The sequence below is a fragment of the Pyrgilauda ruficollis genome, unplaced genomic scaffold (genome assembly GCF_017590135.1).
Source record: "Pyrgilauda ruficollis isolate IOZ18807 unplaced genomic scaffold, ASM1759013v1 scaffold35, whole genome shotgun sequence".
NCBI lineage: Eukaryota > Metazoa > Chordata > Aves > Passeriformes > Passeridae > Pyrgilauda > Pyrgilauda ruficollis.
Genome location: NW_024524934.1, coordinates 39913 through 161661, shown reverse-complemented (window position 1 = coordinate 161661; position 121749 = coordinate 39913). Strand labels below are relative to the sequence as shown.

Below are 121749 nucleotides of genomic sequence, written 5' to 3'. Positions count from 1 at the left end.
GTCATATTGAGGAAAGCCTTATAAATCTGAAGAAACCTATAAAGGGACGGTGCCTTAAATAGTTGTAAAATTTACATCAACTTTAAAAACTTAATCCAGATGTTTGTGACTGGATTAATTACTTGTAAGTGTTCAGGTAGTGCAAGTCAACAATTTCTTGCTTGAAAGTTGTTCACAAGGGAGCTACTTTCTCCATGCACCATTTCTGCTATGTAATTCATCACTTAGGCCCCACAATCATGTTTCTGATTCCTTGCTGAATAACTAAACATGTTTAGTCCTGTCGACATATTTAAACAGGAACATAGGGAAGAAACAAGTGAAAAAACTAGTGAACAGACAAAAATCGTTTTTCAAACATACCAACCCTAAGTTAAAAAGTCGTGGCCCAAACACTTATGCAAATGAAGTCTTTGTGCAATCATTGAGATTTGTGTCATCAATTAACCACAAGTTTGGTGGAGTTAGATAAGAACACAAAAAATGTAATTAGAAATGCCACTCTTACTAAAATGAAAGGTATCAAACCTATTCTACTTCAACAAAGCATGGTCAGTATAGACATCTCTAGGCAAAGAGAGAGAAGGAAATAATCACCCTTCTCCTGTGTAGTTCTCTCTCCCGTTAGACTGAGGCAGTTTTTGTTACATTGATTGAAAGGTATACTTGGGAAAGGTACCGCTTAGGTCTCGTTTCACTATAAAAAGTCCCTGGCATAAGGCTAGCTATAACTCTTCTAAACTATCCATTTTGAATGACTGTCATTAGGAAAGAATTTAGTAGCTTTGCATTTCATATAAGGTAATAGTTTCTAGAGGATTTGGGGGCAGAAAATAATGACTTTAAATGGTCTCAGGAGAAGTCTGGATGACGCACATCATTCAAAGCACCTGAGAGAATCTGTCTTTTACCACCAACTTTAAAAGCATCTATTAAAACATCTATTACTTACCTTCTTGTTCCTGTCTAAGCCAGTTCCTCTAACAGAGATAGCCTGTACTGCCCTAGCATTGTCCTCTCAGCTATAGCTCATACCAATCCTACCCGTGTTACCAGCAAAGAGAGGCAGGAGATGAAAAGCAATGCAGTGGATACTCCTGTAGATGCCCTGGGGTCATTTTGAAATAAAGGCAATTTTTATGGTACTGCTTCTTCAGCTGATGCTTTACAAATCAACATCTGGTGTGGTGATCAGAGGGAACACTCTCAGAAGATTTGAACCCAGTTCTTGTGATGAAGTGAATCACGATGGATCCATCCGCTGACAGTTACCAGAGCCTTCCAACTTTCCATAGTCTCCTATTGAGGAGAAAAAGTATTTCATGCTGTGTGCTGTTAATGGAAGTGCTGCATGGTTTTATTGCATGCTACTGTTGAGCTTTCTTGGAAATATTGCAGCAGTACCCAATTCCCTGCATGTGTGGGCACACGTGATGTTCTTGGAATCTTTGGAAATAACATATACATATGAAAATTCCTGGTAATAAAATGTTATCAACTCATGGAGAGTCAAATTTTCCAGGCAAGTTCAGTTCTTTCCTTTGAGTAAGAAGGAAAGGCAGGCAGAGGAAGCAGACGGGTTTAAAGGGCCAAGTATTGTAGCATTCAATTCCAGTAAGTTTGCATGGGTTGAAAGTGAGGGCAATATTTGTCATAAGGATGGTAGTGCTTTAATCATCTCACAGCTCTGGCCACAATGAAACCAGTGGGGCACATTGAGGAACTTTCTTCACTTCTCGTTGCTTAAATTCTTTTTAGTGCAAAAAGCTAATGATAAGACAGCAGATTTTTAGTATTTCCAGGATGGCTCTCTACTCAAAACCACTTAATCTTAGTTGTACTTGGAAGATTGATAAAAATAAGGAAGAAAATAACTGGGTTTGGAAGTGCTAACATGTTATTTTACTAGTTTTCAAATTCTTTAACTAACATAGCTGGATTCCAAGAGCACTCCAGCACAGGCCACAAAACCAAAATAGGCTACACACAATTTCTAGCCAGAGACAGATAAATAAATCTTACTATAGAGCACACTAGAATTTGGATGAAAAAAGCATCTCCCTCTCACTCCATTGTGAGAGTCATAACCAGAATATGTGTTCTCTGTTCTCATTCTTTTTATGATTCAGACATCTAAATTCTCATATAATGTGGAGAAGCTGCAAGAGGACAAGACAAGGAAAGGCAAACTGGAATTAAATGCAGCATTCCTTAAGGAAGAATGTCTGCTCTGAATCAGGTAAAGATACCATATAGTCTTTGTTCCCCTTGACTCCCTGATGAGTAACCATAGTCCATACTGTAGGACAGAGATTACCACTCAAAAGACCACTTTTTGTTTTGCCAACAATTCCAAATATGCACATTCATTTTTAGGTCAGCCCAAGACAATTTATTTCTTTTTCACCAGTTGGCCAGAACACCAAACCCTCCAAACCTCAAATTATTTGTATTTTCCTTGTCTCCAACACTGGGTCCTGCCAGAGTGAGCAATACTTCTCTAGGGCTTGTACTGTTGCCTTCATCCATGATCACTTCATATACTGATCTTCATCCATGCTTTATAGAACAGATTTCAGGACAACAACTTATAGGAGAAATAAATTTTGGGTCCTACCAAAATATTTTAAAAGAAATCCTTGGATGTAAAATCAAGATTTTACTGGATCCAAGGATCTCCAAAACAACAAAAATCACTTTAAATATGACTGTTTCCTCTACTGGGTCTTTATTAAGCTGTATCATCAAGATGGATCAAAATAAATGAAAAATCAAGTGTGCACAGAGGATGGTAAGGAAGCTCTTCACTGATGATTATAGCTGTGTTTGAACTGCCTGCAAAGAAGACTTTTAAATAGAAGGAAGATGTGTAGATGAACAGAAGAGGTGCAGAGGAAAAGAACAGGCAGTTGCAGATAAAAGAATGCTTTTTTCATGTTTTTGTTCTCATTCTTGGCGACAGACCTCTGAGGTGATTTAAGAAGGGTGTAGAGCTCCAAGAGGAAATATGCTCTTGTAAAAGGGATAGTACAGTTATGGTTGAACAAGTAGTTTTGTATCCTTGGAGACATTCTACTTTGTTATTCATGACTGAATTTTTCTTTATCTTGTTCTGAAACTCAGAATGTGCTTTAGAAATCTGATTCAACCCAGTTTTGATTTTCCTCTTGCTCCAAAATGTTCAGCGTGCTGCCTGTTTTGGGTCAGATTTTAACAAAGCACAGAAGCACATAGCTCAGTACAACTGATATGGGAAAAAAAAGCCTTTTAAATTCATTTAGCCACATGCATAGATGACTTTAAAAAAATACAAATAAAAAATTATTGCCAAAAAAAAAAGTCAAAAAAACCCACCAGAACAAGAATAAAAGGTAGGCAGCATTAAATATAAATAACTGTACTACAGGGGAAAAGGCTACACTTACAAAGGTGTTGCAGGAGAGAGATTTGCATACTGATGCTGCCTGCCTGAAGCTCTCCATTAGGAGGTGAGCAGTCCACCCCCAGAGGGGATTCCTTTCCAAGGTGTCCCTCAGTTCCCACCTTGAGAAATGTTTTCCACTGCTGTCCTGTACAAGAGAGCAGCAACACTTCAAACTCATAACGGAGAACTTTTCACACTTTGGGGTGTCTCCCCATAATTGGCCTTATTCTGCACTGTTCTCAGGGTTACTGGACCAACCTTGTGCAAGTTTTCAACCAGATGGTTGTCCTCAAATATGGTTACTGAACAGCACATTAAGGAGCTCACAACAGAATATGTACTGCACATGTATATATAAACGTAACATGAAGAATGGCTAGGGATGTAGTCAGAAGGAATAATACTGCAACTCAAGGGGATGTCCCAGTTCAAAACCTCACTTCTTCCCCCTTCATTTCAAGGGGTGACAAACAACCTTACATATCGAGACAGAATGTTACTCTTTATGTGAAGCATTTATTCTTAATTTAAAGTTCAAACTTCTAGACCATAGCCAACTCTCATTAATTTTTATTTGTAACAAAATTAATATATGACAAAGTAAATTAAAAAAAAGAAAAGTAAAGCTATGAAGACCTGGATTATTACAGCTGAGTCTTACTGACACCATAAATCATGAAAAACCCTAGAAATACTTGTAACTATGTCACTCTAAATTTCCCTTTGGGTATTCTGTGCATTATTGCACACACTCTCTCTATAAATGCAGATTTAAAAACCCCAAGAGTTTCAAATGGCACTTTATTAGGGAGCATTTAAATCATTTCTGAGAGTAAGATCAATTTAAGCATGCAGAATTTTTATTAGTAGCACAAAAGAGGAGTCCAGCTGCTCCTATGGAGCAAGCGTGTGTGAACCAGGCTTCAGAGCAATTTCTGCTGTGCCAGCCACGGTGTTAAATGTTGGCCAAGAGGGACCTTTGCAGAATGGAGCAAACTGAGTATGCAGCACAGCTGAGGAAACACTGCCTCACATTTTGCATTTCTTATTAGAGTGACCTAGTCCCTGAATCACCCAAACAAGGCTGTCAGAGCTCTTGATCTCACAGCAGCAGGCACTGTGCAAAGCACAATATAAAGTTCCTCAGGCTCTGAGAACATGAGGGAAAGAAGGTGGGAGTGGGAGGTGTCAAGTCTAAAGTATTTGTCCATCAGAGAAAAGCATCTCTGTCCTAGGAAGCAAAGAGTTTGGCCGTTGCAAGCAGATCACAGCCTGGCACATTATCTGTGTTTAACCAAATGCATAAACACTGGATTAGGCTGGATTTTGCAGTCAGACTCATGAGCTCACTCTTAACCACCAGGAATATGCCTCCTAACTAGGGAATCACTATTACAGTGCAGGTAGCTAAGCCATCACAGGGTATCCCCTGGAGCTACTAGATTTTATACCAGTTATGAATTTAGCTACCCCTGGAGCCATTTTTATTTCCAGCAAGGCATTCTTCTTTCAATGAAGTATATGCCTTTTTAAACACATGAGGAACATTTACCAGAATAATTGATCTTTTACTCTGAATGTTAAATTAAGAAAAAAAAAAAAGTCAGACAGAAAAATGGACTAGGTCTGCCCTAGTTGGGCCCTGATGGCAATTCCAGAGAGAAATATTTTAATTGCCAAAGAAAGTCCCTTTTGCCAAAAATCATGTCTTTATGGAGTTTGTCAGAAGTTTTCAGTTTCAGTCCAAAAAACTGCCGTAGTGAAATCCAATCACTAATGACAGCAAGATTAAAAGTGCACAGACTGGCTGCCTAAATAGCAGTTAATAATAGAACAAAAATGTGGATTTTACACAGTTGATTCATAGCAAAATTTTTCATAGGACATAGATTTTAATACCAAATGCCCATCATTTTATCCCTTGGCATTTCTTGAATACATGGAAAATGTTGGACTGGAATACAGAAAAACAGAACTGCTTAGAGTACATTTCCTTTTCTCTAGTGAAATTGAACAGTTAATAAAATTAGTTAGAAGTGGGTACTATTGGAAATACAAAAATGTTTGAATCCTTCCCAGTCTGGAACTCTGACCTTGAGTCCATACCTTTACCAAGGCTGCTTTACATTTTAAAAGGTTAAAGAGCACTCTTTGGATAGACAAAGCAGTGGTTTTACCACATAAGTATTAAAAATTAAGAACCAGAATGAAAAGTAGTGTAATTGTACATTTTGACCCCGTTATGTCCACATTTATTAAGCATTCTACCTTCAGTGAAACATTAATAGAGAACACTGGAAAGCTTTTCCCCTTGATGACGTGGATTGTAATATGATGGAGAACAGAAATAGGAACCATTGTGTGCAGAACAGCAAGACAGCCACTAGAATATTAGAAAAGACTATAGCTATGCATCTTCAAAACCAAACACTTCCCCACAACCAAGAGCTCCTTTTCCTCAAGACAAGATTTTTGAAGGCAACATTGATTAGTGCTGCAAATAGCTGCACAGGCTGACAAATGTTCTATATAAACATATAAGGTCTTCAGGTTCCATTAAGAAGAATCTCAGCAGTTACAGAAAGAAAAAAAAAAAAAAGACAAAGTAGCTCCATTCAAGTCCATTGGATTGGAGTCATAGCATAGAAAGCTACAGTGTGCTCTGGGGACACAAAAAGGTTTGGGCTCTAGATTTAAAATTACTAAAGAAAGCAAGGACATCTATTCTCCTTGAAGGCTGAGAGAATTTATTCTTTAAAGCCATGTAGGGATGGAAAATAATTTTAAAGTTTCTCCAAGGGAGATTAAAAGGTACTAAGCAACAGCAAACCCTTCACAATACTTTAAATTTATTGATTAATTCTTGTTAGCAGCTGAGCTGTTTTCAACCCAGCGTGTGATTTCTCTCTTTTCTTTATTGCTGTGATGACTATGACTGCAAATAAAAAGATAGGCATTGTTATTTTTGTATTTAAATGAGAAAAAAATCATCACAGAGACTTCATGTCCTGCAGTACCTCAAGAATGGAGGTGACTTTAAATAAAAAATTTATATGAAATAGCAATATTTTAAAACGAGTTTGAGGAAGAAAAACCCCAAACATTTGCAACATCCAGTAATTTCAATTTAGGCGTGCTATCAAATCCTTCATCTGGTTGAAACTAGCACCATACACTTTCAGTGAGGGACTTGGGGTTTTCCTTCACACTTCTACATACTTTAATTATTTTAATGATGATAATACACTTTCCGCCTCAGTGCAAACCTTGGTGAATGATGATTTTGCTTAGCAGTGCCATAATTCCATTCCACCATACTATTTAAGTCATGGTTGCTGTTATTTCTTGTTATTTTGTATTAAACTTCTCAAAATAATCTGGCCAATCATAAATCTTGTTGTTCAGGCTCGTTCAGTCTAATAATACTGGATGAATAATAGTTGTTGAGATTTCTTTTTTTTTCTAGACCTGTCTAACTCGTCACTTGATTGTTCTTGGGACAAAGGACTTGTTTGTCCTTGGGACAAAATGCCGAATATATTGCTAATATTCCTTAGTTTTGGGGAAAGTGATTTAGAAAGTCAGAAGTTACAAAGTGATCCAGATATTTTGCTGCTGTAAAAGACCAGGTAATAATAATTCTTAACACAACTTGCTCCCAGCCATCCTGCATGTGAAGCAATTTCTATTCATCTCCTTGCTACAATATCACAGAAGAAAAATGCGACTCATGAAAGCCACCATGCTCTTCTGCATCTCTTTTTCAATGTCCATACCTCAGCTGTACTATGTGTCTCACTGAAAACATTTTCCTTCTTCCATATTCCAGTGTCCATGCCTCAAGAGCTTATATTAGAAATTAAGACCAAATTGTAAATTTCAGGTTTAAAATAAAGTGAAAGACCTGTCAACATAGTATTTTAAGCATCTTCCAGAGACTGATCTGGTTAAACACAAATGTGTAGAACAATGCAAAAGACATTATTGCCTTGATTACAGTTACATGGCTGGCTGCCATTATTAGATGCCATTACCTCAGACATTATTAGGTGATGAATATCATGCAACTTTTTTCAAAACTATTCAGAGATATTTAAGTAAAACTTCTTGTTTTGTGCATCTGAACTGCCCTAAAATTATCCATACACACAGGGAAAAAACTGTCCCTGAATGTGTTTAGTTGGAAATATGTCTCTTCCCCTTCCCTTTAATCCTACCTCCTTACCTTAAGGGGTGAAATTTTCTTGGAGATTTGAATCCCGCTTTAGTCAACACAAGTTTTGATATTTACCTTGGCAGAGCCAAAACTTCACCCCTAGAGAGTTAGAAAAGGAAACTAAAGAAGAATTAAATTATTAAATTTTTAGAATTAAATTAAATAGGCTAATGTACCAAGATATTTGCAATGTATGAAGATAACATATCAAGCAGAGAGACAATTCTGTGCATAGTACTTTACTAATCAAAAGGTGAACCACTATTGGAAAATAAATGCAAATTTGACTTAAATAGAAAAGAACACCCAAACATTAAATTCAATTGAGTTATTTTCTTTTATCAGTGATTCATCCTTTGTAGACACAAAACATTTAGGTGTTTGCAACATTTTCAAATGACTCATCAAGACTAAAAGTGATGACTGTTTATAAAAGGCTTCCTTTCTGTAATACACCACTAGAGGATACACAAATCCACTAAAGGAATATGGTACTAGGAACAATGGGCATTTCAGAAGAGAATGCATTAGTCTCCACTTATTTTCTGTGACAGTGGAAACATTCTCAGAGATACACAAATATACCTGCCACATCATTCTGTCAAGACAAAAAAAGTCTTTTCTAAGGACTTAAATCCAGCTCCTTCCAGTCAAGCAGGAGTCATTCAGTCCCTCACAAGATGTTTCCTCTAGAAGGGCCAGCACACAGCTTCTTTCAGCAGACTCCACCACAGACAGGTCTTTTTCCAATGGCAGTGATCTCAGAACCTCAGCGGTGTAGCTACACACACTTTCAGTGTTACTACATGAGTTCCTTCAGCTGAGGAACAGGTGGTTACTCTGCTGAGGTATTTTTAAGGATGTGACGTACCCCTCTGGAATTCCAGGCACTTCAAATGATGGTTGTACTAATGCACAAGAGTGGGTTAACACCTTGATGAAGGCTTTTCAGAATGAAGAATACAAACAACAGAGCCACAAGAGTACTTCATATAGGAAGTAAGTGCCTGTCTCACATAAGCCAGATCTTTGGCCACACTCCTCTGGCTGCATTGATGAGCTTTCCACTATGACAGGATTTTAGATATTAGCTCACATTTACACAGCTACATGCAGAATCCTGAAGCTGTGTTTTTTTCATGGAGCTGAATCCCATATGCAGTTTCCATCCTAAGGCAGCCAAGCACCATGTTAGTTGTGCCCTGCAGTGACTGAATCCCTCTTTTGCCTCCTCACGCAGCCCAGGTCCTCAGCACATCCTCCCTATGCCTTTCCAGGAAAGGGCTGGCACCAAGCCTAAGGGTTATCAAACCCAAGATCTTCTTGGGCAAGTGTCACATCCAAGCCTGGAGGACTCCTGGAGCACTGCAGCATTAGTTGCTTTTGCAGCATCGTTGCACAAGGGTGAGGATGACTACCTGCAGGCAGTCTGGTTGCAAGCCAGCCTTACCTCCCTCCTGCATACACTTGAGCAATCTCTAAGGCCCTGAGCAGTACTTCAGTAGTCCTGAAAATGACCCAGTGATCAGTAAACGTTTCCACCTCTTTCCCCATGGTCCCAACACCTGACCACTGAGGAAAGCCAGTTCTCTGAAATACTGGAGCTAGATCCTCCCAGGCACTCATCACCACTTTATCCAAGCACAAGATATTTCAGGAGTCCTTTTGAGATGTCTTTCCCTTTGGGCACTCTTATTTTCATTTAGTATAACAGAGGTGTTTAAGTGAGAGACAGGTCAGCACAGCCTGGAGACCAGACCCTGGGCTGCATGGTAAATGGCATCATGATGCCAAAAGAAAGCAGATGACTGCTAAGTCTCAGTAGACCTAAAAAATAGAGTGTAACGGCTTAAAGGATTGATCATACTGCATATCCCAAGCTTTACAATGAGCAAGGGCCTGCTGTCGTGGCAGTGATGTAGCCCACATGGAGCAATGGATCTGAATTCACCTGGTTCATATATCATTGGTTTTGGTGCAATTTACATTGATACAGCTTGCTCAGTCACATCACTCATCACACCCTGAATATGTTGGTTGCTAATGCATTTTTTGGTTTCAGCTATTTCACTGCATAATATGACCTTATGAGACATTTTTAATTTTTTTTATACATATATGAACCATATTTTTCAATTTCTGCTTTCAGTCTCCAGACAAAGAATGATTATTCTGTAATATAATAAGAGCTATTTACTGGTATTGGAACCACAGACTTACTGTAAGTTTCACAGCTCTCAAAATGCAATGTAAATCTTCCCTTTTTTGTTTCAGCCCATAATAATTTATTGCCATAATCACATCAACACTGTCTCACTGTTTCAAGAAAATTTTTTTAAAAGTTGATTCAAAAGCAGACTGTGAAATACTTGCTTTCAAATTTAAATTTTAATAAATTGCTATATAACAAAGCATCCAGAAGCTTAATAACAGCAACTTAAACAGCAACTGAAGTTTGACTGGCAGTTTAATTCTCTTTTTCTTTTTTATTCATCTCTTTATGGTGCCTCTTCTGACTCGGGTTTCTTCAAACACACATACACAAATGCATACTGGTATTGACTGCTGAAGATTAAAATTCTGCTTCTGTAATGTTTGGGAAGTAAAAAACCCAGACAGAAATAACTAAAAAGAAAAAACAAATCCCACACCTCAAAGAAACCCAAGAAACCCCAGATCTCAAAGCCCAAACCCTTCAATTCCTAAGCACACAGGAGGTATTCTTATTGTTTGGGCATGTTGGCCCATAGTTAGGACTAAATAACTAACTTTATTTGCCGTATATACCTGGAGCTTGACCCAAAGCTCTTTAACATCCATGGCTTCATTCCCACTGACACTCTCAACAGGATTTGAATCAAAGCTTTGCCGCGCTTCTCAAGCTAATCTTGCACAAGTCTTGCCAGCTCTATCTGTCTTCGAACCTCTGCAGATTAATCCACCCTTTTCAGCTCTGTACATATCACTGAGGAACCTGACTCCCCCAAATCAAATCTGTTTTGCAACTTGAAATCCTCATCTGGGTTTGTAATTTGGTGTGACTGACATATCCCCAAACTGGTGATTTTCTGTAGGCCTCGGCATTGTTTCCTATGCCACTTGTTTACAAGGGACAGAGGATTAAGGAGCCTTCTTCAAACCACTCAAATTACACAACACACCCACCCCAAAGTCCCTGCAGTAAGCAAGAAGTGATATCCAGACAGGCATACTGGCATAGGAAGCCCTCCTGTCTGTCACAAATTACTGCCCTTTAATTATGGTGCAGGAGGGGGGCTGGTACTTCTCAATTTGTTCAACAGACAAGTCACCACTTATCATAGAATTATTTAGCAATTTGGAAAGAAAAAAAAAAAAAAAGCCAGATGTAACACTGAACCAATGTGACAAAGAAATTAACACCAAATGGCATTCAATGTAATCTACTTGATTTTAAATTTTCCTAGCCTTATTGTTGAGGTAGTGGATTTTGTTCACTTTATGTGACAGGATCAGAGTAAATAAGTGGATTTTTATTTGTTATACACTGCAAAGGGATTGTTGTTCATGTACTTGTCAGTGCAACTGCATTCTTCTTTTGCACAAGAAGATCCTAAGGAAACTGGTGTGTCCAGAAAGAGTCAGGTCTCTTAAAACGGACTTACTGGAAGGAAATATGTCAAGTTGGTTGCTAATGCATTTTTGCATTAGCATTGTTTTCCTCCAATCCTTTATTTCAGCTTATTTTATCTTCTTCCTTCTCATCTTACTATTTTGCCCCTATAGCTTCCGTCCTCTCAGCAGAAGCAAATGTTAAGCCCATTGTTTGAGTGACTGCATGCTAAGGAAGGAGAAAGTGTCTAGGGAAGGTTGGTAAAAGGGAGAAGGGATGCTAGCAGTGGGAAGGAAAAGAGAGGGGAACATTTAGATGTGATTCTAAAGAATTCTATTTATTCTCCTAAAATTTATTACTTTTTTTTTTTTTTTTTTTTTTTAAGATCTACTTTAAACTAGTTGTAACCAGCCAGATGTTGTTCACTTTATATGTCTTGTTCTGCTTAGGGCATGTACATAGAAGAGCACATATGCATTTTTCAAACTTTTGTTTTCAAGAAATGTCTTTGTTCAGTCTCTAAATGTCTATTTCTAGTGGCACAGTAGGGACTCTTACAGTTTGCTACTGCACAATCAGAAAAATTTTCAGCTATCCTTCAGCTTTGCACTGTAGAATATAAAGTCCATTTATGATCCTTGATTTTTCCATCACCTAACTCCTTGGCAAGCATTCCACATTTTCTTGAAAGCTATTTCCTTTCTTAAGTAGTCAACCTAAATTTAGTAAAAGCTGGGATGGTGATGACCTTTACTCCTATTTATCCACAATTAGGTAATTCCACAGCCACTCAGGGCTCCTTCACTAAGTTATTTGTCTTTGTGTCACTGTGTTACACACTAGGAATGAACTGATGACTGCCTGGCTAGCCAGATCTCATTTGGAAGAACAGACCTATCAGACCTCTTAACACCAACATTATTCAATCCTGAGTCACACAGCTTGGTTATCACGAAGAAGTCTTACAACATTTTAACCTCATAACATATGAGCACAGTCTGATTTTGAGGTGATACAACCTTTTTCCCACCCAACTCATTCCTCAACTTATAAAACTAGATCCCAGAAACTGGCACTGCAGTGCTGCTCAATCAAAAGGCAGAAAGATTTTGCTGTAACTATTGCTATAAGTACATCATAACAGACCTACCAAGTGCAGGGTAGGGGAATAAAAGAAAACAAAAAAGTAAAAGAAAAGACATCAAAATAGGAGCAAGTCCATTCCTTTATAATGTATATGCATTTCTTATGCAATTCCTCTCCTTTCCTTAAGAAATGGGAAATTTTACCGCAATCCTTTATTTTTCTGATTTTGGGTCTTATGGGAATAAGAATTTTTTAAGACATCACCTTTTCTTCTCCCTGTCTGACAGACTTACCTGCTGTTTTATGTTGGTGGGAAAGCCCAGTCCTCTCCATAGGGCAGTTGGAGGCAGAGACACTTATTTTAAAGCTTCAGCCCTATCCTGACCTAAATTCATAAACCTCAGTGTCTTCACTTCAACCCACACATAGCCTGACACATAACTCATGCTAGTATTGTGTATCTATTGCTGTAGGACCTACACAAAGGAATTTTTCTTCCTCAGACCTTAGACTCCTGCTTGGCATCTCCCCTAAGGCAGCATCACCAGGATGGCAGCAGAAAAAGTCACTAATGAAGAACTAGCTCAAAATAAGGGAAAACCACATGGAAGCACATAGACACACACATGAAACACCCATCCCCGGGACAGGATGGGCAGAGACACTGCAAACTCAGCCCTTCCTGAAGAGAAAGGTCACCAGTGAAAGCTGAAGGGGGAAAGAGATGAAGAAATATAAAGGGGCCTTTCTTTCCTGAAATGGGCTTTTTTTTTCCCCATAGGACTAAACCTTTCAGTATGTGCAGACTTAAAACCTTTTGACTCTGATGCAGGTTTGTCCAAGAGAAGCTCAGGACTCAACTCCTCAGTCTGAGGGAAGTCATCTAAGGGAGAACTTGTAAACTACATTCAGATGAAGACACACAAGTATGATGAAAATGCACATATTACTCCAAAGTTTTGGATTACAGCTGCCAAATTTACATCTTGTAGGACTGTTGTATTCTACACCTGTGATTTTCAGTGCTTTGGTAATACAAGGTGGCTGAAATTCACCAATTATTTGACTGGTAATTCTCAGCAAGTATTTCTACCATCACTAAAGATGATACTCCTGGCAAGTTATTTAGAGCAAGAAATAAATATTTGAACATTATGGCATTTCTAGGATTTTTTCACTCCAGTATCACCATATAGGGCATATCAAATGGCATGGCAGACAATAGTTGTGGGATTCATATAAAAAGAGTCTATAACCAATTGATCTTGGTGCCTAGGAAGACCACAGAAATGAGTAGGACCCTTATCCTGTGAGGAACAGAGAAAAGAGCTCCCATTTAGATTTTATGGCTTAAAATACTGCAACAGAAAAGTAGTCATATTTGTTGTAGTGATGTTTTAGGGGAGTTGCTGTGTTTTCTCTTCAGCTGAGAAATAGCTTTTAGTCCACCTACGCACACACGCACACACTCCTTCCCTTTTGGGAAGGAATCCAGGTTCTGAATTAATTCAAATGTAAGTTTTATTTATCCTTCAGGAAATGTAAGCAGTAAAATAAGTTACACTGATGCTTCGTTTCCAAAGCCAAATAAAGCCAGTGAAGCCTTTAATTCCTATCAGCAGCCTTTGCTCTTCTTTCCTCTGATATTTTCTGGCTAGCAGGGGCTATTCTCAATAAGGCCTCCAGGGACCCGGGTCTTCACCAGCATCTCTGACACATGGAATCACAGAATCAGGATGTAGCAAGTAAAACAGGTGAAAAATTGTAACCATCCTAGTGACACGGGATAATAGAATGATGGCTTCAGGAAAAAAAAAAAAAAAAAGGAGCCATTTCCTTGACAAATGCTGCAGATTATTTCCACAGTGGAAGATGACTGGCTGATGAGAATGGAAAGTCTTAGAGAGAAGCCAAGATGGGAAAACCCCTAAACACTGAGACTTTCTTCTGTGATAGTCACATTTACAAGCAACAATTATATGTCCACACTAACCATGCAGAGTGTCAAATATTTAGAGCTGAGTTAAGTTTCACTTGGCTGGAGCAGAGGGACAAGCAGATCAACAGCAGCTGCTGCTGCCCTGATGCCCCATGGCATTTACCCCAGGAAAACTGTGAATGCCCCTCTCCCAAGACCCCAGCAGCCAAAGTTGGACACAGAGCTGGGCAGGGAACCACAGGCCCCTCAAACCCATTTTTCCCAAACACTGCTCAGCTGCCCCTTCCCCTCAGCTGCTGTTTGAAGGGCTCCAGCTCCCCAGGAGGCCCTAAGACCCCTTATGTTAGGTCAGGACAAAAGCCAAAATAAAACAGCCTCTGATTGCCAGCCGAGAACAAGGCCTGACTGCAGGAGGAATGGAAATAATTCCTTGTAAAGTGCTGTCTCTAATAGGGGGGTTGCTGAGAAATAACACTTCTGGGTGTATTTTTATTTGATTCCTGGAGCTGGGCTCCCTCTGGGAGCTATAACTACTGCCCCCACACTTGGAGCATCCAACTTTGAATCTCTTACTAGTGTAAAGCTCACTGCAAGTTGTTTAAGCACAGCAGATATCTTGAGAGTTCTACACTGCCTTATGCACTTGTTTAAACTGCATTTCCAAAAGCAGTCAATACCTAAGCCTTCATGCAATCCCACCTTACAAAAGTGCCTCGAACCTTATAGACCTTAAGAGAAACATTTACACAACACTCCCACATGCTATTCTGAGTAGAATAGAGAAACACAGGCAGATGGAGGACAAAATCCAAAGACAGGACAGTGGAGGCAAGTTTCACCACATAAGAGCATGAAATAGCAACGTCACTCAGAAAGAAATGTTGATGGTGCCTACCTCAGGAGAAGGCTCCAAACTGAAGCGCCAAGAAAAGTTAAGGCACCTCCAGCACCCAGGAGAAAGGAGCAGGGCTGAAGGCTGATTTCATTCCATCCCAGATTCTCCTAGCCAGGGGCAGGAATTGCCCTGCTTGTCAGGGGGCAGGAGGAAGAGGCAATGAACTTCGTTTGAAAGGGCAATGCTGTTCCCACACACTGGATTGGGAACACTGGTTCTTAATATACTATTCTGGACTTCATTTCTGCCAAAATCTGAGCTTTTCACAGTTGACTTTCAGGCACTTAGGTAGTCTTTTGGATCTATCTTTACAATGTTTGCCAAAGATTGCATAGGAAGGCTACAGCAGTCCAAGGTCTTGAACCTTGGGTCTCACATAGTCCATATGGGGTGTTAATCACCATGTCTTTCTTCCTCTCCAACAGGTTCTTTTTAAGAATTACCATCATTAAAAGAGAGAAGAGTTATGTCCCATTATAAAGCACATGACCAATCATACAGCCCAAATTTAATGCATAGCAGCCACTTGCATCATCCTGCCAGCTTGCTGGTGTGACACAGAATTATTCACAAGATGGCAATGGGCCCGAACTGGCAAATGCCTTTGAAATCAGAAGCTGTAATTACATATGCCTTGGTTTGGGAAAATTAGCTAAATATGGGTCTCTTCTTGGAGAGAGGTACTTTCCAGCCAACAGTGTGCTTGACTTAAACAACAACTACAAAACACAGTAGAGCCCAGGAAAATTATGGTCTCTCCCTCTTCCCATGTCTAGCTTTTCCAGATTCGTCCCTCATCCTGAACCTCCCAGGAGGACAGCAGCATGTCTGCCTGGCTCCATACACACATTGCCATCCTGTGGCTAAGTCCTGCCAGCACAAGTCACTGTGGGTAGGAGGTAAAAGAAACTCCTGGGAGCCCAAGGCTTCTTCTTCGTCTAGAAAACAAAGGTGCCACATGACACAAGAAACACAGCTCTTTACTGTAGTCATAGGCTTGAGATAAAAAAATCAAATCCAGCCACCTTTTTTTAGTTAAAGGTGTAGTTGGATTTATGATTCAGGGGACTATTGAAAAACATCTGAATAACCACAGAAACTCAGAATCATTTAAGATGGAAAAGACCTCCAAGGTCATTGAGTCCAATGACCATTCACCACCCTGTAAATGAGACAGCACTAAGTGCCATGTCCAGTCATTGCTTGGACACCTCCAAGGATGCTGACTCCACCACCTCCTTGGGCAGCCCATAATGATGCTTAAGAAGCCTTTGCATGAAGGAATTCCTCCTGATGTCCAGCCTGAACCTCCCTTGGTACAGCTTGAACCTCTGTCCTCTCACCCCATCACTAGCTGACTGGGAGAAGACACCAGCCCCTCCATGCTACAACCTTCTTTCAGGTAGCTGTAGACATAATAACAATAATAATAATAATAATAATAATGTTGAGATGCAGGTAATAAGAATAGGATCTTGAAAGAGAGGGAGAGGCAGAGGGAGAGGGAGAGGGAGAGGGAACATCAGGCTCCAAGATCTTCAGCAAAAACAGAAGTAGACAATGCTGAATTGAGCCCACATGGAGCATCAGGGAATAAAAACCAATTGGAAAATGTAAACACAAAGGAAAAGCTTTGACAAGACAGATGACCCAAAAACCTCTGGAAATGTGACACTCCCTACCAAGAGGCAGCTGGAAGGAGGGCATGACTTGATTAGGGTGAGTGATAGGAGAAAGAAAGCAGAAGCTGGGTGGGAACCTGAGGATCACTGGTCCTTTTCAGAAGGTTACCCTGGGTGTTATATCCAGCCTGCCATGGCCAGGGCAAGGGAGACGTCCAATTTTAGTAAGGCTGTGTTTTGGCTGCCTAATTCTTTTGGCCTGCATGGACGAGGCAATATTCCCCTTGCAACTGCTTAGGAAGGCAAAAGGAAAATGTTGATTAGCACTTAGCAGAGGAAGTGGCTTATTTGGCCTGATTATAATCATGGGAACTTTGTTGCCTCTGCTCCAGTGACCACATTGGTAGCATTAACTGGAAAGCTAACTAGTAAGGAAACTGTTGAACCAAGCTTAGTCTGATACTGCTTGTGTAATTGGCCTTGAGAGGACATACAAGGAACACCAACTTACTTTATACATCGTGCCCTTGGTGGCTTTCCCCTGAAAAAAAGCCATTTTACAGCTCCTTATTGGGTCAAAGTGCGCCTCTCTTTCCCCTGGATGGCTGCTTGGACACTGATAAGGTTTCAGCAAGGTGGTCTGAGAGCAAAATGTGGTCCTGGGATGTGCTATCACCACTAAATATCCTGAACTAGACAATCTTATTTAGAGAGACATTTCTGGGCAAGAGATTGGGCTGTGTGCCTGTGTCTGTGTGTGTGTTTAAAAATAATTTACAGTGCTATTGACATTCATTTCAGTGCAGGGTCCCACAGGTCAGGAGAAAATTATGAAATGCTATTTTCATAATTGACATATATTTTATGGTTGTATTATTAAATTTCTGTTAAATTAACAGCTCCAGTCAATGTACTTATCAATTAATAGCATTCACCTCAGCATGGGCTGGAAACCCTTCAGCATGGGCAGCTAGAGCTTTTCCAGGGTCTGCTTACATGCCAGCATAGAGCAGCCAAGGACTGGTTTAGGTCATGCTTTACATTTCTTTTTAGTGGTGCATTTTGGTGGAGACTACCAAAGCTCATTAAAGCACCATGTGGGAAAATGATTTTGTTTGGAAGATGCAAATAGAAAAGAATAATTAAAAGGTAACAGAATACTGGTCTACTTAGTGCTGAAACAGACACCCTGGGCTTAGGAGCACCAAATAGAATTACCCTGAAAAATATCCACATAATCCTCCCGTCTTCTCTTTCTTTTTAGATAAGAGTGGGGCAGAATATTCCAGGGATTTAAGGCATCATTTGTTTACATGGTCATATTTTAATCATCCACAAGAAGCTAAGGTTACACAACCCCAGCGTTCAAACGATCCCCTACCTTGCTGTTTATAGGAAGTAGGGCCTGACATTCATAACGTTCCCGGGCTGCTCCAAGGAGACAGGAGAAGAGGACTGGGGAGGAGGAGGAGGAGGAGGAGGAGGAGGAGGAGGGAGGAAGAGAGGAGGGAAAGGTCAGCTCTCTTTTTAAGCATTTCTGAGCTTGCTGGAAGCTTTCGGCGTGTGGGTGGTAGGTGTATCGGCTGACATGGGGAAGTGTAAGCGTGAAGCTGGCCACCCAAGACCTCAGGGTCACTGCTGACACTCCAGATCTCCGAGCTGGGGAAGGCACCTGCTCCCTTGCCAAAACAAACCATCTCCTGCTATGGGCATACTTGAAAAGACCTGCTTTTGTCAGCCCGGGGGGAAGCGGGAAAGGGAGGGGGAGAAGGGGGAGGAATTAGAGGGATGTGGAGGCTTTTGGTTTTACTTAAACAGTCTCAAATATCCAGTTTACAATGCAGCGATGTTCTTCAGAATTTATTAAAGGGTGGGGGGGTTGGGGGGGAGAAAGGACCTGAGGAGACTTGACTCCAGATCTGGTGAGCATTAATATGCATCGTGCTAGAATTTCATGAGGCAAGCGAGTTTTGTAGCCCTTGCTCTGGTGGTCCTCTGCTGACAGGATTTCAAGCCGCTATTTGTTATCTTTAGGCCTGATAAGTACATCTGGTTTTGATTCAGGTGGCCGCGAGCTTGTCTCAGAGTTGAAAAGGGTGCTTTGCTCAAATTGAATTTTCTCACAAATTTCAAACTGGGATGAGAACCAGAAGAAGCTGGGCCCTGTCACACAAAACTCCCGTTTTGCTTGCTTGGCCCTTGGGCTCGTAAAAACCTGGCACAAATCAGTTTCACCTGTTTGGCTAAGTGAGTACATGCTAAAAGTAATAAAGCTATTAGTGCAATCAGATATTTCTCTGCATGTGTTCTGATGTAAAAAGAAAAAAAAAAGGAGAAAAAAAGAGAAAGAAAGTGGGGAGATGAACTCTTCTCAACCCTGCTTGTCGCATATCTCCTGTGTCCCTGTAAATTAGTTGCAGAGAGGCTGCTGCCTGTTCTCCACACCTTTCTGCCTGGGCATAGCACAGGCTGGCAAGAAGACCTGGCTGCAAAGAGCTGTTCAACTCCATCACCCTCCCTAGAAAAGCACTTGAAGTCACTGTCTGAGATAAAGAGGAATAAGACTACTTTTGCTCTTTTCATACTTTCCAGCTCTCTTTGTAGCAATGCCAGGCTTGCCAGCTTCTAGGCAGTGAAACCCCAGCTGGCTTTTCAGCACCTGGGCATCCTGAGTCCTCCTGCCCCTCCTGTCACTTCCAGCAAGAGGACAGGACTTGGGTGATGAGCTCCTGGGATGTGTTTGAAACAACACACACTTCTGACACTGTTTCCCAGTACAGTGTATCATCACGTCCTCACAGCCAGTGTCTTTTGTGACTTATGGTAAACCTAAAGAAGAAAAAATTTCAGAGGCTTCTGGCCCCTCACACAGACCAGTGACATCTAAAATTGGCCATGCAACACATTTTATTACCCATAAATTTGTGGCATTCCAGTGCTGTCTCCTGCTCACCTGAGATGCTCTGTAAAACACTCTGGGATCCTGCTGAGCAGAAGACACCATAAAAGCACACTCTGTGACTCTTCACCTTGCTTTTATCTGTGGTCCACTTGAGGAACATTTACGACAAAGCATGGAGCACTTTTTTTTTTCTACTATCTATTTTCCAGGTCCCCTTTTTCCATTTTCTTTGCACTTTGCTTTGCCAATTATTTTTTCCTTGCAGTGGCATCTCTTATGTCTCATTTTATAAGAAGTTTCACCTGCCATGAAGATTAACAAATTACATTTGTGACTCATATTTGTCATGCCATCTAAAGGTAGATAGCCTTACCTTAACAAAATTAATCAAACAAGTGCCTAAAATAATAATCCTCACACAGTTACCACTAAATTGCATCAAAGTAACTCCCTAACCTAGGTCTGAAAAAATTAATAAAAGAATGATACTGCTGGCATTCCTCATAAGTATTTCTCTATATTTTCCAAAACTATAATGATATAAAAATATAAAACATCTGTATATTTTCTCGCAGAGAAGGATGTCTTACTTGAGGAAAAAAATTACTGAATTTCTCTTAGATTGTTTTATATGTTAGCATGTTGAAAAAAAACCCTGAATGTTCCCTCTCCTAAACCTATAACACAAGACAACTGTCTGCTTTGTGATATGAAAGGTCAAGAAAATGCTAATAGCTATGACTACCCATTTCCTCCAATAATCAATAGCTAATTTGCAACACACTAATTCATGTACTCTTCGGGGTTCCCAAAAGAGACACCGTATTTGCAGGCTCCATCTGTGCACTCGGGGTCTGAGAGGAATTCTCTTTTGAAGTGCTGTGTAATGTAGATATCACACTTTTCTGTTCTGACTGCTCCTGTGGAGAGAGCATTTCCCACTTGTCACACCTGCATGAGTGACCTCCCAGCAAAGGATGCTGGCATGAAATCGGAGGAGCTAAATGCTAGAGCCAGTGTATTTCTGTCAATACAAACCAATTATTTTTGGGAACTGTTTCTGTGAATGCCACATTCTCAGGCAAGCCAAGGGAGACAGAAGGCCATGGAGTATTCGTGTTTCTCCTTCAGTCACTTCTAGGCCCCTTGGGTGCTTTAGAGCATCTGAAGAACTTCTCATGGTCTTCATGGATTTATGGGGTTCCCTACAGCAGCTTTTGACAAATGGAGACTCTGACATCTTTGTGGGATCCTCAGCCACTTAAATGCAATTTCCTATGAATGGGAGTGCAGATGGGAGTAAGGCATGGGCCTTACTCCCATCTGTAGGATGGCAAGAATCATGACAGCATTCTTTGTGACTGATAGCACAAAACTGATTGCTGATCTCCACACTTGCTGCCCTCAACACTTCCTCCCAGTTGTTCCTCAGACTTCCAGTCCAACTTTCCCAAACTCCAAGCAAATGCAGCTTCTTATCTTTCACCCACTTCTGACATCCTGCCTTGCCTTTGCACCCGACCTATTGAAATTCTCCTCATTCTTGCGGTGTTTCTCTAGGCTGCGAATCACAGAAAAGAATGGGAAAAATCAAAAAAGAAAACAGTCCTAATTTCTACTGGTGGGATGCTCCCCTCCACCCACACTGGGCCTGTTTAGGTGGCTGTGCACACAGCAAGGCCCTTTCTGAGCTGGTAAAGTTCACACAGGGTAGCAAAGTCAGCTCACCACAAGGTCACCGTCAAATTAGCATTAGCACTGTTTCTTGGCCCCTCCTCATGGTCTTTAGGGAATAGTCAGAGCAAAGGGAAAGTCGTCCAGTTTGGTGATTTTTGCCTTCCAAGTCATGGGTACAAGTGTCCCCAGCTGAAGAGCATCGGGGGGAAGATCAGAGCATCGGTCATCATGGGCAGGCTGAGGGGACAAGGAAAGGATAAAGCTCTGCGAGCAAGTCAGTGCCCCTGTGCCTGCGGGACCTGGGGATCCCGGCAGCAGAGTAACATGGGGTGGTTCATTCAGCCCTTGTGCTGCAGCTGATACAACTCCACCAACCACAGTTTGTCACCTGCCTTCTCTCATTCTAATGCTCACATCAGTTCAGAACAATTTTTCCTAACTCCTTTCTGTTTTCTCAGCTAAGTTATAAGAAGGCAGAATTCATTTAAAAACCAAAATCTCAGTACTTTGCAGTTTTTTCAGTAAGCTATTTTACAGCGATGTATGCTTTTCTTCTTTACCTTTCTCATCTTTCTTTCCACCAAATATTTTCCAACAGCCACAGTCTAAAAACAAAGGCAAAATATTTAAAGTACCAAGGAAAAATCCCCAGCTCAACTTTTTTAAACTGGTTGAAAGAGATCACGTCCACAGATAAGACCTATAAGCAGTAAGTACATAAAAACTAAATTGAACAAAACAGGTCGGAATAAAGTATTTTTTAGAGGTTCTGTTTTCTAGGTTTTCTCTCTGCAAAATATTGTGCTGTTATCTTTTGCTTTTTATACATCACACAAATATTTGTGTGTAATTCTGTCAATTTTGAATATATATATTATTATATATATATTACTTTTTATTTTTTGTTCAATAAAATCAATGTACACAGTTTTTGTTCAATAAAATCAAAACAGGAAAAGAAAAAGATCTGGTTTAATACATCAGAAAGATAATGGAAATGGCAGGATACATGATAAGTGCAGAAAGAGTGAAAAATATATTTGCTTATTTTATGGAGGAATCCATGTCTGTCGTATTACAAAGATGTTTTTTGAGTAGTGGAAAAAAATTCCTTTTTTTTAGAAAAATTCCTTTCCCCTCCCCGTCACCAGAAATCCACAGAATTTAAACCTCCACAGATTTTACTCCATTTTTTAAATACAACTTTAAGGTAAACACAAACATAATTACTTTTTGAAATAGAATTGGTGTTCAAGGAATTTATAATATTTAAAAGGTGTGAAGTAAATCAGAAGTGAGTTTTGGGAAGAAATTATCTCTTTTTACAACACTAGAGAGCTAGAAAGTCAGAATATGATTGTTTGTTTACCATACATCTCTTTCTGTAGAAAAATGGCAATGAATAATTTCATATTTTTAAGTTAGATAACACTGCTACAACAAAAAGCACTTATTCAAAAGTCAGCAAATTTTAAGGTATAACAGAGAAGAAAAGGTGAAAGGAAACAGATTTTAGAATATATTTTGTTTGTTTCTTCAAGAATGATGCAATCTTGTGGTCTGAGGAATTTCACTATCTTTCAGCTGATTTAACTACCTATTTTATTTTCTTAGACCTCAAATAACCACAGACTGTGATTCAGTATGTATTTTGTTTACGGATTATGATAGAAAATATCATCCTATCACTTCTAGAGACTTTTATTAGTATAGATCCCTTTTTCATCCAAACCAGCTGATATTCACAAATGTTTGATTTTTGCCATTGACTCGATAAGATGCACAGCCAATTAGCAGCCTTGGTCCCCTAGTTTTGTGCTCAGAAACAGCTAACCTTGCTGGAGAGCTCTGTGAAAAAAATTGTTCAGACTATTCAGGTATTTAATTGATCCATGTGAATACACTAAATCAGAAATGTTTGTGTGAGATACTGCGCTATTTATCACCATTTCTCATAAAGGGGAGCCACCTTAACAACCTGAGAGTTGCATAGGTGAGAGTGAAACCAGAGTATCCCAACCTCACCTATGTTCTTTGTGAAAGGCATGGAAAAGATGTGCAGATGCACAAATTTTATCCAGTTCCTAACGCTGATCCCTGCTTTAGTCCATTCTTGCTGTTTCTTTGACTTAAAAAAATGTATATATGTGTGTATTTTTCTCTCTACCCTGTCCTTTGCATGCTCTTTATTCTAGCTGTGTTGAAGTCTTCCAGGAAAGCACCAGCCAAAACCAGGCTTCCTCTTTGAGGACTCCCAGCTTACCTGGAGTAAGCTCCTGGGTATTGCTAAGAGATTTTTTCCACATTAGGGAATGTGTGTCATTCAGAGAAACCATCAAGGAACACCTGCATATTTACCCTGTAAGCTACATCTGAAGGTTTCACTGGTCAGCCTTGGGACTCTAATTTATGTAGGCCTGGCATGCCTGTTGCAGGCGAGAAGAAAATAATCTCAGAATGTTTTTGTCATCCTGTGTTTGTGGGTGGGTTCATATTTGCATGAGCATACCTCTCTCTTAGTGCAATTTCTAGAGGGGCACTGAAAGGCAAAGTGGCATTGGTGAGGGTTTACCTTAAAATAATACCATGCTGTAAAGTGTTCAGCAGCTGTTCAGCAGCTCCTCCATCTGCCAGGCAGAGGGTGAATGGAGGATCCAGCCTCTCTCAGTCTAAAAACCCCATCTCCACTTTGTGAATCAGAGCACAAGAAAATGTATAAATCCCAGATTTAAAGCCAGGCAGAGCACTGCTGCTGTTGTAGCCTGGCCTTGTATTTACGTTACAGGACAACCTGTTATTACAATGAAACAACTACTTTTTTCATTATATCTAAGACACTCCTCTCTCCCCTCCAGAAGAAACTTGAGCACATTGAAAAGGCTGTTGTTCTCACAAGTCCTTACACAGATGCACAAAATGCAGTACAGGCTGGAGAGACTTATAAATAGAGAAGTTTCTTACCATTTATGTGTTCATACAAAAAAAACCGTTTTCTGATGCTTTTTTTGATGGCATTCACCTCTTTACACAGTTATTTTTGCAATGCTACAAAAACCAAGCATAGAGAGACCAATAGTGAAAATAGCCTGCGACATCAAAGCAAGTGAGGGTTTAAAGTTGAAAACTTGGGTCCTAAGAATGTTCGGTAGATTTTAAATCCAAACCAGTTCCAACCAGATTCCAACTAACCAGTCTACAAAAACCTGACTGTCATTTGGGGGCAGCCAGTAGAGGAGTGGTGGAATCATATAATTTGTGCACTATAAGCCTGTCTGGGTATTTCTGGCACTATTGTTAAATTAAAGTTATATTAAAATGAAACACTTCACCATTTAGCTTTCTGTCTGCCTGGCAGGTTTTGCACAATAAACCCAGTTGGAGAAAATTGGCCCATTTAAATTGGTCATTGGATATGGCACTTCTGCACCATCAAGAAAATGGCTGCACATTTTTTTTAATTGTTTCCCTTGCATATAATTTTTAAGCAGTCTTGTAAAAATGTTTTCCTTGTTTCACTCTCCACTGAATTAAGAATGCAGATGAATAGCTGCCAGTTGGCCTATGTGATAGTCATTCCAGCAGGCAGCAGCGAGAAAGTATGAAGTGGTTTTTGGAAGAACTACCTTTTTTTTTGCAAAATGCACTAGACTTTGCATAGCTTGAAAGAGATGCCTCTTATTCCCTGCAGACCACTTCCTCCAGCTTGGGAAGAAGAATTTCCTAACTGATGAGCATAAAGGATAAACAATGCGACATCTTGCATGTACTGCTTGTGATCTGCTCTGCAAGTAAACAAAATTTTTCTATTTTGTTGAAATTTAAGTGACTTATGTTCTCCAAATACCTTAGCTGTGCATTAAGACAGAAGTCTCTTGTTGCTGTAGGCACGTATGGTATTTAGTCCTCTCCCCATCCCCTCCAAACTCTGCCTGCCTCACCAGCACACACTTGCACACACATATCCATTAAGAAAATGGTGATTGCCATGTCACCACTTGGTTGTAGTACTTTCTTAGGGGTCTGGGGGGAGTCACAGTTTCCTAGAAGACTTCATCATGCTGACACACACAAAAAAGTATGAGATGTATGGAAAGTAAGAACAACAACAAAAACACTTTGTGCTGCCAGTTCATCAGATAAAATCTGCATGAAAAGGTACCAGTGCTTCTGTTCTGTCATTGAAAGAGAAAGAAGGGAATTAAATTCCCACTGGAGCTGCTCTCCCTGCTGATGTCTCTGGAGCTGTAGAAAGTGAACAGATAAGGAGACAGCTATTTTATTGTATTTTATTAAAACTAAATAGTTTCAAAATGCAAAGTTAAAAAAAAAAAAAAGTTTTGTCAGATGAAACAGAAAAAAAAAAAAAAAAAAAAAGGATGACCAGAAGTGAGTGGAAGCAGGACAGTGACACAGTGTGACTGAAGGCAGGGCCTTTAGAAGGGGGGTTACAGGAGCCCCCTGCCCTGCTCCACCCACCCCCTGCCTGCGGGGCACAGAAGCTCCCTGGGGCCCCAGGGCCACCGAACAATTGCTGGCTTGTTGCAGGGAATGGCTGCTCCGGCCGCCAGGCCCAGCTGGATCAACACTCCCTGCTCCCAGACTGGCCTGGGGAGCTCCTCCACTGGGTAACACCAGGCAAACCTACAGGAAACATGAATAAATGAAGGGTTTTAGCAAAAAAAAAAAAAAAAAAAAAAAAAAAAAAAAAAAAAAAAAAAAAAGCCTCACAACTAGCTTTCCACTGTGGCGCTCACTCAATGCTTTCAGCTCTCAGACAGCCCAAAAGACATGCACACCTGGGGACCAAATCTCAATCCTGACCCCAGCAGAAAAGCAGGGACCTCAAACTGATTTTTAGAGACACTACCATATAGGAATATCTCCCTGCTCTGCCCAGCTCCTTCCCCAGTGAAGTGGATGGATTGGTGGGCAGCACGCCAGGGCGAGCACAGTGCCCACAGAGGATGCCTCTGTCCCAGGGCTTTGCCCAGGAGCTCCTGGCCTGTGGAACAGGCACCATCGATTTGATCCCCATTTCATGAACCTCCACATGGCAGTTGCAAGAGGTTCCACAGAAATACCAGAGAAACCTGGAAAAGACACCTTTTTATAACAATCTTCTCTTGCTTCTGCTTTTGCAGATTGGGTTTCTTTCACTGTGCTCTGGACTGTGTCATCTGGCAAAAGCTGGCTTTATCTAGATCTAATTGTTTACTCAATTAAGCCCAGGGAGAGAGATTTTGCCTCTTGGATTACCAGGCTCATTTTAAGAAGATAATTTAGTGGCTTAATTTAGTGACATTAAAATTAAATTTTAACTTCAGTTTTTGCCCCCATGCTGAGTCGTGTAATGAATAAGTTGCCTCCTGGGAGGAGTTAATTTCTCTCCTGTTTCTCCTTAGTGGGAAAGACACTATGGAGGAGGGAAGTAAGAGATGAGTTGAAAAAAAATAATCTTTTCATCTTTGGACTCTAATTCATAGAATTAAGACTAGGCTAAGAAAAATCCAGGGTAATCTTGACACCCCAGCATGTAATCAAGTGCAAGATCTTCCTGCTACCACCAGGTTTCTAGTGCCCAAAGAAAGCTGTGATGGAAGAAACAAGTGGTGAAGGTATCTCTTACCAGCTGGGAAACACAGCAGCCTGGAACTCTTCTAGGGTTAAATTAGGTAGACTGAGGTGTGGGCAGCACATTTCCCTCTTTCCTGGCTTCACCTGTGAAGCTGATGGGGCTGGGAAGGTCCAAATAGAGAAGCAAATCTGCTTGCTCCCTGTCACACCAATGAGGTCTAAATAGAGAATAACATCAGTTACCTGCCTTGGGCTATTCAGCTTTACCTTTTTCTTCTTTAGGTCCTGTCGCCTACTCTCCTTACATGCTCTCCTCCATCCCTTTCAGTGTTCTCAGAACTGCCAGCTTCCCAGCAAGCCTCCACACAGCAGCCAACAGAGAATTCCTGCCCCCAATATCCCTACCACTACAGAGAAATCCCATGGGCAACTGGGCATCCTTGCACAAATTCTGCTCCTCCAGACAGGCCTGCTCAGTAGTCATTTGAAGTTAAAAATTTCACTTTGCACAATGTCCTGGAAGTTTCCAGTCTCAAGATGCTGTGAAGCATCCAAATCTTATGTTAATCTCTGCTGTGGTGGATGGGTTTTAATGCTTCTGAAAATCAGGGTCTGAGTGAGGCCAGCAGAAGTCTGGGGGAGCTAGCCAAGAGAGCAGCAGAGCCATCTGCTTTTCACAGAGTGTTTTAAGGGGACTTATCCTGTTATGAGTTACTTTTCTGGATCTAATTTAGATCCCATTCCTTGTGCTTTTCACAGAAAAATCTGTTGACAGCAGCTGAAGTCAATATGAAATTTGTTTCACAAGAATGTTAGGAAGATTGAATAGGGCCTTTTGTTCCCATATTAATTTTTATTTTTCAAGACATACAGTGATACTTTATAAACAAATGACAATTCATCTTTAGAAAAAGCTGGTGAAGGATTGAAGTGCCAAAAAAATTTGTTGAAATCTCTTAAAGAATGGCAATTACCTTAATAAAACTAACACCTGAAATTAAGCAATGTGGTTCTATTAGCACTGCTATCAAAGGATTAGTAAACATGCAAGAGACAATTATTCTATGAAGCACACATTTTTCTCCAAGTTTGTAAATAGAATATTGGAGCAGTGATGATAGATTGGGCAATGATAATCTTTTAAAATGCAATTCAGAAAGTTTAGATGATTGACTTCTTTCCTTAACTGAATATTTACGTATATTTTTTAAATAATAAGACTACTCTCAATGCCTGCCGTACAGAACTACTAGCAATTTTGTCTTCCTAAAAACCTTTGCCTTTAAAATATGCCTCATCACATACCCATTTATTCCTCACTCTTGGTCATACACAAATGTTCCTTTTCACACCTCATGTCTCCTACAAGCAGCCCCTCACTTCTAACTCAGACATTGATATAGAGAGCAACAGAGCAATGACAAAGCAGGTTTTTCTTGATGTCAAGAGTAAAAAGCATTTTAAAAATTCCAGCTGAGGAATATAACAAATTTGGTCATTTATATGTTCTAATATTTTAGAAATAAAGGCAATTAATATATTCACATTTAAATATAAACCTTATTTCACATCTGAGTGCTAACTGAGATTTTTTAGTCATTTCTAAAGAATATTTCTTTAAAGGTTGAATAATTTAAAAATTAAATCTTTCAGGAGCAAATCTATATTTTTTTTATTTTTTTTTTACTAAGACAAAAAGGTAACTGCCTCAAGAATAATCTTTAAGAATTTTCTTCATATTTCTGCTTCTCATCCTTGTCTCGTCCTACTTAGGACCAATTGTACTTTTTCCCTCGGCATGCTTCTAGAAATGATACCCATAAACACAAAAGTTACTCCTTAAAATTGAGAGTCTAATGCTCCTTGCTAATTTAAGACTTCACTGCGCAGGCTGAGCCCTTTTCATGTTGAGTGCTGCACAGAAAAAAAGCAGGCAAAAATTTCATCTCCAGTGTGAGTCTTCAAAGAAGCCCCAAAATGATTCTGTCCCATAAGTGCAGCTGTCGAATCAGTAGTGGTGGGTTGAGAGGTGCAGTGAGGCCTCTGAAATGCTTTTCAAATATTTTTACAAGAAATGGAGAGATTATGTCCTTGAGAATTCCATGTGCCTTGCGGAGGGCTCATAAATAAACAGCTTTCAGGATAATGTTTCACACTTCAGCAAACTCAAGAAAGGAGAATATGTTACTCCAATGATTTCCAAGGAAAAGTGTTCCTCACAGAGTCCTTTAAAATACAGCAGTGCTTTCTGTCAAGTTTTGCCTCCATATGACTGTGTTTCCTTTGGTGTGGATTAATTATCTGTATTTTTTGGTCTCTTCAGCCACTCTAGACACATACGTACCTATGATTTTATTACCGAGTTTTCAATGCTTGCTCATTCCACCCTCAATCTTCTCCCAAAGTGTTTCTCGAAACTCTCAACACTTCTTTTCTGGTTTTTGCTTGATTTGGGGATTTTTTTTGCTTTTTGCATTTGTGTTTTTTTAAAAAATTTACTGTTTCTCTCGAGCTTGAATTTGCAGCTCCATCAGTGGCACCATAGTCACAGGTCACACACATGTCTGTTCCCACTGGGTATGAACAAGAATATTCCAATGAAATAGGTACCTTCTCATTAACTTACAGTTTAAGCAGCATTTACAGGGAACACCACAGAATATCCTTACCATAGAATCTGCCAATTGCCTGCTTAGGTTTGGTCCCAACTATTTGATTTATACAGTAACAAGATAAAATGGCTTTAAATCTCACCTTGCTCTATAATTTGAGAAACCTCGGTGCTGGGCATGATGATCTCTTTCAGTGCAGTGGGGGCTCTTCTTAGGGCTCTCAGCTGTGACTTCTGAGTGACTTCTATCAACTTTATCAGAGTCTAAATCAGGTTGAAGTTGAGTCCTGTTTTTCTTCACTGCATACTGCTGCTCCTAAGTGGGATTTCCTGACAGCTTCTCAGCTCCTCATTCAGGCTACCTGTGAAACACAGGAAAGCATGCAGTAGGGATCAGCTGGCCTCTCTTTTTCCTCAAAATGAAAATTAGCAAAAAATATGAACATTTCTGACCGAAACTGAATGCTTCATCTGTGAAGGAAAAAAAGTCCACAGCAAATAAATGTGACAACACATGTGACAATACGCTGTTTTGTCTTAGTCTTTCTCTTCTGCTGCTTCCAGTTTTATCTCCTGGAATTTAAAATCTATTCAAACTATGCTGTCCTATTCCTGTGCCTGCGTCACAGGGTGATAAATGCACATTACAAGCAGCTGCTTACTTCTTTACATTAAGGTATAAATTTTGGATTCATACCTATGTTAGTGCAGATATAGCAAACCTAATTAACATGGACCCATAAAGCTATTTGGTTTTTCAGATCATTGGTGAAAACATGGTACTTCTTTCATCATTTTCACCTTATTTTGAAAACATTTTGAAAATATTTTTTTTTCACCCTATCAAGATAAAAATTTATTGTGAAACAAATATTTTATTCAAGGCATTTTGTTTCCTGGATTGCCTTGTGCCAATTGAAATTTAATTTCAGTAAAATGTATTGTGAAATAGTTTTATTTTTGAAGGAAAAACGGAGCTGTTTTAGTTCGAGAGGGCCAACTCAGTGTTGTAAAGTTCACTTGTATTCTGTAGAGGGTTTTGGATTTTTCCCAGTCAAGATCCATCACCAATATCAGGAAACAGACCAAACACCAAGGATGTGGAACTTGAACACAGAAGTACTTTTAAGCTGTGGTTAAACCATCCTGCAAGATTTTTTGCACTACTTCTGCCTCTATAATTTTTAGTGCTTGTGAGTTGAAAGAGAAATATTAGAAGAAAGAAAAAATGTTTTGAATTGAAGAACAAAATTACAAAACCACTGGCATCTCAGAGGGACAGAGCAGGGCATTACCGGGATGACACCAATGACAGTGAATTTTTAAAGAGAAATGGTGATTTTAGTAACCTGTCAGCTTGCTTGGCTGTTTTGTAAATGACAGCTATATCCATAGGTCATTTCACAAAGATGATAAGGTTGCTTGCAAGCACAAACCTACAGCAAAATTTGGAAAACCTTCCTGAAGCTCTGTTTCTCCTTAACCTGCAGGCGCGACACACGGGAAGGAGAGGGGCGCTGGGCACTGCCGCGGTGGCAGATGTGGCTGCCGTTTGTCCCAAGGTACAGAGAAGGCCTGCCGGAGCTGTGGTGGCCTCGGCAGGCTGGCTGACCTCCCCCTGACTCGGGGCAGGCAGAAACAGAAAGATTTTGTGCTCCGGCGGAGCTGGGCCTTCCCGTGACCCAGGCGAAACCCTCCAGCCGCTTTCCCACAACGCCGCGCCGAAGCCTGGCTGCAGCTCTCCGTTTATTTTTTCAGGTGAGTAGAGGCTGTATCAAGTACTGGTTTCTCAGTTGCTTTTAATTAGGCTTCTGGAAGCCGCTCTTTCATCTCAGGCGAAGCCTGCGTCACTTCGCTCCAGCTATTTTCGGTCCTAAAGCCGCGGGTTTGCTTTCATGCGGCTAATTGAAGGCACACGGGAAAGCAGAAAAGGGCTAATCCCAATGATTTGAGATGTTTTATGGTTAGGGTGAAACCACACGTTTTTTAGCTGCAGAGAACCACTTTTTAAATTTTAACCTCCCAACTGTTTCCCCGAGGGCAAGGAGGTAGCTCCCAGGAGACACCGGCTGTAATGACACAAGATTCCCACAGGATCCCACATACCATAAGGGTAGGTTCAGCAGGTGATGGAGACCTGATGTGCTATAATAGACTGTTTTTGATTTTAGACTCCTGCCCCTCTGGTCATCTCCTCATCTCCCAGGTACGCAGTTGAAGTCCAACAAATTGCCAACTAAACTTCCAAGGCACAGAGGAGTTCAAGGCATGAAATTGCCATTAACATTGGCCGGATTCCTACAATGGGAGTGAGTTTGAAAATGAAGCAATAAAAAGCATTTCATGAGCTCACAGGGGAAATTCATAATTACTGTCTAGAATTGTCCACTACAATGGCTGTGCCTGGGCATGCATCGCTCTGTCCTGCTCAAATCTGTTGTATGACTACATCACCTTAAGGTGGCAAAAGGACATCAGAACTCCTGACGCTCAGTGTTGTGGTGTATTGCTGCATGTGTTGCTGTTTGTGTTGTGTGTGGCTGGTATTCCCCCACTCCTGCCCCCAGGCAGACACCTGCATCCCTACTGCAGCTGCCAGGGACTGTTCTGCTGCTGAAGTGTTGCATGTAGCCCACCTTATGGACAGCTATCAGAACAAGATGTCTTGTAAACTCCATGTTTCTCAACACCTGAAGAAATCACTGTAATAACAGCTTTGGAGCCATACTTATAGACACATACACTTTAGAGGCAACTGGGTGAGAGCTTGTGCAAATTTAATAAAAATACCTGTACTAGTAAGTGATTTTATCTGCTGTGAACCCAGCCCATGGTGTGATATACCTGAAATACCTTCTCAGCCAAACCACTGTTTGCAATAAGGGTCTTTGACCCCATGATAAAGTCATTCCTTTTCTCAGTAGTGCCACTGAAGTGCATGAGAGATTTTGTCAGGTGTATCTTATGTAATAGCAGTGTCTGACACTTAACACCTTATTGAACTTTGAGGTAGATAACCCAGAGCAATCCTCTTGTATTGATTTTTGAACACATACACATGAACACACACCCCCTGTGTGTGTGTGTGTATATATATATATATATATATATATATATATATGTCTGTGTGTATATATATATATATGTCTGTAGATATATATATATACACATTTATATACATACACACCCACACACACCCACACACACCCCAGTTTGCAATTGTCTGTTTTCCTGAATGTGTAGTAGTGTGTTTGTGCAGCAGTTGAATGAATAGCACAGTCAGAATTAGGAGCAGAAATCCTTTCACCCCAAAATATGGCAGTGCAATTAATTTTCAGACCCACAAAAGGTTGAAGAAATAACCATTTTCTGCCCTGGCTGTTCCATAGGCCTTTGATAGCTTTTGTCTTTCATATTCTTGAATTTTTTCTTCACTACTCAGTTCAGTGCTCAACACATCAAGCATGTGAGCAGCAGTGAAGAAATGTGATGAACCGGAGAGATCAAGAATACCACTTGTATGCTGGACTGTCCAAAGGGCTCCAGGTCTGGCCACTTTTCTTCTTCTGGCAGTTCAGAAAGCTGTAGGTATTAATTAAAAAAAATTATGTTCCTTGCACCTTGATTAAGTTATCCAGATGAATGTACAAAGCCTTGCTGCTTGTTTAATTTATCCATGCGCTCCCCACATATCATAGGACATCTCTTCCTCCCCAGAACATGGGTGTAACCTCTTGACTCATGGTGCTGTGTGCCAGTATCTGGTGGAAATACGGTTGTCTGCTCAGACATTGGTGGAGGGAATACCCATGGAGTGATGGGTGTGCTCTGGGCAGACATAACAGCACAACCCCAAAGGATGCAAATGGGTGGATGGTGCAGGGTAGAAAGACAGCAAGGAGGCAGGGGGTCAGAGTAATAGATGGCAGCAATCCCAGTGCTCTATTTTTGGTCTTTTCTTTCTTCTTCTGAACTAGAGTTTGGGTAAAAAAATGCATTTCTGGAGAAAAAAAAATAATGTGCTTATGGGAAGATTTTAAATTCATGAAGAAGTTTGCCCTGATAGTGTTATAAAGCAGCTAAACTTCTCTGAAGGCTGAAGTGACACTGTGACTTTTCACTCTGAAATGACATTTTTCACTTCACAGGCAATCTACAGCTTCTAAAGCATTTTAAAAGGATTAAGTAATTTGAAACAGAAAATAAATAATTCTTGTCTTACATTTCAAGAAAATCTGAAAAATTCTGCTTTGGTTTTAACCAAATGTTTTTCCTCTGATAATTCTGTTCAGGAACTGAACTGAAAACCCACTATTCATTCAGTCCCTACACAGGTAATTGCAGTCTGAAAATGTGAAAGGTTACATAAATTATGCTCAGCAGTCTTTCTACTTAATTATTTGCTGGATATTTTCTCATAGCTTCAAACACAAGTGGCTCTCTAAGCAAGATTTGAACGATGTGAAGGTAGAGAGCTAGCTTACAGTGGTTATGGCTTCATATTTTGCATATGGAGCCATTATTCCAACTAATAGATCACCACCGAGAGAAGCCATTTAAAATATCTTTATGGCCTATATCCTGACAGGGAAGGAGTTGTAAAAAGGTCATAAACTGTGCCAAGAACCATAAAAAGAAGTTGGTGTTCTGCATTACAAGAAATGCAAGATAAGGTACTTGCACGTTCCAGGCATGGTGGGTGGGTGGGCAGGGGGCCTAACAATATCCAGATGGAGCAGGGACTGCAGGAAGGCTCTGCAGAGCCGGCCCTTCTCATCTGCCATTTCTTACCCATGTCACTACCTCCTCTCCCCTGGGTTTCAGCCTTTGCCTCGTGTAGCCTGCAGGCTCTTGGCCCCTGCTGGGCTCTCTACCTCGCATTCCTCGAGCTCCTCCTCGGTGCCTGGGCCTCTCCTCTGCCATGCCCAACTAGCCAGAAGGTTGTGCCCTCCAGGGCCTTGCTCCTTTGGCTGTGCAAAAGACATCACAATCTCAGTCAGCCTTGTCAGAGGAGGTTCCTGCTGTTCAGGGATTCCTCCCAGGGTGGGATATGGGCAGAGGAAGATAAATGGATCATCTGGTTCTACAGGAGTTTCCAGTGACCAGTCTTGTCCCCTGACAGCAGTGGGGTCAGGGATTCAGTAACTCTGTCTAAACCTTTTGCCCACATCCTCTCCCACTTTCCCCAGGGAGACTTTAGTGAAGAGTGTGGTGGCTGGGGGCTGGATGGGGCTTGTCTGCTGTCCACAGATTTCCAGGCAGGACACACTTATGTCCCTGCAGGATTTAGCTCTTATACGTGCTGTCTTATGCATTCCTGCTTTGAATCTTGCCCTCTCTCCTTAAACAGAATCTTTTGCCCACATCCTCTCCCATTTTCCCCAGGGAAACTTTAGTGAAAAGTGTGGTGGCTGGGGGCTGGATGGGGCTTGTCTGCTGTCCACAGATTTCCAGGCAGGACACACTTATGTCCCTGCAGGATTTAGCTCTTATACGTGCTGTCTTATGCATTCCTGCTTTGAATCTTGCCCTCTCTCCTTAAACAGAATCTCAGTTTTGAGTTTCTGAGCTGACTAATATTTGGATGTTTTGAGAAAGCTTCAGTGCCCTTAAAATTATTTTTTATTTCCCTGAAGGAATATTCTTTTTCCTGTCTTCTTAACTAAATCTATTTTAAAAAAAAATAAACCTGCAAAGGAACAGATCTCCATTTATGCTATGCCTGTTTTATCTTATGCTTATATATATAGATACATATATATATATATATATGTGTGTGTGTCTGTGTGTGTCTGTGTGTGTGTGAATGATATCCATAGATCAACCATATGCAGAATAAGCTGTGTCCCAACTTCTTTTGCGGTATCACAACTGTGGAAAAGACTATTACTACAAATAAGAAACAGGCTGTAACAACCAAATGCTTGGGTACTAGTTCTTTGGCAAAAGTCTCCCATTGCCTTCACTGGGAGTTTCCATACATGAGAACAGAGTGGATGCTATATTCCAGTTTTCATAACCTTTGTACATACTCATGGTCACTTATGGAGGTGCTTAGTCACACTGGGATGAATGTGATGAGGGACTGCCCACCTATCTTGCTGTAGATGGCACAGTCCACTGCCAAGGAAAACCCACAAAGACCTTTAACTCAGAAAGAACATTTCCATGACTGGGGACACTCAGGGCTTCCCTGAGAAATTTGGTCTTCTATAGATAGCTACAGCAGAGCTCTGACTATAGCCTTGTTTGCATAACTCCTGCAACTAAAATTCACTGAACCCAAAGTTGTCAGCATTATGCTGGCATACCACATGTTAACCCTCTGCTGCAAACAGAGACTCACAAAACCACTGGTGCTAAATAATCACTCCCTTTCAGTCTCTTCCCTTGTGCCACTCCTTGTCAGACTTCCGTAGAGATGCCTTAGCCAGCACCAGGAGAGCAGAAGCTGCAATACCAACATTTGTTTCTGACAGACCTCAGCCAATGCACTTCTCTTTTTCCATCAGGAGGGAAAAACATACTTTACTGTTTCTGCTTCTGCTCCCTGCTATGCTGCCTTATGAGCTCTTTGTCTGGCCTGTATATTATGCAGCTATCATCCTTAGGTAATGGCCCTAATGAAACAAGGGTCAGACTAAGCTAATCCGGGGATTTAGGTTCATTATGGCACGGGATTGCCTGGAGCCTCTCCTTTCACTTGCAGCAGAGATGGCCAGAAAATTCCCTCACTCCAGTAAAGGTGGGCATCGTAGCCAGAACATCAGCCTTTCTCCAAATGCACACCAAGCACAAAGAGCCTTGCCCACCTCACTTGTGAAGTGGATCTTGGCCAATCCAACTGGATTGGTGCCTACAGAAAACACAGCCAGGGAAGGTGATGCCTCTTCACCAACTTACCCGAGGGACTGAAAGGTTAAAGCACTCACTGAGGAGACCTGGGAGACCTTGGTTCAGATCTTTCCTCTGTCTGCAGTAATTTGAACCTGCATAAATAGCCAGTGTGCCAGAAGGAGTGTGAGTGATAGTGTCACAGGCCACACACAAAGCCTCCCCTTGGGATGAATGATGCAGATCTCCGTATTCCCACAAAAATGCTCTGACCTCTAGACTTCACCTTCTCCAGTCTGGTGAAGAGTTATTACCAACAAAGCAAAACAACTTCACTGGTGGGAAAGTCTGGGCCTAGGACACCGTGTACATCCTGCTCATGACTCAAATACACCTTCATGGGAGGTACGTTCAGATCCCCTCAAACAGAAGCAAGAATTAAGCTAAGATTTGACACACCCTACAGTACTCCTCAGTGATGATATCTGTACCTCCAGACCGTGCCTGGGACACTGATCACAACTTCTTTTGTCAAGGATGCCCATAGAAACCATGTAACACATGGCCTGGGTAACCAGGCATTGACTGCCCAACAAGCAGGCAAGTACAGCCACCCTTACAGCTGTAAGAAAATCCTGTCTCAGGTAGCTGTGGTCACACCTGCAAATCTCAAACATGAGGAACACGCTTTTCTAGACTGCATGAAATGTAAATTTTGCTGTCCTGAACACCATGGCGAGGAAATCTTTTGGAGGATCCTTTGGATGTGCCAAGACCACAAAAGGAAACACAATTTCTAGAAGGTCTTCTTATAGGAGAGGAAGAAGTAGAAAGGTGGAGCCATTCACATTTCTGGTCCTCTTCAAATTTTCCTCTTTTGTGTATGTGATCCCAGAGACACTGTTACCCCAGTCTGAGTCTTCTGTGCATGCCTATGCACAGGTAGGTGCTCACATAAGTTCCTTGTGTCCCAAGTAGATACATCCAGCTATATCCATTTTGTGCGAGCATCCAGCACCACCTGGTGAGAGGCAGATATAAATAGAGATTCCTGATTATGACGAAAACCCTGTAGGTCAAGGGTGTTTGTGCGTAATTTTATGGATGAATGCTAAATAACAAACAAATTCCCACATGAAAAAAGGTAACCTGAGTGAACTTCAACAGACTGAAATCCAAAGGATTGAGTTTCACTTGGAATTTTGCTCCTAAAAATTTTTGCTCCTTTTGTGTTCACTGTTCCTGGTAAGCAAGGTAGCCCTCAGCAAATGGAAAAGGTTCATGGTTTCCCTGAGCTAATTATCAGATGTGAGTTCCAACCTCAGAATCCTTAATTTTGTTCTAATTTAGCTACGATACCTTCAGAGCAAGAAGACTGCACCAGCAAGTGCGGTCATTTTTTCATGAACTTAGCCTCATCTACTTAGCCACCCTCTAAAGAACCAAATCTTAGACCAAACTCCAAGGAGCAGGATCCCAGAGACTGCAGTTGAGAAAAAAAAAAAAGGATCAAGCAAACACGGAGAACAACCTCCAGGACCAATCCATAAAGTCAGAAGTCATAGTTGTATCAGCACATTCCTGTGTAGCAAGATGTAGGAGCAAGCAAAGGGTCTCATTCCAGGCTTCATACCAGCACATGATCCTTGAAGAGAGTGCCTATGTCAAATATATGGGTAAAACAGCACCCTAATGTTGCTGAGGCAGTTCAGAGTCCTGGAAATTAGACTGTGGATGAGCAGTAACAGGGTGTTAAACTTCTTGGTCATGGAGAGTTAATCTAATGTCTCTTCAATAATTCGTAACTACTTTCTATTTGTGATAATATTCCTGAGATTTCATGCACCTCCAGAAGAATGACATATTGTTGTGACCTACGGAACCTCTGGTTCCTACATCACCAGCAGAATTTCCATGTTCAGTCAAAAAAACCAAACTGCTCCTTCAGTTGTCTTTGGAATTGGAGGATGTAACAGAAAACAGAGTGCAGAAATTGATTTTCAGAATTGGTTCTATTAATAATGTCTCTGAAACCAGCAAGAACTTACTTTGATTTTTTTAGATCTAAAGGTGAAGCTAAAGCAAATTAGCTTCCTATTTGTTCAGCAATACATTTAATTCCATATTTATTTCAGCTTTCAGTGTACACAGCCATGTCTTACTTTTCAGAGTATAATTGTGCTGTCCAAACCCTTAGAAACATGCCTTTTCTTTTACTGTCACCCCAGTGCATGAAGTAAGTTTTCAGGCAGAGAGCGTGCCATAAAATATAGCATTCTGTTCTGCTAAATATTTTGGTGATTATCTCAGATCTAAAAGCAGCTTTGGCTTCAAGCTTTGGTTATAGACTGCTCTCTATTGCCTCTGTGTTGTAGAAACAATATTTGCCCTGTTCCCTTGATAAATAGTAGTTTCAGTAGTTTTGTCCCACTGCATTTTAACCTTCTGCTAGAGAGTTAGCAGAAATGACTGAGAAAGGAACATTTCTTAAGACCTTCTTATGTGATAGACTTGGAAAATAAGCCTTCACATGTTGCCAAGATTGGAAAGTAAAGAGAGAAAGGGCATGTTTTGGGCAAGCTCCTTCAGCAGAATGGGAATATTTTGTGGTAAACTGTCGTTTTAATCTGAGGTATTTTAGGCCAGACAGCTACAGCTGCTGTCAAAGAGAAAAGCTCCTAATTTCTGCTGGTCTTGCAACTTTGGAAAACATGTATTTTCTGCTGCCAGTAAAACCAAGGGTTCTTCCAGAGGGCACTGCTGATCTAGAGGGCAAAGCTATATATAATGTTTTTTGGTATGTCATGATATGTTGGTCCTAAGGGAACTCAAGCATCCAGGAAAGATTGAAGTTAGAAACGTGGGTGGAAGCTTTGCAGCCCACAGATATTTGTAAGTCCGAACGACATCCTGAGGAAGTGAGTCTGGAAAGGGGCTTTCTCATGGTGTTCTCTTTCCCAGCTATTAACAGCATTATGTACTTCACAGTACCATTCATGCACCAGAAATGCAATCACTTATCAGAGATGAAGGCTATTTAATCTATTAAGGAATGCAGCCTTTGGATTAATGCACAGCATGCTGCTGGTACTCCCTCTCCAAACATAATGTATTGCTGCCATAAATGGTGAAATTGGACAAGACAGATTGAGACTTGCAGCATAACTCCTGCCAGACGGGTTTGGGGCTTGTGTAGCCACCCACACTGAAAAGAGCATCCTTGGCCCCTCAGATGTTTTAGGTACAGTTGGAGCAGTCAAACCTTGAAAGAAATAGTCTGTTTGCAAGAGGTACTGATGAATTTGGGCACTGAGAATGAGATATGCAAATGTATAAGGAATATGCTTTTGTGGTGTCCTGTGCGTGTAGTTTATGCACTTATCATCACAGTTTTGACCCAAGCCTATGCTACTAGAAATTGGGCTGCCCAAAATACATGTTAATAAGCTGGCAGGAGCAGCAGTCATTTGGCTATTTGGTGGAAATTTCTCTGGGACTCTCTTTCTTTAGTCAACACCAGTCTGTCCAAATGACAACATCTCTGTCATTGTTCCAGATATCCTAGAAGTGGGACCATTTACAGTTTTTGTATGTTAGTGTCTCATCTCTCTGCCTGCCAGGGAGACAAATGAATAGTTGAAAGCAACAAAATGAGGGAAAGGGCAAAAATAGCATTGGCAGCAGAACGAGTGGTGAAACACACTCATAGGCTTTTTTAAAGTAACTGTGTAGAGTGGTGTCTGTAACTATGCAGTTGGAGTCTGCAGAGGAGGGGACCTCTGAATGCAATGGGGATCTGTGAGAAAATAACATGGCTAGCACACATTCTACCTGAAGGACTTGGAATTATCTCAGATTAAGAGATTCAGAGTCAGTAAACCTGGTGAACTGGGGGCAGGTTGGCATAAAAGGGTTGGGTCTGAGCACCTTACCAACAACTGTGGTAAGGTACTCAGACATCTATAGAGCTGAGTCTTTTTGGAGCCTAGATAACACCTGTCATAATTCACTGCTGACAGCCTCATTAGAAAGGGGAAGGACTTAAGAAAACTGGAAAATAAAGTATCCCTCCTCCATTTCAGAGACCTCCAAAACTGAGATGAAACGTCTTGGAAGGGCAGATGTATATAATGCTATGTGTGTTTTATTGAGATTTTTTTCAGTGCTTACATTTTTCTCAGGAGGGTTGTCTCTTCAAAGAGGGGATCATCAGCTATCTGCAAATAACTCAGTAACCTGTAAAAAATGAGCACTTCATAAACTCTTGCAGGAATAGCACAGATTATCTGACATCACAAAGAGAAACTCTGTATCAGAACAGCATCTTGTCATTACAGATGATATGCAACAAGTTGCTCACTTGGCTGCTGCAGATTTCAAAATGTTCTGACCATTTATTGTGTATCTTTTAAAAGGTTTTCCAGCTGGTGCATTAACCCTTTACATTCCCTTAACTGCACTATTCTCCCATCTATTGAGGTCATTCTCCATCCTCCTGTTATGCTGTGGTAGCATCTGCTGGTGGGAAAGTCTCTACTACAGTAAATGATTCTCAAATACCAAGCAACCACTGAGCAACAGCTAGAGCCAGTTTAGCAAGTTACTTTAAAAAATAGTTCTACTAAATGCTTTTAGGTAGTGTAGATTTCAAACAAAAAAATTAGTTCAGATCGTACAAATAAACAACAGTGTAGGAAGGTCACTATGTTCCAGCAGAGGAACAGAATTTATTTCCCCAGCCTCAGAGTTACAATAATATTCAGAGTTCCAAAGATTTTTCGATTTTTCTTATCAAATATTAAAACTCTCCTCTCTGCAAAGCAGGATAGGAGGATAGGCTTTTTTTTTTGCTTTTTTTTTTTTTTTTTTTTTTTTTTTTTTTTTTTTTTTTTTTTTTTAATAATGTACAGGAGCAAGGCTAGAGACCTAGGAAGAGAGTGGCATGTAAGTGCTGGAGTTGGGTGTCAGGAAATTTTTATTGGGACACGTGATTTTCTATTTCTTACAAATGTGCCATTCTAGAAGGTGATGCTCACAGAAACCACTTTGTGTATATAAGTGTGTCAGTATGAAATCCAGATTTCCTACATCTAAAATTCAGAGATATGTATGACATAAGACATGAAGGGCTGTGTTCAGGTCAGGTACCTTTGCAATCATGAATACACCAAACTGTGTAAAAATGGAGGGACCATGAATCTTCCTTCACCAGACCTTATGCCAAGGAGTGCACTAAGGAGCAAACCTGAAAGGAGGAGAAGTGATTTCTGGTCACTATGCAAACCCCTCCATCAGGCATGGTGTGGCTCAGCTGCAGACCTGTTTCTCCAAATTGTCTTTGCTCAGGCTTTTCTGGCAGCCAAACTGATGTGACATCAAAGGGCTCTTTCACACCTCAGCACCTGCAGTTCTGAATGCAATGGGGATTATTTCTTTTCCTCCCCCATGGATCAGTGCCTCTGGTGCATCCCAAAGTCCCCAGGGGATCATTTCCCACTGCCTCCTACAAGCTTTAAACGAGGTGGAAAAAGAAGGAAAGGCGTTTTCTATGTTGCAGAAATGACAAAGGGAGCAGCTCTCACATGTGCCCAAGGGCTCCTGTTGTAAAGACTGATTTGGGGCTATCTCCCAGCCACAGGTGTGGGTGGGTCTTTAGTAGAGAGGTGAGGCAGGGGGAACTCAACAAACTCATCTGACTTCCTTTAGTTCAAACATTTCTTGTCAGGACCTACTGAGGGAAAATAAGTATTAAAAGAGCAAAAGCAGGAAAGGGCCATTTGGCTTATCTTGTTCACTTCCTGAAATCCAAACAAACTTTCAAAAAAATCCATATCACACCCTATCCATTCACCCTGTTTCCCTGCACTGAGGATGGGAGAGTCTAGACAAATCTGGGCTTTGGAAAACCTTTGGAACTTTTTGGAAAATAGGTTCCAAATGTTTTGTTAAAGGCTGCAAACATGTTGGAAAACACTTTCTGGGGGGTTGAGGGAGGTTTTTTTTGGATTATTTGTTTGTTTTCATTCCGAGCACCATTGCCAGGAGCACAGGAGAGAGTGCCTGGGAGGTCTGAGCTGACAAGTGATTACTCACACGAGGCAGTCTCAGTGACTTCCCTGGGACACCATTTGCCAGCAGTGACTCAGACAGTATCACCAAAAGTCAGGAGCCAGCCCCAGTTGTTTGTAGTAGCTCTCCTGGCTCTTCCATGTCAGGTGCTTTGCAAGAGCTCCTGCCCTTGTAACTCTCACTCCAAGTTCAGGAGTGTGGTGTTCCAGTGTTTACCCACCTGTCTGTGCCCTGTGGCTTCTCGTTTACTGTGAAGTTCATCTGTGCAGCTTCACTTTTTGGCAGGAGATGTCTGGTCCCTGGTGAGAAGCAGCAGCTCCTATGTCTGGCTTGCGCTGCCAGGTCTGGAGGCGTACACAGGTACTTCATCTTAAATGAGATGCCTCAAAGCCTGTGTGAACCTGGGATTTACTCTCCAGTGGCCCAGGTGCATTTTAATTAGTGGATGGCAGTTTCTAGACCAGTGAAAGTCCAATTCTTCTTTACAAGTCAGAGTAAACAACAACAACAACATGGGGGAAAAAAAAAAAAAAGGAAATTAAAAAAAATAGCCATGTCAGAGTTATCCACAGCAATATTGGAGAGGTGAATTTCCTCGGAGTGTATGCCAAGCTCCTCTCCCTGCTCACTCCTCTGGCCTTCTGCTGTGGTTGCCAGCTAATAAATATTTTCCTGTTCTTGAATCCCGCCCTTCACAAATATTCTGTTCTTTCTCAGGTCCTGAGGGAAGAAATGCTCCAGAATGAGCCAGTCTTGTTGGGTCTCCTGGAACACTTGTGGCTGCTGACTTTATGCCATAAAATAGAAGCAATTAGGGGAGTCCCTTCAGTGCATGGACATTTAATTGACAGTTCATGTAGGTAAGTGATGAAAGCTGGGAACCTTCACCATAGATCTGACTTATTATTATCTTAAGCCTCTCTTGTAAGAACCAGGGAATGGTCATGTTCAATCCTAGCTAGTTTAGGTGCTTTATCTAATCAGTCTTTTTGGTTAAACACAACGAAATTGAATAGGAGGATTTCAGAGCACTATTACTCCTTGTAAAAACTTTTTAGTTTTATTTTAAACACTTGCAAATCCTGATGCTGTAGGACATTTTTTTACCAGCTCCATAAGGTAATTCACAACATAAGGAAAACTGTCAGAAAAATCTCATGAGGCGACATATCTGGGAGACCACCAGGAATTAAGGGAAAGTGTCACCAAAAGGCAATATGAAGGAAGTTTTGAGCAGTTTCCAGTTAATATGAAAATCAACAATCAAAACACCACATTGTGAGACCCTGAAGTAGCCCAGCTCCTTCTTTTATATAATTTAGGCAAGGCTTTGTGGAAAAGTTAGCTTACATGTTCCCCTAGAATACAGGCTGGGCTTTGGGAAAGTATGGGAAACACATGTAAATGTTTTTCACACACCAGCATATTTTACATTTAGAAGTGGAAGAAGAGAGAGTGAAACCATGGTCGGTGAGTAGGTTTTGCTGGATCAGTGCTTCTCAGATATCCAAAACCAAGACATCCTGGGGAACTTGCAAAGGAATCTCTTTCTCCAATGAAACAAAGCCTAATATCTAGTTTGGCCATACAAAGTAACAAGTTTGGCTAGTTGCCCAAAAGTTTTGATTAAACTGTTAATAAATTAAGCCTAAAGAGCAGCCAAAAATCACATCTTGCTGCTGAAATTCATATTTGATTGAAAAATCCTGTGGTTTGAAAGAGACAGGAATGTTGTGCCAATTTAATGTTGTTCTTTGGATTGACACTTAATTGTCTCTTCAGGTGAGATTCTTCTGTCACCTGCCCCTCATTAGGGCAGAGTAGAAGAGGGCACAGACCTCCCTGTCCTCCCCCCTGTCCCTCACCTGGCTCATGCCCTGCCACTTTTTTCATTAGCAAGCTACAACCCCAAGTGGACCATGCCTCATTTCAGACAGAGGAAGACAAATCCAAGGCTCCCAGCCAGTTTCGAGGGATTAACAGGCATAAATAGCCCTGGAAATGCCTGAAGCTCAACTGACTCCTAAAAAGGAATGAAAAAATGCAATCAAAGTCCCAACCCACCCTGTAAATTGCTGCACTAGCACAGAACTTACTTAAAGTTTCAAATCTGTGGTCCTCACATTTAAAAAGAGGTCTTCCACTGAGTAAAAAATATAGGAGATGTTTTTCACATCTTGTAATATATTCTTGACAGGAACAGAGATAGGATTATAGAACAGAGCAGTCCAATACAAACTGTGGTCTCCAAAAAATCGAATCCCCAAACCTTGCACTGTGGGCCTTTCCTCTTTCCTGGCCAAAAATCCCCTTAGATGGATTAGGTTCTGAGCGCCCTTCATCTGGTAACAGAGATTTGGTCAGGTAGAGCTCACGGAATACCACAGAGACAGAGGTGCCTTTTGACAGTTTAAAAAAGAGAGGGCTGGAGGAAAAAGGAAAAACCCAGGTTTTGAAAGTTGGCAGAGGTAACCTGCCCCCTTCTATAGACCACCACTTTTCACCTCTGAGCCAATCCTCTTGCACAAATATGACAATCCAAAAAAATGTCAGGCAGGTAGAGCTTTAACTTTGAGACAAAGGGACACACTGGCGTTATGTTTTGCTGTTTTCTTTGGTTTCTTTGTTGAGAGGGTGGGTTATTTTGTTCCTCCTAGTCTGAGCTCCACTGATTCATCCATCTCCAAATGCTGACATTTTAACCTGATACAAATCCCCCTGCCTAGCTTTCTGTCTTTTCCATTTTCAGTTCAGATTTCCCTTGTGGACTTGCAATTCACTCTCAGATCATTAATATCCTTTGCTGGCAAATCCCTCTCTATGTACAGAGCAGGAGCGCTTGCTGCCAACTGATCTTCCTTCACCTTTTACTTCCAATGAGGAATGTAACCTCAGCTGCCTTTCAACATTTCCGGCTTCTATTTTTCTACCTATCATTCCTAGTCTCATAATGGCCACTTTACCTCAGTTATCAAGGTTCTTTATTGCTGCTCACTCATTGCTGATGCTTGTCTGTAACCTCACTTTTCTAGAGGGTTTGCAGACAGGAGGCAAGACAGACTCAGGCCGCTGAGCACAGCCTTTTCTGAGGATGTGGCATAAGCCAAGAAAGCTCCCCCTCCTTCTGAAGAAATACGGACGGGGGGAAAAAGGAAAAAAAAATGAAGCAGCAAGCAACTCTCAAGACCAATTTAAGCAGAATGAATAGGTCTTTGTTCTCTAGGGCAGGGTTTGCATTTATATTTGCTGTGTTAGCCACGGTTGTGATTTAATTGCACATCTTAATGACTTTTGGTGTTTCCCTTAAAGACCCAGAAGCTGGAATCAAGGGAGTCCATAAGGCCCTTTGCATTCATTCAGAGCAGAAGGTAAACCTTACTTTTACAACAAAGAGGAAGAAAATTCTCCCCAAAAGGCTCCAAAACCCAAAGGAAAATAAAAGGAAATTGACATTTGTTGTTTTTAAGAAGTCTCAGGATCTTTAAGCCACTCTCAGGATTTTGGAAGGCGTGATGCTTTGATGCTCAAAATTGACAATGCTGCCTTTATATTGAGTGTGCCACCATGCACAAATTTGCTCAAGAAATTAGGAGTAAAGACTTATTCCATATATTCACACCAGACCTTTCAACTTGTTCCTTGTTCTCTTGATGCAAGTGGCAACAAGGAGAAAAACACTGCCCATCTCACCTTTTCTGGCTTTGGCAACTTTGCTAGTCAGGCTCACATGGCCTCTCACCACATACAAGAGAGCTGGTGCAAGCACATGCTGTGCGAGATGTTTTAGCATTTAAATGAGAAGACACAAACACAGGGTTGGGGTTCACAGGAGAATGAGGCCAATGGATGATCTTTCACTGTCCCTGGGTAAGATCCTTCCCTGCAAACCAGTGCAGCCAAAGGCCCTGATCCTGTTGAGGCAAATCACCGGTAATGCTGCTGTAATTTCAGTGGTGATCACTGTGGCAGGAAGCAGAGTGTAAGTGGATCACCTGTGTCCTCCATCTTCGGCAGCTAGTTTGGCACATTTGTAACTATCTTCATCCTTTTGCTGTCCTTTACCTGTTAATCTTCAACCAGATTCACCCCTGACCCTCTGGGTTGCTGGGGCTCACATTCATCTCTTCAAAGGGAGCTGGCCTCACTCCCTGCCCATGCCACAGATTTATCCTGGTCTCTGCCAGGATGAGCTGGGTTGGCAGTGACCTATGGCCCAAGATCAGGTTCTAATCGGAAAAGGCTGGGAAATGCTCACAGTGGTGGTGAAGCAGCACGCTGGATGGCAGGGGTTTGTGACAGTATGGTTATGTTATGGTCAACATCAGGGAATGTAGCTTGCTGAGACAGGACTGGAGAGGAGATGTGACCAATCTGCAAAAGGAGTGCACTCAGGTCAACAAGTTTTCAGATCTGCTCTTCTGCTGCCTTTGGCTTGTTTGTCTGCTTGGACTGTAAGCTGTATAGGCACAGGATTCTGTCTTAGCTATGGCTTGGAAGACCGGAATGAATGACAGCAGAAGAATTTGGTGTCAGTTCTTTTTTGATCTTACTTCTAAAAATTCCACTAAATCCTCAGGGCAAATATGATACCGGTGGGGTTCTTTGCTCATACCCCCATCAGCATCATGTGTCAGATGACTTTAGCTGACACGGAGGTGACAGTTCCTGGTTGGCTTTGTTGCATGACAGTGCCTACAGAATAAAAATGGTTTTGGAAAACCAGCATCCACATAAAAGAGAGACTTGTGAGAACATATTTTATGTTCTGTGGTGAAAAACACGAAGAGCCAACCCTACATTTTGTAAAGAGAAGGTGGAGTGAAGGCTTGGACAGTCAGTCTAGAAGTACGGAGGTGAGGAGGCATTTGCTAGCAGGGATTTGCTCAGTCTGGCAAATGTAAAGCAAGAACCAATGGCTAGAAGGTGAACAAAATCAGACAAGAAGTAAGAATTTATTTTTTTTTTAATGTGCCATAGTGCAAGAAGAAATTGATTGGGGGAGGTCTTATGTCACTGAAAATCAGATGAAGCCATCACAAAGATCTCTGACCATGTAATTTCTCCTTCTAATTAATGAATAATCGTTCAGCTTCCATATCAATAAAGAAATGATAACATTATGGAACTTGGGACCTCCATTCTTCCTTTTTCAAGACAGAAACAGGACTTCTGTGCAGAGGCCAAAGAAGAAATGAGTATTTTAGTACACAGAGAACTAAGCCTAGTAGTTGCCTAATTCTCTCACACCCCATTCAAGCCAGCAGAGAAGTACCCATAGTCTCACTTGATGTGTTCAACTTCTTACAGGATCACTTTTTCAACATTCCATATGCTATGTAAATTTCTATTTATAGCAGAAGTGTGCAAGTTTCTTCATGTTTCTCTACTCCTGTCAGCTGATTTACAGGCAAATCCTAAGTCACATCAATTTTCTGTTTGTGTTCTGCAGGCGACCTGAAGCAGTGCTATTGCCAAGGGGAGAATGACGTAAAGTGGCAGCAAGGAAGGAGCGCTCCCAGCTGCGCTGTGCATTTGCCACAGTCATCCCGGCCAGCCTCACATGGTGCAAACTCTCCAGCCTTTCTCAGATACCCCACCTCAGGCACTTCCCTGCCGCCTTCTGCTTGGTGTGCTGAGGACAGGCTAAAGATGGCGAGAGGTTAAAAGCTATATTTAGTGCAGTTTTTCCCTGCAAATAAATAGCGGCTTATTAGTCAGAGGTATTTTAAAGGTCACCCGCCTCCACACGCATTGGTTGGCACGGTGGTCCCTGAGCGGGATTTGGGAGTGCCACTGTGTTACATGACGCAGCGGCGCCGGCAGTCAGCATGTAACGCGCCTTCCCAAAGCATCCCTCCGGAGACCAGGCAGGGGCCACTGTCGCAGCTCCCGAACAGCAATGCTGGCCTCTGGTGGCCGCGCCGGCCCTTTGCAGCGGTGTCACCAGCCCGGCACCGCCAGCGCCGTGCGCCGGGCACCGCCAGCGCCCGGGTCCGGCCCTGGGCAGGGCTGCCAAGGGAACGGGCATCAGACCCACACATCGTCCCCCCCGTTATGAAATGCTCCCATTATGGGGACATCGCCTTCCCACTGGTACCGGTTACCCCCGGTGGTACTGGAGGACAGACTGACTGACTGACTAACTGACAGACAGCTTTGGCCCCAGCTCAGGAAGGTGTCCACCACCAGGACAGCTTGCTGCTGTTGCAGCAGTTGCTATTGCTTTTTGCTCTGGCTACAAATGCCTGTGGGACTAAGTCTAACATTTCAGGCCGTCTGAGTAGCTCTGGGACAGCACTTTCACTGGGGCAAAGATGAAAAAAATCAACAAACTCTTACTATTAGAAAGCTTCTTCTGGTCCATAGAACATGGGCATCTGCAGAGGTTAAGAGCAGAGTAGATGAAAGTTCCTTGCAATGGATATTTCTTAAGTCTGCACAAGTGAACCATAACAAAAAAAAAATAAAGCTAAAAGGAAAATGAAGAAACTTAGCAAATGCCAGTGCCAGTTACACATCTCCTTTCAGCAATCTGGTGGTCTGGTTTCCCCAGTGTTATCCATGACATGGGCTTTGTCAGTGAGGGATTAGAAACCCATTATGGACTGCCTGACAAAGCAGAGGGGCACAAGCAGCAGGTGACACAGCAATGCAGCAGGAATGCTCAGTTGACACAACGAGGCCAACACATTTTTACAAGGCAAGACCGTGCCACCTGTCTCTAAATTATCCCTGACCCCTGAGACCACACAGACTGAAATGGGGTGAAGACATTCAAGGTTCAGAGCAGGGGTGTCTCGGTACCCCCTCCGTGTGAGTGTTCCTGTTATGGGAGGACCAAGGTCATCCTGAAAGTTGTTCGCCCTGATCTGTTTACATCGCTCAGATCTCACACCTACATAAGTTATGGGGATAGACAAAGATCAGAGCTCATGGAACAGTGACTGGGCACCTAAAGCAAAGAGAGGACGTGCATGTAGATCAGCTGAGGAGTGGACAGCTCTGGAAAAAAATAACTTTCACCCTCCCTTCCTCATCTCTGCCACAGTCACAGCTCTGTGTCCCCCAGAGGCAGCAGTATGTTGAGCCCCAGGGAGAGCCTGGCATCTGTGGTGGCAGCGCAGATGTTCCCTGTGCAGCCACTGAAGATGGGCACAAGCTGGAAGCCTGGGGACAGACACAGCCCACCCAGCACAGGAGAGGTGCTACTGGGGGTGGTGGCCCTGCTGTTGCACCCAGAAGAGCCTACTCTCCAAATACAAGATGGCTCTGCTCCTGGATGAATTCCTACTTGCATGTAAGAGATGTGAGTCACCAGATGAACTGATTTCCCCCCGCCCACTTCTTTTTGGATGAGGAGGCTTCAAGAGAGGAATTTTGAAATATCCAGTCCCTTTTCCAAAAGCTTTCATTAAAACAGCCCATAAAGTTTCTCTGGAAAGTTTAGGAGACCTTTCAAGAAAAAAAAAAATTAAAATTAAAATTCAGTTTTATTGAATGAATGAGCAGCACTAAAAATATTCAGAAAATTAAAATTAATTTGAAAATAATTAAAAATAAGAGAAGCTTAGTGTATGTTTCCAAGTTCTGGGTAATATTAACATAGCATTAAAAAACTGCAAAGGAAATTTACTGTGAGCAGGTGTTTGAAATAATTGGGGGAGAAAAAGGGTTGACTATTAATTAATGAAGAATTATGAATGTCCCTTGTTGGATTTTTTTCCTGTAGTCAACATATTTTTAACCACATGAACTTAGGGAACACATTTTTAAAGTGTGGAGCTGCTTTACAGACACATACAGGGAGCTGAGCCCCATTTATTTTATTTTTGCCAGCGGCATGCATTTAACAGGAGCTGTTGAGAGGACCAAGGTACAACAGCAAAGTCTTCCTCATCAGTTTTAAGGCACAGATGTTAATATTTTCTGGACAAAAACTCCTACACCAGGGTCAAAGGCACTGTAAACTAAAGGGGTTTCAAGAAAGGCACATGAAGAGCAAAGGTGTAAGGCCTGGTCATGCATAGGAGCTCACCCTGGGTTGTCGCCCTAAAACTTTCAGACACCTACTGAACTCCCCAGGGTCCTTTGTGGACAGATGCTGGAGCACAGGTTTTGCCTGGGCTCACCAGCCAGCCTGGGCTCCTGTTGAAATGGCTGATGGTCTTGGGGCCGCCTTGGGCAGCTGTAAAAGGGCAGCAGCTGCATCTCCTGTGCTTGGCCACTGTAAAATTGTTCTCTTGTTGATTCCTTCAGCCCCCAAGCTCTGCCAGCCAGATTGCAATGGCTTTGTTCCACATCAGCCAGGAGCACTGAGCTCTCTGGGGAATGAGTGGAACCCATTGGTTGATTTAACTTGCAGCTTCATCAGGAGGATGTATACTTAAATCTAAAACCTGCAAACCTCAGGCTTATCAAATACAGGCTGGTGTTAAATGAGAACCTTCCAGTGTAAGAAGCCAAAGTTGTTTCTCAAGTATAGTGCATGTCTCAAGTGCTGCAACCAGAGCTGTGGGTAAACCAGCCAGAAAAATTTCTACTTACTGAATATAGGCCAGTGTCCATCAGAGGTTGCTTCCTGATTTCTTACCCTGCAACCTTTTCCTCAATTTTTACTCTCGCTCTTTATTTTTTCACTAGCCAGCCCACTTGAAGTTTGATTTAACTCTGCAGGAAACAATAATTCTGATTCCAGACTGTTTTGGTAGTCGATGAACTCCTAGATGTCGTAAGGTTAAAGTGCAGCTCCCAGACGGCAACACTGAATAGGCCAGTGGTGCGAGTGACAAATTAGGGAGAAAAGTACACCAGGTCTCTTGAGTGGCCAAACACCAGAAATTTCAGTAATTTCTAATTTCCTCCTTAGTAACCTGGTCTTAAGGACTTCCAGCAAGACTGCAGTCAAGAGCACCTCAAGTCCCATTTACATGCAGAGAGAGCCGAGGTTTTCTTACAAGGAGTGAGTACAAACTGTGAGCCTGAGTCAACCTTTGACGTGGATACATTTGTTTCAATGGAAATTGCTTTTCTCTTCATGTACCTAGAGACAGCAGTAGGGAAAAAGGCCACAATTCTTTCTGTCACTAATATAAAGGACAGGCACATTAAATACAGCAAACAAAAACCCTGGAGTAAACAAAATCAGCATTTATTCCTCATTCATCTTTTTACAAGATTTCTTCACGATTTTCACAAAAGAACACATACCAGAGATACATGAGTTAATCTACAAAACCAGATATGCAAACCAAAGTGATAAAGGTACATGAAAATCCACATGCTTCATGATTTAGTTGCCACATGCCTGTCCTCTAAATTCAAGGGAAGTTTTTGTGGGGTACACAAACATTAGTTCTGCCACACCAAAATGAGATCACCAACTCTACAGATGCAGCTAAACAGCATATTTACAAAGCACCATCTCTACCAGTCTTCATCTAAGTTTGAAACAGGTAGTTAGCTGTTCAGCTACCAAGCCTTCATGGAAGGTGAAACAGTCTAGCATTCCTAAACAGATTCATGCAGTGTTTAGTTTTATACACAGGAGACAGAAGAACAAGTATTTATTGGTGATAAAAGTAGCACGTGAAGATGCATCATCCTCCTGGAAGGAATTTGGAGCACTGGTGCTCATTCATCCATTCATCACTACTCTGGGTGCAAAACTGCATCTGTTACCACATATCAAAAGTCCAAAAGCTAAGAATTGCCCTGCTCACTGGATCCAGAGGAATGGAATCCAGTGATTCCAGATTTCCATCAGTGGAGAAGAGCTGACAAACACCTTCGTTTCTCACAGCTCCTGGTGGAGGCCATTTTGCTGAAAGAGGCTGTCAGTGATTTATAGTGTCAGCATTAAACTGAAAATGCTAAAATAACTTGACTTTTACTGCAGAAATTTAACCACTGCAGAAAAACTGTTTCTTGATTGAAATTCCTTCACTGATAAAAAGATTATGGTTCCTTTCATTTTTACTGAACAGGACTGGTGCAAAGTAGATATTTTTGGCAGGAAGGCGGGGTGGTTAAACTGGGCTCTTCTACTACTCACATCACAAAAGTGGCTCTAGCATTTCCCTTATTTATTTCTGTGAGCTACCCTGTTATTCCTGGTTGGAATCAAGAATTTAGGTTGGATTTTACTTTATTCAGCTTCTGACATTAGAGGTAATAAAAAAACCAAAATTAAAAAGCAACTACTCTTGTAATCTCCAGAGTGGATTGTCCAGGTTGCCAACTGCTTATGCTGTGAGGATACCCAGAGGAGTGATTGGCTGCAGGTGTTCACAAACATGGACATGATAGCATGGAGATCTTTCTGCAGAAGAGGTTTTTACCCATTTCATAATCTTCAGGATGTACAACATATAAAAGCTGTTGAAAAACCACTTGTGTCCCATCTTGTGCCAAGTATATTTGCTTCTAATCTTGAAGTAGTCTTGGACTACTCCAGTATATCTGGCATCCAGTATACCTGCTGCATCTATAGGAGTGGGAATGACAGTGTCCCGATTCTTTTGAGTGCCAGGTGATACTTGTCATATTCTCAGGATTTTATTTTTTAATTTTTACATGTCAAGAAGAACACACAAGACAAGCACAGCATCTGGGCACTTCATCCCTCCAACTGCAACTGATGTTTCTATACCACTCTTGAGGTACCTGCAGTCATCCCTGTCTGTCTGTGAGTACACAGCTAGATGGAATAAAAGCAGCTAGAATGGTGCCTTTCACACCCAAACCTGCTCACAAGCACAGCAATTCACAGTTTCCAAATGAAATCACATAAGCCAATATGTAGCAAAAATTATAAGCAAACTCACAAAGATGTAGGTGACTTAGTAGAACCTAGTAGCCATAGTATTATTATGACCTAGTAGAAAATAAATGATGATGTGTCAAAACAATGATTTAACACAGCAGGACTTAGGTATTAGTCATTACAGAACATACTTAAATCATAAAATCATAGAATCATAGAATAGTTTGAGTTGGACGGGACCTTTAAAGGTCATCTAGTCCAACCTTCCTGCAATGAGAAATGAGGTCTCCCACTTGATCAGGTTGCTTACAGGCCTGTCCAACTCACCCTAGAATGTTTCCAGAGGTAGGGCAAAGTAAAACAGAATGCAAATCAAACTTGCATATGTGAGCACACACACAAAACAGCATGCTGCTCAACATACAATGAGACACAGTTAGGAAGCCACTAAAAAGAATCTGTCTCAAGCTATTATTTACTAAAATTACAACAGCCAGGAAAGATCCCAGAATCACAGAATTACATAATTTTTAGGGTTGAAAGGGACCTCTGGAGATCATCCAGTCCAACCCCCTTGCCAACACAGGGTCACCTAAAGCAGATGACAGAGGAACACATCAAGGGGGGTTTGGAACATCTCCAGAGAGGGAGACTCCATGATCTCCCTGGGTAGCCTGTTCCAGTGCTCTGCCACCCTTAATGTAAAGAAGCTCTTTCTCATGTTGGGGTGGATACAAGACACAAATGAACATCTCTGGAGACATTTTTCTGAGGCACATTGCTATACACAGCAGTGATGATTACACAGCAGTATAATTTTTTACCCTTGGTGACAGTAAGGCCCTAGGTAAGGTACCTCCCTTTTGACTCAGTGCTGCAGATCCAGCATCCCTGGAGCAAAAAGCAGAAGTGCACTTGGGATTCTTTCCTCCTTCACTGCACACCTGTAAGCCCACTTAGCGTTAACCCTGGGCACCAAATGGCACCTTCAGTCACTGCAGAAACTTGCTCAATCCAACCTCCTCTGACTGGCCCTCCCTCAAATTCAGCCCCTACTAGAGGAGCTGTTCCAAGAATGAAACAGTGAGACAATTTACAGACAAGACTCTAGAGAGGAACCCCCATTATCCATTTTATGAAGAATGGAAGTTAAATGCCCTAATTGTATTAGCACACTGCCCAGTAGCACAAGCCAGAGGCTGCTGAGGGGTCCCCTCCTCAACTCATGCCTAAATTTTCAAGATGGGGGAAATATGTCCAGCTCTTCTATCCTCCCATGCATTCCTATTTCTGACAGAGAACTGTACAGACGAACTTGGGGGATGTGCTCAACAGAGACCACATTTTCTTACAGCTCCTGGAGGATTTGTGGTTGATTCAACGCAGCACATTCTAACACTGGGCTGATCGTCATGGCACTAAGCTCTTAATTACTACTCAGATGTACATATCAACAAATAATAAATCCTCTTAATTCCACTGAGCAACAAAGCAGAAAAGACCGTAGTCACACTATTATTTTAGTATTGCTAATAAGGTTCAAAATTACATGCAATTTATCCATGTAAAATCTACCAAAGGAAAAACAAAACCCTGATCCAATTCTACAACAATGGCACTAAAGTGCATAATGAGATCCTGTAATTCCAAAATGGTTTGTTGCATTTTAGTTTGATCGTTGAGTTGTTTACTGTACAAGAAGCTACAATATCTTGCAGACAGTCAGAACAGGAGTGGGAACTCCAGTGCTAACTGAAAGGCAACTTTTATATTCATTTCGACCAGACAAATATAAATGGTGACTAAAAACAAGCAGCCCAGCTTCTACCTAGAAGTCATATGCTCATTTTCTTGCTTTCATACAGCTCAGTCTTTTCCCAAAGAAACTTCCATTTCTGCTTGACAATGTTTACTTTAGTAAAGGCTACAGATGAGGATTTGAAGATGGCAGCATTCTACATTGTATAAAAGCAACATAGTGTGTCAGTGTGTGATAGCATTATTGGCAATCTCTGGTGCAACACGTCAGTATTACTATGTCACAGTTGTAAGAAGCCCAGTTCATTTACAGGAGCGGTCTTAAGGGATGTACTACAATGATTTTAAAACATTGGATCAGACTGGCTGTAGAGTGTGTGATGGCCATGATGTCCCATTAATGGGCCCCTTTTCATTTCAAAATTAATGCTATCCAGAAAGGACAAAGGTGTGAGAAGCAACTCATTGCATGGTGATGAATAATACTGTTTTGCCTTTATGTTGATCCCTTTTTTAAAAAGACAGAACTTAAATACATAAACATATGAAATTAATAGATAAATAGAGATAGCTATGTTAATATGTGGTTTGATCAGAACTGCATTAAGCAAAGACAATGTAAAGACACCACAACAGCATGATTAAATAAAATACTCAGCACAATTTGCATTTATGTGGTTCTGAAACCAAGCAGTAAGAAAGCCATATACAGCAGGAAGTCTCATTATTTTAACTTCAGATCTTTGGCAACTTAGATTCACTTAAAGATGAGCCATAATCAAAAAATTTCAGGTGAAGAATTCAACTGTTCTGACTCCTATTTTTTTTTACCTAGTTAAGAATCAGAAAGGCTTGGGAGCAAGATAAGAAAACTTTAGAAATACATTGGGTTTTTACTTGAGCCTGTACTCAGAGGTTATAATGAGCAAAGCACTGACTCCCCTCTTTGCCAGTGGTCCTAATCAGTTAAATTAGCATTAAACAGATTAGCTGATATAAAATCACCCTCTGTTAAAATAACTCTGAATTATATTTGCATTTTGGAGAACAGGGTATGCACAGGTACAAGTGAATAGTGCCTTGTTCTCTTTCTTGTTTAATTAATCCGAGTGTATTTACAGCAAGCAGTAATTCATCAGGCTGAAAACTCCTGAAATGTACCATACCACAGTTGCAGCAAATTCACCTGTACACAAGGAAAGCCTCATTTCTCCCTTCCACGGGTGTTACATCAACATGGCTTTAACTCTGGTTGAGCTAATCCTTAACTCATTTTAGTGTGACAGGAAAAACAAACTTCAAATCGTCCACTAAATGCAGCTTTAAATTTGCTGCAATTTTGGGGGGTTTTTTTGTTGGTTTTTTTTTTTAATTATTTGACTCCAGTGTCAAATGAACCTTGGATACAGATATAACATAGTGACAGATTGCCTTCTGGGCTCAGATGACAAACAGTTAATTTTACATGATAATTTAAACTTTAAGGAGCCTTTGATAAGTAAATGAGGACATAAGACTAAATAGAGAAAAGTTCATTATGAAACCAAGCTAATGTAGCACTTGCAGGCACGGAGAACACACTGCTTCAGAAGAAACACGTTCCTGCAACCCGGAGAAATATTTCCTTCTTTTAACAGCTGAATAGAGAAGAAGCAGCTCCACAATGCTGGGACTTGTCCTGCAACTAAAGTGCTGTTGGTCCATTTAGTAGAAGTCTCAGTCATGGCAGGGGGTTAAAGCACCGAGACTGCTGATATTTTCAAATCTCTTAGCAGCAGTAACCACACAGCAGCTTTTCTGCAAAATAAACAAAACAAGAATCCAGTTAATTCAGCAGTATATTTTTTTCATTTGGTTAAATGTTCTGGGATAACCACATGGTGGTTTCTTTGTGCAAAAAGAAAAGAAAGCAGCACTGAAGTTTCTTGCTTAAAAAAAAATCTCACAGCCACCTTTTCTGTGAAATGTTTTATACAGTATTAAAAGGACAAGGCTTCTTTATTAAGTGGAGAATTGATGCTGGAGGTATCTCTTTAAATGCAGCTACTCTGCTTTTTTTACTTCTCTTGTCATACAGACCATGGCATGCAAAGGCATGCTGCAAACCTCTCCATTTATTTGTGTTACCGCTGCAAGCATTTATAATGCCAGGTTTAAATCAACTGGCACTTGAGTGCATTATTTTGGGTTAAATGTGGTAACCATACTACTTGCCTGATAAAAATAGCTAAAGGGATTCTTTAAAAATAAAGCACAGCTATGACTTTAGATCCACTCATTAAGTAAACTCAAATAAACTCCAAAAAGAAAAACACACACAGAGGAAATAACACTGCAAAAGCCAAAACCAGATTTTCCTGCAAATTAGATCATGGGTAGGTTACTATGTTACAAAGCTATTAAAAGTTTATTTTAAAATAATTTTGACTGCTGTTGGACAGTCAATTTATCTTAAAGTTGACTTTGGTTGTAACATAAAATTGTGTAATACAGTGCTTCCTGCACTACAGAGGGAGAATTTTCACCATTTTGTTTTGTGTTTGCTGCCACAAGTTAGTGGCTTGAAATGGGAAACCCAGATACAAACACTAATCTTGCAACAGGGCCCGAAAACCTGTTTAGATATCTACTGTGTAGAAGCACACAGGTGAGTGGACCAAAGCTTCATGGCATCTGTCTCAGCACCAGTGATGTGAGGGTGAATACTGAGGGTCACAAAGAGGTATAAATTCCCACTGGATTTCTACTCTAGAAGCCGATGGTCAGATATTACCACATCAGGAAGTTGCATGGCTTCAGAGAGCAAGTGGGATGTAAAAACAGTACCTTAGTCCTTACTGGCTTCCACTGTACGTACTGAAAGGCATCTTCATGCCTCTGAAATAGCTCATGTAAAGATCATTACCTTCTGTGTTATCCCACTACACTGTATAAAATCTGCTCTAATCTTACTTAGAACAAAAACTTCAACCTCTCACAATACTCTGTTTTCCACATGTTCCTGGAAAAAAACTTGTTGCAAAAAAAGCCAGTATATCACTTGTCCTACCAAGTAGATGATGGATGATGGCACCATTAAAAACTTGCCTTTTGTCAAGTGGTGAAAGGTGAACTACTTTTATTTTGGCATCCTGTTGTTACTCATGACGCACTATGAAAAGGAAGTGGTTTTACAGTGTACGTGTGTGTTCTCAGCCTAATTCACATCTTGACCCTCCACTGAGTTTTGCCCAGAGATGGCCTCCAGAACCTTTGAGCAGCTCCCCTGGTCCCTGAGCAGAGCCACCAATTTTTGTGGTAATTGGTGAAAGTGGCGGTGGGAATTGGAGTAGTGGTTTATGGAGACACTGCACTGCCTGAGGCAGCGCGATTTCAAAGTGGCCCAGTGAGTGCGCATTGGTCAAAGACCAGGGACAGAAAAAGAGAGCAGACTTGAGTCTGCCTGATCCCCAGGGGAGGCAACCAAGCCAATACGAGAACCACTAATGAACTGTTTGTTAATGAAAGGGCAAAGACAAGGAGCCAGGGAAAAAGGACAGAGAGATGCTCTGTCAGACTCCTTTGGGTTGCTAAAAGGGGAGGTAAGTGCCCTGTCAGAACTGCGTCCTCGGACTTGTGGAGCAGCTTCTTTTAGGGGTCACCTTGCTTTGATTTTGCTGCAGTTAGTCAAGCTACCCTGAGGGTCTGGCCCGTGCCTCTGCTAAAAAGTTATTATTTTTCATATTTCTACCCTTTTTAAACTGTACTTCTAACCACAGCATGAAAACCCAAAAGCTTTCAACACTGAAAAATTATTGGGTGAAATCCCTGCCCCGTGAGAGCCAGGGGGAGCATTACCATTCCCTCTAAAATGGCCAGGGTTTGCAGCACATATGGCTCCATACCCATTAATTATTTTGCATGTTGCTGTTACTTGGTGTAAGTAATAGAGCCAGTTTACATTTTGAGTGCTTTCCAGACAGCAGCAGGGATGGTGGTGGTGAATACAGTTTGGACCGTGCACTTTGGACTACCCAAGGTTTTCATCTGTCCACTGATCCCTTCCACAGGGGCTACAGCTTTTACATCTGAAGGAATATTTGGAACCTGAAACAAACCTTCTGTTTGGCAGCTCTTTCAGAGAGGTTATTTAGCCAGGGGTGCTTGAGACACGCAGTCACCTTTAGCCTTTCTCTAAGGGGAAAAAAAATAAAAAGACACCATTATTGGAGCACTAATTGAAGATCAGTCACATCTTACTTCTACTTAAGGTAATGGCAGAAAAACAGTGCAACATCAGCATGTTTAGTGAAGCTATTTTGCAAAGCACAAGTATGAATAAAAAATACTGAGGGAGAAGATGCAAAGAACAACATGAGCTCTAAGGTTTGCATTAGGGTAGGGTTTCCTGAGAAAAAAAAATGGTGATAGGAAGGACAGCAGTTTGTGTTCTTGCAGCATTTGGAAAAGACTGTCTGTTCTGCAGATTGCAGAAATCAGAGCCTCACTGGAGCCCAACTAAAGGAGTCAAATTATATCCTACAAAAGACTCTGAAGATATATTAACCAGGACAAACTCTCCTATTTTTACTGTGCACACTGACTTACAAATCTTCTAATAATCTCATGGGCATTGCTGTTCTGGGAGATTACAACAAAAACTAAATTTAAGTGAAAATTAGAGTAATTTATTTGATTTTTTTAAAATCCTATTTTATAGTAATTCTGGTTATCCTTAGTCTATAATGGGAACATCTTACAAGGACAGAGCTGACAAGACGCTGTTCAGTCCACCCCACTGCCTTATCAGTAGGGCTACCTCTGCTTGATTATCAGCATAATCTTTTCTTTCTAACAACACTATTTTATTAATTAATAATATCATCTATTAATTCTTAATGATGGCTGTATATGCACCTTGACATATACATCCTAGGCAATGCAGCAGTCATTTTATTTAACTCAGAAGTGCTTTGCCTGCAACGGAAGAAGTGAATATTGCACTTCAAATGCTGTGAAAATTTTGAAACCTGTTTAAAATTACCCCCTTGTGAACCACGGAACCACAGAGTGGACTCACTTAGAAACAGCCAACAGAGGTGGCTCCTCACCAACAGCGTGAATCTCCAAAAATTACTGACACAGGAATAACCTACGATTTAAAAAAGTGATTTAAAAGTGATTTAAAATCTTGTTGCTCCTCCAACTCAGTCCAACTGAATTGTTTGCTTGAGCAAACAACTTGTTCTGTGTTGGCCACTAAGCTGGCTACCATTGAAGGGCAAGAAGGTGTTCAAGTACCAAGGTATGCACCAGGTGAAGTTCCAAGCTCTGTTGAGAAAGGTATCTCTTTGGAAGAGGTAGGATGAAACAGCACTTGGGGGATCTTCAGGAGAGCCTGAAAGGGTTTTCAAAGTAGGAACAAGAATCATCCCTAGCTGGAAAATCCTTTTAATACAGAAATTCAGTGCTCATTTTGTAAATACTTTCATTTTGATAAGAAATTGATCCACTCAGCAGCACACAGCATTGCAGGATCTTTTCTTTCCTCCCAGACACGCAAGAACTGATGAGCAAATGTGAGCATGCAAATTCTAACAGCTAAAAAAAGCAATGGGACACACGTGGCTCACAGTGGCAAGAAATGAATCAGCAACAAAGACTCAGATGAAGTTAAGAAAAATGTCAAAGCAAAGTGATGTGGCAGCACAAGAGGGCAACAATAGATGCACAAGGATATTTAAATGTAGGGACCTGGAGTCTGCAGTGGAGCTTGTGGTCTGTTAACCATGGGTGTTTTAAGGCAGCAGCTGCACTTAATCTCCAGCTAGAGGAAAACCAGAATGCTATTAAGAGTTTCTTCCAGAATCTTACAATTCAGCAATTATCTGCTACAGGTCATGTGTTCTGCCATCTTGCAATGCTGTCATTTCAGAACAGTGTGACAGACAGCAGATTAATTTTGTTTCATAGCAAAAATGTATTTAGGTAATTTCAGAGCAGTTGATGGATACAATGAACAACATCAATGAAGTATCATTATAATACTGTATGTCGGCATAAAAAACTTATAAGTCATATTAGTCCTGAGTGGAGCAGCACAAGTGACACAAATGTGTCATGATGGCATGAAATACACATTTCAAAGATACAGGATTATATACCATTTTTCCTTGATGAGAAGCTTTGATATGAAATCTTTGGCCTCATCAGAAACATCTCGAAATTCCTCATCTTCAAAATCCCAGTTACAGGCCAGGATATTGTTGAGGGTCTCATTGTCATCATCACCCAAAAAAGGAGACAACCCAGTGAGGCTGAAGTAAAAAGGAATATGTTCAGTAGGAATATGGAAGGAATATGTTCAGTCCTCCTGTCTTTCCCTCTTCCTGTACATGGTCTCCATGGTGCCAGCTAAGATTGTTCTGTCACTCTGACCTAACTTAAAAAATACTAGTCTCTAAGAAGGTCTCCAGACCATTCCCATTTTCTCATGTATTTACAAGTTTAGTCACCCCTCTTCTCTAACACACCAAGCATTACTGTCTTTCATGATAGGTCATATTTTCTAGACTTCTGACCACTCTTGTACTAACCACTGGGAATTTACCAAGCAGCTTACATTATTCTGGAAGCGTGATGCTCAAACACTCCTGAAAGATGTGCAAAAAAACAAAGATGAAAAGTTCATGGCAATTGGAAAAGATGAGAGATTTCTCAATATGGAACTTGGAAAGAAGTCTACATTTCCTATTTTGGATACACAGTTTTTCACTCTTCCAGTATAACAGCAAATTTGGATGACTGACACAGCTCAACCCAGGAACAGCTTACAAAGCAGATACTGAATCCTACTTACAGCATATAAGCAATGACTCCTAAACTCCACATGTCTGTAGGAAAAGAGACAAACTCATAATTCACAACTTCAGGAGCAAGAAATTCTGGAGTCCCAAAGTTAACTCGAAGTTTTTCCCTGGGTTTATATCTAGGAAATGGGAACATTAACAAAGGGCATCAATTACGGTTCTTATTAAAGTTGCATCATCAACTGTCTAGCACTTAGAGGAATTCCAGAAGCATACAAAAAAATTCAGTAGGAAAACAAGGACAGACAGAGGCACAAGCTAAAAAGAAATATACACACATATAGAATGAAAAGAATTTTCAAGCTTTGTATCGTACTAGGACAAAATGCAATTGCTATAAAATGGAAGAAATTCGTAATCCAAGGACTTCTCAGAGCAGGTCTTACCATCCTTTTGGGACTTCTCCATATCATAGGCATGAAATTTTTAACCAGTAAAGCCTTCACTGAGGTTATAGCACCTAGTTAAACTAGAAAGGGATATAGCAGGGGGTATATCCTAAGAGCCCTCAATGGTATCTTACACTCTCTTTTGAAGAATATCTTAATACTGGAGACAAGAGACTAGAAAAGATGTACCACTAGTTTTGTCCATTTTACCTGTTCCAAGACACTTATATGCATTCTTAGTGAAAATCAGCCCTCATTCAACCATCTACCTGAAAAGAAGGTTTCAGGACAAATCTTTCTCACTCAGCTCCAAACATTCCATATTTTAACCATATCCCTGGTTAAAAGAAACAAATTTGTCCTAAGAACAATAGAAGATCATTGTGTATCAAATACATCATTGCAGGGATGCACTACTTTTTTCATTGTTTCCTAATTCATTTATGATCAGTGAGAACACACGCATGTACCTTCTTGCCAATCCAAAATCAATAATTTTTATTTGATTTGCCTCTCGGTTCACACACAGGATATTCTCAGGCTGCCAAGAGAAACAAAAAAAGAAAAAAACCTGAATGAGAAACAAGTAAGAAAAACTTGGCTTTTAGTAAACTGTAGGGAGAAAAACACTAATAACAGTGCAAATATCTCACAAGCACCTTTTGCTTTCCTCCTTGTTCAGATCTCTTTGCATGGATACCCCCCCTTGCTCTCACACAGCAATCAGAGCCATGCATTTTGTGCCTTCCAACTGCTTTTTCTACTCCACAGCTTTTCAATTTGACATAAGGCAGCAGTTCAGATAAAGAACTCATTAGGGGGAGGGGGACAGGGAACACAGACTTCCAAGAAGGGGTTTCAGGATGCTTTCACTGTGACTTTACAGACCTTAATAAGCTCACACTGACTTTTAAAAAAAAAATTTTTTTGGGGCTTTGAAATTTATCTTACAGCTTTACATTTCTGAGTGCTCAAATGTTCTGTCAGACTGAACATTAATATATTAAGCCAGTCACATCAACTTCATGTTTTTTTCAGGTGTTTTAGCAAAAAATAGGATTCACAGGTTAAATCTCTCTGGATTTTCACAGGGCCAAATGTTACTCTTCACTTTCCTGGCAGGAATCCATTAGCTTCCAAGAATTACTTCAAATTCTTACAGAAGGAACTGAGAGAAGGATTTGGCCAATTGTCTTTGAAATGTAAATACCTAAAGCACAGAACCATAATCACTGCCAGGACTTTTATAGCTACTCTGTCTTGTTGCTCAGTGAGTCCTCTTTGAAACAAAACAGCCCTCAACACTTAAAACATTAGTTAACCTTTGTCACCATTACTAATTCATTTTACATGTAGGACTTTTAAACACCATATGTCCATAGTTTCTGAGGTCCTGGATGATTATGGTCAAGATGATTTTCTTTCAATTTCAAGCTTTCTTTCCCAAACTCATTTGTTACTGACAGCAATCTATGAACAAGCAAAACAGAAGGGAGAAGCCGTAGCTGGCGAGCACATGAAAAGAGGTCTCTGGGATTAATTCCTTGGATTGTATATGTATATTTTTGTCAGCAGTTTGACCTCATATTAAAACTGTGCCATCTCAAGATCATAATTAATGTGTCCCAAAGAACTGTGTGAACTTCTGTTTGACAGGTTTCTAGGTAACCGGATGTTTATAGAAAGAGAAAAGTAAGTCTGGTCATCGATCGGCTACAGAAGCTGGTCCCAACAAGCATCTGCTCATTTCCCTAACCACTGCAATAATATGTATGCTAACAACATTAAAGATGTACTATATTAACTTAGTTATTACAAGCCAAAAACAGCAGCTGTTATAAAAATCTCACCAAAGAGAAAACCATCTTGTGCACTCCTTGTTTCTTTTTATTGTATTGTAAAGCCCAGGGATCACTAGGAAGCTTTCTAGCCAGTCATAAAGCTAAAGACATCATCCCATTTTATTCCTGCACTATATAGAGGTAAGAAACAAGTCCATTATTTAATAAAAAATTGGGCTAAGGGAAAAAGAGCCAGCTCAAGTGTACAGTTTAATGAAAAAGAATAACAAATGTTTTCTAAGGGGCGGCAGTTGACCATGTGCAGTTGACCAGAGTGAGAAGGTACAAGTACATGGTAGAGTACTTGTACATGCGTAAGTCCATGGTAGAGAATCTGCCACCTTTCTCTGGGCTTTCACCTACACTAGCCATATTCATTACATTAACCGCTGACTGTTTTTGTTCCTTTCATTTCAGGAAGTACTTTCTAATGTACTTTCCCTTAATCTGATTATCTATTGATGCCTTTTCATGACAACAGCAGTTGAGTATAGTCCTCAGAAAATTGTGTGGGCTTACATTGATCCTGATTGACCCTTGAATTTAGTTCGACTCACTCATGCCTTTCTGCATAGTACAAAACAGAGACAATTGCCACCCCACAGCTGATGTGTAAAACATGCTTGTGCAGTTGAATTAAATAATATTTGCACAATATCTTGGGATCTAAGTATTAAAATTAAAAATAGCAACATATTTGTAGTCAACTGCTGGCTTTCTATGAAATCACTCTGTGGAAAATTTAAGCACTATGAAGCTTGATGACATATGACCACAATTTTCATCTAATTTACTTAGTCCTGTAGTAATTTAACTGATCTCAATGTGGTTAAAGTAAATATGCATTGAAATAAGGAAAGCAGAATAAGGCTCTTTGTTGTTTCTGCCACAGGAATCTGCTAAGCTTTATGGCCTACCATTAAGAATGGAATTTCCACATCTGTCATTGCACAAAACATACATCTCAAAACTCTACCTTGAGATCCAAATGAAGAATGTACATTTGGTGCATGTACTGAATTCCTTTGCAGATCTGTTTTATGAACGAGATTGTATCCATCTCTGTCAAATTGTAGTTTTCGTCAATAATTCTGTCAAATAACTCTCCTCCTTCCACACTGAGGAGAAAAAGAAAATAAAGCAGTGATCAAGGTCAAATCCCATCCCATACAGTAAGACTTATGCAGAAAATATGCTATTGACTATTTTTATCATTCACAGTTAAGTTCAGTAAGATGGGCTTGTACTCTAATCTGAACTTTCTGAAATGTGAGTTCTGAGGCATATTGGCCTGAATCTCTTCAAGGCCCAAGAGTCCAGTCTCTCATCCACTGAAAACCATGAACATCTTGAAATTTAATATTATGCCGTCTTGAGTTCTCATTTTGGACCAGTGAAATTAATGATGTTCCATGGAAAACCAAGACAACATGATGGAGAATCTACATTTAAATCTGCGGTCTCTTCTCTCTGAGTTTAAAAGGGACAGGATCCAAAAGGTCAATCTCAAACGATCTAAAGTTAACAAAATGTACTTAATTTCTCTTCACATTTCAGTATGCCTCCAGCTTATCTGTTCATAGGTACACAGATACTTTTCTTTTGTGATATGTTAATCATATAGGCCAAATTCAGAGGACTATCTGAGAATCGTCCAGAACAGTCAAATTCACCTAACTTTGAACCCTTCTGCCACACATTTCAATGTTTTAGTTTTGGCCTTTTTGGCTTCCTTAAGGCAGCATCTGCTTAACCTGAGCTTAAGGCAGGTATTTTCTGCCCGATAGTATTTTCCTGGTAAGCCAGCATAAAAAGCAGGTTTATCCTTTCAGGCACCCTGTACAAGGATTAGGCACAACACCCACAGCTGGCTCCTCTTTGGTGTAAGATGTCTTCTTGTTTGCTTCACAGAATAGGAGATATTCTAAGAGGTTTATTTCTTGGCTGACACAAATTAAAGTATTAAATTAAAGATAAGATATGTAACACAGCTCTATCTTCAATTGGAGCAGTTGCTTTACCACACCAGGAATGTGGCAGACTACTGGAAAAAATTTAAAAATGGCTGCATGGGAAAAGTTTTATCTTAAATTCCTGTTTTTTTCCTGTTGTTCATGAGAACATATATGCATTTTCCACCTGTAAAAAACTCTAATTCTCATTTCACAAGAAAGAAGGAAACTGACAATTCTAGCAAAAGTAGTAAACACAGAAAGGAAAAGAAAAGAACACACTTACTATTCCATGACGAGTACAATATCATTTTTAGATTCAAAGGCATCATATAGCTGGATGAGGTTGACGTGATTCAGCTGGTTCATGACATTAATTTCATTTTTTACTTCATCCTGTAAAGAGCCATGAGTATTGCTTCAGATCCTTGTTTGTTCCTAAGAAAGCTACATTTGAAGCAAATCTGCATTATGTTCATGTTTTCTCTTGTGGCAACCAAACTCAGGGTTCCTGCAGTAGATGTCAAAGCTATAGGAACTAACAGACTGAATTCAGAGCTTGAGTGGGGTGTTTCTTAAGGTATTTAGGTATCCTAAGGTATTTACTGGAAAAGGAAGAGGAGAGCCCACATGTACAAGTAGCAGGCTCCCAGGGATGTAAATGAAAAAAAAAGAAGCAGAAAAGGATTTTGTTCAAAGAGCTGTAAGTGTACAAAATCAAGCTGACAAAAGTTCCAAGACAGCCCTCAAAACCTAACTTTGCAGTTAAAGGAGAGAGACTGGCACCTCCATTCAGCCCAACTATTTTAGACATGCTGAATGACAATGAAAGCCTCTCTCCATTCACCATAAAGGGGGTCTTGAAGATCAGCTTGGCCACAGCTACACCTTAGCAACCCCAGTTACCTAAGACAAATCCCACTCTTGAATGCCCTTAATGACACCCATGTCACAAAGGATGTCATGCTTTTCTTCCCAGTGAAAGCCAGTCCCAGATGGCTAAGAGGTTTGCAAAACAGCCCAGACTAATTGCTCTCATCTGTATTTGGGTTGATGTCAGATCCCTAGATCATGCCTGTTATCAGCCCCCACTGATATCAAGTCACTGCAGCAAAGGCTACAGTGTGCTTGGGAGGGAATACACTATGTCACAGGCCTGACAAATGTTTTTACCATTGAAGAAAACACTAATAGAATTAGCAACAGAAAGAAAAAAATAATATCATATTTAAAAGAGCAGAAAACACTCCCAAAATAGTACTTTGATGAGCTACTAGTAGTTTTGGAGGAGAAGGAAAACAGAACTGGAATTAATGGTATTCCAGCAGGTCCTATGAGTGTGATGGCTTGTGAGGCACTTGGTCATGGCCTGTTGTGTAGCTGAAGAACAGTGTGTGATCCATTGGGGAACAAAAAACGAATACCATTCTCCACCAACCTTCTGTTTTGGACCTTGTGCTTTTATAATTTTGGCTGCCAGCTTGAGACCTGTTGCTTTCTCTTCACATTTGTGCACTTGCCCAAAACGCCCTCTAGAAAAAAGGAGAAACAAGCATCATCCAGTGGTACAGGTGTCAACTCTGAGTGTAAACTACACTATAAAGAACCATAAATTATCCTCTCCCTACTGGCTTTCATTTCAATTACTCTGTTGTTGCTATTTTGTTGTGTAGATTGTACTTGCTACTACTCATTTAGGCACATCAACTTCACACAGTGTTCTATCTGGTCCTACCCCACTTGCATGATTCACTATACTCACCTCATAACCTGCAATGACTAATCCCAGGAAAGTCAAGGATGTACTGTAAGGATAATGGCTCACTTCTGTGCAACATCTGCCCCTCTCCATCACATTGTTCTCCTCCATGGGAGGGTTGTGTTTTCTTGATGATACAAATCCTTATCCAAGAGTATGCTGCCATGAAAATTATAATATCCCACTCTCCTAAATAATGTCAGCACGAGAGATAACTTCATGGCCTGTCAGATCAGCCTGCTAATCTATCTGAAAATAAGCATGTGTTTTCAGGGGTGAGACTCACTGAGAGGAAGAAGACTACAATATGTGTCTACATACTGCTGACTGTAATTTGAGGTAAAGTATTTCAGCATCCTAGGAGCCCTGTCATAAAGCCTGAGGGCATCTGGCTGGCCTAGAACAATACCAAACACCAGCCAAGTCTGCCGGTGCAAAATAGCAAGCCAGAATTCACTCTCACTATAAAACCAGCCTCCTCTTTTTGTCCCTCTATAAAGCACTTTAAGAGCATAGACTTTCATTACTTCAGCTCTAGTGGGGCGTGTTGCCACCATTCACCTCCCAGGGTGCTTGGCTGCAAATTTGTGCCTTGCTTTCCAAGTTGATTTACTACAACTGACTTACCCTCCCAGAATTTCATCCTCGTTGACATTATAATAATTGCTGATCCCCACCCTTTTGGCTGAGACAATCCGGTGATCAAATGGTGCTGGTGGAGTAGGAATATCATCTAAAAAAGACAAAACAGACAGAGAGCATATGAGTGGTCACATGCATTGCTTGTCTATCCCATATTTTAGTTCCTCTTTTCCCCAGATAAGTTCATTTAAGAACTGAATACACTTACTGTAAGCTTTATATACAGGTCTTTCTCTGTTATTGAACAAGGGTTTTATTCCAGAAGCTCTGGCTCAGAAGAAGAGGTTGTTGTTAGGGAGCTACATAACCAAGACAAGGACTCCTTTTTTAAGTTATCCTCTTTCATACAACAGTTGGGAGAGGTAAAGTGAAGACCACTAGACTACACCAACGTAGCTTCATACTCACAAGGGGCCTCTGCAATTCAGTCTAATCTCTGATTTTTTTAAATATTTTTTCCTCCTCCGAGACTGTTAAGAGGGGAGTATGTACTTTAACTCCCAGTGGGGTAGGAAGAGAAACAACTCTTCTGCAGATAAGAGAGGCTATTTCCTAGCTTTTGATGTTGACAGTGAAGAATCCCCTTCTCAACTGACTGACAAAACTTGTCCTTCTCCACAGTGTGGTCGTCACCTTTAAATATGGCATTTAGAGCTTGTGCACATGAAGGAGTTTCACCCTGGTGGACAGCACTTGTGGTTTCTAGTATGGCTCAGGACACACAGTAACTCTCATATGCTGCTCTGAAGAATTTCTGCCCTTAAAAAAAGATGGCAGATAAAAGGTAAACAGGGGCACAGGGGAGGGATGGTTCCCAACATTGCACTGCAGCAGCTATGGAGTTTTGGCATGTCTCAGGTGTTACTTTCTGGATCTCCACATGCTGGACCTTTCTGCCATCCTGATGTCAAAATCCCTGCTGGAGACCAGCCCGCCATGCCTATTTTGGACTTTTTGCAGGCGGTTGTGACTTCAGTTTCATACCCAAGTTGATTTTCATTTGATTGATACTCCCGAGAGTGACCTTTGGCTGACCAAGGTGACAAATACTTCTTCAACCATTTGGGAGGGCTACAGTCCTAGTGTTTCAATATGAGCTCTCTGGTTTGGAATGCCAGCTCCTTTTTGTGTGAGGCTTGTTGAGCAATTTTAAAACCATTCATTACTCCAGTGAAAATGATCAAAAACACAAACAAGAAACCCCATGACAGCATGTAGCTGGCAGGAACACTTTGGTCATTAATGTGGCAGTAGATTGTCCTTATTCACAGTGAATGTCCATTTTTCCAGGACACCAGCTGTGTACCTAGATTTTTTCTTGACAGTGTTAATAACTTACATGGTCAGGAAGTTAGTTCATGGTCAAGGAATTGTGAAAAGCTGGGCCTTCTGGAAGTTTGCCACCTACTTGGGATTCTGCGGAGTTTGAATTGCACGACTGTAAGTATGGGTCTTTGCACGTTACTGAGACCCAAAAAATGCCAAGAAAACCACTAACCTAAGGCAAAATTTGACTCTAACAACACAAACTCCACCAACACCAGCATGTAAGTGACAGAAGAAAATGTAGTTCTGAAAACTCAGCTAAAAACATTACCAAACTTTGGGCAAGAAAATATTCTTTTAAAGATGCCATACTGCCTTTCAAAACTCTGTTTAAGTTTTTGCCTTCAAGATGTTCCCCATGACAGACCCTCTATTTTTCTTTTCCTGCAAACCAGAGGAGATGTTTCCCTGTTCAAGAACAATTTCCTATTGCAGACCAAAGACATTCCAACAGAGACACTAACCTTAATGTCATCCATAAAAATCTCCCAGAGCTCACAACAGTTTATGGATTTTAAAGTTTTAGTCTGTTTTCTCCTGTTTTCTGCTACAAAAACCTAGGGCAAATCTGTAATAAATGTTCCCCTCCCACACTCTCCCCCCTTTCCCAAAGCAGATAAATTCATCTCGAGTCTTGTGTATGCACATGCAGACTCAGATATTTCCAAGCCTTTCAGGCCACCTCCTCACACGCCATAATTTCATTTACAGGAATAGCTACTGAAATTCTCAAGATGGAGGTCTAATATTAGAAATCTCTGCCTCACCATGGTAAGAACTGCTTCAAAGTTTGGTGTCTGAGCACCATTTATCTGACTGTTCAACAGCATAATTCAGGCTCACACAAAAAAGTCTGTATTTCTTTACTTTGTAGCCTGCAGTTGTTCTCACTTCAGACTACAATTGTGTGAATATGAGCAAGCTGGTTTTTCAGGCTGTGTCCACAGCATTGCAGATTCCATATTAAGACACATTCTCAACACTTCCTCAGGCTCACCAAGTTTGCCACACCTGATATAATTTCTTCCTCCACTCTATACTTAGGCATTTTAGCTCTTATGTTAAAAGAAGAGGGAGAGAGAATAGTGTTAGTGGAGTAGTTGTGGCAGAAGCAAATTGATTTTGAATAATTTTTGCCAGACAGAGCAGAAGCCTCTAATATGAAAGCAAGCAGAATCATGTTACTTCTCATCAGCTTAAGATGCAGCCTGTGAAAAACTGTTTCCCATCAGAGCTACCATGCACATCTTTTCCCCCGACTAATTAGAATCACAAAATCATTCTCTTCTACAGATCTCTGTCTCTGTTCATCACTGTAATACAAGGGGAATCAAACGCTTTGCCTTTAGGATACTTCCTTTAAGAGCTTTTTATAGTTTTACATATGCAATCAGCACTTTCTGCAACTACTCTGCTCTTTTTGTTTTCATCTTTGACTAGACCTTCATCGTGCACTTGATGCTCACTTCTACTACTATTCTCAAATTGGCAGGTCTGCCCAGGGATTGAACTAGAATTTCCTGTACCTTTTTCGCAGCTTTTACACCTGCAAGGACAAAACATGGTATTAGTGCAGAGTACACTTAAAGCAGAGCAACTTTAGAAACATAGGTGAAAAATGGCTACACAGATATTGCATTCAAATAACATTAAGCTATTTTGTTTCATGGTGTAAATTCAACTGGTTTAATATTCATGTTGAGAAATAAAAATGGCCCTTACATTTATTATGACAGCAAAATGTTTCTCAGTTACTGAAAACTTCACCTGACGTCTTCTAAATTTGACATTAGGCTATCAATCTCACCTCTAAAGAAAGGGGAGAGCATTGAATTTCCCCTTTGTTCATACAGGTTCCTGAGGGCTTAAACCTGTTTATCCCTGAAAGGCTATATATTAAATCCAGCAAAGATAGAATTGGGTCAATTGCCTGGGCAAATTTTAAGGTGTTTTTTTTAAACTAATTTTTATTATTTTATTTTATTTAAACGTTTTTATGTTGTCTTTTAAATTATTACATTTGCAGTAAATTAATTTCCAGTTGGCAGATGGCCTAATCTAATTTGATGATGTTACATGACATTGCAGTATATAAACATAACCATGGGAGAATTTTCCTCAGAGATAAAGAAAAACGGAACATAATTCCCATGTTTCTAACACATTTCCCAAGCAAACAACCACAGCACACTGCTAATACCATGTGTGGTGGATTGTTTGCCTGTCTTTTATAAGAGTATAATTTCACTTAGATCAGAGACATAACCATATTTTTCACTTTTGTATTGGGCTAAATTTTCACCAGTATTTGTATTAATCAGCCACTTTGACTTGAAACTTGAACTACACATTTTTCTGAAGCAAGGGTCTCTTCAGAATGTGTAGTTTCAGTTTCAGACCTTACCTTCCCTCGGATACCTCTTCATCATCACATTGTTCTGCCTCATCTTCCTTTTGGGAAGGAGCTGGTGGTTCCTCAGCACCCTTTTCACTCTTATCAGCATTTTCCTTCCCTGCACACTCTTTCTCCTCTTGTTGTTTCTCAAGTGCATCTTCAGCCACCTGATGTTCCTTCTTCTCCTCAGCTGCTGGGGACTCACTCTCTATCTTCTCCTGCACAGTTAGTTTTTGACAAGCATCATCAACAACATCTTCTTCCTGCTGCTTTTCTGGAGTGAAGGACTCCTGAAAAGAGTTTCTCCTATATTCGTAATGACTTTCTAAAGACAAAGTTTCTTGTTTCTCCTCTGACCCTTCGCTATGAAACTTGGGAGGATCCACTTCAAGCACAAGGGAACATTCCCTCTTGGCATTTTCCTTGTTGAGTTTATCAACTTCTTCTTCCTGAGAGCAGGATTGACTCTGCTGGATGTCCCCATCTATAAGAGATTACAAAGCAATCTGTCATTGGTTTTCTGATAGTCAGTAACACTATTAAAATATGACTGCACACTTAGCATAAATTCTGTTTAATTTTGAGCTGGGTATTTGTTTTCCTCTCCCACTTTCAAGGTCAGTACAAGTGTCTCCTAAACAAGAGAAGACTACTTTCTTAAAACTGGGATTTCATGGATCCCAAGTGCTTTCTTTGAGACACAGCACTAGAAAATGTTTTTCGCACTTGAAGTTATTGTCAGCCAAGTCAAGGTTAATAAACTCCTCATGCAAAGCCCCTTATTGAGCAGTTGGATACCCTGTGCTCGCTCATGCTGATGAACACACATGTAACACAAGCAGCTTCACTGGAGTTGCTCAGGAAAGGCATGGCTATTTCTGTGTTATTTCTTAGAAACTAGAAGTTGATCAGAGAAAAAAATAGTCTAACCTGTTGAATCTGGTGGCTTCTTTTCTTTTGTTTCTGTTTCATTGAAATGTGACTTTTCTTTGATGACCTGTGGAGTAGGCAATTGATATATTAGTCAATCGCAGCCTGATTTTTTTTTTTTTTGTTTATCAAATGCAAATACCCTGTGCTCCTACTCATACATTTCCTATAAATGATAGTCCTTATTTTAATCACTGCAAGCTGATTGAATTGATACCAGTGCAAAGTAAGAGAAATTATCTTGGTTGTAATCAGCATCAATGTTGCCATAAAAACAGCCTAGAAAAGATTAGGACTGAACCTCAGAGACTAAACCAAAGAAGCATCCAGGAATCAGCTGCTGCCCTGCCCTAGCTTTTGCTGTCAAAAAACTAGGTTAAACCAAATCTCGGAAAATTTAATATTCTAGGAAAATGTTCGGTAACAACCTTACTGACACTTATCAAGAAGTTCCTCGCTGTTTAATCAACATTTGCTAATGACTTCTTTAACCATGCCATGATTTATTAAGGGCTGACAGAGACAGTAACCAGGACTTGGAGCTTTGTATCCTTCTTTTACTTGGATTTTACAATGCTGCAGTGACATCTAGAGGTGTTTCATACCAACCCAGGTCCTCATAAAACCTCTGCATTACTGTCACCTTTGTGGATATTAACTTCTCTTTCTATGCTATGTGCTCAGTGTGTTTTTTCCTGGCCACTCCTGGTCTTGTCAGTAGGTGACCACAGTACAACATGGTATCTGCAGTTGCTCCGTGCTCCTTTTTCACCTCTTCCTCTCGCAATGCTATGAAACTGGCACTGTCATTACTATTATTAGATCCACATGGTGTGAAAAATGCTTTCACCTCAAAATATTTTCCAGAGGGGCTACCAGCTAAAGCAGTATTGTACATATCCCAACAAAATATACAAGTTCAGGCACTTAAAATTAAGTGTCTTAACCATGTGATCAGTCCCACAGCCCTGGGCACCAACCAGTTCTATTACCAAACACTTGTTCTGGTAGGCCCTCCACTTTTTTCTTTTATACTTTATTTTTTTACTTTAATTTCATCAGGCTATATAGAAAATAGGCATGAAATCAAAGCAATGTGTATCTGCTATAAACAGAGTTTGAGGGAAAGGAAATTCCACAAGAAGCCAAAAGAGTTGAGACAAACTGGATGTAACTGCATGGAGGGATTTCAACAGGACTTGTTCAGAAAATCTTGATCCACAAGGGACAAGGAAACTGGAGTATGAGCATAAGACCTGACACTGACAATTATTTTGGATGCAGTTTATCCCAGGAAGTTGCAGGCCATAAAATGAAAAAGGCCACAATACAACAAGGTAAATACCTTTGAAATATAAATTGGAGCCTTGTTCCTACAGAACTTAAATATATATAATGTTGCCAGATGGAACACAGGGAATCAACCAATGCTCTAAAAAGAACTAAAATAAAATAAAATAGGGAAAAGCCGCAGACTTATTTATTCTGCACTGTGTTGGCAATTAGTAATGCACTCGCCTTCCTGTAAGTATGTCAGCCTCTCCGTACCACTGAGAACATCAGCTCTGATCAAACACAGTCAGCTGAGCAAATAACCAGAGAAATGGCCTCCAAGCTCTTTGATGCATGAGGCCAGATTTCACTTCTGCATTCAGAATTAATTGCAGACACACAGCACTTCCAACTAAATATTGCTGTAGTTTGCAGGTGTGAAATACAGAAGCCAGCTTTTAAAAATCTGTCTAGTGGAAGAAACACTGGACAGTGCTGAATACCTGAGACTGCCAGGGCATTACATAAATTACTACTGTGTTTATTCAAGCACCATTTCTGATCTTCAACATTTCAAAAGCAGATGAGGACTTCATACTAATTTAAATGAAAAAAAAATACTAATGAAATATTTACTGATATCCGTAAGAAACAATTTGCAATAAATATAGGGGTAAGAGTGCTCTAGAGTAAGAAATACAGATATAAGGACTAAATATTACTAAATAACTGTAAATACATGAGCAGTCCATACATGAACAACCCAGTTTTCTCCACATTTTGCTGTTTGTAGAAACATGTGACTTCAACTTGTCGAATGTTGACCTGGCAATAAAAACAAGACTTTTTGCCCATTACTTCTTCCCTCTAAAGGGTGGGGGCTCACCAAGTTCTCTGGAGCTGCCAGAAGTCAATGTATCCTTCCTATCCCAGCCACAGGCGGTACAAAGACCTCCTTGTAGTTTGTCAGGGGCATGTGTGACATCCAGCCCCAGGCAGCTGAGCAGCTGCTCTGAGAGCCCACAATTCCCAAAAGCCATCACACTCTTTGAAAATCTCATCTGAAAGGTGTGGTGGCTTGTTAAAGACATCTATCCCACCTAATTACTCTTCATACCACCCCTTTTCCCTCAGTCTGTTAGAACTCTGTTAAGGGTCTTTATAACTTAATCTCTAATAATATTTTATTTATTTATGTATTATTCTTCACAAACTTATGTAACATGACTTTTTCCAGTCTGTAATTTCTAGATTACAGTAATCAATATTCCTTAGTAGAAAACATTTTTTCCCTTTCTTTATTGACTTGAATATGTAAAATCAGGTAAATGGCACTACAGTAATTTTTCTGAGTCATACAAGCCTAAAGCTTCAAGAAATTTTACATTTCTATTTCACAAAAGCTTAAATATGAAAGTTTGTGTTGTGACACTGTAAAGTATACCACAGCAAAAATGTGTCTGTATCTACATATTTTTTTAATTGTGTCTTCAAAAATATGTTTTCTGGACTTAAACATATTCTTTAATAGAGTATTGCCAGACCCGAAGGAAGAGAGACAGAATAGAAGCCCAGGTGATTATACAGAATAATGTGAGATAGTCCAGAGGCTGAAACTTCAGTAGAGACCAACAGAGAAAAAAAAAAAAATTTGGAAATTATTTACATTGACTTTAGAAACCTGCAGAAATAAGAAAAAAAAAAAATATAAATATAATATACTCTAATTGAAATTTCAAATGCAGCAAAAATTTAATGTCTTTTATAGACATTTTACTCCTTTTTAATGAGCTCTATATGGTTAAATTCCTTCTTTATACTGCAGCAGTCCTACCTTTGGAATGTTTTTTTAGCTAACTTTCAGATTTTTTTATTCACCTAATAAAACTCTTTGATTCTTTTTTTCCTACTGCAAAAATTTTTGTAGTGAATGGCCTCATGAAGCAACCCCAGCCATTCAGTCAGAGGTCCTTTATCACCCCACCACATTTCATTTTATACCAAAACTATTATCCTCGGCTTCCATCTCCCAATACCAAGACACAAACTTTTGCATGTGCCTAAACCACATTTTAACTGTGTTACTTTCTCATATTCTTGATAGTTTGCAGAGCTGTATAATGGTAAGATAACCTGGTTTTGTGTAAGATCTGATCACCATTCGTTTATCAAAATTATTAAGTTACTTGAGGTTTCCAATTAATGAGTTTCCCTAACAGCCAGAACTCAGCCATGGGCTCTGCCTCTGAGGGTGCTCCCAGTATCTCCTCACCAGTTTCCAGTAGAGTACAGAACAAAACACAGAGACCCTGGGACAACCACATGTGTGGTGATGCCTCCTGTGCCATCCATCAAAGTTGGAATCCATCCCCACCTGCCCTTTCGTGTTCCTCTTCAATACATAGACCTTCCTCCCCCCTCAGCAGTGTAAAATATTCAGTGAAAGTATTTTTGTTACAAACTTGTAAATGCTAAAAACCACACTCATGGGAATTCTGCTTTTATTGGCAGGTGGTGCATCTGCTTCCATGTCATTATTTTTTTGGTACACTATAACAACTGCTGGCACCTCCAGGCAAAGATTTTGACTCTTGCATGATTTTTATAGAACTCCTTAAACTAGATAAAGAAATCATTCTTCTGTAAAATCCAAACCCACTCTACTAGCATCTTTAATCACACACAGAAAAGAAGCTCTGAACCATAAGAATCATGATTCCCACAATATGAAATACAAAAGAAGTTTTTTGTGACCTGCTGCTTTGAAAATACATAGGTAATGAGGTAACAATCTCCGCAGGAAAAAAATCCCTCAGAACATCATCCTGGAGAGGGAAAAAGCCGGATGGAAATCCGTCAAGACAAAGCATTGTCCATTCCCCACTAAAGTTTGCTGACTTCCCACCCACTGTGCTGAAGAAGCTGTGGCTATCCTGCTTCAAATGGATGTTTACTCCTGCCATGCCATTCTTCCCAAAACAGGGGATCTTACACTGAGGAGTAGAAAAGGCTTTCATGCAACCAGGCTCCCGACAGAGCCCGTGGCCTCAGTGAAGATGCGACAGGTTGCACTAACACTGACAGGCTGATACCAAACGTCTGAACTTTTGTCTTGAGATCCAATCACTGCCACTTAACAGAGCCATTACCAGGCCTAAGAAGGCCTTTGGAGGTAGATTGTTTAACTTCAATTGACTGGTTACTTTTAATGTCTCTGGAATACACTGAGACATTATACACAGTATAATCACTGACAATCTGAGGCTACCAAGACGCTCACTAGAACCAGAGCACTCAGCTTTACCTGGCTTTGACACATGTCCTTTCACTGTGTTTGGGAAATCAAACCAACCAGTCACTACTGGTTTTGAGTTTTTCATCTGAACAAATAAGGGCAACATCAGGCAAGCACAAGCACTGGAGAATTCAGCTGCTTTTCTTACCAACGTGTTAGACAGCCTCACATCTACCCCTTCTCTATACTGCTCAATTTCCTCACCTGTGTGATGACTGACAGGGTGCACTTGTGCCTCATATGCACCTGTGCCATAACCCTAAAAGTCTTCCACGTGCTACTCCTCACATTTTTATTGTTACTATTAAATAGGACAACTTCCTAAGTGGGTTCCTCTATTGTCACAGTGTGACACAGGACAAAAAACTTCCATCTTGAAAGCCAAATCACTGGCAGATCTTTTTAATTGTGGGGATAATCCACCCTCTTGTCAAGCTACTCAGGCAAATTTTTTTAAATTGCAGTATCAGTTAAGTAGCCTCACTGTAAAGAGAGTATTTCTCAACTTTAACCCAGCTGAGCTAAGCAGGCAATGGTATGGATGGCAAACACCTCCATACTTCATGAACTGTCCTTCCTAAGCTTCTCTCCAAAATCACACAGTTGGGAGATTTCCATCCAAAGGGTTATAAGCTTAAGAAATGATCTGCTACAGCTTTGATGACTCACTTTGGACTCCAGATATGCAGGTTTCCTAAAAATTCATTTAACAAGAAGAGAGTTTGGGTTGTGGGGGAGGACCTCCTTGGGGCTTTTTTAATTTTCCCTTTATAGACAGACCATGGTTCTCTGGCACTCACCTACTGGAATGTGGTGAGGCTCATTCCAGGTTCTGTTGGGGCTGCTGCCCAGCCACCCATCTCTGCTCCTTCTCACTGCTGCATGGCTGTGCAAAAAGCAGGGTGCTGCCAGGATGGCACCATACTAGTTGTGTTTCAGAGCAGCCACACTTGTAATTAAAACTCAGTGTGGTGCAGACCCCACATTTAGTTGCAATGGCACTCTCCTACCAGAGGAAATAGCCAGGCATGGTACCCCTACACCTTCGGATAGGGGCTGAGAGGAGTCATTAGCAGAAAACTACTCAAACGTCTAGGACATCTGATGACAAAAGGGGAATTTTAGATGGCTGCAGTGGACAAAGAATTCCTCCCTGAGCAACCCCTCTGTCTCACCACTTTGAGGAACCTTCTGCTTTTTCAGGACTGCTCTCTGATGAGATGCCTTGCTTTTCTTCCCTGCACTTGCCAGTTATCTATTTGTCTTCATCTTGTGGTCTCTCTAGTTTTGCAAAGGATTTGTAATGGATTCCTACAATGGTCACTCTAACACATAGGCATGCATGTCATGCCCCAAAAGCTATCCAATGTGGCTTGTAGTTATTTAGAAATTAGCTGTGTCTACTTTGATTTCACACGTTCAGAGTTGTAGAGACAGCAAAATCCCAGCAGTGCTCAGGGAGGGATCTTATGCAGGGAGCACTGTACAGCAGATAGCAAGTTCTGAGGGTAAATGGAAATAAAGTTAAACAGCATCATGAATTAAAAAGGCATGAAACAACTCCTGTGGCTGTCAGCAAAGGAGAGAACTGGGCAAAACAAGATGAAAACATTGTCCTAAGAAAACATACCAGTTTTATGACTGGTACACAGCCAAAGAGAGAATTTTAACTCAGATGTACTACAGCTCACTCAAAAGCTGAAATTCTTCTACCAAGATCATATTTAAGTAAAGGCATCAGTCCTGGGGGAAAGAAGAGCATTCACAAGTATAATGGCACCTGTGGGTGCTGACCAGCTGCATTGCCCAAGCAACAGACAACCCATCTTTTGAGATTCTGCAGAAATCTCTACCCTTGAAACCAGCAGAAACTTTTGCACAAACATGTCAAAAAAAAAAAAAAAAAGAAGAAGAAAAAAAAAAGAAAAAGAAACATTTCCCACCTATTTGGCTGAAAGATGAAAAGTACACAGAACATGGCCATTTTGGAGAGAATTTAAATAATACGTAAGGGACCTGTTAGCATTTGTAGGCAAAATGAAGGGATCAGAACAGTTATAGACTGAGGCTGAATGGATCTTAAAACACATGTGGCAAACAGCAATTTCATTGTGGCCTCCTACTAAAGCAACCAGTGACCTGCAGTTGCAGTGTGATACCTGCACAGGAGGTACAGAGGGCTCAAGCAGAAAACACAGCTCCCACCACTGGCGTATCTTTAGTGTGGGAAACAGCCCCAAATTGCCAGAAGTTGTTATTCCTACAGCAAAGCCTGTAGAAATGTCTTGAAACCAAAGCTACAGTCAACTGCAGGCAGCTGCGGGAAGTTCAGCAGTACTTTACGATGGCAACAAAATGGACTTTCTGACTCTCCAGATGAGTATTTGCAGGTTAATAGTATAGAATCTCTAAAGTCTTTAATTTGGAGGAAATAAGTGAAGTATTATTTTACCCTCTTCCTTTATAAGTGGAAGAAGTAGGACTGAAAATGGAGTTACAGACAGGAACCTTTTGCAACAGGATTATCACAGACCACTTAAAAAGGTGAATTTGAGGAAAACCTCAAGGCTTTTAAAGATGCTTACTGTAGAACTGCTGATTTCCCTGAGCGGCAATAGTGACAAAATAGCTTAAATGACAAGTAATACACACTACTCCTCTCAGCCATGTGGTGAAAAGGTCACGCTGCCCTCGGTGGAAAACGGCTGGGAGACATTTGGCAGCATCGACAAAGCATGAAGTGTCTCCAAGCTACACCATATTACAACTTCAACCCAAACCAGAAATAAAATAAACTCCTGTATGAGGGAGTGGAGGTATTTCAGGATGACAATAAAAGGCAGGAAAGCAGAAATTTTCTTCAGAAGAGAGCAATCCCTGCATTTTGCAAGAGCACAAAATGTGCCTGTGGAGTCTGTGATTAGCAAACTGTTACAGCTGCTGCTGAGGCTGGGAGAGAGATTACACACCCCAGATGCTTATACCTCTTCTTTACCTCTCTCTCATTCCCCCTCTTCCCTCTCTGTTGTGCCTCTTTCACAGCTCTCTACATAATATGGCTCTGTAAAAAGAGGCAGTTAGGAAAAATTTAAAAAACAGTACTACATCAAGGAAAGTCCAGCACCTCTCTAGAGAAGGAAGGATGGAAAGGCAGGTGAGCAGCATGTCAACACTATTCACTGCCTTATCCAGTTGTACCCAGGGCCCCTACTTCACCACCTCCTAGTAATTCATTCATAAGTTATGGTTGGATTATTTTGCAGAATGAGGCAGGGGACAGACAAACATTTTGCAGACAGCTCAGCTATTATATATTTTATATATAATAATATATATATAATAGCTCAGCTATTATATATATTATATAATGCCACCAAGAGATGGCATTGACTCACAGCTGCAGTAGGGTGGATGGCAAATAGGAACATCATCCAAAATATCTGATCATCTCCAGTAGTGCATAGAAGTGGGGATTGCCTTGTTCATGGCTGAACAGAAACAGAATAGGACTGTGCATGTCTAATGGGATTGAAGGGTTGCTCAGTGTTGCCACAAAAATTCCACCTATGATACAAGAGATGCTGTTCTTGCTGCCTGGCAGCTTGCACTTCTACAGGGTCAGCACTGTTTAAAACTATCATTGTGTGGGACTGGAGATGGGAACAAGGATTCTGTTAAGAGAAGCATGGATTGGTATCTGCACATTTGGGTAAATGTGTTCATTGCTATGTCACCACATATTAGTGGTGCATTTCAGGTGTAAAACTCTGTAAGGGTGAAATCCCCTATTTTTCTATTACTTTGCTTTTCTTTTAACTTCAATCACAACTATATAAACATATAGATAAATATGTAGATCTAATTCAGATATGGAGGCATGAGCAACCAACTTCGCTGTGTCTCATGGACCAGTATTTTGATGAACTTGCTTAGAGATCCTGTTCCTTCCCTCTCACCCAGAGGAGAGTCTGTTTGCCCCAAATGCTGGTACACACTGTTTCCTACTAAGCTGACAGCCAAGCTCAGCAGTCTCTGCTGAAGGGTATCATTCCATGTTCTGTTACTCCTAATGCAGGGCTGACTTCAAGTATGTTTTTACTTAAACCTAAGGTGACTAAGTGTTTACCAAAGCAAACTGTTGTTCATAGGATAGCTTGGTAATTTTATGATGGCCCTTTTCTAATAAATCAAACACAGAGAGAGGAGGTAATGACAAGGTAACATATGTATGCTATTTCATAAACAAAATATAAACAACATAATAATATCATCAGCATGATTCCAGACATGCTCATGCTGCCTTTCCTAAGCCCACATGCTAGGCAAGTTCCTACCAAGTCCACTCAACATCGCCAAGAGTCTGCCTAAAAGAAAATGAATCAGTGAGGGAATTACAAATGCTGTTGTAAAAAAGATAGACTCCACTTGCTCCTCTCTTTCTTGGGTCCTTGTCAGTAGGCTGACTCTGTTTCCATCATATTCAAGGCCCCTTACCTCTCCTTCCAGGTATTTTATAGCCCTGAACTCTCCATGGGGGGCACCTGCATCTCTGCCATCCTGTCTCCCCTCTGACCTGTCAGGAGCACAAGCTCCTCCTGTTCTGCTACACCCGTTGGTTCCACAAACTCACTTGCAAAGCCTGCAAGGTCCTCGCCTTTCTCCAACCTGTGTTTCTATTGCAGAGAGCCTTGCATCTACTCCAGTCTCCAGGAGGTGCCAGTTCATTAACATGCCAGGGCTGATTCAGTTTTCATTTATAAATACTTTAGATGAGTACGTACTTTCACTGAGATAAGTAGGTCTCTACCACAAACTGCAGTGACAGCAGCATTACAGAGATGACCTGTGGGTCTCGCTCCAATGGGGCTTTTACAACAGATGTCTTCATTGATGTTTTGAAAAGTAAAAGAAGCCCTAAACTCAGATGCTCAAAATAAATAATCTTTTCTTATCAAAGTAATTGTGTCAAACAAGAAAACTTCTCTCCTGTTGAAACTCCTTTTTTAAACCAGTCCAGCCTGATGTTCAAGAAGAGCCTGTAATGATGATTTTTGATATCAGTCTTCTCTGGCAAGGAAGCTATTTTTCTCTTGAGTTAATGATACTCTGGAAACAAGGTTGCACATTTTATATCCTTACATAGCAACAGATCAGTCAGTTCAGCTGACTGAGCTTTACAAGATGCTCCTCTGCTGTTACGCAGCACTGACTGATATTTTTATAGTTTCCTTTGAAGGCTCAAATTCTTCTGTCTATCTATGAAGTGGGGTTGCCTTAGGGTAACCAAACTGAAAAGCACATAGTTTGCTGACCAGGCCATTCTGAGTAATATTGGCTGCAGTGCTTCTTTTCTTCAAGGAATGCTGTTTCCAGTAGCACCTTCACATGATGTTTTTCCTGCTCAAAAACTTTAGAAAAACAAACTCAAGAACTAGTCTTTAAATGAATCAAAGAGTAAAGCCTGCATGTGACTTTTTGGGAGAATAAAAAATTAAGCAAAATGGAACAAAATATGAAAAGCAACCTTTTTGGTTCACCGTGGGTTAATTACCAACATACTTTGTCAGAAGAAATTCCTTAATTTTCTTCACCAAAAAAGAATACTGAAACTACCTTACAAAAACTTATTACAATCAAGAGAGTCTTTCAAGAGATTTTTGGTGTCTTTTAATCTGAACTTTAAAGAACATGATGAAACTCTCATTATGGTAACAGAGGGATTTTTTACCCAGGGAAGTTTACACAAGCCACAGCTCCAGTTACAGTAACCCTACCTCAGATCCCAGTTTAGAAGTCCCCTAGTCCTCACCAATGGAGAGAAATACCAGATAGGAAGAGCACACTTAAGATGTTCCTTGAAATAAAGAACAAACATATGTACATGCCCTGACCCAAGGAGGCTTTTTACCAGTTCCACTAATCTCTAGATCCTGGTGCTCATAGCACAACTGCTGCAACTTGACTCCCCCAGATAATTATAAATCCAGAAAAGATCATTGTAAAATTCATGGCCAGGACCCAAGACTCCTGAAGTCTGTCAATCTTTTTTATGTTCTTTTTTGTTATGTTTTACAGCTGCAAAGGAACAGTTAGGAAAAAAATGAATGTCTGTATAACAAGTAGATTTTTCTATATTTTTTCCACTGAAATTTGCTCAGCTTGTTCTTATACTTTTCACTTTTAGAGCACATTGGTTGTTCTTTCTTAAATGTCAACAAAACAAAAAAGCTGAGCATGTAGCAGAACATATCTGTAGCTTGCAATGATTCCTGCCAAGATGAAACACAAACCTGGGCTCACCTTATCATTTTTCTTCCTGAGCAGATCACCAGCTGTTGTCTCCGAGAAAATGTGCATCCTAAAGGGATGTCCAGCTCCTGCCTTGCAAACTTTACGTTTTTTAACATGATGTTTTACACTTGAATTATGAATTACTAATGTTTTCACCTTTTCTACCAGAGGTCCTACAAGTTTCTGTAGTCCAGAAACACTTTGTTCAAGTCCATCTAGCCTTTTAACCTGCTGCTCAGCTTTCCTGTTTATATCAGAAAGAGATTTTTTCATTTTAAGGCAAAGTCTCTTCATTTCATTATTTCTCATTTTTTTGTTTCTTTCCATCCTTGATCCAGGTTCAGATGTTTCCGCCTTTACCATCTCCATGTCTTTTTCAATGCAACAGATTTCTTGGGAAACACTGTTAAGCTTCTTAAGGACATTGTCTTGCAGAGTCAACAGTTTATCAATTTTCTCTTCAAGGGAGGCAAACTTCACATCCATGACGTTGAAACTTTCAGATGTGCTGACATCACTTCTCTCAACGTGAAGAATTTGAGGAGGTTCCATTCCATTACCTGGCCCTTGGTTTTGCAAAGTGTTTGGATCGAATATTTTGGCCAAGTTGTTGACCATAGACGTAGAAGAGCTCTGCCTGCTGGATGTGGTCATTTTGCTGGTTTGGGTATGGGAAGGAAATGCTCTGATGATCAGCTGCTTGAGGACAATATCAGTTGCAAAGGCTTTCCATCCAGGCTACTCAGATATACAGCCAAGTTTGGCAACTCCAGCTCAACTAATTTATAAACTACTCTCATGCATTTGACTAAAACAGAGAAAAGAGACACCCAAATTATTTAGCAGAAAAAAGCCTTTCATCCATTCTTTTCTTTCCATATATATTTATCTATCTATTTCCAAATGAAGTGAATATAGAGATGCATATCCTAAATGCACTCGGTTCAGTGACATCAGCCCTAGCAAGGACCAAACTATTTGCACTCCAATGGCATTTGACAGCAAAAAGGCAACTTGATACATGAGAAGTGATTAAGGGTAGTGAGACTTTGGCAGTGGTGTTGCTGCTTTTCAAAAGCCTAGTATGTAATGTGATCCCTGCTCTGAAGAGAATAAGGGTCCTTACAGGGAACTTAAATGCGGCTGCTTGAAATTGCTGTTTTAAGGTAAACTTTTCAGATGAAAATTTCTATTCCTTGAAAAGCCTCTTATGCCAGGCAGGAAGTCGATAGAGTGCTTAAAAAACAAATACATTAAAGAAAATAAAACAGGAAGGAGATGCTGGAGTGTAAATATTTTGAAAAAAAAAAATTAGAGTCTTTTAATCTATCCTATGTCTCAACTGTCACATAGCCAGCTCTATATGTACAAGTAATTAGCTCCATAGCTAATATCTTCATTTAGTGCTGTATTTATCAAGGCTGCATTTGATAGAGACTCAACTCTTTTCTTTATTTGCCTGACAGTAAATGTCTCATTATCCGTGATTAATATTCCTAGCTCAAACAATACATTTAAGTTTTGCTTTTGCAAAAAACTTTTGTTTCTTTCAGAAACACAACATTGGACAAAAAAGAAATTTCATTTCTGGGAACAGGCTTCCCCTAAGGGTAGGCCTGAATTGTTGAACACCTTGCATGTTGGTTAGTAAAATAAAAACAGAATTTTTAAAAAAATGCATAAAACCAGAATTTCTCAAGTCAGCTACACTCCACAGGAGCAAGAAGCAAATCAGTATGGATCAGCTTGATGGAGACAGGCTGCCTCTGAAACACAAAGAAATAGCTACCTTGGACACATGACCATCATAGATTGACCACACATAGGTCAGTCTGCACTGTTGCCACATCTTTTATAGAAACAAATGCATAAAGTTGGCCAGCTGGTTGAAAAACAGCCAGATTGTTGCTCTGCTCAAAGGATCAAGAGCTTCTTTTGTAATCCCTGTGAACTACTTTTTTTGCCAACCTCAGTTTCTCTATCCTTTAAACAGGGAGCATGAGAGATAATTAGGTAAGGGATATAGTGAGTTCTGAATACCTAACACACTAAATAGTCTTTCAAAATTGTATGGTCTTCTCTTCAGTTTTAGGTGGCAAACATGTCTTTTAGAGTCAATCACTGAAGTTTCCAAAAGCTTCCAAAGGCATTCTCCCACAATCATTTGTGACTCAACATGTAGTCAGTGTTGATAAGGATAAGCTAATTCAGGAGCTTGTTCTCCAGTTACTGCAGGTTCATAAGTACATTTGTCACCTTCTGGGATCAGCATGTTACTGCAAGTGAAAGTGAACTGTGTACATGCATGACCCTAAAACATGGACTGAAATCTCTTCTTTAAATAACAGACATTACCAAGAGGTGGCCATCATGTGTTACTCTGCAGAGCATATTCACTGAGAAGGTTAAATATTTTTAAAATAGGAAACAGGATTAAAAAAATAACCAAAAGAGTTTAAATATCTCTATTTCATGAATAGAATAATAATACAGGACAGCAGTTAAAAAAAGAGGAAGTAATAACAAAACAAAGAACATCACATCAGTTCCAGCAAAGTAGTTATGTTTGAGGCCCTTTTTCTTTCTCTGTTCATCTCTGCTAGAAACATGAACTAAACTCTCCTGACAGTTTCATATCTCCAGAAGTCCCTGCTGGACACAAACTTCCAGAAGAGGCATTTGCATGTTGGTTAACTGGTCAGGTTTGAAAAGCCATTTATCTTGGATGAAACATCCCTGCAGGAGTTCACAGTCAGCTTCCCCCTGTCCCCTGCCCTCTCTGCACACACACAAAAAAAAAGAGGTTAAAGGTTTATTAGACCTTGCCACCCATTCAGCTAGGACTCCTGGTCTGGGGAATTTCATAGGCAAAGACTGTCAGGCACAAGGATCCTATTCAAAAAGAACACTTTGTTAAAGCAAGAAATTATTAAAAGAAAAAACAAAAGGACATACAGATAACAATGGTAAAATCATGTGTTACAATACTTTGCACAGCCACATGTGTTAAACATTAAAATCTCTCCTAACAGTTGCCCAGGGAAATACTATGTGAAATACCTCAAACCAGTACTATAAACACTAATAAAAATTTTAAGCTCTGTGAGGTAAGATCCTATTATCAAGTACCATCTGTAAAGTCCTAGTGATTTAATATTTTACCATGACATACACTGAAAGGGTAGAAAGCAAACTATAAAAATGCTTCATTAAAAGCTCATCAGTATGTTAGCACTTCTGTCTGAAGCTGAAGAGAACTGGAAGAGAGAACTGCTGTGTAGGGGCTTAAAAATAGGAATAAATGAAAGAAAACTAATATCACCTTGCTTTCTAAGCTCAGAAAGCTCCTGCTCAGGAAGCTTCTTTACAGCTGGGAATCTGTGATCCCTGCCTCTTGGTCTGTAAACTGGAAATAACCTTACATATCCACATGCTTTTCAGGAGTTCAGTGAGAATTAATTACTTTATGGAAATTGTTCTGTAAAATAGTGTGATTTAAAGTATTTGAATATTTCCTTCTTAGTGCTGTGAATTATTATTGCTACATTATGAAATTCAATAATACTATATGCAAATAATTTGAGCCATTTATAATAAATAGCTGAATGTAGTTTTCCTAGTAACTAAGATATGCTCTTAGCACCTGCACCTATCATTAATGCACAAAATAAGCCCATACAACAGCATTCTTATTTTTATCTCACAAATTTTTGTGATGACTGGTCACTGGATTTGCACAGTACCAAAGAAGCTTTAAAGCCTGTTCAAAATTAAGGGTATGAGCTTCAAGAATATTTACTTTTCTGTAATTTTCTGTGAATTGAAAATAAAGAAACAGAACTGATTGAAATACTTTAGAAAGAAAGCAATTCCACTAGTTTTAAAGATGACACGATTCCCCATGTTCCCAATATTGCATAATACTACAATTCAGAATATTAACACTAGGCTGCTGCACCATGGCAATGACAATGTCAGCTCAAAGGCTGACATTGAACCCTAGGAATTTTTGCACACAGGTGTAACAAACACCTGCTAATCCACTGAGAAAATGTATGGTTTGATTTTAACAAATCTGCCATACAGCTTAATTTCTTCTGTACAGTTGCTGCCCTGTTGATGATGAATTCTTATGAGTGGCTTTTACATAAAAGAAAATTAACCTGTACACGTCCTTTACTTCAAGGTCAGTTGGAAAAGGCCTTAAAGCAGTATATACAATTTTCCAAGTGTCATGGCACTGAAAATTTGGAAGAAATATCAATGAAGTACCAATGGATACATTGATGCTACTGTGACTGTCACATTTTTAATATGTCTGCAGACAAGATACAGTGAGCCTGTAAGAGATGCCATAAAACTCTGTACCTTATACAGACACAGGGTTAAACAGGCTATGGGTGAAGATTGGACAGACTGGAGAAGTAAATTTTTCCTTCTGATTTCTCTCTTGAACTCAAATTTCAGCCAGGGTTTTTTTTCTCTGCACATACAAATGTGAAAAGCTGGCTAGCATTAGGAAATTATCCCAGCATAGCTATTTGCTCCCAAGTTCTATTAGCTGTCTGCTTCTGAACAGTGATCCTCTAGTTCAGAGATGCCCAGACCAAGCTTTTGGCACATTCTGCCCCAAAGCCTGTAAAAGGCAGGAGGACCCCAGTTCCACAGTGTTTGGATCTCAGACTCATAGGCATTACAGCATAAAACATTTGAAAAAAAGTCATAACCCCAAAAAATGTAATATTTGTGGTTATTTTAATTTCACATGAAAACTTATCACTCTAAAGAAAGTCTGCTTTCTGCCTAAAAAAAGTTGTTCACTAAGTTTTCATCAATTCTTGGTCCTCTGGTCATACAGCTGAGCTGTTAACTACCCTGCCTTACTTTATCTTGTTCTACTGGACCCATACCAGGAGTTACTCTCTCCCTCCATGCTATTTAGACTGAGTCCTCTCAATTTAGTTCAGTTCAGTTCTTCATTTTTCCTAACAATTAAAGGTCCAGACAGTGCACCTCATACATTTATGTCTGCTGGCATCAAACATTATAAACAAGAAGACAAGTGGAAATGTTTTACTTGTATACTCTTATTCCAACTTTTTTGGGCTGTAAGCCATGTATCAGGATATTTTGTGGAAGACTGCTATGACTGAACTTTATCTGAAGAACATGGTACACATTCATCAATCTTGAGTTGTTCTAAACAAGGTACCTCCAAAACACCCATGTCTGCTTTAATATTTTACTGCAATGGAGAACTGGGGTGTTTTCCCCTCAGAAGTAACACGGGGCCACCTGCTGTGCATGAGTTTGTAGCCTGCGTGTGATGCATGCTCCACGTTCCAGCCATTCCTCACTCATATTCTCCTGACATTTCTGTACCTGTGTCCTGGCAAGGACTTGGATTTACACAGGGAATATATGAAGGGGACTGTGCTGCAGATATGTGAACAATCAGCTCTGACTGACTTTCTGAGTTTTCCAAAAATACTATCTAAATTTCCCTTGGTGCAGCTGAAGTTGATTTCTTCCTGTGCCATCCATGGATGACTAGAATAATCTGTTCTCTTCTCTTTTGCAAATACATTTAATGTATTTAAAGTTTATTATTACATCTCCTTCCCAGTGTTCTCTCATATATATAGTTACATTTCACACAAAAACATATTACCATTTCCTAGAAGTGATATGTATTGAGAAAAAATGGGGGGATTTTTTCTTGAGTATTTTTCTGGAGGAGTTGCCTTCCTAGATGAAAAGAAATCAAAGATATTCTGTGTTTGTGGACTTTTAATAAATTCATTTTTGAAAATTATACAAGCCAACATGTTATGCTGTATCTCCCAGAAAATAATGCAAGGTTTTGCTTTCCTTAGAATATATGAATCTTCTTTTCTATTAAAAAGAAATGGCTTCAATCTTTAAAATAAAATCTCTGGACAGAGAAAAAAAAAACTTCATAAACATACAGCAGGATGCTCTTCAGGAGCCCACATAAAAAAAATATTATCCATTTTTTTATATTTCAATGAGTTAAAATAAGACCTTTGTAAGATTATCTACAATTATCTTACTTTTATGCTGATTTCTCCTTTACTTTTATTCTTTTAAATGTCTAGTTCATGCCTTATATATCCCTGCCCAACATATCTGGAATTTCCATATTCTTCTTCCTTCCTTAAAATTAATTATCTTCTGCCATCCTGACCACTGTTTTGTCTTCAGCATTTATCCTATGGTTGATCTGAATTCACTTGATGAAAACCCATTCATAAATTAAGAAAGATCAGGGAATATTCGTTATCCTACTTTTATGAAGTTCTAGTTCAAATTAACTATTCTAATGATCTATCTTCCACAAATTTTAAAAACAAATACCAAAGACAACCAATTAACCACTTCTTTTTCCAAAACTCTGATCAAGAGAAATGCAGACACTGTTCTCAGATTTTCCCCAGCAATGCATATTTTGTGGCTAGACCGGCTACAGCACATAGTAGAGGAGTTCCAATAGTGTCTTTTATATCTGAATCACCAATTGTGTTTTAGAGATAAATCACATATTTGTATTTTTCTCTATTGTGATAGTGGTCATAAACTGTAGGCATCCCTAGCAAAAAAGTCTGTCTCCTTTAATCATTTGCAAACAAGGTGTTTTGAAGAAGACTCTTATATCATGCACAGAATATTTGTGCAGAAGTCTCAGTAAGATCCATATCCCAATAAGTCTCAAAGAAGGAACAACTTGAGACTCTGAGGAACAGGAAAGCCACTGTCCAAAATACTCAAGGATTTCTATGTGCTAGTCACAAAGCTGAGAATGCCTGTACACAGTAATGCACGTGAGAGCCAAAGCACGTCTGCTCTTTCTCTAGCACACAAAAACATCTCCCTGAGAAACTGTATAAGCTTACAGCTGCCCAGCTCTGAAACAGATTAGAAAGCAAGCATGAAAACTATGAACCAGATTCAGAAAGTCAGGCTGTTTACTGAAAGTTCACAGATGTCCCTGATGGTAGAACAGAAAAACCATTCTCTTCCCTCTGCCCCCATTCCTCCCACCCTTCCCAATCAAAAAAGACGCATCAAGATAGATGAGGAAATTTATCCAAAAGGATGTAGTTCTACAATCAGCAGTCATGTTGGACTCCTTCACCATGGGGGCTGAAACAACTGCATGCCTAAGATTAAGTGACGTACTGTATCATAAGTGATACACCTTTATGGCTCCTCTGGGGCCTGCCCAAAACACTTGTCTGCAGCTCTGCTCAGGGTCAGAAAAGGAAACAGCTTCATACAGTGCAGGAGCATGCAGCAAGAAAAGTCTGGCACTGAACTTCATGAGGTAGGACTAGGGAATTTACCGCTCCACAGGGCTCTCTGCATACAACTACTCTACAACCTGTTAATTAATTATGAATTCTGACTTCCTTTACTGTAATGACTCTGGTAACTAAGTACCCTGGAATATCCTGGGGATAAATGAGAGATCCCAACACAGTTCAGTGATTAATCTGCAGATGTCTGGTACTGGTCTTTCAGATATACTAGCACCTTCAAATTTTCAGCATCTCTGTAAGCATCTATGTGATCATCTTTTGCAGAAAAATAAATGTTAATTGACCTGTATATCCTTCTGTAGAAAATATCTTTGAAGATGAAAATGATAACAGAAGGCACAATGCATGTTCTTGGGGTAAAATCTCTTGTACTCTGGAACTCTGAAGATCTCCTTCATGTGGAAAAGCATTTTCACAGGAAACATAGTGTAACTGCAAGTTGCATGGTGCAGCATGCAACATTTATCCAGGTGAAGAACAACTAAATCACACATGGCATCCTAATGTTAATGGGTTTCTTTGGATGAATACAAACTGCACAGCACATAAAAAACACCACCAAAATCAGCATCTAGCTGCTTAACAGCAAAAGTTCAAAGTACTTCACCATCAAAGTACACCATGCTCTTTCACTGAGGGTTGGTCTCCACTATCATCTCCTGCTGTCAAGATATCACATCAAGAGTCTCACCTTTGCTTAGCTGTCCCCAATTAACTACACTAAAACAAAACAAACCTCAAAACCCAGAGTTTCTTAAAGCTGAAAAATACTGTGTGATAAATTACCCATTAATAGCCTAAAACTCTATTTCCAGGAAGCCTGTTTAAAGGAAAATTCCTGACTTTCTGAGGCTAAAGCAGAGGTGTCATAACTCTGAAACAGAATGAAAGAAGTACTGTCTCCAGGTGCAGCAGGAGCTATACCTCATTTCATCTGCTGGGTAGACTGGTTAAAATCTTTGGTTTCAGTCCAAAACTTTCTGGCAGCTAGCATCCTGTATTAAAATTTATAAACTACAAAAGGTCTTTTCTTACAAAAAAGCTAATTCAGGATGGATAGGCTGAAAAGACTTGAAAGGGACAGTCATCAGAAGTGGTTATATGGAAAATTGGATGTAAGTAACACCTACTGCTTCATCAGAACATACTAAAAATACCGTAAATGCAATTTCAGTGAGAAAGGGAAACTGTACTGATTAAAAAATCTTTAAAAGAGCTGCAGAGAAGAGCCCCAGAGCTGCCTGTCCTGTTGGGAGGTAGAAGTTTTAAAAAGTGTGTAGTGTCCTCTCCAGAAGAAACACATTGATAGCTCAGTTTTCTCCAAGCTGTTAACCTTACCTCCTGTCCAGCACAGAACAGCAGAGCCCTGGTCAGTCCTCTGGGATGACTGGCCACTCAAAAGGCAGAGCAGACAAGACCCATGTGTGCCTCGGGCTGTCACTCTGTGGTCAGCTGGCTTTACAAACTAACCCTTACAATGCAGAGGCAATCATCTTCTGATTCCCTCAGAGTTATATTCTCTGCTATAAGAACACTCCAAAAGATAACACCACCAGCGTAGTGAAGATCCCAGTGTGGCAAAGAGGGGAATGTAGTGCTCTTCTGATGAATGACTACTGATACATTTTCACTGGTGGTCGTTTGTTCCCTGCTGCCTTCTACTGTGACGCTACCTATGGCTATGCAGAAGTGGAAAGGAAATTTTATGGATTTTTGCTTGTTTGTTTCTTTAGAATAACAGTAAACACTACCCACAACTACTATCAGCCCAATTCTGTATCATACACTTACTGCACAAAAACCAGGAATTCACTCGCTCTGTAAGCAAGCCAGGGCACTGGCTATTTATCCAGGCAGACTCTGCTGAAGCAAACATTTTTTTACCAGTATGACTACAACCAGATTTGGAATTCAACAGACTTTACTAGGTAAATCAGCATAAAAAGCTGAATGTAGAATATGCCTTGAATCATCTCTTGAAAATCTAGCATCAGAAAAAGTGAAATAAATGGCACATTCATATTAGGCATGGATGTCAGAATCCAGGACTGTGCAAAAGAAAAAAGAAAAAGCACCACAAGATGCATATAGTAGCAACCAGTGTTTTCAGGAAAGAGGCAATTTGAGCTTATTTTATCTCTAGCGTTGGCTAATTCTGGTGAATGTTGACATTTTAACAGATTTTAACCTGACCCTGGCAAGTTTCCATAGCATTACTTTATGTTTTGGGGATGAAGAATTCAAAGGAAGGTTGTCACCTAAAATTTACCTTCTGATCTATATTAAAAAGCCCTAAAACCCAGGAAGTTAAGTAGTAAAGTCTTTCTCCCCTTTACTCTGTTTGTTTTATATCAATACAAACTGCCCATTCTGCTCAATTTCATGACAGACTGAATGGACATGAGGTAAATAAAGGTCACAGAACTCTTTTTCCTTGTCTTTCTGTCCTGCCCAGGGTGCACATGCTAATACCATTTTTCACTAGTGGATATTTTCAGCAACAGAAATGCCTTTTAGCTATGTCTTCTTTTTTAGCTAATTTCACTCCTAAAGTGTTCATTCCAAAATGAAACATGGCAAGTTCCCAGACTTACAGCTGAACTTTGAAAGCCATCAAGATCATCACCTATTTTTGTCTCCTTTAAACCCCACATATTTCAACTAAATGATCATTCCAGATGCCTGGCCACCTGGCTGCAAAGATTAGCCACATTCAGCCAAAGACATTCAGAAAATTAAGAATATCAACAGCTGTTACAGAGATCCTGCGTGTCACTTCTTCAATTTTGCATTATGTGTTGAGTTCTAAAAGGCTCTCTGGTAGCTGGTAGGATACTGATATACAAAACAAGCTGAGATTCACCAAATATCTTCTAAAAGAAAGCTTTTTCATTTTAATTAGTCAGGTTTTGTTCAGCTTGAAAACTTCCGAAGAAGAATATCAGTCTTGGCCGTATTGTTCAGAGAAAGTTCAAATTAAATTATTTCCAAGAAAAAAAAAAATTAAAAGATGTTTTGTGTGTACTAAATATACACGTATGATCATTTACACAAAATCTTGGGAGAGCATTCTTGCTGCCAAGTGTTTGCCTTTGCTAACAGAAGAGGACTTTCGTGGCAGATGCAGGGAGCTTGAGCAGGATTTACCTTGCAGAAGATTCTTTCACCTTCAAGAACCCACAGTGGCCCTGTCACTGATATCATTGCATCCCTGAACACTGACATTTTTTCTTCCCATGCTTTCACTTTTGTCTGTGACACCCTTCAGGCATTCTAGGGTAAGTAAAGAACCTGTTTAAATGGAGAAGAGTGAGTATCACGAGGAAGGATGCACTAAATAAGAAGAAACAAAAGTTCTGAAAGTCAAGCTGTTGTAAACAGACTTCTGTTTACCATCCAGCAAAGTCCCATAAAAGGTAGTATGCTTCCAGATGCTAAGACAGTCCGTAAGAATTGGGGGAGAAACTCTGAGGCTGTACATTTGCCATTTTTCAATTTCAAGTGCTTTTCTTGGGAAGCAGTGTTCCTTAAGGCAGGCCAGAAATAAAATAACAGCTGTGTCATTCAGAAAAGAAGAGCTAAGGTTTTATTTTATGGTGATGCTGCAGGAAAACTGCTTTCAAAGGTCAGTTTGGACATCTGATGAGCACAGTGACCCAAAGCACACAGAGCTGGATCATAGTGGCCACAACTGAAACACTATTTCCCCACCTTCATGTACAGGTTAAGTAAAATCATGTAAGATTTAAAGTACTTGGCCTTTGGGCCAACTAGCTAAGCAAAACCAGCGCTTCCTTTGGCCAACTGTGGCTTTTCCCAAGACAGAAGTTTCTTTTCACAGAATTTTTATCAACATGTAACATTGGATAAGTCTGCAGTTTGAGTAAATAATAAAGTACACCAGTGTTACAGAAGCTGACTAATTAAACAGAGGATGGCATTACTCATTTATTAATGTTCCTGAATATTAATGTGTTTCAGCCTGTAAATACTGAGGAAATACCGTTTTTTTCTTTTTAGGAAAAAAAATATTTTATTAGTTCTATGCTGCCTGTTGAGCAGCCTCATCTTCCTACCACATTGTATCACTACCACACTTGCAGTCCTACCTCTTAAATCCCTGATTTCATGCAACTATCAGAGTTTAGTCTTTCTTTTTTTCTTCCAGAAAGTTCAATGCAGTCTTTCATTAGACTTTAAAGAGCTCAGTAGTCAGATTATTAAGCTAGAGTCCAAAACGAAAGCCTTGTGTTAACAGAATGGCTTAAGTTAGATCACAAGTGCTGAAGGCCAGATATTTTCTCTCAGTGAGTTCAGAAGAACCAAACCAATGAACTCACTCTGTCTACCGAAGCTCAGCAGTTGTATCACTTCTTTGTCAAAATGCACACATTGTGCTTTCCTGTTGACACCTGCTCCAAATTAAAACTCTGTTACAGTGCACACCTGCAGGCCACCAAAGTGGAGTCTTTAAGCCTTTGCTTGGTCCTTGCTTTGGGATTTAGAATTAGTTTTATGAGGACAATTTTAAGCTACAGACACCAGCACTTAAGTATGAACCATTTAGGAGGGCCCATCTATGCAGGTGGTCAGAACAGGCGCAAGGTAACCTTTGCTGACAGTAGCCATGTTTCAGTGTTTCACCATCTGATGTCATCAGGTGCATCCAGAAGCATTTCTGACTGCTTTTTGAAAAGCCTTTGGGGAGAACCTGTGCTTGCTGTTCATACTTACTTGTATGAACTTCTGAACACTAAAGCCTTCTAGAGTGTTCAGGTGAAAACAACTGTGCTGCTGTGTGAGAGGAGTGGGAACCCTTCAGAAGCTGAAGAAAAGATCATTCTGAACAATTCATGCAGGACGCCAGCCACGTGCACTGGTAAACAGGCCTGGCTTCTTAGTGAAGCATGGTCAGAGCAGTGCTGTCCTAGAAACTTGCACAGCAAAAAGAAAGACAAGTGAGGAGTTTGTACCCTTATTTTTCCCCAATTGCTCCATGTAGTAGGCCCAATCACAATCTGGATTTCTTATGCTATCTGAGAACACAAAAGGGCGTGATCATGTTTAGACAGCATGGTTTTCTTGCACCTGTAACTTCCCAACTTCTGCATAAGAGAGGCTATAGGCTCTCTAAATTTGAATGGTTAAAATACAAAGAAACAGCAATCATAAAAGGTGGGGCTCTTGCTGCATTGCACAACTGACCACAGTGAACATCATATGTTATGCAGGAGTATAATAGTCAATAAACCTCACAAATAGGAAACTCTGGAGGAGTAAAAAACATTATACCTATGAAATACAAGAAAACTAACATTTCCTAGGAACCAGACCTATTACATTTTCTGAAGTGTTTTCAGGCTAATTTGTTACGTATTTTTTGTATTCAAAAAAGGAAACATAATATTGCTTAGAATAGGTTTGTTGTATTTATGTTAATGAAAGATCAGATCTGGATTCCTGAGTGTTTAGTGACTGCTTCTGGGACAGGGAAACACGAGAAGAGCAGTCATGTTATGAAACAAACTCTCCTCTTACCTCAAAGTGACTTTCCTCTCTTCTCCTGACCTATCCTCATCTGCTCCCTGCTTCTATTTACAGAACTCCATTAACATTACACACTCTAATTTGATCACAAGTTTTTGGGTTCCATACAGAAACCCCCTGGCCAATTTCCACGGCCTCTACACCATGGAAGGGCAGACTGAGAGATAAAAATGGTCCTTTCTCATTTCATGCAACTGATGAAAGCCTATATTATAGGCCTTTTTACCTGTTTAACTCTGTAATATTTTTGGGATCACAGATACAAGTAACATCCTCTTTCTCTCTCCTATTTGAAGGGAAATCAGAGATAGATAAAGCCCTATTGATACCCTGTGTGGCTTTCCACTTCTCCTTAGCAGGATAGCCAGCTATTACACCAGTTAAAGCTGAGTATAAACACAAGGAAAATGAAGTTATAGAACCTCTAAACCCCATAGTATAACTCCAGTCAACTAAAAAATGTTTAGCCTAAGGCTAAAGCCTAAATTTTGTACAGTCAAGCCAGAGAAAAAGTGAGCCATGTCTAAGGACAGTTCAACCACAGATTATGATGGAGGATTTCAATGGAAAGAAGTGTGCTCGGTAGTATTGCTCTCCTTCCTGACTAAAGGAGGAGACCTGCTACTGTTTCGAGGACTAGGGGCAGAGAAGACTAATGTCACCTTTTGCCCTCACTACAACAAAGCTGAGGAAAAAGTCTGTCATCATAGAAACTTGAATCATGGCTTTCAGCATTGTTTATGTCTGTCCCTATCCTAGGCAAGAGCCAGCCTTGTAACCTTCCTTCTACTGCATTGTTGTGTTAGGCTCTAATGAGAGAGTACAAAGAAACAGAACAATTTCATTTCATTCTGAGTTCTCATCTCAGAACATCAAATAGTGGGGATTTGATTTTGTGAGAAGATGGAGCAGATGGTATTCTCATTGTGACTTCTATCATGTAACTCATGAATGCTGCTTGGAAAAATGGCATCAGCAGGAATCATGGATTAAATCTTGTCCTAAGGGTAGGAAATATATGAGAACTGATCAGATACCAATTATTTCATCACTCTGCCTACACAACACAGAGCAGTACTGCGAAAGGGATTGTTCTTCTCAAAAGACCTAATTTTCACTCTTTGGAAAGGCAATTTTCACAGGCTGGAAAAGATCCACAGTCTTTGGAAAGGTGAGGCAATTTCACAGAGCAATCTCACTTCACAATTTGGCTATGTTGTTCAGTTTTTATCAGTCTGCTTAGCTGGTTTAATGGTTTCATAAAATACTTCATTCCTCTCCCAGTTGCTCTTTCTTCCCCCACTTTTTTTTTAATAAATACATGGTTTCTAACTAATCTTTATGCCTTAATCTCAGTACTCACTGAAGAGTCATACATCCACCTGTAAGAAGTACCACAGCTCTAGAAAATCATTATTGTTGTGACAAGATGAATAGGGAAAGACTGACTGCCATTTCTCCCAGTGCAAGAGGATACAGACACTCAAAACAAGTACTGCACATCAGTTTCGAATCAGAAATGACAGATTCTCACACTAATTACTTGTGGAGGAGCTTACTGACACAGGATATTGATGGGGTGCTGGAATAAGGGCAGACAAAAAGGAATTGGACAAAATTACGAAGTTGCATTAGGGACAATAGCAAAGATTAACTTCTGGCCATGGTCTGATGTCTGACTGAAGGTCTCCCCAGGTAAGAGTTTCATCTTATGTTCCCCAATTTTAGACATTGCTACTAGTCACCTGCAGCTGGGATGCTAGCCAGCCTCTAACTCAAAAATACTCACATGAAAACCCCTGCTTTATTGCTTGTATGACTTTCTGCCACTAGAACATAGTGCTTGCACCTGGAAACATTTGGAAGCCTTGCCATGACCTCACTCACCTTTCTGCCTCTGGGATTCAATTTTGTGACTGCTGCATTTGTTTTTTACCTAAATTCTTCATCTGACACTATGGAAAATGAACTGTGATTACCCAGAGCGCAAGTCTCTATTCCCTGACCAATTCATATGATCCAACATGAGAATTAAAAATAGTTGTCACTGGAGCTAACCAAAGAATTTTGAAACAAAACACTGGAATGTGTTGGAAAACGATGGCTCATGAAAACTGAAGACTGATCAACACATGATGTGCTAAGTAAAATTAACTCGGGAAGAAGGCAGAGCAATACTTGTAACTCTGCTGGAATGAAGCATGCCTATTTTTCATTTCAGTGCAGTTTTTCTTTTGCAGCCCTCTCTTCAAGGCTGTGAAATTATTACAATGAAATTCAAAACCTTATGAAATGAGCCAGATTATAAATTTCTTTGCAAGCTAATTTCAACCAGCTTGCTTAGTCAAAGGCTTTTTCTGTCTTCTGGAGACCCACTGACTGAACTGAAATGTACTTACTGTGAAATAGAATCAACCAAACTTGACATGAAAAGACAATTTTACATTAATCTGAAGGAAGCTAACTTTGGTTTTAGATGCTGCTAGTCTGTGTTTAACACAGCATACAATGACAGAGCATGAAGCTCTGACAACAGGTAGAAGTGCTGGGATCATCACTGATTTTTTTAATATTTCCTCTTCATTTTCTCCTTTTAACCTGCCTCACTACTTCCTGCTATTTTCCTTAAAGATGGCATTTCTTAACATCAAGTTTCATCCACAGTATCTGCAGAGCACAGCAAAATTCTTCAATTCTTTGGTTCTGCTGTACTTGCTGTTTCGAGTTTACTTTCAGTGGTAAACATGCCACAATGGGGAACATCACCATATATCAAGTAGCTGTAATCAGGCAGATCAGGTTCCAGTAATTTTCCTAATAGAGAGCCAGTGTCAGAGATCAAGCACGAAGGCTCAGATGTCTGCATTGCCACCATCCAGAATCAAGTGTCAGGGATCAGGTCTGTAACTGCCAGGAATAAAGAGTCACTTGTGGTAGAGCAGGGAGCAGATCCCACCCTAGACCTCAGTGGGGAGGCTGTGTCTCCAGAGCTTCACCACTGGGAGTGGAGGACTAATGCAGCAAAGGAAAGGGAGATTAGGTGTTTGTCCTCCGAGGGGAACCCGATGCTTCTTTGCCAAATATTGATTTGTTCATGCAGGTGTGTCTCTGGGCAGGCAGCACCTGCAATTCTGTGTGTGCAGTTAATCTTTGCAGACACTGCTAGTCATGCCTTTGGCTTGCAGCTCAATACTTGCATGTTTTCTTAAAAGAATATACCCTGAATGCATGTAATGACAGGGGAACATCCCAAAGTAGCACAGCAGTGCTCCTGAAGGGAGCTGAAGTGGCACAATTTCTTGACAAGGTCCAATTTCAATCTCAAGGACCTGTCAGTGCCCTCTACTCCTCTTGAACATATTATCAGTATGCCCAGTGCTATAAGACTTAGCCAAAACCATAGTAGAATATGAAGTAAAAAAGAAAAATAGGAAGAAAAAAAACCCACAAGATTTTTAAAAAATTAAAATATTTCATCTCTTTTGTATCTTGTTTCAGGTTCAAATTTTTGAGATCAAGGGAAAATAACAGAGAACTAAAGTCAGTCAGTGCTTACTTGCTTGCATCTCCCTAAGTTGTGTAATACCTTTCTGATTCAGTTTCTCCGTTTTTTTCAAACAGGGATAATAATACAGAAAAGTCATTCAGAGGATTCATAACACATTGAGAGCTTTGAGATTGGAAGGAAGCATCCAGCCATGAAAATGCACAGACTGTTACTCTGAAAGCTCTCCACAGGAGCAACTTTAACTGTCATGGACATAATTAGAGCTGGAGTGGAGTGGATAAGCATCACGCCAGCAGAAAGGCAGAGAGCAGAAACAATAATTATGCCTCTTTTGAGTAATGATAGTTAAAGTAAGCAACCTCTTTTAACCTTTCCACTTCCTGAAGAAGTGCTCATATGATTGCCTACTACTGTGGACACAAAGCAATAAGTAAGAGATTAAGAGATGCAATTCTTTGAAATTTCAAGACACGATTCTAACTTGAATATCAAGGACCAGTCAGCTATCTGCTCCTCTCAAACACATCATCACTGTGTTCATGTTGCTGTTTAGAAACACTTTGTGCAAACCTGCTGAATCTTGTAACCTGGGTGTTTGGAGATGACAGAACTACCACTGGCAGCATGCTCCCTGCCTCTCACTAACACCATTCACAGCAACCCTTAGGCTCTCAAAGTATGCAGAAACATTATAAGAATCATGGACTTAATCTATGTGTTAATACTAAATATGTGAAGGTTAAGTAGGGAGATCCTAGTAAGTTCTAAATCCACATAATTTCAGTGCACTAGCACACGTTCACCTGCTTGAGCACACTAATCCAAATCAAGGAAAAAATTCACTGGGCAGGGGCACTGTGGGAGCATGCAAGAAACAATTTACATGAACCTTGAATACCCTACTCCACTGCAAGGTACGGTAATTTACATGTCCCAGACAGAGACTTAGAGTTGTGCTTTAATATGAATAAACTATGCAATTTGTTCCTTGGGGTTTCAGAACTCATTAGAAATTGCAGAGACAGAGTTAAACCTGGTAGCAAAGTAAAAGTTTCAGATGTTTCATTAGTTCTGCAGTCCCTCTCAGGGCACCGTAAGTTAGTCTGCCTAGGTTCAGGACAGACTATTTGAGTACAATTCTTTTAAAATTTAGTTTGGTTTTTTAATATACTTAGCAAAAGAATCTGGGGCAACAATGTACAAAGAAGAAAGACAGGTAGAATGAAAAATAAAAGGAAAAATTAATCTATTCCCTCTTTCCTCTCTCCCCACCTCATCTCCCCAAACTAAGGGTAAATATAATTGTCATTTGAAACAGGAAACCCTGCAAATGTCTTTACATTGCAAAGAGCTTCAGTGGCTTGCATCCCAGCTTTCCTTCATCCAAAGTGGGATAGATAAAAGTTTCTAAGGAAGGCATCAGAAATTCTGTTTAGAGTGATATCGTTCATTCCTTATCTGGAAGCACAAACCTTATTTCTGCCCTGCTTCATCTTGAGCTGGGAAATAATGTTGGTGCATGCGAGCAGCTTTACCTTTTTTTCTTAAGCTAATAAACAAAGCCACAGATCTGTAGATTTTAAAATAGGATGGGCAGCTTATAATGGTGTATTCTAATTAGTTTGCATTAGTTCCTAAAGATTATCTTGTGACTCTCAAGAATCACTCAGAAAACAATTAATTGTCAAGATGCCTACTGCTGCTGAACCAAAAAAGGAAACACCATTGTCCTCAGGAAGCACTTCTGGAAAGTACTGGCACAAGTAGGTTCATGGAGAATATCCAAAACTATGGTTTGAAGCTATGACACATTTTCATAGTGCTTGGTATTAAGTCCTTGGCATATGAGCCATCTGTAAATCCCATCTATTATTAGCAGGGATAAAGAAATATGACTGGAGCCATTTAAGGAACAGAAACAATTGAGGAGAGGTGGACTCGTTATAGTTAACATTCATAGCACTGAACACCACAATTAGAAAGTCTCATAAGCCCACAGGACTCATCACCATCTGCAGGTACTTCAGTTCCCAATTTGCTTTGATGTAAATGACTTATAAGCCAGAAGAGCAGAGCCAGCTACAGCCATTGCACCACCACATTTCATGTCATAGGTCTGAACCTTTGTCACTACAACACCTGCTGTTCTGCTGACAACTACTGTCTTCTTACTTTTCAAGCTGCTGTGACACCATCAGCATCTCTTCAGCAGTCCATGGTCTCTCAGAAAGGCATGAAACCTGATGTCTGTGTTCCACTGCCCAGAGAATACCACTGAAACCTTACAGGGAGAGCAGCACATGCTGGCCACAGCAGAACTGTCCATGATGATGTCTATCACCAATTCTTCACCTCAACTCCAGTCTGAGCCTTGCTTTTTTGCTGGCCTGGACAATGAGATGAATGGACTATTTTTATACATGTTTACTCCACAGTTATGAGAAATGTGCACTCCATTCTAGGCATTTACAGGGTTCAGGAGGAGCAGCCTACAGGGAGATTCCCAGGAAGCTAGAAAGCACCTTGCCAGCATGACACCCAGCCTCCCTCCCTACAGGATTTGAATATTCCCATGTACAAGCATAGCTGCCCTCTTGCAGCCCAGAGTAAGGAGTGCAGAAATGTGGTCAACACACCCTTTTCTTTTACAATGACAACAGGATCTTTCACTGTCAGCCAGTGGGGTTGTGGAAAAGGTACAGCTAACCTCTGTAGAGGAAATACAACAGCACCCAACTGATCTGTTTGGGAAGGATTTAGAAAAGATCCAGCTCAAGCACAGTTTGTTGTAGAATATTTTGTGTTCTTTCAGTGAGCTGCTCTGCTGTGTTGTTTAATTGTTCAGTTTGTTTTCCAAATTCTAGCCTATCTGAAGGAAGACAAGGAACTCCAACAACTCAAATATCATCTCAGAGGTCCTAAGGAAGTCCATGAGAATGAAAGACCCATAATAATCAGCAAAACTTAGTTCAGAAAATCAGTAAACAAGACTTCTGCAAATTCTGAAATCTGACCTTCATGCCTGTTTGGGTTTTATTCTGTTTATCTAGATATTCCCAGGAAAAAGCAACACCCAGTATAACCATATTGGCAACTCAGAATATGTCCACTCAAGTAATGCACATGTGGATTTACATTCACTGCAGCTGTCTTAGGCCTGCTGATTTCTGATCTCTTGCATGTCTAGCACAGAGCACATTTACTTGGTATATGAAGTGCAAAAGAATGGAAATCATCTGGGAAAGGCAAGTGATTCCATATTAACCCCCAAAAATTTCCTCCCCACCCCTGTAAAACCACAAATTACCTGACATCTTGACTGCTCTTTGTAGAATTCAGCTCCATTTTCATTCCTGAAGATAGCTGTCTATTTTCTACAGGGAAAGGTCAGTAATGCTGAGAAGTGGAAGTAAAGAATTCAGGTTATTCTGTGCTGCCCATAATACAGAAGCTAGTGTAGGCAAAGACAAATATTCCTCTATTAAAATTGCTATGAGGGACTCTAAAGTCCCTTGAAGAATACAGAAATATTTTCCCTTCACTCTCAATGGCACATTCCAGCATCATCAATTCCAAAAATCTACTCTTTCATGTTATTTGTGGGGTCTAGGCTACCCAGATTGCTAAACCTTTGCAGAATCAATTCAGCACAGACCACTGAAAAACCACCTTACGCAAAATGGAAAAAGTCCTCAATGAACAACATACATAAATATATGGAAAATACGGAAAGAAAGATGTAGAAGAAGCTTTAAAGAAATTACGTGCATTGAGAAGACTATGAAAGAATCATGAATTCTGAAGGAAAGAAGAACAGAACTGATCTCATGCCTTTATACCAGGAAACACCTAATCAAACAAAGCTTCATAGCTCATATACAATATGGCTCCAGTAGGACTGTTGTCAATTACTGTCAACCCAAAAAGTAAAAATTATTCTGAAACAAGAAAGAGCAGAAAGCAGAAAAATCTTTTTTTTAAAAGCAACAACAGAAACAAAGCACAAAACATGATAAATCAGAATGTATTATGCTGTATAGAAGCTGCATCACCTAAACCCTCTGAAGAACAATTTTCAAACAAAATTGGGCATTAGCTCTGTTCTTCCAGAAGAGGGTTTTCACCACTGGAGGTCACTGTGAACTGTAGTTGCTCTTTATCAGCCTCTCAAAAGAAAAGAAAAAAAATATTGCAGGCAAGTTATCTAGAATGCAGGACCTGAGGTGAAAGAGAAATGAAATATCACTTGTAGAGTATTTGAAAAACACCCATAGCTAATTGGTGAAGACTTGTCTTTGCGGGAGACAAACTTAATCTTATTTCAACTCATTCCAAGCAGAGCAACTGGCAGACTGCTGAGAGTTTAAACCTGTGCCTGCCTATACACAAGAGCCTCATTTTGAATGTCAGCTTTCCTCTCCTACTGCTCTTGCAGACACTCCCTGAACACCGACAAGCTAACAACAGCTATGGGCACACAATAGGAGACCTATTACTGCAACTCATGAAAATCCCAGAGGTTTTTTTAGAAAACAAGGGTATATTACCTGCATTAGGATTAGGACCTGTTAAAAAAAGACAAAGGTTTGGCAAGAGTTCCTAAAAAAAAAAAAATCTTCTCAGTCTGAAGGTTTACATCCTATGGAATCCATAAATCACAGCTCATCTGAATGTAATTTTCTTTTCTCATTTTATTGCATTCAGAGAACCATTACTGGGAACAATCTTCCAAACATTTTCTAGCCCACCACATTCAATCAGATAGCAAAGCATACATACTATATTCATTGCTGATTTAAAAATGATGCTCAGACAGTGGAGGGATGTTTGTCTGAATTCCGTCTCCCATACTGTAGGAGTCCTACTGATATGAATATCAGAATGAACAGCCAAAGCTCACAAAACAGTGGTGGTGGGTCACTTTTGGGGGAAATAAGTATGAAAGATAAATGAGCTCAGCTAATTCCCAATGTATTACAAAAAATTAGCAGATTCATAAAACAAAAGAAGAATTTACATTTCAAGTACACATCTGAAACTCCCACTTGACCACAATTTTGACAATGAATCAGTGACAGCTGGGCAAGTTTTATCTGAAATACACCATTTTATACACTGAAGTCAGGTTTTTTGATATGGAAGGGGAACCATGCCAATGGAGATTTCTGTATTTTCTGGTCAGTGAAACACAGCAAACCTTGGCCTGTGTCAACCAGAATAATACCAAAGGAGTTTGGCCTTGTTTGACTCAAAATGAGAACTTCTGTAAAAGACAAGTAATATAAGTGTCCGAGAAATTGAAAATAAATTGAAAAGGGACCAGCTTTTCTTCACTCCTCTGATTTATCTTTTACTTTTCTCTTTATTCTTATACACTTTAACCTATTTCAAGGAATCAGCAACTAAAGGCTTATCAACACAATCCATGGTACAGCAAAATCCTAACAATGACCAAACCCTGCAGAATGAAGACTGAAAAATTCCTCTGATATGATTAATGCATCACCCTTGTCAAGCACAGGCTAGCTACAAAAACAAGTTCACTAAACAATAATGTTACTGCTTTGTTGTGCTGTTGTTCTTTCATTTACCTTTACATAGAATATGAGCTCCTTGAAAATGCAACTTTTCACTGGATGTATGCCCAGACAACCTCAATGTACAGGAATACATGATGCCCAACAACCCTGATTTAACAAAGCATTTCAGCACGTGCTTAACTTCAAGTATGTGAAGAGACTCACTGTAAATAATGTGTAATCTGAGACCACCCACTTGGTGAAGCATCTCTGGCTATGTCCTTTAGCATGTCATTTTGGCTTACTGGAAGGTAGAAAATCCCATCTTTCCTCTGGAACAAACAGTACTTGCTTATTTGCAATTATAATTGACAAACAGAGAGCAGGATGTTAAATGTCTTACGTAGTTCAGAAAACTATGCTTTAATTTCAGTTAGTTCTTTCTAATACTGGAGGAATCTTTTAAGCTACATGGAGTACCACAGAGACCAAACAAAGCATGCTTTTAAAAGTTGAGGGAAAAAAACCAAGGACAGATACTGAACAATGGATAAACAGATGCTCCAAAGCAATGATTTTTGCTGGTTTTTTTTTTTTTTTTTTTCAGAAAACATTTTTTTGGCATAAACTTCAGTGCTTCCTTTGACAAATTAATTCTCATTCCAAATTCATGCTGATAAAAGTTGTTTGTAACACTACAGAATCACATTTTTCTTCTTCTTGACTTCCCTGGCATTGACAGGTCTGTATAAATTATTATGATTTCCAAGGTAAAAGATAAAATGCAGTTTCTAAAGTCAAATGTTATTAAAAGGTAATGCCATGGGGTGGTTATTTTTAAGAGTCTATTTTTTTCTTTGGTGTCTGCTGAACATCTTGGAAAATTCATAGCTCCAGACACTGCATGCATTAAGAGTATGATTCCAGATGCAGGATGATCCTGGGAACTATAGGAGGATTGGCAAGCATGGAAATAGAGCTTAAATCATTATTACCAGCCCATATTCCTTCAATTATGCATTCCACTGATTTTGGGACTCAGAGACAGCTAAGAAACCAATACTCTACTGCAGTCACATGATGCTGAAATGGAGATGACTGAATAATTCCTGGGGGAAAAAAAGTATCTCCCACATACTTGGCAAATGTTAGCTGATAACATGAAAGCTTTCATACAATGTGTCTCAGAGAATACAGCTCCAGATATAAGAAACAAGTGTGATAAACAAGACATTTCTTTTATTGCCAGGAGGTCCCACTGCAGTAGCAGCATGACTTGGGACCCAGTCTGGAAGTCAGAAAGTCTGACTTTCAGCCCTGCTTCTGTAACAGATCTCTTGGGTGACCTTGGATACTTATTTCCATCCTTCTAAGCCCCTGCTTCTCCACTCAGTTTCATAACAGCTTGTCTACTTAGACTGTCATGTCTCTGATGTGGCAACTGTCACTCGCAGTGTCCATAAATAATCTCTGATACATTTAAACTTTGTGTTGTCTGGGGATGTAAGGAGAAATTCTCACCCTGAGCTGGCTTCTGAAATATCTAACCATCCATTAAGTTACTGCTAACAAAGCAGGGGGACCTTGTAAAGCACAGTGTGAGCCAGGAACAGTGCATTGCACAAGCTTTCTTTACAAGTCCCATGCTGGCTCTCACATACTTTGAATCAATCTGCTGGCGGACAGTGGCAGCTAGAATTCCAAGCTGAAGATTTTCATGCCTATTCTCTGTAGTAACTGCCTGCCTGATGAAAAAAACATAGTGCAATTTTTATGCAGCATAAGTGCACAAGATGTTCTCCTTAATTAAGAAAAGTGGTGCAAATACTGTGTTTAACAAGCTCAATAACTAACGATGGCAGGAAAGGCAGTAGTTGCATGTGGAATCAGTAAAAGGAAGAGAAAACACTTTCAAAAACCTGCCCAATTTAAGTTTTTGGATAAATTCATGCCTTTCCACTATTTTCTCTATTTTAACAGACAGTGAATTATTCTACAACTAAAAATGAAGTGCACACACAAGGGACATTAAAGACACAGATCTTGGATGTAGTGCTGGAAAGATGCGTTTTAGGGGCTAGAATATTTTCTTTAAAAAAAGGACAGCTTAAAGGATTAGAAGTGACTAAACCAGAAAAAATAAATGAATCATTTTAGTCAATTTGTCCTATTCATTTGTCCTAATCTTCTGAATTTTGCTCATTCTTCCATTTTAGTAATGCCATACAAAGTTATGTTTAGACCCCCAAGCTCCTTAAAAGTTCTCACCATGGAGTTACATTTCTGTATTGTACATTTCTATTCTTATACAAGAGGTTTCTTATGAAACCATTATAAAACCCAGCTAAGATATGAGTAGGAAGAAATAGATAGTAGGTATAAATAGGAGAATGTAGAATTCCTCTATTATGATCTAAAACATGCAGGACCAAGAGGCTTTAGGCAATTGCTCCAGATTCAGAATTACCAAACATGGGTCTACTACGAGTTTCAGAAAGACAGTAGAACATGTTTGATTTGATAAAAGCAGTAATTCCTTTAGTGAACATGTCCTTTAAAATGTAATGATGATAATAAGGGCTATGGCAGCATCAAAGGTCAAGAGAAAATCACCCCACACCTTGCTGTCTCCCTGCAAAATAGTCAAGTTTAAAGGCTGAGATTTTCTCTATCATCTTCAACTACCATCCCTATTTAAGATATGAGGTAAACTAGACAGAGTCATATCTAGGTGGGATCATAACTGAAATTAAACCTATCTGCACACATATCTGCTCTATCACTCTTTAGTCCAGGCATGATGTTAGGGAGATCTCACATACTAGTATGTCTGCTTAGTTAGCCTTGAAGACAGGAAACGATGGAAAAATACTCTCTTTTTATCGTCAATAACAAAACAATTTACGTGTATTATAACCACATCCCATTCATTTTCTTCAGCATGAAGTCATATTATAAAGCCTCACTTTAATTTCTCTCAAGAATTCAATTTGTAAATGGCAAATAAGCACTTAAAAGTACCTGCACTACATTAGTACTTAAAAAAATCCTCCCTTACATACTGTACAATGCATGTTTTCAATATAAGCAGTTCAGCAATTTCTTTAACTCGGGAGAGTTAGAAATAAAACATTTTCAGCAAACACAGAAGGACCAAACACCAGGAATTACATCAGGTTGTCCATATAAGTGGGAAAATAAATATACTGAACCCCTTAAAATGTTCCTTAAGTGTGAGGTTTCTGTTCAAGGTAACAGAAATGTGCCTCTCCCATGCAAGGGCCCTTGTTTGGAATTCTCATGCCACACTCAGTGCTGGAAAGTCACTTTTACTACACCGTGACTTCTGCTAAATGTGTCCACAAGACATTGCACAAGGATGCCAGAAGAGAAAGGTCGCAGGGACAGTCTGAATGTCTCTCCCCGGACCTCTGTGTATATTACAAATTGCTTGGGTAGGTAATCTGTAACAAGATACCTCTGAATGATTGTGGCCAAAAGAATTCTTTGCTAAGCTGTGCACCCAGGGTCAAAAAGAAGGTTTTAGGGGAAGATAGACAAGATGAAACATACACAGAAATAAATATATATGCCTTCGCTGTACTGAAACTGATCTGATTTTCAGAAGTTTTAACACTCATGTATTCCAAAGGTTACAATAAGACTTTAATCATGGTATTCATAGGATCTAAATAAAAATCAAGCAGAATTAACAGGGAGAGGGTGAAGTGAATTGTACATAAATGAACACCAGAAAAATAAAGATATCTATAAGATGCCATAGATTTTTGACATTTTAGATCCTGGACCAAACGGTGTGTAGGAGCTTTGCAAAGTAATCAGCACTCACAAAATGGCTGGGATCCAGCAGGCTGCGGGTTCAGAGGCATGCCTCCCCTCAGATCTCAGCATATAGCCACGTAAAGAGGACACTGGACACTAGACAGAGAGTCAGCAATTTCATTTCCACATTGCAGATGTCTCTGCACAGATGTCACTGACTGAGAGCATGACCTTAGCACAGTCTTCATCCATGTCTGTACCTGTTTCTCATTTCATTTCTCCCTTACCCAGCTGTTCAGACAATAAATTCTGTGGAGTGGATCCGACCTGTACTAAGCCTCACATAGTCCCAGTTAGGGACTCTGCTTGCTCATGATAACACACTTTGGCAATTATTACCAAAGGCCCTTCACAACCTGCTGAACAAACACAGGGTCACCAACAGTCCCGCTACCTCCCACTGGCAGTAGTGTTCTGCTCTAGTATCACACACAGAAAAAAATATTAATTTGCTGCTAGTTACTTGTTATAACTCCAAACCCTTTTTCTCAATTAGCACTTCTTTGGGGAATGAATTTGGGGAAGGAGTGTCATGACTGTTCCCTTAAAGTCTCTTAGGAAGCCAAATTCATATTTTCACCAGAACCACAGAAACATGAGCAAGACTCATAAAGTTCTCTCAATCCATTTTGCCTCATTTTGGGAGTTCAAGGAAGAACCATTCTCAAATATGAATGCTGGTAACCAGCCTTTTTCATCACAGCAGCCCAAACCCCCACAGGTCTGAGGGCCATGGGACACATATCAGTGTGCACAGGGACAAGGGAGCTCGAGGAACTGCTTTCTTGCAGTTGACAACAATGCTTCTCTAGAAAGGAAGAGGGAAGGATGAGTCTGGAATGGACATGCCATGGGGTCCTGAGATGACAACACAACAATCTTGGTTTCAGGCAGCTGTTGCCTCATTTCCTCCCAAAGCTAAGGACTCCAATTACCCAGGAATCCCTGCACGAGCACAGCCCTACCGCCAGTTCCTGGAAAGGACACTTGCCCTGCCCTTGAAATACTTGTGAGTTCATGAACCTTTCTGTGTATGAGGATTTAGGAGACAGCCTGGGAAATTTGCACTTCGTGAAGGACCTTTTATCTCAAAAGAACAAATGTAACATATGCAGAGCAATTTTAAAAAAAGGGGGGGAAAGTCTGACAGATATTACCACTCTGAATTTCAAAAGTGGGTTAATAATGTGCAAGAAAACTGGCAAAGAGCTCTGACTTATGCCAAATTCAGGAAAAAATACTTCAGTGCTAATAAGGACTAGAAAACACTCTCTGGTAGTCTTAATACAGGGTATTTTAAAACCTGTTTTCTTCACAGTATAATGCATACAATTCTCTTGCTACCAAATACCATGTATTATGTTGGCCTTAAGTCTTAAAAACTTAAAAATAGATTGACCATAGTAAAACAGTAGAAGTATAATACAAATGGAAAGAAATTAACAAGAATGACATTGGAATGAAATTAATTTCTTTTTAATTTCAAATTACAATTCACTCAAGAGAAAATGCAAAAAGAGCTAGGCATAAAGAAAAGAGTGGATCCTTTTCAAGCTCAGGTGTGAGTGCAGGAAGTTTCAGACAAAATGCAAACTATGATCAACAGATTTGATTTTTTTATTTGCCAGGTGATTTCTTTGTGAATCTTATTAATCTTGTGTGCTGATATGTGTAGCAATATTTCAATTATTCTCCTTATCACTATCATGTGAGGTCCTTACACTATGTGTGAAAAATTCTGCTATAAATTCACACAATAGGTCATGACTCTTTTAGCTGATAACACTAGAAGAATATACAAGTGTAAGGTTGCAGACTTTTCAGACCTCAAACCTCTGTCATGAAAACACTTTTGAGATTCTGCAAATGGCTCTCTTTAAAGAAAGAAAAATGCCATTTTTAGCAAACTAATTAAAATCCTGAGCATTTTGGCAATCTACATCCTTGGAAATACTTTAGGAAAAAAGCATCTTCCTTTTTGCCTTTCTAAAGTCATCTATTCCTTTTGTTTAAGTAATGTTTCCTGTTAGGAATTCTAAAAATTCTCGAGCTACCACATGATGGGTAATCCCTGCATTACTTTCTGGGAAATCACAGCAAACATGCATATTATCTTTGCAACGTGATGTAATAATAAGTGATGCTAATTCTTTGGGCAGATAATGCTACATTCACTTGGCAACAACAGGAAAATACGGGGCTTACTAGGGATCTCTGAGTCCCGCAGCAAGAAGGGCTGGAAACCTTGCTCCCACCATGGCCACGGTAACCTTGAGGCACTCCCTTGTACTGCACCCAGTAGAGGTCACTAGAGGATGTTTTAATGGCAAGACAAAGCCCTCCGAATGCAAGGGAAGAGATGCACCTTCCTGAAAAGCACATCATCTGCCTAGGATTTACTGCCGGCCAGACCTACATTCTGCCAGTATGAAAGAGAGAAATAAATGCCGCTCCAGGAAAAAACAGATAGGTTTAACTGGTTACATCCGAACACAAGCAGCATTCATCCAGTTAAACAATACTGAGAGTGAGCAGTGAAATGTATCTAATTTATTAAAAGTATATCTACTACCTGTGCATTTCCAGGTGCAGGGATCCCTTTCTTTCTTCCACAGCTTAACACAGTCCACAAGGTGTGCCAGAGATATGAAGCCAAAAGGCAGAAATTACCTACAATCCAGGCAGCATTTCTTTGCAGGATTAGATCCATCCCTTTAATTTTAATCATCTGTTTAACTTGGTTCTCCTGCTCTAGCAGATGCAATTTGGTAGGCACCCTCAAAACCCTCCCCAGCTCTGTAAGTACCACCTAGCCAGACAAGGTTCGGACACGCCGCAGGATCCCATCTCACACTTCAACACATTCCCTGAACCTATAAGGAAAAGAAGTGATAGATCACTGACAAGCATGAAACAGGTGCAGGGATCTACACGGGATGTGTATTGCGCGCACTTGAAGGCAATTACTCTGACATTCCAGAACTTCTCCAATGAAAGCAAACTCTTAGCACAATCCATTTGCAGTTAACATTTCAGGCAATTGAGAACCTTTTTTTTTTCCATTTTAATAGGCCAGAAATGGAAAAAAAATTCAAGGCAATATCCTCACATGTCAGGGTACATGTGCATAGAAAGGTCAGTTTGAAATGCCGCAGTTTTACTGTCTTCAGTGCCTTCTGTTCCTGTGCTTGCAGTGTATCTCCATTGCTCCGTATCCAAACCAACACCGTGCAGAAAGGGAGTCCTAGCTGTCTGCCCTTTCATATCCAGCATTTGCCCACCTGGAGACCATCAATTCCTTGATCTGAAGTATGAAAAGTGCCAAATTATTTCAACAACGTGGATGTGAAACACTCAATATTATCACAAAAAATATCTTCTTTCCCCTAAAATTCCCAGAAGCGGATATACTACTTTAGTTGAATTTTCCCTAGCAATTCAAAGTGATGAAAATTCTGCATGGAAAATATTTGCTTGAGCAGACTAAACCCAGGAAATTTCTAAACAACCAAAAACAAGGTATTAAAACTGGAAATGGTAAGTAGCTTTAAATAAAAAAATAAAAAAAAGTACTACTAGCCCCATTGTAAGCCCAGAGAGATTTATTTCTAGAGATTAAAAAATGAAAATCTGCCAAACAAAGCATGTTGTGGTTTATTGTCTAATAAATAAGGATATAAGGATACATGTAAGGATTGTGGAGAACCATTGCATAAGGTCTCAGGTCTGTACTTATGGAAGGAATCCTTATGCATAAGGATTATACTTATTCCATGCAACTGCTGTCCATAATTACAGTGCACTAAGAGACATTGAAGAAGTAAGAAGAAACGGTGTCATTTCTTCTCTGCTTGGGTATTTAACTATCAGAGGTGAATAAGCAAAAAATATGAACACCATAAATCTCAAGTGCTAAAAATTCACAAATCAACTTACAAATATAATTACATAATTTGGAAAAAAAAGTCATGAGATTAAAAAAAGTTAATGACTGTTGCCCTTTCCTTGGTCAGCTTCTGACTTCTGTGACTCCAGAGCGCTCTCAAGCCACTTTTGATTTTGTACATAGCTGTTATGTTGGGAAGGGTTAGTGTAGTGATAGGGGTTTTTTCAGTCAAGAAACATTGATATTCCCTTCTTTCTTTCTAAGAAAGACATGAAAATACTCTTAAGAGCATGGGAGCCAGGAGCATTAGGTGAAACAAAGCTACCTGAAGTCACAGAATCACACACACATTGCCACATGACAAGAGAGCGCCATGAACTTGGGACGTGAAGAGGGCACCACAAAAAGGATATTCTGTAAAGCTGTACCAGGCTGAGGTTGGCAGCGCCGTATCTCATGACAGCATTCCAAGCAAGCTGAAAAGGCGCTTGGTAAAACAAAATGGACCCAAACTTGGCTGAAGTCCACTTTCAATTTCCTGACCATACCAAGGCAAGCTTTAGACATGGTGCTTCAATTTCAAGGCTAAAGAAAGCTTTGAGGGTTTAAGAAGTTTTACTGCAAACGTACTGAGTCGCTTACAGGGTTTTGTTAAAAAGCCATTCTTGACTAAAACTGTAAAACCAGAAATAGGTTTCTGTCAAAGTATATAGCTCAGTATCTTGAACAGTGTTAGGGACCAGAGGAGAGTTATTTGGAGTTCATTGTGTGACAGTGATCATTACATTCTCTGTACAAAATATTGCCGTGACTCCGGCCTCCCCGGGAAAAAGGAACTTGCAAAAGTATCGTTACTACCACAGTCATTTCCAGCCCAGAACCTGCAAGGAAAGTAACTAGCAGGTAAATCATGATGGTGGCAGAGAAGGAGGTGACAGAAAGCTCAAAGGATACAAGGAATTAGAGGACAATTAGCTATCCCCAGGCCTAGTTTAACTGAACATCAAATATCAAGGGTATCCAACAGCTCTAGCTGAACTAAATTTTTTATGAATTAGTCCTTAAACTGTTTTCAGAATATCAGCAAAAGGATAGCTTTGCATAGAAAATGCTGCAAAATTATCTTCTTTGGGGTCAGTGATTTGTGTTTAAACCCCAGCTCCACAATTCACAAGTACAACTTGGTTGTTTCATATTGGTGCTGTTCAGAACTATAGAAGCTCCCAGGCTCCTCTTTACCCAGTTAACCCACCCACACTGGATAATAATTTCATGACCACTTTTTGCAGATAGCAATTCAAGATCAAACAATTTGAATTGCATTCTGACACCAAATATTACCCAAGTAAGAGCCAGAGGGAAGAGACAGCAGGTTTGTGACCAACAGCACACAGCTTTGGCTGGGCAATCAAAAGCAGTCCAGGTGTAAAACATGGAGCTCATTGGGATCTAATGCAGCTGGGTCAATTCTCTGGCAGTTTCACAGTCAATTTACATTTGCATAAACTGGTGCTATTGTCAAAAGCAATTCTCAAACCTGCTTGCTCCTACCCTGGGCAAACCCCTGCCTTGGACCAGCACCTCCAGATATCTCAGTGTGTCTGTTCAGTGCAATGGGTCAAGGACAGGTCTGGATTTTCAATCTTCTTTTAATTTGGTCCTCACACATGAAAACAAAATGTCTCTTACTTGCTAACATCTAACCTGAAGCAAAATTTCACGTTCACTGAAGACAGAACCTAGCCATGATACAAAGACATCTGCTGCCAACAGCACAAATGGAGGACAAGAAGGCATTCTGAACAAAGCACACGTAAAACACACAAGCAACAGTTTTGTCAAGTGCTGTTTTGCCATCCTGTCCAAGAGGGAAGTGGTCGATGGAGAGCTGGAGTGGCAAAGGGTGCCATCTAGGGGGCACCGAGAGCAGAACTGATCAACAGCACCAACCACTCATCATTGACGGTCACCGACTGAGGGGTCTGCTTTCCATTGAAGTCTTCTAAGAGCTATGAACTCTATTATTATTATTATTATTGTTGTTGTTGTTGTTACTGCTACTACTACTACTACTACTATTACTACTACTACTACTACATTGTGTTTGGGATTGAGCTTTTTTTACAAAAATATACTGTACCAAAAGACAAAAATTGTGTTTGCTCCTTTTATTAAAAAAAATAAAAACTAGAGAAATAGTTGTTTTGAGGAAGTGGATCATTTTCTTCTTTAATTATAATTCGGTAGTTTCAGACAGAATTCTTTTCTCCAGCAAGTACAGGCTTGACCACTGTCCTCTATTCGGTCTCTTGAGCTCCAACACACTCCCGTTTAAGTGAATGGATGTTTTGTCATTGCTTTCACCTTCACCCACAGAAATTACACACACAAGGACATACATTTGGGCAAAGTTTACCATATTTCCTGCCAACACACTCCTCTTTCCATCCTTTCCTGATCAATATAATAAAACTGCTCATTGGACCAGCAGACTACACTAAGACCTTTTAAGAGAACGTCTTGATTTCCCTTTTATCAATATTAACAGACAGTTAGGGCCCAATTTTTTATCCCATGGAGAAATTCCTTTAAAAAAAAAAACCAAAACAAAACACACACACACAAAAAAAAAAAATACCCCAAAACCTTATTCAAACAAACAAACAAGCTGTATGACACTGAAGTTTTAAAAGCCTAGGAGAAATACAACAAATCTTTATGTATCTGGAAGGCTCACTCTGGTGAGGTATATTACCAGAGTTCAGTTAGATTGACTTTCACCTTTGAAGTCTTGCTCCCAGGAGACTGATGAGCTAAAATGGGAATACAGAGCTATTTCTCCAGCTTGCAACTAGCCACCAGCTCTTCATCTTCTAAATGCATTCCTTTCTCCTCTGCTACACCACCAAAACCTCCCTACCCTTTCTCTATAGCAAGCTTAAGAAAGGGCCAGTTCCAACCATCAGACTAAAGAAGCAAACATCAAGTCAATGAATTAAGAGACTATGCAGCACAAACTGGCAAAAAATCCCACCACCTTCAGTTACTATCTGCAATTTAGCATCCAGCTAAGATACACTAACACAGGCAAAGCAGCTCTCAGTCCTTTTGCTGATCTTTTGGATCACTGGAAGAGCTATGTTGCAGAAACAGCCATTTTTGCTATCTCCCTTGTGCAACTTGTTATTTTCATACTGGAAGTATACTCTCTGAAAAGAGCCAATAACATCTTCCAAACTCCAAACAACCAATTCTGGGGTTTTTTTTTAGTTCGCATTTTCACTGTAACACTAAATGAAACTCTCTGAAATAAACACATCCTACTTATAGGAGATATTATTTATTTGTTTCAATATAAAGTTCTCTTTCTATGTCTACAAAGTAAAAATTGTAGCACCTTCCTGAAGACTGGAATAATTTTGACGAAAAGTGATTCAACAGATTAAGGAGTTTCAAAAATCCAGCTTCCTGATTTGATAATACAAAACATAATTAAATTTACTTTACACCAATGCTCCAAGGTATCATCTGAACACAAAAATATTCAGAATACTGAAAAACTGCTCTGCCATATCAGCATACAAACAGCTACAGCACAAATTTTTTAAGTCTTTTCATAAACTGGTACGTAAAATTAATCTCTCATTCTCCTACTGCAAGTGGATTTTTTCAGTTCTTACCTAAATGATGTGTCAGTAAAAAATACTGCTTCCTTTAGATTCTTGCATGGAAAAACACCATAATACAAGGAAATGTGCTGTTATTTCTAAACATATTTTGGCTGATCACAGAGCCGTTTTCCTACCAGAGACCCCATACCATGATGCCTAAGCCCATTCTTACTGGAGACAGGTGGAGAACAGAGGCACACTGATAACACTCAGCCCTGCAAGTGTGGCACCCAGCATACATGGCACGTAACCATGCTCAGCTTGCCCGGTAGTGGGGAGCAAAGCAAAAAGCTGCCCCAGTTCCTCTGGGGAATCTGCTATTTCCATGGGATTCATTCAGTCTCCACTAACTCCAGAGCTGTTAAGACAGGACAGATGCTTTCAAAACATGAATCCAACAAAATCCATGTTCCCCTTCTGATTTTGAAGGGTGGTAGAACCACACAATCCTTTTACAATTTCTGAATATTAAGTCCAGTAGTAATTAAACCCCAGAATAACAACAGATGCTTCTATGAAGACAAAAGACTAAAAGATGCTAACTAGTCTGTAAGAACCTAAAGATCACAGTCACCTGTCCCAAATACTGTTAGGGCCACAGAAGGACTTTGCCACAAGTTAAGCACAGAACAGAGCAATGGTGTGGTGCTAACTCCAGACCTGGTGGAGGTGAGATCTGGTTAGCACACACTTGGTAATTCATCCAGACAAAAATTCCCAGTGTGGCAGACTGTGTAAAGAAGCAACTGCTTGTATGTAGATCACCAGTCAAAGATCACCCCAAGTTATGGGACAGATGTTATGTGACAGATGGCATCTGGCACCACCAAAGCCCTCCCCCAAATAGTTAAGCTACTGTGACAAAAACTTAAAATAAGATAACAGTGTTACTATTGTCCGGGTGTTATCTCAGACTGGGGATGAGGTTAACAAAGCCAGGGGAGAAGAATGTATCACTGAAAAGGGACACACAGAATACAGAATTTATGGGCCACGAGGAAAGCTTACTCAACAACTGTGCTGAAATCAGATGTGACTGGGTAAGAATTAATTCCAGCAAGGGGAGATTGAAACCACCCACAACTCAAGAAACCCACCGACCCAAAAGAAAAGACTCAGCATGTGCACTACTTAGTATCAGGAGTGAAGCAGTCATTTAACCAACAGAATAAGAGAACTATGTAGCCAATGAACTTTCTTTCTCTGCTTAGGTATATAAATAGTGAAAAATTTTGAATGACCTCAGGACCTCCACACTGAGAAGCCATGTGTGAAAAGGACCAATGGGATGTCATTTGATCCACAGGTGGTGACTAGCTTCTACTCAACCTCTCTCTCCCCCCCTCCTCTTTTCCATTTCTATCTCTCTACTTCAAATTCATTATTACCTAAAATCCATACTATTGACTTTGGCATGTGGTGTCATTTGCCCCTTAATTTGTGCAGAGGCATCTCTCAATAAACAGATCTTAACACAGTCTCTCACAGTTGCAAAACATTTTCACAGATGATATAGAAAAATTCAAGTCTACTGGGAAATACACAAAGTAAACTCCTTAACTAGCTCAAAATAGAAAGAGGCAGTGCTTTTGGGAAAACAAAATTAATTATGCAGTTCGTTAGTTACCTTTTTCTCTTCTGTTCCAGGATCTGATTCACTGAATTTTTCTTCCTGAAAGCTTCTAGACATCTTCATTTTTTCCACACTCTGAAAAAAGGCTGTTTTTTCTAGTCTGCTTGTGCTGAATCTTGTACTTATTTCTTCCAGCCTGTTAATCTTAAGTAGCTTCATACTGTGTCCAGTTAATTTAGTGTCTGTTCTCTTCTCCACCTTAGATTCATAAACCAGTGAACACTCATAACTTCTGATTTCTCCTCTTTCTTGGCTGTACAAAAGAAAGACAAATAAGAGGTCTTAGTGTTATTCATGCATTTTAGCTTAGAAAATTACCATGTTGCAACACTTTATATTTCAACTCTCTCTCCTTATACTTGCTGAACCAAAACTCAGAGTATACAGCACTGCCTGTTCACAGAGACCATTCTACACTGAACACCAGATAATTCAAGAAGGTGACAAGACCAATATAATTGAATTTGTTCATAGTAACTATTTAGTTCAATGAAATCAACACCTGCTGCTGTTGCTGCACACCTTGCTTATGGAGCACTCCTCACTTTTTAGCCATCTCAGTGGTTCTCTGCTGCTCAGTATGTTCTCTTTTCTGTTGCAGTTCCAGCAAATTGATATGCAAGGACCTTGCTATAAAGTCCAGAAGATTTTAGATACTCAACAAAGTAGTACAGGCATGAACACGGGCCTTTTCTCTCTCTTCCCACCATCCTGTACCACAAAAACAGGTAGTTGCCAAAATGGTGGCAACTTCTGGCCCTCTGTTGAAGGCTGCAAAAGAGCACCGTCCTCAGCTGGGTTCTTCTCCTCTGCAGGCCCTTGTGATGTGCCTGGCAAGTACAGGATGTAGGATCACCGAGGCTTGTCTAACAGTAGGAGTGGCTGGAAGGCCATTGCAAATCAAGCCCTCTCTGTAGAAGGCTTTTATTACACAGCAAGGTCGTGGGTTCCCACCTCAAGCAGTCACTTGGCTACACTTGGAATATATTTCCTTCTTTTAAAAAAACTAATTTTTTTTAAAAGAGTACTCTAAAATTTCAATTAGCATCTCTTTATACACCCAGGAAATAGAGGACCAAAACATTTCTATTGCTGTTTTTGCAACCCTTCCTTCACTGTACTGGAAACTCAGGTACAAAAGAACAGTGCTAATGCCTTAGCTCTAGAAAGCTGAATCTGTTAAATCTCATTACACAGCTCATAGTTTCAATTTAACTTGCATAAACACCATAAATTATATGGTGTAATTAAGAACTTAATATACAACCTCACAGTCACTGGCAGCACAGAGAAACAGCTTTCAGAGTACAATCAAAGACCCAATTAAATCAGTTATTTTTACCCAAACACCTTCCAAAAGAAAGTGTTCCTCAGTGTTTTGGCCCCACATCTGTGCATGTGCAACAGATCAAATGTGTACCACAGTTAGCCCTCCAAGCTTCCCAGATGCAAAAGATGCCACCTGCTATCCCATGTGACACGAGAGATGGTTGGATAGTGGTGACATTTAAAGATGATGGACAGCAAAGAACCATGTAAGCCTGTAGTTTTCAAATGAGCCTTCCAGAGAGATTCCTGCTACCATGTTGTTGTAGACTGTGCTGTTAATATGGGAGATGCAGGCACACCATCATGGACCTGTAAGGCATTTGTCATCTGAAGAATTCATCCATCCTGCATGTAAAAATGGCCAGTCTGGTGCATCTAGCATCTCTCATCAACTTTCACAGCTCTAACATCCCTCTCTTTCCATTGCCATTTGCTGAAAGAACACTTTCTGAGTTTTTTTTCCCCCATTGCTCAAAAGCAGGTTTGTGGATTTTCTTAAAGGCTCTGACAATTGCAGGTGAAATACCCAACAGCTAGGTCTGACCTTTGAGCCATTATTCTATGGATTGTCTGATCTATTCTGCGCCAAGGGATGATAAGATGTTATCAATAGCTGTCAGAAAAAAAGGGGGATATGTTTCCAGATGCCCTCCTGCTACCTCCATGTCTGCAGCTACTCAAATCCTACAGAGATTTAGAGTGACCTGGCTGTGAAGACCTTGTGGTCTGACAGGACTTCAACCAAGGAAAGCTGCTTCAGGCTGTCTATAGCTCTTCAAAGAGCACATCATCCTCTATGCTTTGGTCCAAATGTGGCCATCTATCTAATGAGAATGACACATCCTAATTAAAGGACATGTTTCTTCAAGCTGACCAGTGAGTTATTATCTGGGAAAATATTAATGGGATGGCAAGTTCAAATGTCTTACTGGGCTCTGTTACCAAACAAAGACTAGGATTGAGTCCAAACATGATTGTGCTGTCCACCGTTATTATCTTAATACATCCCTGAAACAAAAAGCTGAACAATGATTTTAGAATGTGAAATTTGTTTGTAAGTGCCTCCTCCAAAGTCCCACAGAGGAAATCCAACCCTGGTCATGTGCCTCTGAGCAATGGGAACTATGACCTTCACATGGTGTGAAGTTCCATTTTCCCCCAAAGGAGGGTGAAAACCTTCCCCCAGTCATTTACATTTCCCAGCTCTGGCCTGGTAAATACTTTCTGGGTCATCTTCAGCAAGCCAATTGCTCACTCCAAGCAAAATATCTTGCTTCATGACATCTTCACTTACACACTCAGAGACCGCACATGTCATAAAAGCATTGCTTAGCTGTAAGCACAGGCAGTGCATACTTATGGTCCAGCTGCTTATATACCCTACAGCAGCAAATCAATACATTTGCATTATAAAAATATAAACAGTATAGCAATTGTTTCTGAATCTGATCAGGAATAGAAATGGGCAAGTATTAGCCAAAAGTGGAACCCACAAACACCTCATTTCACTTTCAACATCTGGGTTTAGATTGTAATCCCTTCAGTATGAACTAGGTTTACACGATGGGCTGT

The 121749-nt window shown here is 40.2% G+C and overlaps 1 protein-coding gene across 5 annotated transcripts; it reads right to left on the bottom strand.

The window, feature by feature from the left end:
• Nucleotides 1-51573: 51573 nt before the first annotated feature.
• On the bottom strand, nucleotides 51574-112459 carry MYLK4 (myosin light chain kinase family member 4). 5 transcript variants are annotated; one of them, XM_041475337.1, is made up of 15 exons: nucleotides 112231-112459; nucleotides 83911-84709; nucleotides 73044-73110; nucleotides 72123-72597; nucleotides 71185-71264; nucleotides 68378-68483; nucleotides 67430-67523; nucleotides 66278-66387; nucleotides 65016-65157; nucleotides 62669-62739; nucleotides 61800-61928; nucleotides 61105-61257; nucleotides 60695-60767; nucleotides 59059-59134; nucleotides 51574-56758 (listed from the first exon to the last, which is right to left on the bottom strand). In XM_041475337.1, the coding sequence occupies exons 2-14, from the start codon at nucleotides 84553-84555 to the stop codon at nucleotides 59087-59089; spliced, it is 2193 nt and encodes a 730-aa protein (XP_041331271.1). In that variant the 5' UTR covers nucleotides 84556-84709; nucleotides 112231-112459; the 3' UTR covers nucleotides 51574-56758; nucleotides 59059-59086. The 5 variants fall into 5 exon arrangements, with proteins under 5 accessions (XP_041331271.1, XP_041331274.1, XP_041331270.1 ...); XM_041475340.1 differs by lacking the exon at nucleotides 83911-84709; XM_041475336.1 differs by lacking the exon at nucleotides 112231-112459 and having other exon boundaries at nucleotides 83911-84893.
• Nucleotides 112460-121749: the final 9290 nt, after the last annotated feature.

Coding starts and splice junctions, on each gene's coding strand:
- MYLK4 (XM_041475337.1), bottom strand. CDS start 84,555: ATGACCACATCCAGCAGGCAGAGCTCTTCTACGTCTATGGTCAACAAC. Junction 72,598..73,043: donor GAAGCCACCAGATTCAACAG/GTTAGACTATTT, acceptor AATCTCTTATAG/ATGGGGACATCCAGCAGAGT. Junction 62,740..65,015: donor TTCTTCATTTGGATCTCAAG/GTAGAGTTTTGA, acceptor TTCTCTTGGCAG/CCTGAGAATATCCTGTGTGT.